Source organism: Juglans microcarpa x Juglans regia, chromosome 5D (genome assembly GCF_004785595.1).
Source record: "Juglans microcarpa x Juglans regia isolate MS1-56 chromosome 5D, Jm3101_v1.0, whole genome shotgun sequence".
Classification (NCBI taxonomy): domain Eukaryota; kingdom Viridiplantae; phylum Streptophyta; class Magnoliopsida; order Fagales; family Juglandaceae; genus Juglans; species Juglans microcarpa x Juglans regia.
The window spans coordinates 5633116-5757109 of NC_054602.1; the positions used below are offsets into that span (position 1 = coordinate 5633116).

Genomic DNA, 123994 nt, shown 5'->3' on the forward strand with positions numbered 1-123994 from the left:
CGCACCACAACGATGCTGTGTTGCCACCTAGTTTTATGAACAAAGTCGTGTCTCGACGGCTGAGGGTGAGGGTGCGACTGCTTGTGGCGGCGGCAGCTGCCTTGCTGCGAAGAGGCAATGTTCACGTGAACAATGCCCTAATTGAAGGTAGAAGATCACTTAGGTCATTTGATATGGGATTGGGCCCTTCGGCCCAATCTATTTAATTTTTTTTAAAAAGGAGCTGGGCTATTTTCGTGGCCCAGTACTAAGAAGCCCACATATTTTTTTTAAGAAATAAAACAAAAAAAGTGATACACTTGGGTTTTGAACCCAGGATCACCACATAAAACAAAAGAGCTGGATGCACCACTAGGCAACAAGTATGGTTAATGTGGTTTTAGTAAGTTCTATCTTTACATGTGATTAGGATTAGATAACTACTTAAAATAGTGGAAGTATGGTTGGGATTCAGTAGGATTTGATCTCCCATATTTTTTTTTAAAATTTGCGTAAAAATTGGGTTAGAAATTAATAATTAGACATTGTAGCGCAAGAAATGATTATGAAGCCTAGCGAATTTTTGATCTTGCGACGTGTTTGTATTATTTTTCTTCTAACTTGGATGGATGGGGCAGATTTCTTAGGTTTGTGTAATATTTATTTTTTGCGTATTTTGTAGTGAAATGACATCTAAGAATATAATTTTCGATTTAAACAAGAGGAAAAAATTGGATGGGGAGAATTATGACAATTGACATCGCAAGATTTAGGTCTAGTTTGGGTACTGAGAATACCTCAGGTATTCTCATAATACTTTACTACTATTCATTATTTTATTATTACTTTTTACTATTTTTTAATATTCTATCATTACATTTTTATTAATTTTTCACTACTATTCACAGAATATCTGAGAATACCTCAATATGTCTTAGATGAGTAGGAGGTCTTCGAGGTCTTAACTCACTCCCTAACGAGCCTGAGCAAGGGGACTTCGACCAACACTAGAGAAATCATGAAGCCTATATTGAATGGGCTAAGAAGAACTGTTGTGCACACATTATCAATTTAAGTAGCATGCGTAATGATCTCATGTGTGAGTTCGAAACCTATAACACTGCCCAGAATATGTGGCAAGCATTGAAGATGAAGTTTAAGGGAACTTCAGCGATGAGGTTGCGCGGATTGACTATGAGGTTTGACTCCTATAAGATGCGCTCTGACCATACGATAAAACAACATCTTAGGGCAATGTCGACCATGATCCACGAACTCAAGACGGTAGGAAACAACCTAACTGATGAGCAACAAGTTCAGGCAGTGATACGTCCACTACCAAATTCTTGGGAGACAATGAGCTAGAATCTGACTCACAATGAGAACATCAAGAACTTTGATGATGTCTCATGTCATTGGAGCTTAAGGTTGAGCGCCTAGAGGCTGCTAAGCCCAAACATTTGGCCTATATGGCTAAGTCTGGTTCACGCAAGGCATCTAGGTCTAAGCGCAAGAAGTCTAAGATAGGGGTAGCTTCTGGATAAGTGAAGAAAGTGTCAGAAACTTCTCGACTCAGCAAGAAAGGAAAGCGCAAGAAGAACAAGTCAAAGATAAAGTGTTTCAACTGAGGAAATAAAGACCACTTCACTCGTGACTGCACTGAACTGAAGAAGGTACACTCTGACTATTCTCCCATTGTTTTTTTAACTAGCCATGTGATGGTTGTTCATTTGTATCCTATGTGGACTGTTGATTTAGGAGCGACCAAGCACATAACGTGAGATTTGGTCGGTTTTGTGGAGTATCGCTGGATTCCAGTTGGGAGTCATGATATCAAGATGGAGAATGGAGCTGGCGTGGACGTGCTGAGATTTGGTACCTACAAGCTAGATTTGCGGGGTGGCCGCACTCTATTTCTCCATGATGTGCTATACGCTCCCTAGATCCGACAAAACTTACTTTCTGTAGTTACTTTATTAAGATTTAGTTTTCGGATTATATTTGAAAACAATGGTATTTCTTTATATTTGGGCAATTTTTTTATATTTGTACTTTTTCTATCAGATGGTTTTATGATAATGGATTTGGATTATTCAAGTATGAATGAGTCTATTACTTGTCTTTCTGCATCTGATAATTTTAATTCATATAAATGACATGCTAGTCTTGGCCATATAGGGTAAGAAAGAATGACTAAGTTAGCTAGACAATGCATAATAGGCAATTTCGCTAAGTTCATGTTGTCCACATGTGAATATTGTCTTATGAAAAAAGCTATGAGAAAATCGTTTGGAAAAGTTACTAGAGCATCTTTTCTATTGTAATTAGTTCACTCAAACATCTGTGGTCCAATGAGTGTGAGGGCAAGACAGTGAGGTGTCTACTTCATCGCATTTATAGATGACTTTTCACGTTATAATCATGTTTACTTAATCTCCCATAAGTCTGAAGCATTGGAGTACTATAGGCGATATCTTAGAATGATTGAGAATTAGTTAGACAAGAGCTTAAAAACTATGAGGACTGACCGCGGACATGAATCTCTCTCTAAACAATTTAAAAGGCTCTGTGATGAAAAATGAATAAAAAGACAGTTAACGATGCCAAGTATCCCACAACAAAATGGCGTGGCAAAAATGAGAAATCGAACATTGCCTGAGATGGTTAGATCAATGATGGCACAAACAAACCTATCAATTTCATTTTGGGAGATGCAGTGTTGACTGCTGCTTAAATTCTTAACCGAGTGTCCTCTAAATCAGTATATTCCACCCTATATGAACTATGGACCGGCAAGAAATCCAATTTGAGCAACTTGCGGCCATGGGGTTCAATGGGTTTTGTTCACGATGTTTCTCATAAATATGAGGAAGGAAAGAAATATATCTTTATAAGGTACTCAGAAACTCAAAATGGTATGTGCTAATAGGTGAAAATTTTGATGGAATTATTACTAAGATTGAGTCACGAGATATGGATTTTATAGAGAATGAGTTTCCAAGTAGGGGTGAGGTTAATAGGAGTTTGGAACTCTATGAGATTATGGGTCAAGAGGAAGGTTCTCTAAAAGGTTTAGTTGAGAATGAGGAAGAAATTCCTCAAGCTCTTACAAATTGTGAGAGTGACTTGTCTCCGAGTGGGAGTACACCACTTGTAAATCAACCTTAACAACCTCAACCACGTAAAAGCACGCGTGAAAGTGTTATCCGTTGTCGTTTTGAGATTGAAGGGGAAGCTTTCATGGTAACTCTGCAAGATGATGATGAACCTAGGACAATTCATGAGACTCTCTCGTCTTTTACTGAAGATGAGTGGATGAAAGCATTAAATGATGAGATAGACTCTATGAAGACTAACCAAGTCTGGGATCTGGTAGATCTACCGCCAAAGTGCAAAGCTATTGGGAACAAATGAGTTCTAAAGGGGAAGCGCAAGTCGGATGGATCAATAAAAATGTACAAAGCTCGCTTAGTGGCGAAATGATATACCCAACAGAAGGGTATAGACTATGAGGAAACTTTTTCACCGGTGGTGAGGTTTGTCTCAATTCACCTGATTCTAGCTATAGTAGCGTACATGAATTTGACACTCTATCAGATGAACGTTAAGACAATATTGCTCAATGGAGAACTAAATGAGGTGATCAATATGGATCAACTCACGTGTGGTCAAAGATCAAGAGCACCTTCTATATATGGCCTAAAGCAATCAATTATACAATGGTATTTTAGATTCTATCGAGCCATTCTCTCGAATAGGTTTACGACGATCACGGAGTGCTATTGTGTCTATGCCAAAAGGTCGAAGAAGAGATTCATTATGTTGTCATTATATGTTGACGACATACTACTTGCAGGAAATGAAAAATAGTTGATAGTCACTACAAAAGAATGGTTATCTTTCAATTTTGAGATGAAGAATATGAGTGAGGCATGATACATTTTGAGAGTTAAGATCTATAGAGATCGATCAAAGAAACTTGCGTTTCTCCCAATAGACTTACATAAAGAAAATTCTCGAGTGCTTCTAAATAAGTGAATGTAAACCCATTGACACCCTTATTGCTAGACGTGAGAACTTGTCCAAAAAGATGTGTCCTAAGACTCAAAGAGAAATGAAAAAAGGGAACTGTGGATTATGTGTTGTGCTATCAAGGTTCAGATTTGCAGCTAAGAGGTTACAACGATGCTGATTGGGGTAGTGACCTAGATTAGCGCAAGTCAACCATTGGATATGCCTTTCTGCTCAACAATGGCGCCATTACATGGAACAGTAAGAAACAACCTTGTATAGCCTTATCGACCATAGAGGTAGAATACATAGCTTGTTCAGCAACAGCTCAAGAAGCTATTTGGTTGCGGAGGTTCCTCAAGCATTTAGATATTGGCATGGATACTTCAGATTCAGTTGCAATATTCTACGATAGCATGACAACTTTCACATATGCTAAGGACTCAAAATATTATGAAAGAACTAAACACATAGATATGAGATATCACTACATTAGAGACATGATATCACAAAAGGAAGTGATCCTGAAACACCTTTCTACAAGTCGCATGGTTGCCGATCCCCTGACAAAGCCTATAGCAAGAAATATTTTTTATGGCTCATATTAAGAGTCTAGGACTGCGTAGATTGTGAATGTAATTTGTGTTTCAGTTGACATTGAGATGTAAATTTTCCTTTGGGATATTAATACAATATGCTTTTATTCAATTTTATCTTTATTATATTGTTTCCTGTACACACACACAAAAGTTATGCCAATAGGCTTAGATCGTCTTACTCACACGAGCGATCGTCTCTGGCGCTTGAGTAGCGAGTGGAGATGAGATATTGTGTCCCTAGGTACTTGTCAAAGGGGATTAGTTGGTTGGCACAAAGATATGTCGCCTTAGTAGGAGCTAAGATGAGGTATATTGTATTGAGAGGACCATGCATGGATACCCTACAATCCATGTAGCCTATGGTTAGCCAGATACAAGATCCTCTTTGACGCCTTGGAGGCGAGCAAATGGAGGATCTCGAGTTAGATGCTTAAGGAACGGCTAGACATATGCTCTCTATGTTGTTGATAAAGACATATACTCTTTAAGAAAGAGAAATCCACCATAGCATGTATTTCATACTACATGTGGTTATTCGACCAAATGAGTTAGTGAGTAAATGGTTCCTTTCTCACTCACTGTGTGAGTCTTATATTTTATCAAGTGTCCTTTATTTACCTTTAATTATGTCATAAGATGGAGGTTGTGACTTCTGCTACTTTGGCATGTTGTCTATGGTCATGATTGATACGGACTAAAGAGACATTGTTGGGAAAGTGGTTTGACCAAAGTTGAATGACATGAGGGCAAATGGAAGATTATTTAACATCGTATCTTCGATGGCATTTGCCGACGTCGAACTATGACTTTTGATTAGGGGTGTAAATTTAAAACGGGAAACCAGAAAATCGGACCGGATCGGTTGGTCCTGTTTTGAACCGGTTCGGTCCGGGACCAATTCCGTAGCTTTTGAGATCGGACCGGTTCGGAAAAAAAAAAAATATATAAATTAATCTTATATATTATAAAAAATATTTATATATATATATAAGTTTTATATATAATATATAATTATATATTAAATTTTTATATATAATTATATATCATATATGAAATAATTTCATATTATAATTTATAAATTATAACATAAAATGTTAATCTTAAATATGAACATTTGTAATTTGTTTGATCATATGTTATTAATATAATTATATATAAGATAATGTTATTATAATTTATAAAATAAAAGTTTAATCTTAAAGATAAAAATTTAATTGATCATATGCTTTAAACATAATATATATATTAAATTATTACTAACATTTTATCATAAAAAGTAACATTTTATTATATGTTTTTTACATTTAAAAAAAATCAAAAAATCGGATCAAAAACCGGTAAAATCGAAGGTATCGGTTTTGGTAGGTAACTGGGGCGTAATCGATTTTGAAAAATGTAAAACCGGTACATGCCGGTTCGGTCTGGTCCTAGATTTTGTCCAAAATCGAACCGAACTGGACCGGTTACACTCTTACGTTTGATTATGCCCAAACTATTACGCGGTGGAACAGTATAGTTTAGGGTGTCGATCGGATTTGAAAGAAACACTATAAGATGCAAACTTAAGAGAAAATATCAAATAATAATATGATAATAATATGAAAAATCTATCTAAAACATGCAATTAAAATGAGATTAGGATACTGATAAAAATGCAAGTAAAGCTTCGGGCTCCCATCAACTAGATTCAATACTCTGACTTTTTCAATCCAAACTATATACACAATTAAAAATTATAATCCCAAATTACTAATTGGAAGATATGACATTATATTCATCTACTTTCTCAAATTTAATTCTATAATTTATTCTCCATTTACAAACCACAGTTTTCATATATAAAGATGAATATTAGATCTAAAGACGACACTATGTTCACAAATAATAATATAACAAAAGATCACATCAATGACATGAAAAAGAATTATTTAAGTTACAATCATATATTCATAATACTATAGTTCAACAAAATCAAACCATAGCAAGATTTAATATAATTGCCTCAAACTTATAAAAATCCAAAATAAATAGAGAATTCAATTTTAGAATCTTAAACAATAAAACTTAATCTATGAATTGAAATAAAGTCAAAATATTTTCACCAATCAACTTCTACCCTAGGTTTTGCCCAAGACTTAGTTCTCCATGGAAGAACTAAAAAATAAAAATGGTATTTTTTCCTTTTCCAGAACTGTGTTGTTCGTCTTTTCTAAACTCTCCTAATGATTTGCTTCTCTCGGGTATAAAAGAAACCCTAACGTTTTTCTTATTCCCCCCTAAAAAACTGCCTAACTTTTAGGACTTAGATTGGCAGCCGCGTATGCACTTCATAAGTCAGAATTTAGATATACTTATCATAAACAAATTTGTAGTCCTTTAAGATCGCTTTCCAAAATTTCAAGAATCACATCAATCGGATGTGTGAGTGGTAAGTTATGATCAAAACACTAAGGTATGTCCACGTTATCTCCTAGCGTGTTTCGGACTTGGACTTCTTACGGTTTCCTTTTGTGATCTCTTTCTTTTTTTCTTGATCCGAATTACTCTCAAACCCATCTTATTTGAAGTTATCATTTATTTGATATTTTAGAAATTTATCACAATGTTGAAGTGTTCTCATGTTGAAGCATCATTGCTTTGCTGAAAGTCCACACGTCTATTCACATTAAAAGTTAGCCCACGTTGAAAATGAAGAGTCCTTATTACTTGAAGGTCTTGCTCAATTTAAAAGTCATACTTCTTTGAAAACTCTTGGAAATTATTCCAATTCAAAATTTCCTTTGAATTTGACTGGGCTTTAGCTCTCTCTTTTATGGATTTTCAAATTGAACATAAAAATGTGCTTAGAAATATGTAAAATAAATAGAACCTAAGTCCAAAAATATAAATTAATTTCTAGGATTTTTATTCACATATTAGCATTTTAGTCCAATAATAGGATATTTACAGTGCAATTTTGTACACTTATCAATGTTACACATTGGTAACGACTAGGGTTGTGAATACACCAAAATGATTTGGAGGTAGTCAAGCATTGTTCTGAGTTTTTTTTTTTTTTTTTTTTTTTGTTTAATTCAAGAGGGTTCGAAAATGCATGATCTGATGCGATCGAATGAGTCTAAAACATGACAAGACACTTTAGGGATGTTGTTATGCTAGTCTTCTCTGGGAGATAATTGGTATAGTGCTCCCACCTTTCTTTTTACAAGTGTGTTTGGTGATCACACAACTTATTTGCTTTTATGAACAAGATTGAGAACGTTAGAGAGATGCAGACCTAAGGTCATACCTATTGTGTACGAGTGGGAGATATAAGATGAAGGGGTGCCCACATGGGCAAACCCCTCATGTGCCGTAACGGCATGTAACACAAGGCTTGTTACATGCTTAAGAATTAAAGTGGTCGTTTGCCACTTTATTGTATGGCTTAAAGGCTGGCTTTTAAGGCCAGTCGTATGAGATGCACAATGAGGGCTATATATAGCCCCTCAAATGATTCTCAGATAATTTCAGAAAAAAAAATTACAGAATTTCTCTCTTTTTGTTCTCTCTTGTGAAAGTATCCAGGTTATAGATTTGTTGAGTATTACTATAGTTTATTCTATGTAGTATACTTCACCACCAAGAGGAGACACTTGAGGCTTGCTGAATTATTTGTTCAAACTGGATATACTTGTAGAGTAACTCAATAAGTTGTGCTTGAGGTATTCCGATGTGTTCTCTAACAATGGAGATATACCAATTTGAATTTTCTACTATGGTTAGGCCTACATTCAGTAACCCAATCAAGACAGATTGAGAGGATCTCTATCCTTCCAAACTTAGCACGCTGAAGGACTCGTGCCTCAAGCAATAGGCCCATTGTAAAGCCCACAATTGTTTCTAGTGTGTATGTTTTTATAATTTTATATCCCTTCATTTTTCAACAGCTACAAGCCCAAAATACGAGAAGTAAACCCTAGCCATGGTTTTGTGTTACGAGTGCGAAGGGGCTGGGCCCAATGTCTCTAGAGTCCCATTAAGTGGTAGACTACAACCTGATTAGTGCTCTGATCTTGTATTTATTTTAGGATAATAATATCCTTATACCTTTCTTACTACTGCTTTATTATTAAGTTATTTTTTTTTATTTAGCTATTTGAATCTAGATTAAAAATTTCAGAATATAATATTCTTGCATAATATAAAAGAGAATAAATTTAATCAAACAACATAATCAAGTAAATTAATTCAAAATAAATTCAAATTAAATTACATGATCACGTTAATTGATTGAATTTATTTTCTTTTAAATAATGCAAGAAGATCATATTCTGAAATGAATTTATTTTCTTTTAAATAATGTAAGAAGATCATATTCCAAAATTTTAAATTCAATTTTAAAAAGTAAAAGAAAAAAAATTGAATAGTAATAAATGAGATGCAAATATCATTATCATTTATTTTATTTTGGGAGTAGTGAGACTCTGGTGCTTTAATCACGGGGTTTGATATGATAAGGTAAGATGAAAGATTTAGGTGAGTTGAAATCATACGTAACTTGAAATAAGGAAATGATGATGTTTTGCCATGATGGTTTGGTCGATAGCGACTCCCACTTGGTAGTTGGTGCATTGGTTGTATATATGGGTCTAAATGTGTGATTGTCAGAAAAGATTCGTCTTCTTCGATCCACTTCTTTAGCTTTAGCGTATGGGGTAGAGTTTAATTTAAGAAAAATACTGCATATATAAAGGAATCCCATAAATAGATTTTACACATTGATATGGCACACTGTCACGTTTCTCTCTTTCTTTCTCTCCCCCCTTCGGCGCCCTCTCTTTGTGCCTGTCATGGTGGTCAGGGACCACTTCAAGATGGGCAGAAGATGCTGGCGGTCCAAGTGGCACCGCTGGTGTGGAGTGTTGTGAGCTTGCCTTGCATGTTGGTGCACATTTCGTGCACTGTATGCGTGGTCAACGTGTTAGGGACCTTGGTCTTGTCCTTAAACACTAAGGTCCACAAGCTTGCATTGGTGAGGATGATGACTGAGTGACCTTACCAACTTGCTTGGCCTTTAACAATGGGATAGTGTTTGAGTGATGAAATGATGATGATGATGAGTTCGGGTGTTCTAAGTGATGAATATGTGTGTTTGATGCTAAGTGGAATGGCTTGAAGGTTGCCCTTGATGTTGGGGACACTTGGAAGATGATTAGAGTTGGTATAGTGAAGTGTAGTTAGAGTTTTGTGTGGTAGCTAATGATGATTTCGAGATTAGAAAAGTTGGACTAGGGTTGGAGTCTTGGATGAGATTCTAGGGTTTGGAAATGATGTGGAAGAGTGAAGCTAGGGTTTGAAAAGTGTTTGAATGAGTCTAGGGTTGCTCCTTGACTTTAGGGATTTGGAGGTGGAGGATTGGATTTGAATATGTCAAGATAGAATTTGGATATGGCAAGAGATGGAGATGGAGGCAAGACTCCTAAAAGGAAATAATTACCTTATAGGAACTTGAGGTGGACGGCTAGGGTTTTAATGTTGGGAAGATTTATGGGCAAGCCAAGTATGGCATGCATGACTCACGGCTGGGCTTAGTTGGATTGGATGAGGGGTATTTTGGGATATGGCCGAATATGGAAATTAGGGCAAACGCATGTGGTGATCGAAATTTGTGTATGGAGAGAATTGAATAGATGCAAGGAAATTTATGCATGAACAATTTGGATGAATACTATGGATGAACAAGATGAAAAAATATGACAAAGAACAAATAGATTCAACAAAGGAATATGAAGACTCTCTTTATGGTTTATAAGGATATTTTGATATGCAAGAAAAGATATGAACATAAAGGACAAATGAAGAACACGAAGAACAAGTGATAAACACTTAAGAACAAAGTAAACAAAAGATAGCCAATTAAACTATGATTCACAAATTGCACATAAATAAAATAAACCTCTTTATTGATAAACTTGAAAATAACAAGGATAATACAACTTGAATTCACGAATTGCACCAAGTTGTAAGAACAATATAAGTTGAAAAACACATTCACGAATTGTAAGGTGATAATCCTCTACTAGGGATTCACGACTTGCACCCAAGTAGCCCAGGTGCCTAGCACCGAAAAGGGTGATCTCAAGAACAAGTCTACCCACTTAGGAAATTTGCCAAAAGTTCAAAAGGTGTAAACTAATGTACTAAGGGTCCTATTTATAAAGAATACAAAGTGAAAACTCTAATTGGTCATTTGATAAAATAAATAAATAAATAAGTGATAGTAGCATGGGTAGGGTTGAGCACCGACAGTTTCGGAGTCGGAGGGCCCAACCTCCGACTCCGACTCCGACTTTGTCGGAGGTCGAATCCGACCTCCAACTCCGACTCCGACATATAGAGAATCCGACTCCGATCCGACTCCGACTTGTCGGATCGGAGTCGGATTTTTTGACTTTTTTTTTAAATTTTTTTTGAACTTCATATTTGACCCACTTTAAAAAAAAATTGTGGTCTTTCAAATTTCAATTTTCTCAAAATTACAATCCAAACTTATTAAACTTTTGATTATAATAAAAAATACAACTAAATAAAACAAGTAACATACTAACATACATTCAAAAAATAAAAAGAAAGTCATATTTTTACATGTACTCCCATCGTCCATGATTCCATATCCACATCCAACTAATCACTACAATAAACAAAGGCACCGTATATGAAATGAAGATTAAAAAAAAAGCATCGTATAGTTACTATAATATACTATTATAATTACTATGAATCTATTTTTAATTATATTATATATATGATATATATTATTATATATGAATATTAAAAAAAAAAAAGCACCGTATATGAAATGAAGATTCAAAATATAGTATTACTATTTTATATATAATATAGTATTAATATATTATACTATTAGTCTATTACTATATCTTATAGTATAATTACTAATACTATAGTATCATACTATTAGTATGTTAGTGATTTAATATTATATATATTAAATCTCTAATCTCTTATACTTGATATATATATTAATATATATAAATATTAGTAATACACTAATAGTATTAGTATATTAATATTAGTATTAGTTATACTAGTAGTGACATTAGTTATACTAATAGTTATATTAGTATTAGTTATTATTAATACTATATATTATACTAATAGTGATATTAATACTATATATAGTTATAATGATTAGTATAACTACATTAGTTTTAGTTATAGTGATTTAACATAACTATATTAGTATAAGTTATAGTGAATCAGTGATTTAGTGTAGGTATAATACTATAAGTTATAACTATAGTCTATAATAGTATTAGTATAAATATTAGTATTAGTTAAAGTGGATTACTAATAGTATTAGTATTAGACCATAAATCTAATTAATATACTAATGTATATTAGTATTACTAATATATTTATCAAAAGGAATATGTTGAGAATTTATTAAGTCAAAAAATATAATTAATACAAGATATTGTTATATAAAATTTATATGAATAATACTTTAGCTATTATTCATTAGTATTATATGTTATTCTAAATTTATAGATTAGTGTTTATCCATTAGTATTACATGTTGATGTTATTATGCATCTTAGTGTTTATAGTATATTATATATACATTAGTATTACATGTTATTATATTTATACATTAGTAATTTAGTGTTACAACTTACATGTAACATGGTAGTAATATTATAAATTTGTAATAGTATGATATTTACATATAGTCATATACTAAACTATTATTATTTATTAGTCAATTTAGTCTATATATTATAGTATAAATATATTATTTAACTAGTATATTATTGAGTTTAACTAACTATATAAGATATAGTTGTATAAAATTTAAATGATTAATATATAGAAAAACACATATATTTTTTTATAAAATATGTATAAAATCGGAGGCGGAGTCGGAGGACCAAGTCGGAGGCGGATCGGAGCGGAGTCAGAGTCGGTTCTTCAATGACTCCGACTCCGACTCCGACTCCGACTCCAACTTCCAATAGGGAAAAAACTCCGACTCCGACTCCGACTTGTCGGAGTTGGAGCGGACTCGGATTGTCGGATTTTTGCTCAACCCTAGGCATGGGGCCTATAGGGGCCCACGACATTGGCCCTTGGTGGCCTAAGCTGGCCCATGGCATGGGCCATGGTCATAGCTGGCGTGTGGCTGGCATGGCCTGGGCAAAGGCCACGCACGCTGGGCGCTGGGCTTGTGCGTGCTGTGCTGCGCGCGGGCTTGTCTTAACATGGCCCTGGTGTGCTGATGGCCAGGCCATGTGCTGCTGGTGCACGCTGAGGCATGTCACTAGCCTCACCCTGAGCTGTCAGGGGCCATGGCATGCCTGTGGGGCTGTCTTGGTGCTGTTAGGTGGGCGGCATGGCATGTCTAAGGGCCTGTCCTGGGCGTGCTGATGGCCTGCTGAAGATGCTGGGCAGGCTGGTGGGCGTTGGGGCTAACTGCTGGCCATGTTGACGGGCTGCTGGGCATGTTGATAGGCACTGGGTTGCTGCTAGGCCCACTGGTGGGTGCTGGGCTGCTGCTGGACGTGCTAGGGCATGTCAGGGACAGTGTCAAGGCATGTGCCATGAGGCTGTCAATGCATGTGAGCGACAGTGTTAAGGGGCTGTCATGGCATGTCAACGGCAGTGTTAATGGGCTGTCAAGGCTGAACTATGGCACAGTCAAGTGGGCAAATGTGAGCCATGTTCTAATTGATCCATGCTATTCTTGCAATCTTCCTAGGGCATTCACTAGACCCCTAGGGAAGTCCTCTAATGTTGGCCTTGACTCCGGAAGTGGCCCAATCTTTGTTGTCCATGCATGTCTAGGACCTTGTACTAGGGCGGTTTTTGATGGGGTCTTTACATTACCTCTTCCTTCAAGATTATCCTTACCCTCAAGGATCACATCAGACAAACTCAAGTCCACATAGTCTTTACTTGCCTCTTTCAAGGTAAAACAATTTTCCCCACCTATACACAATGATTTGGACATAATGGCCTCACAAGGCTCGACTTCCTTGATTAGCAAAGTGGTCCAACTTCTTTTCTTCTCCCCCACATTCTCCTTTTCGACCTTTGTAGGTTGTTTCAAATTACTCTCCTTAGTTAGCAACTCACATGGATCCCCCTACTACTCTTAGGAAATTCCACTCTATGCCTCATTGGTCCCCAGTCATAAGTCTAGTTTCCTCTCCTCTCCTCATAGTGGTTTTCCTTATATCTTCTCTCATGGTGGCTTCCACCTCTCTCTTGATAGTGTTGTCTACCATCGAAGTAAGTTCTTTGGCCATAAGGCCTCTCATTCTTTTTTCTCTCAAGCCTCCTTTCAAGTCTCTCTAGACCTGCATTTGTCTCCCTCCCCAAGGCTTTAAAGGTTCTTCTATTATCTTCACTATTACAGCAAGTGGGTTTCATGGCCATCCTTAACTCGACCATGGTAGTGTTGACCTTATTAAGGACGTGGTAAAGCCTTGTTGTACGCCCTTCTAATGCCACAAGGCGCTCTACTTCTAGAGTGTCCTCGTGCATGGTGATCGTTCAAGCTTCAAAAATTCAACCTTGAGTTGCCCACCTTGTCGGGTGGACAACCCCTTCTTGCAACAAGCTTGAGGTCCAACCTTGGGTCTTCCACCAACTTGTGTGGTCGACCCCTACAATCACACTACTTTTTCCTCCTCAACCCCCAAACTTCAATTTCTGAACACAATAATAAATAATGGGATCCTCGAGGGACTCCCCCAACATATTCACAAGTGTGAGTTATCACGTTGTTTACCTCGGGGAGAAGTGAGAACTTCTCTAATTCACGACACAATATGCACCTCTCAATGAATCCTCTTGACAAAAGCATCAATTATGTTAGGGCTTCTCAAGAGTACCAAGCAATGAAATCCAATGAAATCTAAGCAAGATGGTACTCTCAATAAAAGTATCAATTAATATTAGGGATCCCGGTCTTGTCCCTAAACACTAAGGTCCACGAGTTTGCCTGGACCTTAGTGTGCCAAAAAAAGCAAGGGCGATATAGTGTGCCAAATCACTATGTGGAATTCCCTTGTGTCTCTAGCAGCCCTCTTAATTTAATGTCACATAATAGCAAGAACTTGAGTATTTTAAGTGGAGGAAAAAGCCGGCCAACAAGATCTATTTTGTTTACTATTTTCTTTCTCAACCCTTAAATTTAGTCTAAGAAACTCAAAGAATCTTGATTACACATATGAGATGAGATGAGAAATCTGTGAATAGTAGTGAGAAAGTTTGTGATTAGTAGTGAAATAGTTTGAATTAAGATGTTTTATGGAGTGTTGAGAAAAAAGAGAGAAAAAGTTGAACAAAAATTTTATAAAATATTATTAGAATATAATTTTTGTTTTGGTATTTGAAAAAGTTGAATTGTTTTTGTGTTTTGTTTGGAAGTTTGGGAAAGTTGTAATAATTAGATGAAAAAGTTAAAAATTTGGAAATTTCAAATTAAAAAGTATTTGTGTTTAAATGGAGTTTGGATATTGAAATGAGATAATATGAGATAAGATGGATTGAGGCCATTTGTAAAACCAAACAGGGTCTCAATCTTCGTATACCTATATCAGAAACTTAAGTCACGGGGGAAATATTTGAATGGTCCAACCTTGGGGCAAGCTTTTATATTAATAATTCAAAAATAATTTTAGCTACATAGGGATTACATAAAAATAAATCTATAAATTGATATGGTTTAATGTGAATGTTAAATTATAAAATTATTTTTATCGTAAAATACATCTAACACATTACATGAAACCTAATTACTTTGTTAGCACTTATATATAAATTTTGGACGGCTACTTTTTCCCTTAGCTTCAACGTGTGATTTTTTTTTTCTAAGCAAGCAAATTTTATTAGAAAATGAAAAGATGATATATGAGGAGGGGGTGAGGTTCCCCAACAAACACCTTAGGACAATAACCACAACATAAAAGAGATGGAGAAAAGGAAAATAAAACGGATTTAGGGACCAATTTCTTGGTCTCCACCCATGCCCTAGAAAGAAGGCGCTATCTTAAAAGATGGTTTTTAAGTAAGACACCGCTAGAGGTGGTGTTAGTTCTGGATGCAGTGCAATTCATTGTCTTGAGATATTTTTTGGAGAGATCCGTAGTCCATTTTTCAAGATTATTGGTTAGGAAAAGTGATAACATAGTAGAAAGACCGGTATCGGATGGATAGATCTGCGGCGGAGCATTTGTCTTCCTGCACCTCTGTGGTGGCATGTGGAGGCTACGCGCTGATGGTTAGGAGGCAAGGTGGGGCAGATCTGAAAGATCGTGAGGTGGGGAATCTGCTAGAACGGTGCGTGTAGCCGGCAGAGTCTTCGGGGCGCGGCGGCGTGTGAAGACCACGCTCAGAAGCAAGCCGCGCGTGAGGGTCATGCGTCGAGATTTTTGGCGCGGTTTCGCGTCGTCCCAGTAGATCGGCGGCAATATGGTTGTGTGGTTGGGCGCGTGTCGACTTATGGTAGCTGGGGTGTAGTAGATCTGACGAAAACCGAACCGATAGAGGAGAGGAGAGGAAAAAAATACACTACCATAGAAGTATATTTACATAGTGGTAGTGGAAAGAAAAGGAAGATGGAGATGAAGGTAGAAATCATATTGACACAACTCTTACCCTCCATTCCGACAGAAGCTCTAGAGTAATTTAGACTTTCCAAAGAGAATGAAGAGCTTCTCTTTTAAGAGAAAATGATGTTTCTGACCAGAAGTTATGATGTTTCTGACCAGAAGTTGTCCATTGTTTCTTTCAACGTGTGATTAATTCCTCGTACCTGCATGCAGTCTTCCCTCTAGCTAATACCATGTACGTACGTGCAGTTATCTCTTGTCAACAAAACACCAATATTTATTGGAAAATTATTCAACTGAATTTCCTCCTCCCCATGAATACAACGCCATGCATGCTTTCTTTTTGTTAGACAACTATCCCGATCCCCCCCCTTTAGATTTAGCTGTTCGTAATCAACTTAGACATTCAAGCCGTAGATGTCTTAGCATTGGGATCCAATTGGCCGACATTAATATGAACATGAACAATCAAGACAATATATATATATATATATATATACTTTCCTCTAATTAGATTTAGATTATTAATTTGTTTTGTAGTCAACTCGGAGACTTAGATGTCTTTGAAACCGTGAAAAAATTATCATTACGAGTTTATCTAATCAATGACAATAATAATAATAAATTATTTAAATGCAGAAACGGCAAGAGGTTGTCAACTTGTCATTGATCAAATAATATATGCAACAGTACTGAATCCAGTCAAATATATATTTACATATTAACGTAATTTTACGTGATTCGTTAAATTTATTTATAATAAATATAAATATTTTATAATCTAACGTATTAAATTAAATCATATCAATGTTTTTTTTTACATCTAAAATATTTTATATATTAGATACAATCTGGATGTGCGTAGTTCTCTTCTCAAAATAAAATAAAATTTACTATTAAAAATTTTTTTTTTATATAGATATCAAATTTACTTTCTTCTTCAAATAGAATATGCCGGAGATATTTTAAAAATGAAAATATCATTCTCAAAAGAAACGCATATATAACACTAAGAGATCAGATGGAGTATTTGTTTGCAGAAGGGCCGGTGTGTTTGACTAATTTGCAAAAATATAAACCCATCTGCATCACCCATACGATTCGACGTGATTAATTTGCACCACGCGTCCAAATCCAGACGGGTCATGTTCCAGACAAGAACGGACGAAGTACTACGTACCTTCTTTCATTTGACCTAACATGACTGGGGACTACTTGCAGGAAGCTAGTTGGGGAACTGATCGTCGGCACATGATCATCTCCTGAAGAGGGTAGACATTAAAGCTAGCAGGTAATTTTGAGATGGCAAAGCATCGTGTAATGTTAAAGGTGTCAGGACCGCGGGCTACCAGGAAAGAATGACGTGGCAATTTATTAATTCTTCGTGTTCGATGCATCCATTGACGGGCATGATAAGAGGTAAATTAAACAGAAACAATGGTACTTGTGCTACTTAAACAGTTACAATAATGCAGTAACTCCCTCCCCCATATGAAAAGTGCAAATCCTTTTTAAATATCTAATCGAATTAATTATTTATTTATTTTAAAAAAGATTAGATAACATTTAATTCAATCGAAACAATTAGAATAATTGAGAGAGGATCTCCAATTCCAACCCGCGTTTTAACTACAAAAGACTTTTTATTTTACTTTTATTTTTAAAATATTCTAATCAATAATAATATACCCCCGTGACTTATACTCAAAATGATTAGTCAATAATATAATTAAAACTCCGTTAAAATCTTATAAAACAATAAGAACTTCTCATTCTCAAGTAATGTGAGATCTCATTCACCACCTAAATACCCTTATCCTTATCATATGAGATATGATCACAATCTTCCCCTTTTAATTTTCGACGTACTTGTCGGGACTGTACATCCATATATTGTAAGTGACACAGCTCAAATCCAACATTCCTGATTGAGATAAGTTCTGATAACATTTGTAACATCTCAATAGAAGATCCAAACCATATGAACTATATTTTAAAAAAAATTAATAAATAATATAATTAGAACTCTATTAGAACTTTATAAAGAACAAAAACTTTTCATTTTCAAGTAATATGAGATCTCAAATACTACTTACCCTTATCTTATCATATGGAGTATTACAAGAAACAAAAAACAGTATTAATGCAAGAACCTGTTTCAAAATTCTAAAAATGTTTAGATAAACAAACACGCTTTTCCTGGATATCTGGTACGTAGTTTAAGCTCAATCTTCCCTTCTAGCTACATAACCCATGCCAAAAACCCCAAAGGAATACACACAAATCTATTCGACCCGTATAATTAATTTGCAATCATTAATCTTTCACCAAAAGTACTACATTGTTTGGATCAATTACCACGTGTTAATTTATCAGCTTGGACAAATAAGCTAATTAATTAGTGCGGCGAAAAAGGGATTAATTAATGAAGAGTGAATTAGCAGCTATATATATATATATATATATATATATATATATGGGCGTGCCGGGATACCAAGTATATACATGTGCATTACTGGTCTTCCAAAAGCACAGCTCCTTGACAATAATTAACATGATCAAAAACAACATACCAATGCCAAGCATATATATAAACTAATAACTAGCCATGTTGAGATAACAAATCTCCCTCTTTCTCTATATATACCATATTTATACCCCCTTCCCCCTCATGAACACTTCAAAGAAGGATAAAAAAGAAGGTAAACTTAAGTAAAAATAATTAGTTCCTCAGATGATCTTCATTGAGGACTGCAACATATACCCCCAGCTCCATCTAGAAACAAAGAAAGAAAGAAAAAAGACATGGTCATATATATACATACAACAAAGTCGACCAACTTACTGAAACCTTCCACACTGCGTAGCGCCGTATACGGTGATTCTGATGACACCCATGGGGATGAGATGTAGAGGATCCGAGGTTCCTCTCAGCGCAATTAAGGAGTCTCAACCTTGATAATAAAACTAATAGGCTGATTTTCTGCAGCTGACATGATCGCTCGGATCCAAGCTCCTCCCATCGTTGCTTCAATTAATGTGAAATCTTGCGTTTTTTTGTTTTGGTGTGTGTGTGTTTCAAATTCTGCTTTTAAAACCTGCCCTACTGAGACTCACTACAAACAGATGTAATCAACAGAAACCCAAGTAACCATGCCAGCAACGACCAAGATGACTAACAAAGAGGGAGACAAATGAAAAATGATGTTTGGTTTTGCTAGATCAGGGAAGTGACCGAAGACCCGATGTTTCCGGGGTCATTCCAAGCACCATTAATATTTGTTGCGTTCCAGTAAAATGAAGGATCGGACATACCGACATGCTCCATTTGATTCTGGCAATAACCATTCCAATCCAACCTGTTCTGGCCGTCTTCTACTTTCACTTCTTTCATGGAAATCCCAGCTTCATTAGAGGCCAGTATTTGCAAGCCTTCAAATGGTGCTATGGTTTGAAAATGATTTAGTACTGCTCGAGTGTCTTTGATACCTCCATTGACAAATTTCTCATGTTGCTGAAAGCTAGAGGTGAGTGGGGAAGCGATGGCTGGGGAAGTGGTAGTAGAAAAAGCTGAGGAGCTGAAGATGGAATTATAACTTGAGAGAAGAGAGTTTGATGTAACAACATCTTGGATTTGCTTAGAAGGGTTAAACCCATTTCTGTAACGGTTCTGATCACCCTTCTCATTAGACATAATTCCAGACGAAAACCCAAGTCCAAGAGCATTCAGGTGAGGTTGGAGATCATACCCAGAAACAGTGTCCACATTGGAAACTCTGGGATTGAATCTGGGAAAAGGAAGACTCATATCAGAAGGGTTACTGGCAAACCCATAAAACAAAGGATTGATATGATTTGACGTGGTAGAAGATATCTCGATGTGTGATTGAGAAGGAGGGTCTGGGTTTGCACTATGAGCTGGAGAAGAAGCAGCTCCATCAGTAGCCGAAGCTGATGAAGGCCTCTTCACGCGTTTGTTTTTCCTGCAACCACCACCTACCGGAACGTTTCTCAGGGTACCGCCTCTTGTCCAGTACCGCTTGCAGGCCTTACAAAAGTGCCTCGGCTGAGACAAACTGTAGTTGTTGTAGTAACAAAACTTTGTGTTAGATGAATCGCAGCGCGGACACCTGAGGGCTTGTTGCTGCTGCTGTTGTTGGTCCAGGACTGGTTTTTCCATTACCATACCCGTAGAAGCCATCAAACGTTTTTGATCATCTATCTGATTCTGCACCGGGAAATGAAAAGAAAAGAGTTTGAGGTGGCGTTTTAGGGTAAAATAACCACACAGGAGACATATTCTCTTCCAAAAGCATAGCAACAAAAATGGGGCAGTGCCGTAGTGGTCGTGTTTTGAGTAATAATTGAGAGAGAGAGAGAGAGAGAGAGAGAGGAACCTGTGACCATTCGTTTGTTGTTGGAGGGATGACTACCATCTTCTCACAGTTACCCAACATTTCTGATCTCTCACAGGACTCGATGAACAAAGAGTAAAGAGACAAAGATCTGGGGGCAACGTGAGACTTTCTTGCGCGGGGTTGAAATATTATGACTCTGAGAGGGCCGGCCACCAGGAAGAGAGAGGTTAATTGCCAGGTTGCAACGATTTTATTTATTTAATCTAATTTCACGTGATGGGGGTTGGTCCAAAATCGAATTTGAGTAGGCCATTATTTTAATGGGAAATCCAAGAAGGACATTCGAATTCCAAGAAGAAGACAGGAAGGTAAAGTAACATTACAGATGAATCTTTGGAGAGGTTCAAGATATTATAAACAGCATTTAATTAATTAATTAATTAATTTACACATGATAAACTGTACATGATAGTCCTCATCACTACGTAAAATTCCTTTGTACAGATACACATGTGGATAGATAGATAGATAGATAAGAGGGAATCCCTAAGAGTGAGCTAGCTGCACAATACCCCATGCAAAGTCACACCGCAAATCCCACTTCCACTTTATTATTATTAATAATTCTCTGGCTCATGATTCATATTCTATACCACCAAACTCAACTGTTTTTGGCTGTCCTATTAATGGCTTATCCGAGCTCAAATCTTGATTCGACTGTACGTGCATAATTATACCATTCTTAGAGCCTAACACCACATGAACTTTCTCACAGGACGGACGATCGAGACCTAGTTTCACTACTCGTGTGTGTCATGTGTGTATATATATATATATATATGTATAGTAGGGTACTGTTGGTATGTATATACCTAGCTCGTCAAATGAATATTGTCTGTATGAAATCAAAAGATAATGTCCCATTAAACTTTGTAATTAACATGATTAGGGTAAGCTAATCCAAATACCCCCATAACTACATGCTACGTACAGGTTAGACATCAGATGAATGACACTTGGTATAGAGGCCATGCAATCTACTAGGAGGCAGTACCGGCTCAATAGTTGGGCCATATTTTATTTTTTTAAAGAAGAGAGGCAAGGCTTCCAAAATTAATTTATAAATGCATGCTTAGTACATCTTGAAAAGGATATTAAAATAAGATCTAAAATAAAATAAATGTTATATATAAGTCTATTATAGTAATGACGATGGAAAGTCATGAATGCGTGAAGAAAAACCCTAACCATTCTTTAAAAAAAAATAAACGATATTAGATGATGTTGTGTTAAAATTTAACGGTCATGTCATTCTAAGATTTTGTTTTAAGCCTCGATTCACGTTAAGGAGGTTACCTGACGTAGAAACAGTAGGTATGAATAGAGTTCCATGCTTATTATTGGATCCACTAATAATACCATCGGAAAAAAAAAGTCAAAATAGTAATATTAGAAACTTTGTAGTGTATCGACAAACGGATCACTTGGAAAACAGCTTTTTTCTATTCAAAATTCCTGAAGCTACACTTCTCAGACTCAAAAGTAGGAAAGAACAGTATACGCTCTTCGAATTGGCTCTTGCTGAGTGGCTGTGTTTCTTCTCTCATCCAATTTGGTTTGAAAATAATTCATGAAAAACCAAATAAATTGGAAAAGAAACCGTTAATGGTGTCTGGTGGGAGAGAGAGAGAGAGTGTGTGTGGAGCCCTGAGGTGCAGAACCATGTGGTGGGCAGCTCAGCTCCTGAGGAAAAAGAAGGAAAAAGCAAAGCTAGTTTGAGGGGAGCAAACGGATTTTGTAGTTCCCCAAGGGATCTTCTCCTCCACCCTACTTCCCATCATTATTCTTCAGCAGTACTCTGCTTGTTGAACTTTGATTTTTGGTAACTAAAATACTACCGACATGTTTTCCGGGTAAGTATTTATAATATATATATATATATATATATTATATATAATATACTGACAAGTTGCTCTTTACAAAGAACACATGTCATGTACAGTTACTCTATAGATCAGTGTGTGGACTGTACGTAAGTTGTAGGTTAAAGAAGGTAATTTATTGGAATTTTGAATGATATTCTTGGCAAGAGATATGCTTGTCCTCCGGCCACCTAGTATCCATGGAGTTATATAATATTGGGGGGGGGGGGGGGGGGGGGGGTGGGTGGTTGGGGCATAGGAGTACTACTTCTCACTTGATCTGTTTTTAAGTTACCACAATTCGTTATGATTATGGGAACAATCAATTTCTAATTCATGCAAGAATGAGTCAAAGTGGGGCCGAGTGAGTGAACAAACTTAAGTCTATCCAATGGATATCCAATACAAAACACCAACCTAAAGTTAAAGTCGATCTTTTGGTATTTGTTGCTTTAAGTAGTGTAAATTAAAATGCATGATAGGATATTGATATTCTCTTAGAGATCGATCACTATATATAATTGTGTGAGGCGGAAGGAAATTGGGCAAACCGAGAGGGGATCAGCATGGCTGCATTGGAATAGTACTACTGAGTCAATTTTAGAGGTAGATTATGTGAAGGTGCAGGTGCAAGTGGGTCCGATCCACCCACACCAGTCACCTCTCCACCACCACCCAACAAAGTGATTCCAATTTGCCAAGCTTGAAAGAAACCTAACGCGCACGTTAAAGGGATCGAGAGAGAGAAGGGGGACCAAAGCATCAAATCCAAGCCATCTGTGTCTATCAAATTAGGCTGACCATATTGCACCCCCAGAATTATGTGCAGACAAAGATTCACTCCTCATTTATAGTATTAATGCTCCTTTCTCATGTTCACGCCACTTACATTGTTGAAAGATGGTATTGCATGCCCTCTTAAAAGCTGTATTCTTATATACAAAACTAGTGCAAGCTCGCAATTCCGATTCAGTTTAGCACAGTTGCAATGAGGAGTAGTACTGTACAGTATACTAGGGGGCCGGGTGCTAATTATATCAGAGAAAGCTTGCATATGCTAGCTACTTTCAATATTTAATACTGTATATTCATGATCATATATACTGTTGAATAGATCTAGATCGAATCATGATGCATGATTTCAGATGGAAAAATGCGAACGAGATTCTTTCTTCTAAAGCCATTTATTCCATAATATTATAAATGCTGCATACTTATCCCATCATCATGTAGTACGTACCCTCCTGTACGGGATGTCGTATGATCATGGCGCGATGACTGTTAGAAAAATATCAAAGTAGGTTGGACAAGCCGCAAGTTGTGGAAGAAACGCATCATGCTATCGTTCACGATAAGTATCCAAGAGGGAGGCCAGTAGGCATGCAAATGCAAAATCTTATTTATGATATATATCAAATTAGCTAGCTAGGATGGGACTTAATTTGGAGCCATTCACGTTCATATCACCACTACATGTCAATATATATGTGGCTATTCAAGAGGGACAAAAAAAAATCAGCTTGACCATATAATCATGATGATGTTTTTTTTTTTTTATATCATAATCATGATGATGTTGTTGTTGTGAAGATCAATAAATAAAAAAATTGTTCTGTTCCTCGAAGGTTCCAGTCCAAACCAAATGCAGCATAACAAGGAAGACCGACAAAGCTTGCAGTACTCCACAGGTAGACGAAATATCATGGGTTTTGAAAAGAAAAATACCTACTTTTATTATAAAATCATAAATTTAACTAATCATTTCAAATCACATCAATCTGTAAATTTATTTTATAAAATATCTTTAAACATAGAACACTTCCTTCTAAAAAAAAATACTATTAAAAATCAAGTTTTAGTAATATCATTTGTGGTATAGAGTTAACTTTTTCATCAAAACAGTTTATTATAATGTTTCTCTTAAATGGTTGGCATCATCAAATTAAAGAAGATGATAATTTATTGGTAAATACTAAAACTTGTCGAAATGATAAGGCCGATCGTTATATATATATATATATATACACACACACTTGATTTAACGGTTACGATCAAATTTTAAGTCCCATGGCATTATCAAATTTTGCCAGTCGCCACTGATCGAACCTTAATGGATGGAAATAGAGAGAGTATAGTACTCAAACATGGGAAATGTGCCAGAAGCAGCAGAGGTTTGAGATTGGAAAATTCCAGCTAGGTTCTGGTCATGACTCATGATATGTATGTATATGTATGGTTGGACGCCGTGGACTGTAGCTTATGGAAGTTTCAAATGTGCCGGTCCTGCGTGGGACCTTGAGGATGTTGAGAGGGACAATTCCAGTAGTGTATTTTCATCGGGTGTGCCGTAAACAAATTTCATTTTTCCTGAGAGTGGGTCCAAATCTTGTCTGCGATATATATATATATATATATAGAAATTGATAAAAGCTATCCAGTTGAGGTTTCTCCACCTCACCGAGAAAAGAATTACAAAAAATAATAATAATAAAAAAAAACCAACTTTATGAAAGATGATTGGTATATTCTGAGAATATTATTAATTAAAAGATCCGATCATCTGAATTATCATGATGCTCTAAGCTAGCATTATTTATTTATTTATTTATTTATTATAGCTCTAGCTAGCTAGCATTATTAAATCTAGCTCTTGAAACCAGCTTGTCCAATGCCCAGTACAGTTCCTTATAAGGAGTGTTGATCAGGACAATAAGATAAGGTTTTCATGGTGGAATAAAGTGGACACTTTAGCTACAATTAATTAATTAATTAATTAATTATGAACTAACAAGATCAGAAACGTACCCTCGTTATCAAACTTGAATTAATGAAATTCTTATTGCTACATTAATATAGATATAAATCTTTTATGATATTAAATTGAATCCCAATGTGCTGAATGGTGATCAAATAAACAATATTAATGTTATAACAATGAATTGAAATTGATGAATATTTGTAAGAAAATTGATCTACTTACAACTATTTTACAGTTCTACATAAATTAATAGAGGGTAGTTTTATATGTAATATTAGAGTGACTACATAAATAATTGCATTGGTTAATTAAAAATAATTGCAAGTGTATCATTACTCAAGTTGTAATTAATTATTTTCCCAGAAAAAATAATCCTCCAATCTCCCTTAAAAAATTCACCAAAAGAAAAACCCTAAAAAGATTTGAAATAAAAGCCATTCAACCCCCAAAAGATACAAACAAAAACCTCTCTCCTATTCTTTACATGTATATTTTCCCATTTTTTAGTCATTGACTGGCCCAAAACAGAGCCCATTGTGCTACAAATTGTAGCTATGGTAACCCTATACCAACTACCAAGGGCTTTCCTCAAGCTTGGGAGACAGAACAGAACACCCTAATTAAAAGTAAAATGAACCATTCTTTTTTGCCGCCTTAGTATTAAGAGACTATCTACTCCTAATTAAGTGGTTTGATGATGTTGATTTCCATGAACAAAATACAGAGAAGATAGGACTTGTATTTAACAAAAAAATCCTACACTTTATAAAACTGTCTACCAAGTAAGTTACTAAAGGGTGGAACAGAAAATCCAACCTTGGTAAAGCAGCTTGCTTTCGAACCTTGAGGGGGAGTACTGCTGGGACCAGTTCATGGTTTGAAACTTGAAATAAAGAAATCACATCAAAATATTTTGGGTTATGTATACAGTAAATGGTAGGAATACCTACTTTAATGTGGACTGCAAAAGTGATAAAAAAAAAATCATGGTTCAACCCATTTCAAGCGAAGCAATTGAAGAAGACGAAGAACAGGATGATGAGGGACACGATGATCGAAGGCATCGGAGGACTTGTGGTGGAGCGTGAAGCCTCTGTTTTTCTTTTTGTTTTTTGCCCCAAATAAATGGTTTATTAAAGTCAACAATAAAAATCCCCCTATAAGTGATATTAATTAAGAGAACAGATCGATGTTGGCATCCCACCATGGAGGGACTACAAGAAAAGAGCACGTCTACAATTAAGTTTATTTTCTTCTTCTTCCTCCTCCTCATATACTAATATGTATGCATTATTAATGTACATGTCCAATCATGCAGTGGCTGGCTGGCTATGATATTAATTGTTGGCTTGGCTCCAGTATCAGAAAAACGCCGAACGCCGAACGCCAAACGCCAGACGCCAAACCCCAAGCCCTAAGCTAGAGCTAGTTAGGCATCGATCATGAGTACCACGTACCTGCAGGGATTGGGACCACATATCGATAATTCTGGGTCAAAATTCAGATACTTTTTATTGGTTTAATTAGCTATCTTGAAAATTAAAGCGATTAATCAAGCTGCTTCACTCCATATATATGGCATATTAATCCGTCATTTGATGTGGTCCTGAACCAGCATTCTGGTGGAATATTGATCCGTGGGGCCGATGGGCTCAGATTGCTTGGAAGGCTCGCAGGAAAGGACAGTCTTATAAATGAAAGGCCCATAGCTGCAGCGCTGCAGCGAAGGCATAAACTGCTGGAGGTTCTGTTGGGCCCAACTTGTGTAAACATTTGAAAGCGTAGTGAAGTCGGTGCATGTACTGTGACTGACAGTAGAAAGTAAAAAGCAAAAACCGGGTAAAGAGAAGCTTTTTTTCCTTGTAATTGGTAGTTAAGCTTAGGAAGGGGGAGACAAGAGGGAAGCTTTTTAATCAGCCACATGAATTCCCGCAACTTGAGGTTTCCGTGCATGCCACTTAAGAAACAAGTTACGCCCCAAGTAACCCCCACCACCTCTAGAGATCGACCGAATATGTGGATACTAAATAAAGCAAGAAAAGAACGGCCACAATGCCACCAGAGAATTAGAGAGAGAGAGAGAGAGAGAGAGAGAGAGACACCATGCATGACTGGAGCTACCTGAATGAAATCTTATCCCTATGATCGGGTGGGGGATATGCATGATTTTTTTTTTTGTCTGTTGTTTTCTATTCTTTTTTCTTTCCCGTAGACTGTAGAGTAGACAAGCTTTTGCAAAACATATTCCTTTTTTGTTTTGACAGAAAGTTCAAACTTTATTAAAATGGAAAATATATTCCTTTTAACCTTCCATATATACGTTGATGTAGCTAGCTAGCAACAGTACCAGGCCGGATCGACAAAGACCCCCTGTATGATCTATACAGATTATAGACGTCATAGATCATATATTCCCTCAACTTGGTTTTTCATATATTCTTCTTCATCAGTACCGGACCATCAATATTAGACAGCTATACCATATAAAACAGTGTAAAATTGCATATTCTCACTGTTCTTTTCCTGTTACCTCAAAGCTGATTACGTAAGAGTATCAGTACTATACAGAAGAGAGAGAGAGAGATCAGTTAAGCATATTGGTTTCGTGTGCTGATCTGGTGTACGTACGGCGATAAAAATTTGACTTTTCAAATTTAAGAAATTTGAAGGTTAGGTCTGGAAATGTCTGCTTTGGAACAGTACTTGTAACGTCTAGCTGAGGGGGAAGAAAAACGTTCCTATTCGTAGGTATAATCTATCTTTCGGATGAACAGGCCGATGAGGCCCAACCAGGTTTGGCAATATTACAGGAATAAATTATAACCCTAGTTGCTTGCTTATTCACCAAGACATGAAAGGTACTACAAGTGCATGCGTAATCCAAAAGCACGTACAGTTAATTAAATTTCTAATATATAAATAAATATATATATATATATGATCATCAATACTCAAGCAGATGATGAAATATGAATTTAGAGAGAGAGAGAGAGAGAGAGAGAGAGAGAGATGCCGGCCGCCATGGGACCAATAAATATGAAAATGAATAATGAGTGAAGGGGCGTGGTCCAAGCGCGCATGTAGAAGGATGGATGGAAGAAGTAAATATAATGTTATGTGGGTGAGGATATATTAGTTGGCCACTTTGCTGCAAACCGGTTGGCTGGCTAGCTTGACTACACGGAAATCTGTAATGTGAAAACAAAGTTAGGAGGGCCAAAGCATAATTATCCAAGGACATGGAATAGTAAATAGTCGTACGAACGATGGAGACACCCTGAATCAGGATTGGCCGAGCTCTTTAAATCATTGTACTATTCATAATAATATATAGATACTTCACCCCTTTCACCTTTACCTCAATAATACGGTTTGACGCAGCATGAATCCCCTACTCTATATGAAAAGGACTGGCATCTATTACAGTGAGAGACGGACAGAGGCTCCACATCCAATATCCAAACTATTTTATATATATATGGCAAATTCGGTGTTAATCGGCCCTGGCAAGTTTTCTGGTTTCACTGCATTAGAATACGTAGAACCCGAACGTCAGTGCTCATTTATTTTTAGGAATGAGATGAGTTTTGAGATTAAAATTAAAAAATTAAAAAAAATTATTAAAATATATTTTTTAATATTATTTTTATTTTAAAATTTAAAAAAATTAAATTATTTATTTTATTTTATGTAAAAATTTAAAAAATTTATAATGATAAGATAAGATGAAATAAGATATTTTTTGAAAATAAAGAAGCTTTCTGGGTATGCTAGATCTTCCATGTTGGGGTGCAAGTAATCTTTAATAGATAGACTTGATCTTTGTGATAAGAGCGCATTACATGATCTTAAAGTTTAACTGGATACAGATATATATATATATATATATATATATATATATTACATTTTTCTTTTAAAGAAAAAGGTTTTGACGATCCCTGAAATTTCCCATCATAAGGAAAATAGATAGCCAAAAATTAAACTTGAAATAAAAATTATTGGTACAAGTTGGTGTCGGTCGAGAGCATACTGCTCACATCTCTTACTTGACAACATTTTATTTATAAAAAGAATTTTAAATTATCTTGCAAATCAAATATTATAGAGAAAAAGTGTAGAAGATGTATTCTCTACACGAGAAATCATATTTATAACTGTAAAATGGGTAAGTATTACGTAATTTTTTTAAAAAAGAATGAGTAAATACGGAGTCTAAGTGATAAAAAAATTAATTTTTTAATAATAATTTTTTTTTTTTTTTTAAATTACACAACGTTTACACATTCTACGAAAGAAAATGCTACTCTTTCCGTTGAGCGCTACCGTTGGGTTTTTTATTTATTTTAATTTTTTTACTTAATGATTAAGTAAATATTTTTTTAATAATATTGTGATTTTTTTTAAAAAAATATATATTTAAAAGTGTTAAAAAATACATATAAAAAAAAAAAATTTTTTTAAAAAAGCCAACTAAACTAGCGAGAGCCCAAATGGAAAAGTGTTATAAAATACAAGTAAAGAAAATTTTTTAAAAAACAAAAAACAAGCAAACTAAACTCAACGGAAGCTCCCAGTTGTGGATGTAACCTCCGGAAGGTATCTAACATTACTGTATTTGAACGGACTCGTAAGTAGAACCCCATGAGATAGATACATAGAGAACGTGTGGTAGCTAGAGTGAGAATTAATTTAAGTTTAAGCCTATTTCAACGCATCTCAATTTATTTTATTTAATTATTATAATTTTTTTAAATTTTAATATAAAATATATATAATAAATAATTTAATTTTTTAAATTTCAAAATAATAATAATATTAATATTAAAAAATAATATTTTATTCAAAATATAAACTGAACTCTTCACCATCTAAACGCAGCATAAGTCACAGTAGCGCAGCCCTATAAAGTAAAACTATTCACGTTACTGTTCAGACCCATTGGTATTGTGCTTTTGGAGCCAATCGTGATGCTTGCTTTCTACCCGGACCTCACAATTATTCTTATGCTGACAAGGGGAAAATGGAGTTTGTGGTCCTCGCATAAATTCTTCTCCTTTTTCAACTTTCTCAAGGTTTTTTTTGCCTTCAAAATCCTGATCTTCACTGCTTGCTAGCTCCATCTGTCCCCTTGTCTGTCTGCTCTTGTTTTGCAAAATGGAAACAAGCAGAGCCGAGGGAAAGAGGAGCTTCAAGTACTACAATAACATGGTGGAGGAGGCTGAAGAGGAGGAGGATGAAGGTAGCGAGGATGAGAAGAAGAGAGAAATGACTCCCGCATCTAGCAGGAGAACATCATCTGGCAGTGGAGGGTCAACGCTGATTACTTGCCAGGCGGAGAATTGCAATGCTGATTTCACTGAAGCCAAGCAGTACCACCGGCGCCATAAGGTCTGCGAATTTCATGCCAAGGCTCCTGTTGTCAACGTTGGTGGACTCCATAAAAGGTTCTGCCAGCAATGCAGCAGGTTAGAAACCCTAGTCTTCCAATCATTTATAATATTAAGCTTGTTCCTTTCTGATCTCTACTGGTTTTCAAATTTCTCTCTTGTTCTACCATTGTAGCTCAACTAGTTAGATTAATGTTTTTCTCCCAGGAAAGAAGCTTATAATAAGTGGTCATTTATAATTTAGAACTAGGGCGAATTAACCAATATATATATATATTAAGTGTATCAAACAGAACATAGTACATTAAACTCGTTGATGGTCAGTGTGCTTTTCAAGCAAAGTAAATTACGGCATTTGAGTATTAGGGGTGTTGGAGAATAATGGAGACTATAAATATTGATCTACTACTTTTAATTATTTCTGCCACATTATCATGAGGACGTTATCTCATTTTAATTTGAATGAAATACAAGTTGTTCCGAACCAGTACAGTAGTAGCCTCTCAGTCCAACCCTAAACCCGTTCTAAAACCAAAGGTATCCATGCACCATTAAAGGATGCAGAAGATAGCTGGGGATCATTGTGAGCTGTAAGCCTTACGCGATTAAATATGAAATAATATACCGGACAAAGGCGTTGAATCGACTACGCCAAGAACCACCCCTTTTTACCTATCAAGTATCATATCAATCATAAATTCTTATCCATTTGTTAGTTGACAACGACCTCCAGCTAGCTTAATCTTAAACATATACAGTAGTTGTTATTGCCTCTATATATATATATATATATATGTGGCCTTCTGCAGATCTGATATCATTATCTTAAACTTTAGGCTTTCTAATCGTACCACAAGCAACTTTACTGATGTCCATCAATTTAGCTGCAGACAAAGAGGTTTAACAAGTATATGATGGAATTAATGAAAATTTTAATTATCTGCACCATGATATATATATTATAATTGAATTAATTGTTGGAGTGTGATCTCTCAAAGTCCTATATTCCTATTATATATGGTCATGCAGCTATTTATTCTTACTGATGCTTGGTGCATTACGAATTTTATCAATATTCCTTCTGTTACACGGTGAGGCCGTACATGCATATATCTATGCAGTACGGTATATATATATATATATATATATCCAAAGGTTGTATGAAATTTGTCCGTAGTACCTCTGAGCATTAACCGCTCTTATTTTTTCCGGCTTATTTTAGAAAATAGTTTCCTTGTGAAAGAGAAATTGATTTCCAAGCCCAAGAAACTGTGTTAAAATCTCTGTGAATTATGAGTTATATGTCATTAATGTTATGCTGCGGAACACCAGGATTTTGTGCACAAGTCCGACTTATATGTGTGTGTATTATAATGGGTAATTAAAAGTTTTAACATCGTGTTTGAAAAAATTGCAGTATTAAATATAATGTACTCTCCATAAGAGAGTAAAGGAGAACCGATAGAAAACAACCCACTTGACCGCTCACTCTCCATCAATAATTAAAGGCACTGTCCAAGTCACTCAATGACTCATCAACCGGATTGCTAACTCGCTTGCTATATTCTACAACCCATCGATGTGCCTTCACTTGACTTCCTAGGCCAAATTGCCTAAACCATCACCTATGGTATCGTTATCAACCCACCGAGTCTATATAGTGCCTTTTGTCTGCCTGCCAATAGAGTACTGCCAAGTAAGAAACCACCATCCTTACCAATACCCTAACACCCTTCAGGTGTAGCTGTCTGTTTTCTAATTGGAAAGAATAACTTTTATTTTTATTTTATTTTTAAGTCATGTATATCTTGAATATGCTATTTGTCATCTTCTTGACATCATCATTTCATCATCTCTTGATAGGACATGATCAAATGATGGTAAAATTATTTATTATATTTTATTAAGATGCTAATCATTTGATGCCGTGTAAGAGGATATTGATGAGAGGTGTCAAGTAGCATTTTTCGATAATGTATATATGTGTGTATGGATCATGTATATATTGTAAGTGCATGATTATGTGCACTTCATTGCATAATGAACTACTTGTGCTTTCCAATCAATACCAATAGTTCAACATTTTCCAAATCTCTGCCCATTAAAATCCTCTGGTGATGCTTGGCCGTAATTTGACAAAAGGACCGACCTTTTTTTGGTGATTCCCTCAATCTTGGCTTTATTGATCTCTTTTACTCTAGTCTCCACTAGGCCTATAAACGTAGTTGGTGCTCGTGAGCCAACTTCTCATTTCTCTTGCTTGATTGGGTCACTGAGACTCTAAAGTCCCAAAAGCCAAACACCATCGATCAGAAGAAGAAGAAGAAAAGACTCGACAAAAGCATTCATTTCCTCCTCTCCTGAAGGAATAAGACTTCTTACACCGATCTCAAGTCTCTTTCTAATTAACTTTCTGGGTCTTTCGCACCCTATGAGTCCTTGGCTAATTCTCCCATTAAGTTCCTACCAAAAGGAGGTGATAAAGAGTATTTCAAAACTTTACCTTATCCACCCACAGAATTTTTTCAGAGAAGTTGTACAAGCAAAAAATCCCGTCCTAGGAGGAGCCTTATTTCTCCAAATCCTTCTCCAAGTGCTTCATGTTCTGCCGTTGTGTAAAGGACTTATAGAAAGAAGGAATAAAATTACCTTTGGAGAAATAAGGTTTATGGAGAGACTTGATCTCCAAAACTAAAACCTTTTACCAAACATCGTAAAGTTTATGGAGTTTCTCACACACTGCTTCTGTAAATTAGACTTCTCTTCACCGAATTTACACAAAACATCATCGTCGTTTGTTTCCATTGAATGAAAAAATCATGAGCTTTATCCTCTTTTAACATCATTGCGAATGCCTCCATGATCTTGGTAAAGGAAAGCACACATGATCTTTAGATGCTAAAGATCGATTTAAATTGTTTACCATAAAAAATTCTCTATATCAAGCTTCGACAGATACAACAAAAGCAGAAATTACACCACTAAATCGTTGCAAGTATTTTGGTAGCTAGCAAAAAGCAAGACTGAAATCCCAAATCCATGTGAACTCACGACTCTCGCATATACGTGCGTACCTAGCTACCAGTTTATTATGAAAAATTAATATTTTATATAGTGAATTAAGTAGAAAGGAGGAGAAAAGAAATTCATCACACAACCATCTTTACGTGTTTTAACACGTACGAAAGCTAGCTTTTGTCAGCAGGTGGAGGCCATTAGGAAAATAATTCCACTATCAAAAGATGGAGTATAAGAATTTGGACCAAAAGCCTTCTTCCCAGCTTGATACCAGTCTATATATGTATGTATGTGTGTGTATATATATATATATATATATATATCTTTATAAAGACTTAAACTACGATTCTTACCTCTCTTCTTACTTGAGGATTATGAATTATAGCTTCTCTACTTTTCAATAAAGAATCTAATGATCAAGGTGGAGGATTCCCGAAGTTCAACTGATCTACTGATACATGCATATCTTTATGAGTTGTGCTACACAGAAGCCTCACACTCCCACCACTTAAAAATATGTGATTTTACCTCTTTTATCATTTATGAAACATGAAAGTGAAAGAGGTAAAATCACATATTTTTAAGTAGTATGCAAGAGCGTGGAGCTTATGTCTAGAATTTTTCTGTCTTTATATATTTATAGATATATATATATATATATATAAATCTTCATCTTCAGCTTTTTATTAGTTTTGAGTAAATATCCACTGATCTTGAAGAACTTAGCTACGTTTGGTTGTTGAACTGAGTTGAGTTGAGTTGAGATGATAAAATATTGTTAGAATATTATTTTTAATATTATTATTATTTTTGGATTTGAAAAAGTTGAATTGTTTATTATATTTTGTGTTAAGATTTGAAAAAATTGTAATAATGAGTTGAAATGAGTTCATGTACGAAACGAAGCCTAAATCAACAAGACTGAATAGGTCTAGTAATCTTTCCCTTAGTTCAAATATGAGTAATAAATCTCTTCTTCCATGATGCTGCTTTCTTCGTATTTCCTCGATTATTAATGTAGATGGGCCAAAAGACACGCAGTACTACCACTATACGTTTGCTGCCTAGTTCTTTGCCTTGAAGCTAGTGTTGATTACTAAAGAGAAGTAAAATAAATCTATTACCTATATACTTTCTAAAGCCACCTCATCGTTTTATTTTATTAACTCATCCCAACCATTCACATGCTAAAAAGACCTTTCATTGTATTCTCTTTAATACCCTAATAAACTCACTGCATGATTTATTGACATTAATATTAAAAAAAGGTTTGAATATGAAAGATTTCCTACTATTTATGATTTCTAATTTAATAGGGAGAAGAAAAGACTTTTTATCTTATAGGTGATATTGATTTCTCTTACTTGTCTCTTTGGCTTTCCCACCACTTAACTTTTCAATCATTTTGTTATTACTTTTCAAATAAGTAGGAAAACTAAACATTTTTTTGAATTATTAATGACTGTTATTTATTTTTTTGGCTTCTTCATCTCTTAACCACTCTATTTTAATTATTCTGATGCATTGCTTGGTTCGACGACTAGTTAATAAGAAGAAGAAATTGAAAATAAAGACTATAAAGTACCTGATCATGAGGAAGTAAAATATGGAAAAACCTTACTTTACTTCATTTCTTCTTGAGCTGATCTTTCTATGAAATGGTGCATTACAGGTTCCATTTGCTATCAGAGTTTGATGAAAACAAAAAGAGTTGTCGGAAACGTCTAGCTGGTCACAATGAGAGGCGTCGGAAAAGCTCATCTGACTCTTATGGAGAAGGTTCACATTGAAATGGACTTGTGTTAATTGGCAGCAAGCGTAAGAAAGGGACTGATTATCCCCAATAAAATCCTAAATAAGCATATTATAAAAATTATCAATTAATCAAAGATCTGTGTTATGGCTCTCTATCTTCTGTCAAGTCTCAATCGGCTTTAATTATGCATTACTGCTCTTTAATCTATTTGTGTTCTGAAACTATTATGCCAACAGAATTTTGGCAGGACCTAATGATTGTGCCTTGCTGGTGGTTGTTATTCTAAGTCTGTATTATTCTATAATAGTGACTACCCTTTAGGGTACTATTGGTCCTATGTTTGTTCTATTTAAATGAGTTTCTTGTCACAAAATGTTTACCACCATCAATGCTTTCCTTCTGCTTTCTTGATTAATTGAAATTCATGAATTTATTCTTTCAGGTTCTCACACTTTTTAACCGTGTTTGTTGCATACATGATACATTAGTTTTCCATACGTTAGGTTTTCTCCATATATTAGTTTTCCCCCTGATTCACTTGCATCATCTGATACTTTTTGGATAAAGACATAGTTCTTAATTATGAAATGAATTCATGGTTATTTGCATTAGTCAAGGTGGTATTCAAATTAAGAATATGGTAGGCTGGAATGGATTATACAAGCGCTACGTAATCATTTTAAAAAAAAATAGTCTACTATTAAAAAATTAGTTCTTTTTCACGTGGGTCTTGTATTTCCTTATTTTTTTTCAAAGGAATTCCATGATATATACCAATCATAAGTGATTGCACAATTGCATAGGTTGGTTTGGATTCAAAAATGAGATAAGATGGTTTTAAATGAAAGTTAAAAAAATTATTGTTAAAATATTATTTTTTAATATTATTATTGTTTTTGAGGTTTGAAAAAGTTGAATTATATATTATATTTTGTATGAAAATTTGAGAAAGTTGTAATGATGAAATAAGATAAGATGAGATGAGACAAGAAGAAATACTTTTCGAATCCAAACGAAGCCTAGTCTCACCAACTCTCACATGCGGTGATAGTAAAAGCAGAGGACAAGATTTCTGCCTCTGCAAAGACGGTGGTGAAAAAATATGATCTTTACAACTCTTGTGCATTGTGGGGGGTGAGCTTGGAGACCAAAGACTTGTAGTTTAGCATGACTAGGAAACTTTTGTTTCCATGGTTCTAGAAGCAAGGACATTCGACTCAACTCACAATCTTTCCCTTAGCAAGAAAGAAATGGAATTAAAACAGCAATCTAATATCTATAGGTGTGAGATCAATAGCCCAGTCACAAGGAAAATCCATCAAGTTGATTGAGATTTATCAGTCGATGGAATACTAAGTGGGAATCATGCTTGCCACCAAGGAAAGGGAAAGCAAAGCTGATTGAGATTTTCTTGAAACCACCAATTTATTTGGTCATAAAATAATGAATCAACAATCTAAACAGCAAGTTAGTAACCACTCCATCTGTAGGCCCAAGAAAATGGCAGTTCTTGGCCTTACTGCAACCTGGTCTGTTGCTTAATTTGTAGAACTACAATTTGAGAGGTCATCAGACGCATCATTGAAAATAATTTCTATATTTCCTGAGCACAAACTTGTCCAAAGCCCAGCACTCCAAAAAATGCCAATAATTAGGAACCGTTACAATTAGTCTTGAAAAATCTCTAGTGAGACCAAGCTAATCTAACTCCAACTGAACATCATGACCAGCATCTTCAACTAGACTTAGTAGACTACAAAGTAAATCTTTCAATCCATCCTTAACGGATAAACCAAAAATGAAGCAAAAGGCCCGTCAACCAAGAATTGTAATAACTCAAACACATCGCCCCTTTCAGTCCAGCCACTAAATAAAGGACTACAAAATAAGATGGTGGAGCCTTGTTTCGAAAAATATCCAGTGAAGTTTTTTTTATTAGATATCAGCACTCCCATGGTCTGGCTGTGTCCACAATTTTCTGGGTGAAATCTTACCAAATAGCAACCAGTGGATGTGCTATAGGGAATGAGAACAAAAAAATTGAAGCATGTGGTAATTGAAAATAACCTCTTCAGTCATGCTTGATGCCTAAAATTTTTATTGCTAGCTCCCAGGTAACGATTGCAGCCGCATTGGCGGGAAATGCCCGAACTATGGTAGGACCCAAACCTGTATAGCATCCTTTAAATCCAGCCCTCCTGTAAATCTATTATAGAAAACCCATTCAGCTTCTCTCTTCTAAGACCCCAAAAGGAAAGAAGAAGAAAAAGGAAAAAGGACGCAAAAGGAGCTTTTTCCCTCTTTTCGTCAATAGAGAAAATAGAAACCTCTCATTAATGAAAATCGTGAAATGTAGGAAACCAAGATAACTTACTGAGCTCAAGATTTGAAAAGGATTCCTTGAAGAGCTTTTATCTGGGGCAGTCTGAATTATAGTTTTTGCCACATCCAAGGGCAAAACAGCAGACCAAAACTGGAAAGGGTGGGGGAAAATTTACAATATGTAAACATAATACACTTTTTATTCAGAAATTTGCTGAAGTTGTCAAGAGGCTTACAGCTACACCACCAAGGCCACCACTCACAATCCCAATTCCCATGTCAATCAAGTGACTATGGTAAGATGAAGCAGCTTTTAGTCGTGAATGCATGTAATACCGGACATACTCATAAACACTAAAAAAGACTGCATTGCCAGCAGATTCTCTTAGCAATGTTGTACAACCTCCGCGAAAGATTCCTGTAACCTGAAAGGTGTTATGTCAGTTCAAAACTGCATCATTCATAATGTTGCCAAATGAAGATGATTTTCTCACCCCTTCAGTTTTTATGGTTTTGAGGGCACAATCAAGGGGACTACCATATCTACTGGACTTTGGAACCATAGAGTCAGTGCCTTGAACTTGCATCCTACACTGAGAGCTCAGTGTCACATGTACCATCAGAGACAAAAAAAGCAAATATAAAAAACAGTAGTTGAGCATGCAAACCCTCCATTTCACTTTACCTTCAGCAGCTCTGATGGACATAATACAAAACTGATAAGAGCTCCACTGTAAGCCGCAGAAGGAATTATCACTTGGAGTTGTGGGCCACCACCTTGTACACCTCCCTTCATGAAAAGAGCAAAGATGAAGTTGAAAGGTTGTTTTATAGCTACCTAGCAGATGCAAGACCCTTCAGAAAAAATCTATCCACAAAATCATGTAACTGACTGTTCACAATCATGTATTGCCAAAAGCGGCTCTGTAGATGCGGATTGGTGAAACTTTAAATCAGTAAAAAGCTTACCCAACTAAACTTAAAAGCAAACCTGCAGTGACTGCTTTGTTTGGGAGTAAATGCCAAAAAGAAGTGAACTCTCAAAAGCCACCCCAACAAAAGATGAGGTTGCCCCTCTATAAAGTCCTCTAATCTGTCAAAGACAAGTTTCACTTAGTTTCTCCATAGGGAAAATATATGGAAAACTCAGATGCAAACCCCTAACCCACCCCTTTACCCTTGTGTTTTTTTTGCCGGGGGGGGGGGGGGGGGGGGGGGGGGGGGGGGGGGGGGGGGATCAAAGAAAATCTACTTCATAAAATTCTAGAGCAATAAAAGTTGACCACGCTTGATACGTTATGCTTCATGCCTTTTTATAGCATAAATTGAAATATAAACTGGCCAAAAGAGAGAGAATTTTGTGTTTTACATATCACCTTTTTCATGAGTTTTTGCATGACTCGGATGTTACTACATACTTCAGAGGGAATGGATGCTGTAATCCAACTTCAGGACCAGCCCTTTCTAAATCATTTCAGCATAAAAAATGTGCAGCCAATGTTATGGCTTTCCATTTAAAAAGTTGTTTCCTAAGATAATTGAAATGTTGGGACTATTTCAAGACTTCGAAAGTCTTCAAACTAGTCATAATAAAGAATTAATAAACTGAGGCGCTTGTACAATTTTAATTAAAATGAAATACTTTTTCTCTGTTTGTAGCTGTTAAGTTCTGAAAATGTCAGTGTAATTCTGATTGAAAAATATCAGTGTTACTCAATATACACTAGAATGACTACATAGTCTATTTTCTTGCAAAGAATTCGGAGAAACAAATGGAAGTGCCTTACACTTTTATGTAACTCATGAACTCATGTTAAGAAAAGTGTAGCCCGAATTTTAGAAACCATTAACAGAAGGTTTATAGAATACATTGGAATCATTCACTGTGAAAGAAAGTATCCTAATCTGCATCTTGCTGTGATGTCATCTGATATCAGGCTAATTGTAGATCCCTAAAGGAATACAATGACTTCATTCTGAACAAGCCTTGATGCTGAACTGACAATTATAGCTCAGCTTCCACATTTCCCTACATAATGCAAGATTTGATATTCCACAAACTTCCCTAGTTATCTGAAAGCTTTAAAGCACCTTCTTATGAGGTTCAACCAATGGAGTTAGACCCAAAAGATGGTTGAACTTTACGAGGTGGAAGGTTACAGCTCAAATAGGTTAACCCCTAGGGATTGGCTCAAGTGGTAAAGGCATTGGACTTGGGGATATGCTCCCCCAGGTCTAAGGTCCAAATCCCCTTATGTGCAAACAATCTCTAGGCACCATCGGACTGAGGGATTTTTTCCTTGAATTATCCAAGGTACACTTGCAGGAAATTTCTTGCCGAGGGTCAGTGCACCCCTAGGATTAGTCAGAACGTTGTTCCCGGACACCAAGAGCTGATAAAAAAAACCGGCAGACAGGATTTTTATTTTTATTTTTTGACAAGTAAGAAAGACAATTTTATTAATACAAATGAAAACCTGGCAGACAGGAATTTAAACGTGAAAGAGAAGGGGAGGTGCACAGCAGTAAATCTGTAAGCTATCCCTATAGAATTAGGTTAAATATAATCTTTGTATGGTGCAAAGTAAGAAGGTAACCATTTATATGACTCAACTGCAGACAAGATAACAAGGTCCATGCAATGCACAATTAAGATCAGAAGATAACTTCTTTCTGGACTCTTATTTTTTATTAATCATCAAAATACAGAAGTTAATTACAGACTTATTGATATCAAAGACATATAGTTCCTAATCGATAGGTAACTTATTTTAGTAGTCACAATTAACTTCTAAAGGACGTTCATATGAGTTGCTAGTTGAAACATTAAACTAAGCAATATAATTTACTCTATCCTTTTGTAAAATAAATTACACATAGGGAGATAGCCAGAGCTTAATTTTGTCTCCAGAAAGAACAAGTTCAAGAACCATACTCCTTCGGTCTTCAAAATCCTAGATGTGCAATGTAAACCACTCCTGTATGTAATCCCATGAGCTTCAGTATTGTGCTTTTGCAGCTTCACCTAATAAATTACAAAAGTAGGGAAATATGCAAGATAAGTTCAGTCATTTACAGGTCACAAATGCTAATCTTTTTAAGACGTTAAGAGATCCTTACAGACCTAATTTCATCATTAACCATTTACGGTTGCATTGTTTATCTAAAAAGAAGCTGAAACAAAACCCGAGTCATGATAATGGTGGCAAGGATGAGATATCAAATAATATTTGACCATGTTTTTCTTAAGAAAAATACAAGAAAAAAAAAGTGCTGTGTACTATTCAATTGTCGTGATAGGACCTATTTAGGTCTGGTTTGGATAGTAAGATACTCCCATGTCATCTCATATCACCTCATCTCGTTTCAATATCCAAACACCACAAACACAAACACTTTTCAATTTCAAATCTTCAACTTTTTCACCTAATCATTACAACTTTTACAGACTTCCAAACAAAACACAAAAAACAATTTAACATTTTCAAATCTCAAAACAAGAATAATATTAAAAAATTATATTCTAACATTATTTTAACTTTATAATATTTTTATTTAATTTTTTCTCTTTCATTACCCAAAGCCCCATAAACATCTTAATGCAAATCATTTCACTACTATTCACAAACTAGTTCACTACTATTTACATCTCATCTCATCTCATTTCATCTCATTATGAGTTGTGATGACAACTCGTGCAAAGAACTTCAGTATTCATGCCACTTAATTAGCAATCTTTGTCCTTCACATAGCATTGCGTATACAAGCAGTCACCTTATTCATACAAAGCTTTTAACAAAGAAGAACGCTCAATTCTTGAACTGGAAGAAATAATTGCTTTAAATGAAAGCCTCGTTCATACTCATGCTGCCTTTCCTTTATTGGTTAGGAAAATGAGATACAAAAGTGGTTATTAGTTTATTTCATATTTTTGTCCCAGAAGTACATTATCTACTTTAGCATCTTCCAAAGATAACTCTCTTAAAAATGCTATTTTTAATAAATGTGATTGAGATAATAAATTAGACCAATAGCAACCGAAATCCCAAATCCCACCTTTATAGGGCACTCTTGACTCGAACTCACTCACTATGTTGTCACCTGATTAATCATGGAAAAAGAAACAAGATTTTTCCCAAATTAAAATGTTGGGATTAATATTCATTCCAGCCCCTACTAATTTGACTTTGAAACATGGCAATATGCAGGCTGTCTCTGCGTTCATATAGAATACATACATACATACATCCATCATACATTATATATAGTACCTTGACTGTGTCAAAGGGGTGGCCGATGATGACAGTGGCGACACCGGCGACCAAGCCTGCCACGTACTCCTTGTAACCGGAACTCTCCCCCATCTTTCTCTGTCTTCCTCGTTCGCTCTACTTTGTCTCTCTGAAACTCTCTTTTTGGCTGCTACTTCGGGACTATCATAGGAGTCCTTGTCACTATCGGCCTTTGGCCAACAATGTTCATGCTCTGAAAGACACAAAAAAAGTACTACGGAAGCTTTTATGACTTGCTCGCCTAAACGTCGTAAAGCCTTTTGCTGCCCTTTTTTGTATCGCAGAAAAACTCAAGGTCTAAACTTTAAGTAAAACTCGTTTGGCCAAACAAAGAAAAGTAACCGAAATGAAGGTTTAATACCATAAAATAAGCTCGCAACCAATAAATAATTACTTTTGCCTGTAAAGTAGAAGAAATAAGGGTCAATACTACAGCACATAAATCTTGTTTGTTTAATGGGTTTGGAAGTGATTTATAAACAATATTTTTCACAATATTTTATATAATTATATTTTAAATGAAAGATATTTTTATAAAATATCTTATAAAAGTAACATCATTTTATAAAAATATCCTCATTTTATAATATTAATATGTAATATGTTGTACAATATGTATATATCATTACTCTTTACTCTTAATGTCTGTTTGTCTTCTCTTCGATCATTATGTTCTTTTCGTTTATATTTTCTTGTCGTTTGCATAGATCTCTATATACGGCAAATTTTAGGGGGGGTTTAAGCCTCAATAGTTATCATATTTAGGACATGCTTGAGATTGCATTAGGAGTTTTAAAAAGTATTTAAATTGTCTTAAAAGCTCTTCAATAGAAAAAATAGGTTGATTAAATGTTACATATTAAAGTATTTTTTTAATCTCAAATAAGCTAAATAGTATGTTTGGGTATCATTTTGATGTTTTTTCTCAAACATACTTATTTTGATAATTTAGAATGTAGTTTCAATTTTAATAAGACTGTCAATAGACAAATATACCTATACAAGTTTTAGATAATTATAACTTTCAAACTTTAAAAAATATGGTCATAATCTTTAAAATATCAAATGATCTTTTATGTCATTTTTATCTCAAAAAGTATTTTTTTTTAACCAAATGTAACATCTTTGAAAGTATTTTAAATATATGATTACCAAACAATATTTTTTTTTAATAATATAACTTATTACTTAAGTTATAAGCTATAACCTCTAAAGTTATAAACTATATTTCTTGCCACAATCTCAAACATGTACTTAGTGGATATTTAACAGCAAAGTCGACTTTTATTGGGTTACAACTTACATTCATAAAAATATTTTATAAAAATAAATTCACAAACTAGCGTGATTTAAATAAATTTAAAATATCATATTAACTTACATGTTTAATAATTTACTTTTGTAAGATATTTGGTGGCTAAACTATTTCTCTTTATATACATAGATAAGTTTCTGGCTACAAGTATTGAAATATACTCCCAAGTCCCATGGATAAACCATTTGGGGCTGAAGCTCGTGAATGGAACAGTCTGAGATTCAAGCCCCTGCTTATCTAATCATACTTGTGACACTTTTATCGGTGAACTTCTATTTTAATGCAATATAAATATAGGGTATTCTCTTGTATACATTTAGTGTACTTGGTTACTCCGATATATATATAATATTTTTACTTATCAAAAAATATATATATACAGGCTGAGTTATCTTTTAGATCAACAGAAATACGATCAAAAGCCACCTTCACATGAGATTCGAGAATCTTTTCCAGCCAATACGCCTTACAAAGCCAGGTTGGAACCGACAGGAATCATATGATTTATATTCGAAGAATTAAAACCGTGAAGATTGCTAAAATTTCTATAGCAACATGATAAACAGATCTAAAAATACCATTTACAGGTTTAAGGAATTTCCATGACAGATCTCAAACAACAGAAACAAGGTAATAGTAGTGAAGGCTCAGCATTATACTTATTTTTGTGCAAGTCTTGGTATAATACACAAATAAAAGAACAGCGTTTGGTACAGTACCACTTTCACACATGCATGGTGTTTTTCTTTAACACGATAATTGCGAAGTGTTCCACCAAACCATCCATGGTTCATCCGATCTGTAAGAGTGTAGGCAGGCAGAAACCTATCATATGATAGACTATAGGACCTGATCGCTTTGAGAATGAAGCCTGACGGAAACCTGTCCCTTATAATAGGCTATTGGACCGTATCTCGCTCTGGCTGTTGATACCATCACTACAAAAAAATTGACAAATGTTCATAACTTGCTAGGGATAATCACATTAGAAAGCCTTTCCACCTTGCCAAGTTGGAAGGGCTTTTTAAGCAACCCCTCTCTTTCCGCCATAAATTTAGCGAAACGGGAACCTTTCCCTTCTTGGTTGTTATCTTCTCCTAGTGACTGCGGCAGATTAGGCAAAGGAGGGGGCTTGGGCGATAGCGATGGCATCAACGCCCATACGGAGGAAAGGTGTTCATTTGGTTGATCAAGGACTTGCAGAAGTGACCGATCCTGCATATCTGTTAGAAGATAAAGCAAACTCACAACATAAGTAAAGATTGTTGCTATTCATTCAGAAGAGAGTCTAATCTTGTTATCTCACAACATAATAAAGACTGTTGTTTTGAATTTCAGTAGAATACAGTTTCAGGTTTTTCTAATTTTCAGTGCCAGAATTAGTTTTGTTATGCTTGTTTAAATTTTCAACTGAATAAAAAATTTTAAATTCTGGTACCTAAACAACATATCTAGCCAAAAAACTACCCAATTCTCTGATAAGCTTGAGCTTTTATAATTTGTGACACTGAATTGCAATTGTCACTTTTTATAATAGAAATGGAACCTTTTTTAAATAACATGGCAATGATAAGAAAATACTGAATCATCGAATCTTCCATGTGGTTGGAGAGGGCCAATAGCTCATAACCTTTTGAAAATTTGAATATTGGTTCCAGAGCAGCACATGGAATGCTGAAGTTCAGATGTGGTATAACCGTTCCTCCACTATGCCTTGCATTGCTGTATCAAGGAAATGTACAAACTTATCAGCAAACTTTCAGGAACTTATAAATAAATAAATAAAAATTATATGCTCAGGCCAGTGTGTAGAGCACACTGGGTAAAGTGTTTATATGACATAATTTGATTTGGAAGATAAATTTTAAAATTTGAATATTACAAATCAAATCTTAACATTTAAATGATAGAGATAGTGTGCTCTACACACCGACTTAAGAATATAATAACTCATAAATAAAACGATCATGCTTGAAATCTGAATGAAGGTGATGATGATTGAAAAAGGCAAATTGGACAATCTATATGGTTTTTTCTAATCATACAATGCCTACCATTGGTTCCCATCCTAGAGTTTTAAATGATACAGCTGACAAAAAAACCAAGCATGAAAGTAAGCAGCACCAACTCTAATGAAGGAAATATAGAATTCATTGGTTTCTGGTTTCCTTTCTCGTTACCATCTACTTCAAAATCCAGGAATAAAATACCACCAACATCATACCATATCACAACACAAAAGCGAGGAACCGGAATTTAACTTCGTGGGTGCAGCAAATTTAAAGCAGGGGGGAAAAAACTGCACACACCCCCTCCCTTACTCTCTAGCTTGCAATATCATATTTACTTTTGCATAGTTTCAGTCACTGTACCTTGTAACAAGCCCGATCATATGACCATCTGAATTGACAACAGCACCACCACTACCACCAGGATGGACAGCAGCTGTTGTTTCAAGCATCACAGGATAGTGTCCCTGTGTGTTTCTTTCTTGATTGGATGGATAGAAGTGGGGAATCTTTGCTTGGACCACTTTTGTAACCACACCAGAACAGACAGATGGGAAGAAGCCTGATAGGAATTTGAAAGCAGACATATGTGAGTCTTGACCAACTTTATTTAGAATGAAAACAGCCCTATTCTGGGTTTCATTTAGTTGAATATACAGAGCATATAGAAGAGAAACTAATCTGCACTTAAAACTAAATCTCCAATTTCTAGGCAATACCTCATCAAGTACCAGTGTGAACAATGCAGCAAAGAGTCAGAAGCAGATTTCAAGATTTGGATTCAGGACCATAAATGGGGAACCAAAGGGCCCTATTGTGCCTAGTAGAGGGCTAAGACAGGAGGATCCCCTATCCCCCTACCTGTTTTTATTATGCACTGAAGGGCTTATATCCCTACTTAGAACAGCTGACCAATTCTCGGGTATAAAGCTTTGCAGAGGTGCCCCATACATTAACCATCTGCTGCTATTTGCAGAAGATAGTGTAATTTTTTGTAAAGCTGACATGCAGGAAAATAGAAAGGTGCATCTGCTACTAGACAAATATGAGAGGGCATCTGGACAGAAGATAAATTGTGGGTTTTTTTTTTTTTACCTCTCTTAAAATTTTCTCTCCGTACATCGTCCCTTATACAATTTTCTGCTTTGTCCCAATGGTGTTTGTGGGAGCTTGATCGTGGGATTTAGTTTCAGCAGGGAAGGACTATGGGTCTTAGGAGAGTAGTTGATATTGAAAGAAAGTCTTTTGAGGTTTTAAGGGATGGGCACAGGGTGCTCCTTACCGAAAGAGGGTGGAAGTTGGTGAAGAAGATGAGTTTGGAGTTGGCCATGGCTCAATGGTTCACTAAAGCCCTGGAAAATTGTTTAATGGCTGGGAGGAAGGAGTTCTATACAGGGCATAGGGAATGGGACAGGGACTTTATAGCACAGAGGTGCTCAAACCTTCAGGGTGTTTTCATGGCACTAGTGGAATATGGTAGAGGAGGTCGCCAGAACTGCATATTCATTCCGGAAGATAGGGACGGAATGAGTTGGAGGAAGATGGTGGAGGTTTTGAGGGATGCTGGGCGAGAAGGTGACTCCTTTGGGTCGGCTCCGTTAGTGACGACAGCAGCTCCTCCCTCCAATAGCTCATACCTGGAAGCTCTAAAAAAACCGAAGGTTTTGGACCCATCCCGACAACCTGTCAGAATTAGTGGAGAAGCGCCGTTGCAGTCTGGAGGTGGTGTTGTTTCAGTAGGTGGTGTTGTTTCAGTAGGGGCTCAGAGGTTGAAGAGGGATGGCAAGGGAAATGTCGGTCTTAATAAGGAATATTTCCTTCGGGCTGTGTTGGAGATGCAGAGGCACGTAGAGGATTTGCAATCTAATATTAATCTGGTAAAACGGTGCGTTCAAGAGGAAGTTTTAGTGGAAGTGGGCGTGGGTGTGGGTGTGGGCCAAGGGGATGGGAAGTAGGCTATTGTGTTGGGCCAGGAACCGAAGGGGCCCATGCAACTAAAGCAAGCCTCAGGAAAAGGAAAACTAGGGCCGGGCCCTCGTGGTGGGCCTCACTATCGGGGGACGCAGGTAAAGAAGAGGCCTGTTTGGAGGAGATGGGCTGCGTCTGCCTCAGGCCCATCAACGGGGTGGCCTCAGCCACCAGGGCCGGCAAAGACTAAGGTGACCCCAGCGAAGGCGACGACTCCACCGACGGAGGCTAAACTGCCGAAATTTGGTTTGGTTGAACTACAACGCACAACAACTGAACCGCCGAGTCCAATTTCAAAGGACGTCGATGCTTTGACGGCAACAGAACCGCCGATGGTTCCTTCGCCTTTAGTGGAGGCTCGGTGTTGCGAGATTTCTTCCGGCAAGGAGAGGCCTGCGATGGAGGGGGTGGAGTTCCCGCCACCGTGCGACACCGCTGCAGCTTCAGGTAGCCAGAAAACGCCGATGATCATGTTGGGAGGGTCACCTCCTCAGTCGGAGGCCCATCTACAACTCGAGGATCACCTTGAGTTCTGCTCGGAAGCTTTGTCGTGCTCTGAACTGAGTTATGTTGTTCCAAGGTTTGAGGGGGTAGGGGTGGATGTGGGTGATGATGATGGGCTTTCTCAGGGAATTGGTTATGAGGTTGAGAGGGTTCCTAAGACTCAGTTTCCCATCAGTAATGTTGTGGTTGAATGGGAGGGCAGAAACTTATTTGGGGAGGAAGATAGGGGGGTGATTCCTAATATGCAGTGGGCTTCCAGTGAAGGGGAGCCTATTCCGTTGAACCGTTTGCTACCAAATGAATCGAATTGGATGCTTCAAAAGGTGAAAGATATGCATCACTGGATAGGTATGGATTGTGTGGGTTATGAAGAGCAGTTTTTGGCTTTATTTATTGCCATTGATGAGGATCATAAACAGTCAAGAAAGCTGGGTCAAAAAAAAGCAGGAGCTTAAGCACCTAAAGTGGTCATTGAATTACGAAGGAAGCTCGAGCCATGAAAGATCAAAAGGGAATGGGCTTGCATATCTTTTATGAAGCCAAAAATTGTCTTGGAATGTTCATGGGTTAAATGAGGCAAATAAGCGACTTCGTATAAAAAATTTGTTGCGAGAGTGGAGGGCGGACATTGTATGTTTACAAGAAACTAAGCTGAAAAGTGTTTCTAGAAAGTTAATTCGAAGTGTTTGGAGTTGTACCTATGCGGATTGGGTCTTTCTTGCATCAAATGGGGCTTCGGGTGGAATCCTAGTGATGTGGGATAAAAGAGTTGTTGAGAAATTGGAGGAGTTTGTGGGGGAGTATACAGTGGCATGCTCTTTTAAGAGAGTGGCAGATAATTTTGTGTGGGCTTTTGCGAGTGTATATGGTCCTAATCTAGACAACAATAGACGTTTATTATGGGAGGAACTTGCTGGGTTATATAGTTGGTGGGAGCTTCTTTGGTGTATAGGAGGGGATTTTAATGTCATTAGATTTCCTAGTGAACGATATGGTGAGAGTAGGATGCGCCTAGCTATGACTGAGTTCTTAGACTGTATTTTTTACTTGAACCTGCTAGATATTCCTCTATTGGGGGGCTCCTTTACTTGGTTGAATAATCAGACTTGGTCCCGGCTGGACAGATTTTTAATCTCACCAGAGTGGGAGATGCACTATCCGGAGGTGTCCCAAAAGAGACTACCACGTCTTTGCTCAGATCATTTTCCTATCTTGTTGGATTGTGGTGGCATTCGATGCGGCCACCGTTACTTCAAGTTTGAAAACATGTGGCTGAAAAGTGAAGGTTTTGTAGATAAGGTTAGGCAATGGTGGTCTTCTTACCAGTTTTTCGGCAACCCCTCATACATCCTAGCCTGTAAGTTAAAAGTTTTGAAAAATGACCTTAAGCTTTGGAATTCACAATCCTTTGGAGATATAGGAGAGAGAAAGAAACTTATGGTCGAGGAGTTGCATCAGTTTGAGCAGATTCTTGAGGCTAGAGCCCTGTTACCAGGAGAATTATTGCGCAAGACAGAGTTGGTTACAGAAGGCAACCGGAGCACAAAGTTCTTTCATAGAGTTGCTAACTCTCATAGAAGAACTAATACTATTGAAATGCTGAATATTAATGGTATAGAGTGCACGGAGGCCCCGATAATTACTGATCATGTGGTGGATTTCTATGAAAAACTACTTACAGAACATGAGGAATGGAGACCAAAGTTGGATGGTCTCGTCTTTGACACTATTGAGCCTCAGGAAGTCTCTTGGTTGGAGAGGCCTTTCGAAGACGAGGAAGTGTATGAGGTAGTGAGACGTATGGGTAAAGATAAAGCCCCAAGGTCCAGATGATTTCTCGATAGGCTTCTTCCAAGCTTGTTGGGAGGTGGTGAAAGTGGACATAATGAATGTGTTTAGGGAAGTATCCTCGGTTGGAAAGTTTGAGAAATGTCTAAATGCTACTTTTATTGCGTTGATCCCAAAGAAGATTGGAGCGTTGGAGGTTAAGGATTTTCGACCCATTAGCCTTGTGAATGGGGTGTATAAAATTATTTCCAAGGTTCTTGCTAACAGATTGGGGGTGGTTATGGGCAAGATCATCACGAAGCCACAAAATGCATTTGTTAAGGGGCGACAAATTTTGGACTCAGTCCTCATAGCGAACGAGGGTTTGGATAGCAGATTAAAGGCTGGCTCCACATGGATTATTTGCAAACTAGATATGGAGAAGACATATGATCATGTAAATTGGGATTTCCTCTTGTACTTGTTAAGGAGATGCGGTTTTGGGGCTAGGTGGCGCTCCTAGATGAGTTGGTGCATTACTACGGCTAGATTCTCGGTATTGATAAATGGCTGTCCTAAAGGTTTTTTCAGTAGCTCTCGCGGCCTAAGGCAAGGAGATCATTTGTCCCCACTTCTCTTTGTTATCATTATGGAGGCCTTGAGTATGATGATATTGGCGGCGGTTACGCATGGGTTTATGGCTGGATTTCCGATTGGTGATCCCAAGGGCATTATTACTTTATCTCATTTACTTTTTGCAGATGATACGCTCCTATTCTGTGAGGTAGATCGTGACCAGTTGAGGGCATTGAAGGCTTTGTTATTATGTTTTGAAGCAGCATCCGGCCTGAAAGTTAACTTTAACAAGTCAGAGTTAGTGCTAGTGGGGAACGTGAGCAACAAAAGGCAGCTAGCTAGTATTCTTGGGTGCAAGGTAGCTTCTCTTCCCATGACCTACTTAGGATTGCCGTTGGGGGCTGCTGCAAGGGCCTCATCCATATGGGATTCAGTCATAGAGAAGATAGAAAGGAAACTGGAAGGATGAAAAAGATTGTACTTGTCGAAAGGTGGCCAGTTGACTCTCATCAAGAGTACCCTTTCTAACTTACCTACGTACTTCTTATCTTTGTTTCAATTGCCTGCAAGGGTAGCTGCTCGGATTTGATAAACTGTATCGTGATTTCTTATGGAGTAGGATAGGAGATGAATTCAAATTTCACCTGGTCAGTTGGGATAAGGTGTGTAGACCAATCTCGTCAGGTGGTTTGGGTATAAAAAAATCTAAGGGCCCGTTTGTTTTCAGAGATGAGATGAGATGAGATTAAAGTTAAAAAGTTGAATAAAATAATGTTAGAATATATTTTTTAATATTATTTTTGTTTTGAGATTTGAAAAAGTTGAATTTTTTATTTTATTTTTTGTGGGGATTTGAGAAAATTGTAATGATGAGGTGAGATGAGATAAGATGAGATGAGATGAGATGTTTTTCGAAAACAAACAAGGCCTAAGAACATTCAATCAGGCCCTGCTTAGGAAGTGGCTATGGAGGTATAACACGGAGACAGAAGCCTTATGGAAACTTGTAATTGATTGTAAATATGGAAACGTTTGGGGGGGCTGGTGCACTGAATAGGTAAATGGGGCCAGTGGTGTTGGAGTTTGGAAACACATTAGGCGTGGGTGGGGGGATTTCAGTAGACATGCTAAATTGGTGTTGGGAAGGGGTTCTCGTATTAAGTTTTGGAGGGATATATGGTGTGGGGATGAGGCTCTAAAGGATGCATTTCCAGTAGTTTTTCGAGTGGCACGCAACCAGGAAGCCTCAATAGAGGATCTTATGCTTCTATCAGAGAACCAAGTGCAGTGGAACGTCACGTTTAATAGAGCGGCACAAGACTGGGAAGTGGACATCTTTGAGGCTTTTTTCAGTCTGGTTTATTATGTGAAGCCGGATAGACAACAAGCTGATAAGACATGGTGGACTCCTGCGAGTAAGGGCATTTTCTCAGTTCGATCATACTATAAGTCCCTTTCCCAAGCCGTTAATATTTCGTTCCCATAGAGGAGACTTTGGCGAAATAAGGCGCCCCCGAAAGCGATTTTCTTTACATGGATAGCAACGTTGGGGAAGATTCTGACTACCGACAATTTGAGGAAGCGCCGGATAGTTATAGTAGACTGGTGTTGCATGTGCAAGAGATCTGGCGAGTCAGTGGAACACCTCTTACCACATTGCGAGACAGCTAGAGCCTTGTGGATGGAAGTCTTTAGCTGGACAGAGTTATCTTTTGTTATGCCTGCAACTGTGGTAGATCTACTGGCCAGCTGGACACTTCCAAGAGGAGTTCAACAAATCAAGGCGGTGTGGAAAATGATCCCGATCTGTACTATGTGGTGTATATGGCAAGAGCGCAATGATCGGACTTTTGAAAACAAGAGCGGTCTTCAGAGGAACTTAGAACCCTATTTTTCCGTACTTTATGCTTATGGGACATTGCTCTAGATTTTAAAGGCCTGAATTTTCATGACTTTCTAGTTTCTCTTACTTCGACCTAGATAGGTCTTTTCTCTTGTATATCATCTTGTGTACTTGAGTTTTGCCTATCTCTATTTATATAATATCGATTACTTATAAAAAAAAAAAAAAAAAAACTGCAGTGGTGTTCAGTAAAAATGTTCCTGAAATTGTACAGAAAAAAATAATGACATTGTGGGGTGTAGATCATGTGCAACAATATGAAAAATACCTTGGCCTACCTCCAGTAGTAGGCAGATCTAAAACCCGAGCCTTTTCTGACATAAAACACAAGGTCTGGCAAAAGTTACATTGCTGGAAGGAACAAATGTTATCCCGGGGGGGTAAAGATATCTTAATTAAGGCTGTTGCTCTATCTATTCTCACGTACTCAATGAGCTGTTTCTTGTTGCTTGGTGGGTTATGCTCAGATTTAGAAGCTTTAATGGCAAGATTTTGGTGAGGGCAAAACAATGATGAGAGAAAAATCCACTAGGTCAGATGGGATAAAATGTGTGACTCCAAGTTCAGAGGGGGATTAGGCTTCAGAGATCTAAGAACCTTCAACTTGGCACTACTGGCTAAACAAGCATGGAGGATATTGCATGAGGAAGGTACTCTGCTGCAGAGAGTGTATAAAGCCAAGTATTTTCCAAAAAGCAACTTGTTTGAAGCTGGTCTGGGAAATAATCCTTCGTATGCATGGAGAGGGATATGGGAGGTAAAAAAGTGGCTAAGTACAGGCTATAGATGGAGGATAGGAGATGGAAAAACAGCCAAAATTTGGAAGGATCACTGGATCCCAGGACATGAAGCACAATGGTAAGAAGTTGGTGACACCAGAGAAGCTGATATGAATGAGACAATTGACAAACTCATTAACTGCCAAACAAAATGGTGGGAAGTAGACAAAGTGAGAGCTCTATTCAATCCAAATCTAGCAGAAGAAGTTCTGAAGATTATTGTCTACCCAGGCAACCAACCAGATAAGTGGATCTGGACTCGGGAGAAAAATGGCTTTTTTAGTGTCAAAAGTGCCTATAAGCTGTTTAGAGACAGAAGCATGGCCAGCACAGGAGAATGTTCAAGCATCACCAACCAACAGGCTCTATGGAAAGCTTTGTGGAAAATGTTTGTTCCTAACAAAATTAAATTTTTTGCCTGGAGAGCATGCAAGGATGGATTACCTACATAGTACAACCTCAAGAAAAGAAGTGTACCACATGCACTTTTTTCCTGTCCAGCTATCAGGGATTATCGGAAAAAGTATATTCCAATAATGCAGGAATTACACATAAATATGTCTGTCATGGACATTGCGCTTACTGTGAAAGAGAAAGGAAGTGGGGATAATCTGACTACTCTCTTCCTACTAGCCTAGAGCTTTTGGCACAGAAGGAACAAAATGGTAGCTGAGCAGAGTTGTATAAAACCAAGCAATAGAACATGCCTTCTCACTGCAACACTTGCACAGGGGAGCCAAAGTTTTGCCAAATTCAAAGATAGGAAAGTATTGCTGTTGGAAACCACCTCCTGCTAGTTATTTAAAGTTAAATGTGGATGGGACTATGTTCTTTAATCGGCACAAGGCAGGAATTGGTGCCATTCTAAGAAATGAAAATGGAGAAATTGTCTTGGCAGCAAGTAAAATAGAAAATGTAGTACATGGGCCAGAAGACATAGAACTATTGTCTATGTTTAGAGGTCTCCAAATATGTGCTAATATGGGGATTCAAAAACTGATTCTTGAGAGTGATAGCTTGCTGATGGTGAATGAAGTCAAAGCCAATGGGGTTTCTTATTCTATGCTAGGAAATCTGGTACGAGAGGTTAAGAACCTTCAGCTTTCATTTGCTGAGTGTATGGTCCAACATGTTGATAGATATGGGAATGAGGTAGCACATAAGTTAGCTAGACATGCTTGGAATGTTGAGGATTTAGATATGAGGTGGGAGAATGTTCCAGAGTTCGTTTCTCAAGCTGTGTGGCTTGACAAAAACTTGTAATGCTTCTTTCTATCAATGCTATTGGCTTTTTCTATAGAAATAAAATTAAAATTAAAATTAAAAAAAGACATAGAATCGAGGTGAAGAACTAGTTTGAACAAAACAAATATTATCGTGTTAGCCGCATCATTTGTTTAATATTTAAGGTTCAATTTATTAAAGAAAGATTACCAGGATTAGCAATGTCATGCAATTCATTACATAACTCTGTCTCTTATGTGTAGTAGTAAGAGTACTTCTAAAGCTTGTACTATAAATCAAACTATCAGAATGCCAAACATATGAGAAGGGTTATAAAAGTCTTTCTATAATGAAATAACAATGAATTAAAAGTTACCTAAGAAAAGATTATTCATCACACGAAAAGAGCAATACATCAAAAATCATTTGGTAAGACACATACAAAAGTCCTAGAAATGCAGCAACGATTAATGTTTAAGATGTCATGTCACCACAATGAAATATGGGATTTCAACCAACCAAAAGCAGAGAAATAATGAAAGCAAAGCTATACCACATCTTGGGCCAAATAGTCCATGTCCAAGCACATATGCCCTTGATCCTAAAGATGGGCATTCAAAGTCCATGATGATAGGCGAAAGCTGATCAGGAACATCATCAAGCTGCAGCAGGGCAACATCCAAAGGCCCTTTACAAACATACACTACTTTAGCATCACACCAAACCCAGGGTTTTGTATGATCCAGGCGAACACGTATCTTTCTACGGCCTCCATAAGACTCGCTCAATTTATATCCCTCAAGCTCATCATCAACAGAGTGATTCACAGTCCCCAGCAAATTTGGAAGAAAACTCTGATTCTTGTCATTGCCTTCAACTCTATTTTGACGCAGAGATGCAGATTCCTCAGACAGGAAGGAAAACTTTTCTGATTTGGTTCCATAAGTTGCACTTCCAACAGTAGTTTTACCAAATCTAAGTGGTTCTAACAGGTGGGCATTTGTAAGTATCAGGCCTTGGTTGTTAAGCAGAACTCCAGATGCCCAAACTCCATCATCAATAGTAACAAGACAAATGGCAGTCATTGCCTTCTCAACCGGTAACTGAGAAGGGTAGTGAGAATTAAGGTTCTTGTGAACTTGGCCGAAGGACCCATCTAAGCCTTCGCCATTAGTGATAAATATTTTTCTGACAGCACTCAAGTTTCCGTTGCTATAACAAATCCCTTTTTCACCATTTTGAGGCACCTTCTGCAAGAACTCACTGCAAGCAGCTGCAATGGCTTCCCATGGAATCACCAGCTGTTACCCAGGGCTAACGTTTTGCACCATGAGTTATTTATGAGAAAGTTTAACCATTTGAATGAGAGAAAAATTCTCAAATTTACCTGAACTTCAGCAGAACTGGCCTTTTGCCTTAATGGTTTAATAAGAATACCAATGAGATGTGCATGCTCATCAAAAACTGGACCACCCTCCATTCCTGACAGATTAAAAATTAAAAGTAATGAGGAACCGATATCAATGAATGAAGAATGGAGCATCTAACAAGAGACAAGACGCACCAGGAAGACCTCGTATGTCAGCCATCAGCAATGATCTATTCAATGAACTAGGAGGGTAGCAGTTAGCAATAGATCCCACCGATATACTGGTGTAAGCAGCCAAATGATTAAATCAAGCAGAAAAAGGATTTAAAAAATATATAAATCTGTAATGCACCAAATTGAGTTAACAATTGGAATGATACAATGAGAGAGAAAGAGGGTTGGAGAAACAAAAACTTTTTATTTTGATAAGTAAAAGCAATCATATTATAAGCACAAGGGGTGCGACCTGAGTACACAAGGATAATTAGACCTTAACAACTGAGTGCCCACAATGTGTATCTAACTCATATGATCTCCAAGGATAATTACCTGTGATTTTCTCCCAGATAAGTATGGGGTGGTGGATAAGGCTTGGGGTTCGAGTCTCCTTAGGTGCATGTGTAAATTTGCCAAGTAAAAAACAATTACGACAACTAGAGGCCATGGGCATCATGTTATTTAAACATCTCCTCTGCTCAACAGGGGAGATAAAGAACTTCAACTCAATCTGGAGATAGTGGTGCCACATGAAATTATTTCAGCCACCATGCAACAAAAATGGCAGGTAAAAAATTACAACAAAAAAAAAAAAAAATGGTACCATAAGAAAAATAGAGAAGTGAAAAGACAAAGATGCTTATAGAGGAGAACATCACTTACTAGATTAAATTAAGGAAAATGCTATCTATACTTACAATTTTACTTACATAACCATAAGTGTTGATGTGTCAGCTATTGAAAATGGTGAAAATTTTAAAGTTCAAAATTTAAAATTCAAATTAAAAAAGAAAATACTGATAAATGGGGCTAACACTCAGTACGTATAATATTGTGTGTAAAATTATACGTACATGTAACACTACTCTTAAAATAATGCTAATGCAATAAAGGTAGAAGACACCTCGTAAAAAAATTTGAGATGCTGAAATGTTATTACTTAATCAAAAACAAATTGAGATTAAGTTTCAATCCAACATATGATTAGAAAGCTGTTCACAATGGAAGCTAGTCAAGAAAGTAATCCGAAGTTGTAACATAACATATATTCATGTTTTTATAGAAAACAGTACCTGTTAAAGAAGTGCATAGGTGACAGGACACCAAAAGGAGAACCCACTGACAGAAGGAAATCCCCCTCTTATTCAAGGATGATATGATGATGTTTGGCACATCCTACATAACAAGATTTCATTGGTCACTCTCTTCTTCTTCTTCTGCTTCTTCTTTTTTTTTTTTTTTATATATATATATAAGTAAGAAGACTCTATTAAAAAGCACAAAAGGCACAATCTATATAGACAGGAAATATACAAGACATAGACCTATCAAGGAGAAAAAAATACAAAAAAATCATAAAAGTTAAGCCCATTAAAGTCTATAGAAGCTGCCCAAAGGAAGAGTGTTGAAGAAAGTTTTGAGTTCTCTAGCATCCGTTCACGATCCTAAAAACTCCAACATTAATTTTCAAGTAGGGAGTATAAGAGACAAGTAAGGACCATTTTCCACACCGTGGCAATTTGTGTGCTGCCACCTAACCCTCTATAAGAATAGAATAGGTCCACTCTCCTAGATATAAAACAAGGACACGTTTACTATGCAAAATGGCTATTCAATTGAGGAAAGGAATAACCACTTCTGGGAATAAGAAACAGCAACGTATGTAACAGTTATTTCTACTCTAGTTTCATACAATGCAATATGTCGACGATGGAATCACACTATAATCAAATTTCTTAAAACACTCTTATAACAAAATTCTTAATTATTTTGAACTTGATCTCTTTCTTCTTTAAAACAGAAATAACTTTTCTTTCCCCTACCCTCCCTCTAAGATTTTGGTTTTAGATTTTTTTTTTCTCTCTCAATTCATGCCAAACAAGAATACCCGATATGAGCTGAATTTTTCTCTCCGTACACTTGGTGATAGTGAAAAAAAAAAAAAAAGTTTCCCGGATGAAACCAATGTTGAAGTGGTTCTGATGGGACTCATACGAGAAGTGGTGATTGAGTCTAAATAATTCACTATAGCTAAGGAATGTGGTTCTTTTCGCATAACAGAGAGGGGGTGGAAGAGGAAGCAGGAACTTCTGGTGGAGCAGAAAGTCGCTAGATGTCTGTTCAAGTGGGGTGAAGCGGGATTTCTATAGTACCACTAGAGAGGGCTATCGTAGTTATTTAGCACAAAATTGTTCTAATAACAGGGGATGTTATGTAGTGGTGGCTGAATACAGGGAGGGGGGAAGGGGAAGTTTTATCTTCATTCCAGAAGGCGAGGAGGGGAGAGGATGGAAACGTATGAAACAGGTGGTGGAGCTCAGCGGAGGCCCCAGTTGGAGGCGGCGCACTCGTATAAGGAGGCTCTACTCCGGTCGAGACCACATCGTGAGGTGAACGGAGATGGAGGTGGGGGCTGGACCACTGACAAACGCATGCCTCGAGCCCCTTGTGGTGTACGAAAGGCTGAGTATGGCAGAGAAGAGGAGCAGGAACTACGTTGCCTGATGGAGGACTTGCATGGCCAAATGAGGAATCTGCAGAGAGAAATGGAGGAGTTGCGTAGAATGGTCAGGCGAAATAAGGAATGCAATATTTGTAAGGGGAAGAGGTCGAAGGCCTCGGGCCGGGCTGTAGAGTCTAACAAGCCCATTCAACCCAGTAAACAGAATACTGGCTCTAGGTGGAGGAGAGTTTCTGGGCCGAAAGTGACGGGCCATACTTTTGGGCCCAAGCCCAGTGACCCAAGGGAAGGAATTGTGGTCGGGGTGCAGTCCAGGGCCCAGAAGCCACCCGAAGATAGCCCTAGGGTTCCTCCTGCTGCCGCATCTGGCACGCAATCTTCGCCGCGGCAGTTGTCGCCGCAGGGGGAGACTCCGACAGACACCCAGAAATCACCGATGAAGATAGTAACACTCTCGAATGACGGCGCGCAGTTGTGGGATGCGCGGGAGGATGGGTCTGTTATTGCGAAGTGTTCTGCGACTTGCGTGGGAGTATTATCTCCGTCGTCTGAGGAACAGACAGGGCCGATGAAAGGTAAGGAGGTGCCTGTGTGTTCATCGAACCCCCCAGTGCAATTACTTGAGGAATCTGAGAAGGATGAGGAGTATTCTGACTGTGAAGCAAATGGGGCACTTTCCAATACTGTTGACGAGGTCTTCTGATGAAGAAAATGTCTAGGCCATAGTAGATATGGAGGATGCTACGGTGGTGGAGGAGACTCAAGATAATCCGAGGGACAGTAGGGAGGGTGAACCAGTCCCTTTAAATTTTATGTTTCCCATGCATTCTAGTGTGTCAGATTGGGTTTTTGAGATGGTGAATGAAATCCACAAAGTTGTGGGATTGGAGTATGGAGGGTATAAAGATCAGTTTATGGCCTTACTTACGGCCATTGAGGCGGGGCACAAGACACATAGGAAGTCTGATTCAAAAAAACAGCGAGAACTCAACAGGTTGACGTGGTCGCTAAACACTGAGGGTTGCTCCAGTAGGGGCAGGTCGAAAGGGAAGGGACTGGCCTTTCCCAAATGAAACCCAAAATTGTGTCGTGGAATGCCCGTGGGCTCAACGAGGTCAACAAACGTTTTCAGATAAGAAACCTGCTCTGTGAGTGGAAGGCGGACATCGTTTGTTTACAGGAGACTAAGTTGAAGCTAATCAATAGGCGAATTGTGAGAAGCATATGGAGTTGTGCACACGTGGATTGGGTCTATATGGCCTCCAATGGGGCGTTAGGTGGTATAGTAGTGATGTGGGATAGACGAGTGGTGGAGAAATTGGAGGAATTCATAGGAGGGTACACGGTAGCATGCTCTTTTAAGAGTGTATCAGATAATTTTTTGTGGGCTTTTGCAGATGTATACGGTCCAAACTTAGATAGTAATAGATTCTTGTTGTGGGAAGAATTAGCCGAAGTTCACAGTTGGTGGAACCTCCCATGGTGTATAGGGGGAGATTTCAATGCTACTAGATTTCCGTCCGGAAACAGAAGAGGGCAGCTAGCTATGGTGGACTTCTCTGCATGCATCTTTGACTTGAATTTGATAGATTTGCCTCTTGCTGGGGGCCCTGTATGGGGTCGGATCTTTGGTCTCGGTTGGATCGTTTCTTAATTTCACCAGAGTGGGAAAGTCACTTTCCAGATGTATGGCAAAAGCGCATGCCACGTATGAGGTCGGATCATTGGCCTATTTTGCTTGACTGTGGTGGCATTAGAGGAGGTCAAAGGTACTTTAAATTTGAAAATATGTGGTTAAAATCTGACGGTTTTGTTGAAAGAGTAAGGCAATGGTGGTCATCATATCAACTTCAGGGTACCTCTAGTTTTATCCTTGTCGGTAAATTGAGAAAGTTGAAAAGAGATTTGAAGCTGTGAAACAAGCAATCTTTTGGTGATCTAGGGGAAATTAAGAAAGGTAAGTTGATGGAGATTCAAGAACTTGAGAGGCTCCAAGAGACCAGACCTCTCACCGCGGATGAAGTAGCTCGGAAGATTCTGTTGGATGCGAAGTTAGAGAGAATTATCTTATCTGAAGAGACTTCTTGGCGGCAAAAGTCAAGAGCATTGTGGCTCAGGGAGGGTGACCGAAGCACGAAGTTCTTCCATCGAGTAGCAAATTCTCATAGGAGAAACAACAATATAGAGATGATGAAAATTGTAGGTGTCGAGTGTAGAGAAGAATATGCTATTCGTGACCATGTAGTTGGCTTTTATGAGCAACTCCTAACTGAACCTGCGAATTGGAGACCGTCTCTAGATGGCTTGGCGTTTGACTCTATTGGACCGAGTGATGTGTCGCGGTTGGAGAGGGCCTTTGAGGAAGAGGAGGTAGTTGAAGTAGTGAGGAAAATGGCTAAAGACAAGGCACCAGGTCCAGATGGGTTCTCTAAGGGTTTCTTCCAGGATTGCTGGGATGTTGTGATGGAAGACATCATGAAGGTGTTTCAAGAACTCTTTGTAGTGGGAAAATTCGAGAGGAGTCTAAATACTACATTCCTTACACTGATTCCAAAGAAGGTGGGGGCAAACGAGGTAACGGAGTTCCGTCCCATTAGCTTAGCGAGTGGAGTTTACAAGATCATCTCCAAAGTCTTAGCAAACCGGTTAAGTGAGGTGGTGGAGAAGATCATTACCAAGCCCCAAAATGCCTTTATAAAAGGTAGGCAAATCCTAGATGCGGTACTTATTGCTAATGAATGTCTTGATAGCAGAATGAAGGGAGGCACAACAGGGATAATTTGCAAACTAGATATGGAAAAGGCGTACGATCATATCAACTGGGATTTCCTTCTCTATCTTCTTGGGAGATGTGGTTTTGGAGAGAGGTGGAGAACATGGATCCGTTGGTGTATTTCAACGGCGAAATTTTCTATCTTGATTAATGGTAGTCCAGCGGGTTTCTTCCATAGTACACGTGGTCTAAGACAAGGAGATCCGTTGTCTCCTTTGTTGTTTGTTATTGTGATGGAAGGGTTAGGCAGGATGATTTCGGCCTTGGCACAGAATGACTTTATGGAGGGCTTCTCAGTGGGAACCCCGGATAGAGAGATCATGGATATTTCTCACCTATTATTTGCAGATGATACTCTTGTGTTTTGCAAACCAAATTTGAGTCAGGTGCGTGCGCTAAAGGTATTGTTGTTGTGTTTCTAAGCAGTTTTTGAGTTAAAAGTAAATTTCGACAAATCCGAATTGATACCAATTGGAGTGGTGCCAAATGCTCGACAGCTGGCCAATACGTTGGGTTGTAAGATAGCCTCTCTCCCGTTGACGTATCTGGGACTTCCGTTGGGGGCAAGAGCACGGTCACTCTCTTTATGGGAGCCAGTGATTGAGAAGATCGAAAAGAGATTAGCAAGTTGGAAAATGATGTATTTGTCGAAAGGTGGTAGGCTCACTTTGATAAAGAGTACACTTTCTAACTTACCAACCTATTTTCTCTCATTATTTCCTATACCAGCTAGTGTGGCGCACAGAATCGAAAAACTTCAACGCGATTTTTTGTGGGACGGTTTGGGGGAGGAGTTTAAATTTCACTTGGTCAAGTGGGAGACAGTATGTCGTCCTATATCCAACGGTGGCTTGGGCATTAGAAATGTAAGGACCTTCAATCGGGCGTTACTTGGCAAGTGGCTTTGGAGATATGGGAAGGAACCCAATGCCTTGTGGAGAGGGGTGATTGGGTGCAAATATGAAGACAAATGGGGGGGTTGGAGCACCAAAGAAGTTAAGAGGTACTAATGGAGTGGGCCTGTGGAAACATATTAGAAGAGGTTGGGGGGTTGTCTTCAGTTGGGTGATGGGTCCAGGATTAAATTCTCGAAAGATATATGGTGTGGCGATAATGCTTTACAAGACCGTTTTCCCTCACTATACCATATTGCTTGTGCTAAAGAGGCTTCAGTGGCGGATGTAATTGGGATGGCGGGTAGTCAAGTTCATTGGGATATAAGCTTTAATAGGGCAGCACAAGACTGGGAGATGGACAATTTTGTTGATTTTTACAGCCTCTTGTATTCTGTGAAGCCAAGTAATCAACAAGCAGACGGTTTGGGGTGGTTACCCTCTCGGAGAAGTGTTTTTTCGGTCCGTTCATATTATAAGGCTCTCACCCAAGAGCCTAATACTCAGTTTCCGTGGATAAGGCTTTGGAAGCACAAGGCGCCTCCCAAAGCTACTTTCTTTGTGTGGAAAGCAGCATTGGGCAAGATACTCACTACCGATAATTTGACGAAGCGGAGGGTTATCATAGTAGATTGGTGTTGTATGTGCAGGGGAGGGAGAGAGTCGGTAGATTATCTCCTATTGCATTGTGAGATTGCAAGGGCTTTATGGCATGAGGTATTGAGCAGAGTAGAGATGGCTTGGGTGATGCCGGAGAATGTGGTGGCAACGCTGGCCAGCTGGCCAAACATTGGAGGAATGAATCAGATCAAAGCAGTTTAGAGGATGATTCCAATGTGTATCATGTGGTGCTTGTGGCAAGAATATAATGCGCAGACGTTTGAAGACAAGGAGAGAACATTAAAGGAATTGTTAGCATTATTTTATAGCACACTTTGTATCTGGGCCATTGCTGTTGATTTTAATGGCATGGCCCTTCATGATTTTCTTGTCTCTCTAGCGTCCTCTTAGTCAGGGCTTCCTATTGTATATACTTGGCTAGGCCTATTCTTTGAGCAATATAGTTTTCTTACTTATCAAAAAAAAAGAATACCCAATATACCACATCAGATATTAAAAATATTTAAGAAGAAAATTTTACAAAAATAAAAGCTTAAGCCTTGAAAAAAACAAGACGTAAAAACTAAAACTAAATCTTTAAAAGAACTAAACATGACACTTACAACACTTGCAGAAAAAAATGAGTGAAAGAAAAAATTCGTCATTTCTTAAGTGTCCACCCCACATGGGGTGGCCATGCCAGTGGGACCCTCTATCCCCTGAGGGTGGCCAAGGTTGCTGCATGGAGTGGCAAAGGCCTCCTTTAATCCACCTTACAAGGGATGAATGGTGTTGGTAGGTGGGATCTACCCAGAGAGGGGTGGAGGTCCCTCTTGGCCAACAAGGTTAGCCTATCGATGGGAGAATGGAAATCATGGGATCCACCCTGAGAGGCCTCTTAGGATAGATTTCACTTGAAGGGGGGGCTCTGCTCTTTTTTTCTGTTTTTGCTAAAAGGAAAATAAATAAATTTTGTGTGAATATTATTGTCAACAATAATCAATACACTACTTTCAATAGGAAAGGTTTTGGGAGGGATAGCTATTCCTTGGAGCAATAGTATTCCTATGGAATAGTTACCCACAGGAATACTTTTTTTTTATAGGTAAGTTACCCACAGGAGTACTAAAGTAACCAAATGAAAAATAGCATATCATTCAAAACTCTAGTCTGTGTACCAAACATATTATGAGTGACTACACAAACACTACCAACTAACAGAAAAATAATGCCACTAAATATTTACTGCATACCAATTTGACCTTATCGCATATGGTATGTTAGCAAAGAAGGTGATAACAGAAAGTTTACCTCAGGAGATAAGGGAACTCCAAGAATCGCAATTCTAGTTGTTGACTTTCCAATAAGATTTAAATTGTCTGATCCTCCCACTGCCAAATGGTTCTGACTTCAAGAAAGATTTAGCATCACACTTCATCCGAATCAATTAAAAATTGCTTGCACATAATGATATCTTTTGGCTAGTAATAATTATAGGCTTATTGTTCAGATTACTGCATCCTCATATGTTAGCATGTTAGCAGATCATCAGAATAGGAGCTCAAAAGTATGTTTATTCAATTTCCAGATTTCTCTTGCAAACAAAAGATTATAGGCTTATGAACATTTTCTTTTGTTTATAAACTTTGAATTATTAATATGGATTAATTTCAAATAAAAATCTAGGGAAAAGAATTTATTGAGAACCTTCTCCCCAACTAACCCGTGTCTGAGTAGCATCCATAAAAGGCTGAGGGCCACTGTTGTGTGATGCCAAAGACCAACCAACCTCCCATCCATTCTCCAGTGAGCCCAAAGAAGCTTCAGTAATAGACTGAAGAGCAAGAGCGGAAGCAGGGATATCAGCCTGCAAAAGATAAAAATTTGACCAGCATTGAAAGCCATATTGGGTGTGTCAATGTTTAAGAAGTAGCATAAATTCAATAAACAAGAACTACATCTACACATTTTTTTTTTTATAAGTAGAACTAAAGCTACACGTTATAAAGTAACTAACTATAACATCCAGTGTTACTGATCTTAAGCATTTACCGTGACAATACCATTGTAATCTTGTCTTTAAACAATAATGGCCAACAAGCAATAGGGAAATAAATGATAACTTAAGATCCCAAATGGCGCAAGGTTACAGAATCCCTTTACAACAGCTATTCGATAACTTATGCCTCTTTAAGACCAACTAAATAAACAGAACGAATGAAATGCCTACTAATGTTAGAACTTGTGCGGGAATCCAACAGGGAGCTCCTTTATCCAAATCCTTTGACCCCTTCTCCGAACCCATTTTCCCCTGCCAATCAAATTACATTTAACATGTCACATTAAAGCCAACAAATCAACCACAACTACTAGTCAATCCCAATAACAAACCATTATTAATTTTTCTTATACCTCTACCATAATATCAATCTGAACACCAGGAATCAACTTGGGCCGGTCCTGCGAAGCACAAAAGCCGAACCAAACGCATTGAAAACCCAACGCAAAATAAAAATTAACCAATCATTGACATCTATTACAAATGCTTCAACCTGAGCAATGTTCTCTCTGTGTTGCAGTGACAGAAAAGGCTCAACAATAGACGCGACAGTCACAACCAATACGGGGCATCGGTCATTGTAGCTGTAGAGACGCTTAGCTACCTCAGCATCGTAAAGGGTATCGGGAAGTAACATCCCAGAAGCAGATAATGTTGTTTTACCGGAACTGCAGAGACCCATATAGACAAGAACTTCAATAACTACGAAAAAAAACAACTTAGGAATTGGATGTAGAGTTGTGATTGATAGATTGAACTCACTTGTATTGGTGGAAAGCATGGTTTCTCATCTTTAAGCCTTTTGGGTCCTAAATATCAAGTAATAATTTTGCGAATCATTGTCTAGTACCAACTAGAGTAGCAACGCAGTAAAATAAAAGGAAAATTGATTAAATGAAGAGAGGGAGAGTGTCCGTGTTCAGAGTGGGGGACTTACAGGGCCTTGGACTCTGACCATCACAGCCAAGTTGCGTGCAAATTCGACCATGTCCGGCAAAGCCATGGTGTTGGTGATTTCCGATAAGCTCTTTGGGGCAATGGATTCGGATCCGAATTTTGAGTCGAACTGTTTGTTTGAGCTCAGTTTTTGTTTCTCCAGTCCTGATTATTGCAATTTGGAGCCTCGAGATGTATGCGATTTCCGAGGAAAGATGCGGGATAGGAGTCAATGTCTCATACGACGTCGTATTGAATGTGGGTCGTTTCTCAATTTCTGTGATCTTCGAACCCTGGGGCGGCGTTATGCTTGTAGCCTTATACGCAGTGCCTGCCGTCGTTTCATGTCATGTCATGCTCCCCACGCGCTTAGGAAGCATGAATATAAGATAATGAATGCTTCGCTCATACCCATTACCCACTGCACTTTTTTTTTTCAGCTAAAAACTAAAGAAAATAAATTACCGAATTCATATATATAGGTCCATCAATTTTAACGGCAGCTCGAAATACGTAAAGACTTCCAAAAATGCTCTTTCTGATCTAAATTTGTCATATTTTCTAATCCAAGCCAGAGAATTTTTCTTTCTTTCTTTTTTATCCAAAAATATTTGAATTCTTAACCAAGAATTACTAAACATTTTGTCATATTTTTATTCAACGATTTTAAGGACTATAATGCCACGGGAATATGTCGATGGAATTGCATTTTAAGGAAGTTGAATCCCCCTTTTTGGGCTATTAACGGCAAAACAACAGATCCAATTCTCGATAATAAAAAAAAAAAAAAAAAAAAAAAAAGAAGGCGGCGCAGTGCAAGGACTCCCTCTGCAGGACAATTGCCGACTACAGTACAAGGCTGCATCCAGGACTGGATCGGTCGAACTTTCAAGCTGCCATTTACAAAGAAAGTTCATCAAAACTTGATGATGGATAGGGAGCGAACTCCTTCTGAAAACATTGCTTGCTGCCGAAAACAGAAATAAGTGCATGGGAGGGGAAAGAAAACAGAATAGAAGAGGCAAAAAGAAGCTGCCGAAACCCAAAACAAGTGAGCAGAGAAGGATGAAATTTATATAGCAAAAGTGAGATCAAGAAAAGCAAAAATAATTGTACAAGTTTGTGCACGCAAACAAAACAAAATTTATTTACAATAAATCTCACTTCCTCCCCATCTTCACTCTTCACTCAATCTCTCACAGCTATTAATTGTACTAAAATACCCCTAAAGTTAACACGTGTAGATCAAGGAAGTAGGCTATGTTGTTCCCTGAAAACATTGGCAAGGAAATTTTTTTACGGGGAAACAATTATCGGTAATTCCACGAGCTTCGCAGCCTCTCTACCTCTCCGTCTCTCTCTCTCTCTCTCTCGGTCTCTGGTCAAGTCCTCCGTAACCGCACTGCGCCACCTTCATCTATATCTTCCTATAACCACAGTAACCACCGATTCCACTACCGTTTAGAAACCTTTTTCAATATTCTCAGAATTTTGCTTGGAACAGAAGCAATGCCGGCGCAGAAGCGAGCTCTCGGTGTGGCGGAGGATGATCCTGTGCAAGACAACCCCAGCAACCACCATGAACCCCAGAGGACGCAGAGGGTGCGTGTTTTACTTTAGCTTCCCCCAAAATCTCCTCACGGAACCACGAAGCACCACGAAAGAGAACCCGTTTGCACACATTTTTGTTCAAAATTTTGACTCTTGGCTTGCTTGACGTTGTTCTTCGTTTGCCCAGAATCTGATCGAAGCCCTTCGTCGAGTAACGGGGACAACAAGGACGAGTACGTGCTCTCTTTGTGCTATTCGTCCTGATAGTTTTTTTTCTTCGTAGGGGCGTGTATATTTGTGAGTGAATTATAGAGCTTCATGTTGTGTGAATGCTGGGGTTTGATCTGGGATCTACGTGCTTGTATGCTGGTACTGCTTCTCTCTTGTATTCTACATGTATTTTCTCGAGGAAGTGCTACATGGGTGTTCGATGTGTGATTATTCTGTGTGTTTGAATGGTTATGTTTATGGTTTGTGCCTTTGAGATTATCCTGAGATGGATTTCTCTGCTATTGTGGACGCTGCCGCGTCGAGTTCGACGAAGGTTAGTGGAGTTTGTGGTTTGGATCGTCTGGGCTGTAGTGACTTTGACTCTTATGGGTATATATGCATTAGAGTTGGTTGCATGGTAGCCTCTGGGGCAACTTGGTATTGGGATTTTGCCTCTGGCGAAATTCTGCACGGGGCTGCTGATAAGGGATCTTGTAATTGCATCCTGGTGTTGATTGCATCTATTCATGTATTTGATCTGACATGATTTACGTAGATTGGTGGAGAAGTTGGTTAAAATGTATACCTTATCATTCAGGACCTCCTGTACTGGTTTTGTTTGCGAGTTAAGGTGATGAAGAATTTTGTAGGGTCTGAAGACTCACTCCGCGTGGTGATGCTTATGATGTTTACTTTTCAGTTTCCAAGTCTTGGATACACGGTATTTTTTGTTTATAGGAGCTGCCATTTTGCTGTCATCCGCTGTTTGTTACAATATACTTAAATTGTTGTCCTGACCATGAATATAATTGGTCTGAGACCTCAGGTGGGTTAAGTGAATCTTTTGCATGTTTAGTTTGATACAGATTCAGTACTGAACCACGTTGAACAGAGAATTGATAGATGTTCCCAAGAACACTATGAGTGATGTGCAAAGGTGTGATAGTCACCCATATGTATCATTTTCATGGTTTTGTTCATGGCTTCCAGCTTATTTTCAGTATAGAAAGAAAAAAATAAAATTTGACCGACATGCATACCTCTTGGGATACCAAATAATCTTTTTAACTGTATGATTAACATTCTACATCTGTTTTTCTAGAAGAGGTCGACACCCCACTTTTACTAATTAGATTAACCTTCTACATCTTGGTTTGACATGTCAAATAATTATAGCATGCAAGTTTTTTTCGTTATTGAAAATGTGAACCTCATGGTTTCCCCTGAAGTTTTTTTTTTTTTTTTTTTTTTATAACTAATAAGAGAATTTTATTCCAAGTAAATAGGCATAGCCCAAATACACAGGAAGTATACAAGAGAGTACACCTAAATACAAACTAGTGCAAGAAATATGAGTCAGTGTTTCTCTAAGTAAAATGGAATTCTTACAGTTACCATACTGTTTAAAATCTGGTTACTTTGAGACTGTTGTGCGTTGCCTCTGGAATCTGAAAGAAATTGTATCATGAAGCTCAATGTAAGTCTGCATGGCAGTCCTGATTGGTGTATTGGCATGCATTGCTTAACATTTTTTGCCATGATTTGTTAGCATTCAGGTTAGCTACAAGTTTGTTCCAGAGGGGCTTGGGCCCAAATGTTCTATTTGTGGGAAACACCCATGTTGATACTGTGGTTTAGATTGGCATTTCAGAAAATCCTTTCCTCCAAATTCCATCTTGACAAAAGGGTATCGTAACATATTTTTAAATTCCTTGATTATAAATTAATGACCATATTGTCCCCCAAATATCTTGTTTATACAAAGCTATTAACATGCTTCATAGTCATAGAATCTTACTCATCATCGATTCCTTGCTAAATTTTTTTGTGGAAGTATGCGAGAACTTGCTTCAATACGAAGCACTTCAATAATGCATCAACTATGGCTTGAACATCATTTCTTTCTATACTTTCTTTCTCCAGTTATTTTTTTATGAATTTAATGGTGCATGATAATGATATGACATCTATCTGCATGTTGAAATAGCTGACCACATGATTTGAATCTCACTTGGTGCATGGATTAGTTATTGTACTATTTTTGCTTTCATGTTTTTTATATATGATGCCTAATTACATGGATTGGTTGTATTTAAATACAAGCATTAGAAGAGGTTGGTCCTTTTTTGGTTACTTTGGGTGGTGTGGGGTTAACCCACAGGTCAACCATTCTCTTTCTGCAGGGTTTCCAATATCAATTTTTATTGCTTATACATCTGCCACTAGGTTTTATAAAACATACTCGAGTATGAAATGCATACAAGAATCAACCTATCTATCGATTAGGTTTGAACGGGTAACGTTATCTATCTTGCTTTTTGTTTGCAGGTTTGTTGCAGTGAAGCTGTCAGATATTCGTAAGGAAGTACAATGTCCAATCTGTCTAGGTATATTTTGTGATTTCTTTCTAAATATAAGAAACATTCTCTTCCAAATTTTTTGAATTGCAGAAGAGCATAATGATTTCTCTGTAATATATCCCAGGAGAAACTTTTATTTTCTGGGATCCAACATGTGCATTACTTTAAGTAAGCATGATATGATGCTCCTTCTATGGCCATGTGGAAGCTTATTAATTTTACTTTCCAGGGTGTAATGTCTTCCCACTTCTATCTAGATATGGTTATACATGTCTGATGTAATATTAAATAAATATAGTTAGATATGTATGGCGGCATTGTATCAAAGGATGGAGAAGATTACTGTTTCTGAATAGCCATCAATTTTGTCCTTTTGTTTCTTACCAAACTATCATTAATTTGTACCTAGTGTTGCATACCCTTCTGATTACATCAATATTCTATTTTTGGTGGTCTATAAGGACCACATAACATGTGCATTTGACCATTTAAACATTTGGTGAATGCATACTAGTAGGGGACCATCGTCGAGTATAGCATAGCTGTGAAGGGTGGCGTTGGCTTTTAGGGGCCCACCACATCCCGTCCGATTTCCCTTCATGTCAAAGGGGAGTTTATATTTGATGAACATTTCCTATAGAATTGTCATTCAATAGAACCTACCATGTGGCCGTTTCTGGCTTGAATCTTATATATCTCTCTAGGATAGCCTCTATGCTTGATGTACATATATGGAGACTCTGTTTTATATTTGATTTCTGTGCCAGAGTCCTTTACTAGAAATTACACTTGTGAGGTTATTTACTCTTTTTTTGTAGGTAAGGTTATTTACTTTGTTAATTTCACTTTGAATGCTTGATTCCTCTTTGCCTATGTAAACCTCAAGGAAATCTTCTGAAAATGTCACATCCGTGTGCTCTAGATCCTTTTCACCTGTTGCTGTGTCTTTTGTTCTGTCTGTAGACAATGGGTGACTTCCTTTTAGCACTGTAACTGGATTATTTATTTCTTAGTTATGTTTTTAGTCTTTATCCATAACTAGCAGTGATATGTGGGTCTTCAAGAGGACCAGGAAGAATTCACTGCAAAGCCATGCTCTTAAGTGAGACCTAAATACTCGGCCTCCATAGGAGAAACTATCATTTTACAGAGGTTGTTAATTTATATAGAGTCAATCAACTGAGCTCAAGTAAGCCGCAAAAGCATATAAAATTTTGGAAGATAATGAAAACATTGAGTTCTTTTATGTGTAGGGATCATTCGGAAAACTAGGACGGTGATGGAATGCCTGCATCGCTTCTGCAGGGAATGCATTGACAAATCTATGAGGCTGGGGTATGTTATCTAACTCTCTCTTATGGATAAAATTTCAGTGGTGATGTTATTTGGGATGATCTTATGAGTTTATGAAAATTTTTTAAGTATAAGCTAAATTCTTCTTGTTTAAATTGATTACTGCAGGAACAATGAATGCCCTGCCTGCCGGACCCATTGTGCTAGTCGTCGTTCCTTGAGAGATGATCCAAACTATGATGCTTTAATTGCAGCTTTGCATCCAGATATTGACAAGTATGAGGAAGAGGTATATTCTGTCCAGTAATTACCATCTCACGTTCAAATTTGATTTTCTGTATTGTTTTCTTATGTCAACTATTCATTATTGTGCATCTGCCCTAGGAATCGGCTTTCCATGAAGAGGAAATGGTTCGCAATAAGCAGGTAAACTTTTCGAATTTCGGCCATGAAGCCTTGTGCCCAGCTAGACTTATCCATTTATTTTGGTTTCATAAGTTCAATTATTATTGTTCCTTGGGGTGATATAAAAAAAAACAAAAAACAAAAGAGGGGGAAAATAAGACTTCCTTTTTTCATGTAAAAAGTCATGGCATTCTCCAGTGATGGATGCCTAGGCTCTAAATGATGAATGCCTTTCATTTTTGTACGTGAACTCCTAAAACCATCTGAGTGTTCGGTTTCCACTTCAAATTGTTTACCAGCAGAACTGTTTTTCTTGTTTTTCACTTATTACTTCAAGGTTGTAATTTCTAATTGTATTTGGATAGATACAAGCTTCCATAGCCCAAACTTTTCGACGGCAAGCAGAAGCTTTGGGTAAGAAGCGGTCAACAGCTAAAGCCACAGCAGCTGCATTTGTTAGGAGATCACGGGGCTATCGAAATGCTCATCTGAGAGGAAGGAGAAACTATCGAAATGCTGCTGAGAGTCAAGGATCCGATGAGAATGAGGATGCAAATGGTAATGATGGAGGCAAAGATTCATCTTCTGCTGATGAGCTCACAGAAGTCCGACCAAAAAGAAGCAAAAGATGGTTAGGAGCTCGATTTTCTCAGCCATCTCCGGCAGCTGCAGGAGCTGATGGAGGTGGTGATGAAAATGATTCTGAAGTGAATAAAGAATCTATGGGTGCAACTGCTGGACTTGTTAGCGGCTCAGAAAGGCTTTCCTGGGGCAAAGGTGGCATGCGGAGTCACACACGATATGGCAGTATGAGTGGTGGAAATGGTAGAAATGCACGGAACAGTCGCCCCTCAAAACTGGCTGATTATCTGCGTAACGTAGAGAAAAATGATGATGAGGTAAAGTGTATGTTGTGTAATTTTCTTAGGACTCAGCCATGGTAAGGTATTGAGAATTCCTTTTATGGCTTCAACTTGTCACAAACTATTGACCATACCGCTGTCACTTATTTCACTGCCATTTTATATTGGTTGAGGTCATGACATCATTTTTGTTTTTTTTTTTTTTTTTTTTTTTTTTTTTGTCAAGGGGGGTTACTGTATGCTTCTAGTTCTTGGTTACATTAAACTTATTGGGAAACAATATGTTCCTTATTATGGGGAATAATAGGTTCTTTGCTATTTCAGTTGACTATCAACCTCATGCTTGTTTCTTTCGATGAACAAATTATACCGAGTTTGGAGAGGCCCTACCTTTGCTGCAGGCCTACCCTGTCGGTTAGACAGCTGTGCCAGGTTTTACTTCTCAACCTTATACCCTGTTTTTCATTTGTTTGCACTTCATCCAATTATATGGCCTTTTGTCACCACTACTGGGACTGTTCTCATGCTTGTTAATACAGTATGTATCCATGCGAACTACAACCCAACATGAAGTTGAATTGCACTTGGTAAAAGAATTGCATTCCAAATCAACCTTTCAACCCTGCAAGTTCTCCACCGGGCAAGTCCCTAATAATTGATCCAGGCAAAGACGAGCTGCAAATCCTAGGGGAGGGGGAAACTCTGGAAGGACTTGCGACAAACGACCTCGTTCATGGCTATTTGGTAATCACTCCTAGAATATTTATTTACATGCGATATGCCGACATCAATAAAGCATACAGATTTAGTTTTATGTACGATTGTTTATACATATCTTCTGGTTTTTATTTTAGTTGGAATACACATTTGATCCTTATGTTTCTATTGGGTTCTTTCAGCTTCTGGCATACAAGAGAAAGTCATGGAACTCAAATCTTGTGATGGCTTTATCATGAAGAACAAACTTTCTCGTCTTTTGTTTACCAAAGTATGGTATACAGTTATACTCTCAATGGGGATCTCAGCTTTATACTCATAGTTTCGATGCTCTAGGCTGTTCTGTACTACAACAACAGGAAAAAAAAAAAAAAAACTCTTTTACGAGGTTGGACAAGGAAAAAAGGTTGGAAAGTTAAAAAAAAAAAAAAAAATTGGACAATTTAGATTCTAGAATCAGAAGTCCTTGTCATACTTATAAGGCCCATTGCCACAAATAGGCACAGATCTAGCTTGCTATCACCATGGTCTCTAATGTAGTTTGCATGCTTACATTGTTCTTCCTGGTACTGTTTAATGATCACATGTCAACAGGCTATATAGCTTTTATCATATATGTGGACGGTTTCATCGAATATTGCTTGTTTGATGCCACCTGAAACAATATGGTCCCGTTCGCCTCTCCGGACTTGTTTATTTTTAAAGATAAGATGAGTTGAGATTAAAATTAATAAGTTAAATAAAATATTATTAGAATATATTTTTTAATATTATTTTTTTTAAAATTTAAAAAAATTAAATTATTTATTTTATTTTATATTAAAATTTATAAAAATTATAATAATTAGATGATATATTTTTTAAAAACAAACTACACTTGTTTTTTCACGTACACTAATCTGTAACAGATTAACGATTCTTTTGTTCTGAGTTAATAGAAGATATACATTTAATAACATTTTCCCGGTCAAAGTTTTACCTTCAACCAAAACTGGCTTGGAACTACTGACGACACATGCCGTACCATAACTGGTGCATAACGATGAAAGAAAAATGATTTGTACAATAAACAAATTATATATAAATTCTTGCAAAAAAGTGAATTACATTTTAAAAAAATTTATTCTTTATTAGTAAAATTTATTTTCTTTTTACAAATAATTTATATGTTTAGAGCTTGTACCTTGAAATGATCAAGCCCTGATTTTCGGAATTACCGACAAATCCAATAGACAAAAATGTCACGTCAGATTAGGTTGTAGGTAGACATCAATTACATATATTTAATCCATTAATACCAATTTCTTTTGGTACTGAGGTTGATCATGTTGCCCATAAAATACATACATTCGATCTAAATCATATTCATAAACAGAGGGGACCCCATCCTCCTGCCATAAAGTCTTTTCTTCTGATTTCGGGTTACGAGAAAAATTTAAAAAGTTCCAATACATGGCTGCTAGATGGTCCCTCTTTGCTCCCTCCTCCCTATCCATGACACGTGGGCCCATTTACCATTTATCTTCATTTTGGATAAAAAAAAATCCAAGAAAAAAAATAAAACTAATAAACAAGCAATAAAAACACAATATATATATATATATAATTAATAATAAAAGTAGCTGATCTATCACCAGCGTTTAGGGCTGGCTGATCTGACTTAATTACAAAGATCGGCTAGCAACAGTACCACCTCTACAAACCTCAGCGTTACTGACTACACAACTTTTCTAGTCAGCTCAGAAAGCAAGATTGCATAGCACACGCAAACATAGTACCAAAGATATTAACGACACTGGAACACCGGGGATAAAGAAGACAAAGCGCTATCTACATGCGACCTTGGGTAACCAGTCACCTCAACGATGTTCGCTCCGGGTCTCTCCACTGTAGAGCCTGCGATCAACGTACAACCACTTCATCTTTTAGTATAAAACAAATCAAGCCCATCACCCATCAGTCAGATCCAATTCATCTACCCGATTAAAAAGATCATAAAACATCTCTTGTACGCAAATTAACTTTCAAAAAAACTTGTTTTTATCTTTGGGTTTGTTTGAAATTCTAAAGAACAAAATATAATTTGCACAAATAAAAAAAAATAGCAAATAATCGTTGAGATCGGGTGTTCCTGTCTGATCAGGAAAAGAGTTTCACTGGTGAAGCGTGGGGATCAGGCGCTGCCAAGCAATCGTGCAAGCAAATGCTTTGAATAGATATATGTACGTACCAGTCATAGACGGTGGGAGAGTTGGGCAGCGGCTTGTCAAAGAGCTCGGCGCCGATGCCTTTGGTGGCAAGGTTGCTACCGGGATGAAATACGCTCCTCCAAACGTTGTCCTTACGCGCCGTAACTGGTGTTTTCGGCGTCGCCGGTGTCGCTGGGCTCGCCGGCATCGACATCGACCTCTGGTACTTGCTCCCCTCTCCTTCCATCTCTAAAACCAAGCAAAAACAATAACAGATATAACTACCGCGTACGTACGTATATAACATGCACGTACACGCACGAACCTTAATGATCCAATTCATAGATAAGCACGAATATGAAAGTATGGTTTCTATGTACCTTTAATGTTCAAGGGCTTGGGGGTGATTTTCCTGAGCTTGCCGAGGCCACGCTCAGGCTGAGGTCCAGCCACAACATCGTCCCAAAGCTTCTCCAGCAGAACCATCTTTGCTCTCTCAGTCTGTAATAGGGGCAAGGCCACAAGTGTCTGTGGGGTTACATGTTTATATGGGAAAGGTTGGTGCTCCAATATCTCTTCAGTCTGAATTTAGAATTGCAATTTCCAGATGGGTTTTTACTAAGTCCAAGTGTCAAACTTTACGCTTAAAGTTCGAAAGGTGTAATAATGTGCACTGGAAACAGGAAAATTATGAGTGGGAATAGAGAGATGGAATGGATAAGGATGAGAGTTGGGAATGGAGGGGCCCGCAAAATAATATCTCTTGAAGACCGGATGAGAGTAGGTCAGGAGCTGCTTTGCAAGTCTACTTATTTAATTAGACAAATGCTTTTTTTGCTCTCGAAAAATGTGGGGTCCATCAATGTTAAATCAAAGCCGGGGTCCACCCCAATGGGAGAGACGTGTCATCTGAATGTGACAAGGTGCGCCCCACACCTTGGAGCATGGGATTACAACGTGACAAGGTGGTGACTTAACAGATGACACGTTGATTGCCTTATCGTTACAATAGGCCATGATATTTTGATGGCCAATAATTTGAAGAAAAAGATTCTGTTGTTTGCTTTTTTTCACTCGGCAAAATTCTCTAGATTTTTAGAAATGCGTTAGTGTTCCATCTCACCGACAAAGAATTATATAGTTGGTGTTGGGGGCATTAAAAGGAAGGCAATGATAATTTCAGGTGCTCACCATATTTTCTTTTTATTAATATAGGTGTCATTGTTATAAGATATTTCATCGAATAAAGACATACATGGCTATGCACACTGTTCAAAGTTCAATTTGAGAATTCTTTTTATTAGGGGTGCGGTTGGCACCCCTAGAAATTTAGGTCCCGGCCCAACCCTCGTGCGTAGGTGCCCTCGTCTACATGTCGTGGAGCAGATTGGCTCCCACGACCGTCTGCCCACCCACTCAAACCCCACCACCACCCAAACCATGGCCAACAACTAGCCAAAAAAAAAAAATTCAAAACCTAACAAGCCAACTTAGAGAGAGAGAGAGAGAAGGGGGGGAGATACATGGGGTTGGAATGCAGGAGTGACAACCAGAGAGATTGTGATGGACAGTGAAATAGAGAAGAAAGTCGAGACTAAGAGGGGGGGAAGAAAGAAAGACAGACTGTAGCAGGGTTAAATTTAAACCAACCCTAATTTAAGACAACTTTTTTTGAAATTCTCCCTAAAATGTTGTCATTTTATTTTTTAAAAAATTACTTAAAATAAAAAAAATCGTTTTATTAAAAAAAATTGGTTTATATATTTATATATAACTGGAACCTAGGCCGAGCAGTCCTAGGTCCAGCCCAGACCACGTCCCCTGGTGCTCAGATGCATGCAAGTGGATCCGTCTGTGGACAGGGTCCCTGCCTCTGCCAAGTGGGGTTGGACAGGGTAGGTGGGGTGGCGGAGCCCCGCGCCCACCCCTACTTTTTATCGAGGCTAGAGAATTTTTGTGGATTTAGACCAAATCATAATTTGGGATTATTTTTGGTGTATTCTTAATCGACCATAAGGGGAGCAATATTTCAGTTGGCACTTGCATTCCTGCTTTTCTCTTCTTTTCTTTTTGAACGGAGATTTCTTCTGGTCACAGAAAAGGGTGTTAGCCACACTATAGCAAAATATCAATCAAAATAAAACAGCACTTGGGAATTAAACAAGTAGCCTAGCCAAATTTCAACGTTCCAGATTCCAACTATATGAAATGGTCAGAGCCCAGAAGCTTGAAAGCTTTGATCATCCGGCTGCCAGTGCATAGATTTTGCAGGCTAAAGCCCAGCCCACCTCTCTCTCCCTCAAACGCGATAGCAGTCCGGTGATAATGATGGATATCGTTATCATTGCCACAATTTTTTTTTATAGAAGACACTTCCCTAGGAATCTCCACCAACACCACGGAGTAATGTTCCCTATGCCCATGGCATGGACGAATAAGTGGAATCGAACCCCAATCCTCCACTAAGATCTTTCCACCATTCCTTACTTCCAAGTGACTAACCATGCTATCCTCGTACGCATCAGCAACTTGAGCCATCTTTGGAAGTACGTATTTAAACATACTAATAAGCTTTCATGGGGCCGTTTTCAGTATTAGCAGGCAGGGGATCCATCAAGTTTGAGAACAATGCATAAAACTACAACAATTCTTTGGTATTTCCACCAAAAAAGAACAAAATACAAGATGCTTGGAGTAAATAGACCAGAGGAGAAGACAATCGGAATCTCATCTACTTTGACCTTCCAAATTTACCATAGTTAAAATCATTGGTACTCACTGTTGTAGTTTTAGGCAAATGTATGCGTTTCGCTTTTATCCTGATTCCTAAACTCCAGCAATCCGCATCTCCCACACCCTCCCGGCAGGTGGCGGCAATAAGATCTTAGATCAGGATCAAACAAAAAGGTAAATCCAAACAGACCCAATCCAGTTTCTCTATATAAGCACTAATACCAGCAAACCAAGGTGTCACATAATCAATGGCAACCCACCTTCAAAACAAGATATCTGTGGATGTTGCCGCAGACAACAGTTCAGCTGACTCACTCTCCTTTGCTGGCTTCGTAAGTATTCAAGATCAGCAATCAAAATCACCTCCTACCATCAGTGCCAAACAATTAAAAAAGACCCAGAAATTTGAATTTTGTCACACTGGACCAGGCGTGACTGCAACTGATTCAATCAAATATTCCAAAGCTGATCTGTTGATTTCCAATGGCCACAATGAATCTCGGATGACCGCTACTCCGTCTTCCCAAGGCCTGTTACCAGCAACTAATCGCAGCAGCCGGAGATCAGGTGACAGCAAGGGTGGCATGAGCATCTCTGATAAACCAAATCACAAAGTGAGAAACCAGGCAAAGAAAGAGCGCACTGCTGCATCATCGTTTGGCCAGAAACTATTCCAGTCATTTCTATCCCCTTGCAGGCAATGCCGAGCAGATACACCAACTGTGAAAGCCCGCACAGCGCCAGGAAAAAATATGAAGATACATTAACCCAAGGCTGTCTCTTTTCAATTTTTATCACATTGAGTTCATTGAGAATTTATTTCACGTTAGTTTAAATAAAGATTTTGCTTAGGAGGCTATAGGCTTCAATTCAAATCTTAACCTCGAGAGTTTAGGCTTGTGTAAGGCAATTCAGCCTGAGGTATTACGTCAGCAGCTCTCAATAAAACTTCAGATTTTTATTTTCTTTCCTAAAAGTGAACAACTTAGGCACTAATGGCAATGGAACTATATGATCAATTACCTAGAAGTTGCACAATTTTGCGATTCAATTTCTCCTTAGCTTCACATCATTTTAGTTGCATTTAATATTTATTTGAGTTTTGCTACTCATCATCCCCACACACCACACACCACAACTTTAAAAAAATAATAATAATTTTTTTAATTTTGGTTTTATTTTTCTTAAACTTATTGAATTATTCTACTCATCATCTATATACCATAGTAAGAGAAAAAAATAAAAAAAAATGTGGTGTGTGGTGTGTGGGATGATGAATAGAATTTTTCAATAAACATGGCCCCAACAGTCAATATACTGAGAATACTCCCACACTATAGATGTGTGTGTGTGTGAGCACCAAAACACAAGATTATTCACCATTCAACTCCCTTCACTAACCACTCTTAATTTTTTTTCCTCTTTCAAAAAATCTCCTTTACTGTCTTCTTTTATTACAATTTCACTTCTTTTCTGCGATACCACGTGTGCAATAATACTATTTAACTCTCATTCTATGAATTTATGAAACATGTAATGTGGCAGTCAAAACCTGGGAACTAAAAAGCATGCAGGGCCTTATAGTTAATAAGACCTTATCAGATTAGTTCTAAAAGAGATAAAATAGGTGGCACAACTCCTTGGAATACCTATTCTCCTCCACAATTTCAGGCAATCAATCCTCCTGATTCAAATGGTCAGAAACTAAACCCAATATCTATTTACCTCTTGATCATAAATTATCCGGCATCTTTAACATGCCACTTTCCCTCATAACAGTCTCCCACAAAAAAATAATGCAATCGACAAATAAAAGATGTTTTGGGATGGGACCTCCTCATGAATATGCTCAATCAACCTTTAAAGCAAAGTTTAAAAGGCCCTGTTTGGCTTCTCTAGGGCAAACTAGAGAGGTGATTCTTTGGAAAATGTTCTTTTTGAGGTAATTATCTGAAAAAATAAATATCTCACGAGTAGTGTTCAGTCATGTGCATAAAAAAGGAGTTTTCTGGAATGAAGGGAGTGATAGAGAAGGGACATATGGAAAAAAAAAAATAGAAAATAGAATCAAATAATAAAGGAAAATAAACTTTCCATCCTCTAACTAATATGCATTTTGCAATTTGCCCTTTAAACTACCAAAATTAACATATGGTTAAAGGCTACATGTGCCAATTTTGACCGTTTATCATGCACATACAAAAACATGTGAAGTATAGGGCTAAACATATTTTTTCCCAAAAAATAAAATAGTCTCTAGGTTTTCACATTTTTCAAGACTCCTTAGGTTTTCAATTTTACCAATTTATGAGTTCATAAAATTTAACAATTACATTCTTCCATCCATATTTGGTTAAATAGACTAACAATAGCATTGTCACATGTCACCGAAGCCATGTGGCATGCAATGAGAGTGTGACACTTGTCAGATTTTGATGTATCAGCTCTAAATAATTAAAAAAGAGACAAAAAAGGAATCCCTCTCCATGCAAGGAATGGTAGAGTGGCTGTCAAAGAGCCACCCTGTGAAGGGGTGGTGGCCAAACCACCCATACCCATTCACCAGGGGCGGAACCAGAAAATCTGGTTTTGGGGGGGGGGGGGGAAGTTACAAAAAAAAAAATTTTGGGGGTTCAAATGCTAATTTTCATAGTCTACTTTATAAAAACACATTTCAAAATTTAATTTTCATCAAATTTTGAAACTTTTGGGAGGGCCAAGGCACTGCAGCCCCTTAGTAGTTCCGGCCCTGCCATTCTCAGTGTGACTCCGGCTACCCTCTCATAAAGTGGCTCATCAACCACCCTTTTAGGCCATTCCGTGTGATGCCCCAATGGAAGGTCCAAACCATATGGCCTATACTACAAAATGACTAGTCAATGATACAATTGGAGCCCCATTGGAACCTTATAAAGAGCAAGAACTTCTCATTCTCAAGCAATGTAAGATCACATACACCACTTACCCTTATCCTTATCATATGGGGTATCACAATCTACCCCCCTTAAATTCTCGACATCCTCGTCGAGTCAGTCCATTGTAGGTGACACGGCTCAAGTCCCACATTTCTAGTTGGGATAAGCTCTGATACCTTTTGCAACGCCCTAATGGAAAGCCCAAACCACATGACCTATACTCCAAAAGGACTAGTCAATGATACAATTGGAACCCCATTGGAATCTTATAAAGAGCAAGAATTTCTCCTTCCTAAGCAATGTGGGATCTCATACACCACCTACCCTTATTCTTATCGTATGAGGTATCACATTCCACAAGGGGGGTCTCTCCAATGGCCACTTAAGGGGAGTGGATTGGGAGGGAAGGGAAGACCTTTGTCTGACATTCCGCAAGGGGGGTCTTGTTGTTATTTGTAATTATATTTTTCAAGTTGGGGTTTTTCTTATGTTTTAAAGCTAACATTTGAAACGTGTTGCAGTTTCATTGGGTGCCACATGGATTCGAGAACATGTGACGAGGTTGTTGATTGTTTATTGACAATTAAAAACATATGGAGTCCTTTGGAAAAACATGAAATCCCAAGGTCTATTTTAGTACATAGTATGAAAAATGAAAGAGATGGTATGGTTCAGAAGGATGAAATGGATGAAGTGCCAGTGAGGGTGACAACTTATGGCAGTTGCTTGATGCTGTTCGTTGGGAGAGGTTTGGCTTGGATGACTGTGAGGAGAGAGAGAGAGATCACATATATGTAATACAAGTCAAGAGTAGGTTCTAAATCATCGCTGACTTTTGATTTTGAATAAAAGGCCGTTTGACAGAGTCTTTAATATGAGCACCATAATACTATTACAGAGTTAAACAATTGCCCATAATGTGAAAACATATTATGATAACATGCATTCAATCAAACTTAATAAAGTAAAGGCATATCATAATTACAGATGAGACAAGTACCTCACTCCACAACAATCTCCAGATATGAGCGTCATAACGATGTCATCCATAAACACTGGAATCTGAAAACCATAACTAGAAACTATGATTTTTTTTTATAAGTAAAGGTGAATTTTATTGATAATAACAATAGGCGTAGCCCAACTACACAAGTCGATAACTAGAAACTATGATAACCAGAATCAATAATGAAACAAAATTAAACTTCCCATATAATGCCCCTGTATCGAAACAATTGATCAAGAAGTCATAGGTTAAAATGCCCATAAATTTCAGGCATCCACAGGAATTTTAAGGAACAGGTTCGTCAACTTCCATCCCACATGGAGGAAAAAAAAAAAACAGCAGGTTATGAGTCCAAATCTTATCTAACTGACCAGTATTTTTTCTTTTAGCAAAAGAAAAAAGAATCAAGGACACTAGGAAATTAAAAGCGGAACAAAGCAGTTAAGTGACTCAAAATAGACGGGTTTAGGAAGGACCTAATACACATTTTAAGAAAGTTGCAAACTGTGTAAGGCCAGGTTATTAGAAGCCAACTAATTTTAAAATCAAGGCAATACTTGTGTACCAAGGCAATAAGAATATAACTCGTACAAAACAGAAAGAGACAGTATGTACAATTTAATTCAAAATGGATTGAAACAGGAAATAAATATACTTAATGAAGCAACACTCGAAGGAAAAAACCATCACAATCATATGTTGTCTTAAGTTTGAATCACATAAAACATAGCCTCAGATAAACCGATGATGACTCTCGATTCTTTGCATGAGCATGAAAGTTTACAAACAAAAAGCACATAGCCTAGCGTCTTAAGATTTGCCATATTTGTCAACATATCCCTGCAAATAAAAAATTGATTGTCAAATTCCAAGAACAAATTATGTTCCTATAATATTTCTTTCCTAATACCTACTTTCTCCAGAATTAGGGCACTCACCTCGACAAGTTTTGCAATTTTTGGACGGGATGAAGAGAGATATTGCTTCACTGATTCCAAGGTGGTTGGAACTTGATGGGACTGTAAGGTTCTAAGAACCTTGTCAACGACTTTTTTAACTATCATGTTATGTGCATCCTTGTTGAGATGGCCATCAAGCCAATTTGGTTTCAACAACTCTTTCACTAAATCTATAAGAGCAGCACGGAAATGTCTCCCTGCTCTCGATTCTCTGTGCATATTTCCATCCATCTTATGCCTGGCATCCATTTTGTTGTCTGGTCTGGCCCTACTTACTTTTAAGTCCTCTTGATGCATTGACACATCATTTTGATGACTAGAACCATGATCCTCGTTGCTCATTTTTGTCATGTCTTTGACACAGGAGTGGCCCATGGGATTCTCTTCTTTAGGCATTGTCCCATTTTGGCAGACAACAGCAGAAGTTCCTACTGTCTCTGCTCCAGTTGTAAGAGAAACTCTTTCATGAGATTCTTTTTCCAACACATTCTCATGAAATTTATTATGAGAAGATACCGAAGTTGTCTCATCGTTGCATTCTGGGCCCAGCATCCCAATTAATACAGAACCATCATATTTCCTCGAACGTGATGTATCCATGATGGACACCCCATGACCACAAACAGAGACTCCAAAGGATCGATTTCCTATCCTGGGTAACTCAACACTATCAAGAAGAGGATCATATTGGCGTCCTTGAGATGGTGTACCAATGGGAGGAATAAAAAAGGATGGTTGGAAAGGTACTGAAGGCTCCCAATCATTTGAAGAAAACTTCGTTTTATGTTCAGTAGATTTCAGCAGTACATTGGTTAGAGGTAGATTTTCTGATTTAGAATCATAGAAGGGAGAAGAACTACGAAGCAAGGAAGAGGAACAACTAAATGGTGATGAAGATGCTCTCCAGGAAGAGATACGGTGAGATGGCAACATGCTAGTACTTAGAAAAGAAGTATTTGAGCTCAAATTCAGAGAACGGATCTTATGTGGTAAATTCAAGTCACTGTGTATATGTTGGCTCCAAATACTACCCGTTTCAGCCATACTGCTTGAAAGAGAAGGGAAGACCCCACTGCGGTAATTGCTAGACAACAGAACAGAGCCACTTGAAGAAAGCCTATAGTCAAGAAGTGAGCCGTTCCTTACTATAGAACTGCCTCTAGTGTTAGATGAAGCATGGTCACCATAATCATCAGCAGGCCAATTATGCCTCTGACCATCTCTACCTACATCCTTATACGAGACAAAGACAGGGGACCTTGATCTTTCTGAAGACAACTGTGAAGAAAATTCCAGACACTTTCCAACTGAAGATGCCTGTGGCTCAGGAAAACCAGGGGACCTCGATCTCTCTGCAATGTCTCTCAAACCTGTAACAGGAAATGGTACTTATCAGGATCATCATAGTAGAAAGGGATCTTGAACATCCATACACCAAAGGATATATAGTATACCTTCATCAACCTGAACTTTTTTCCAATTCAAAGTAGATGCATCTGCCTCGGGCTTTTGAGCAGTATTATTCAAAGCATCTTTTATATGAAGAAACCTACATGAACTACCTCTGACACACCACCCTTGTGCAAAAAAGTCACAAATAACCGCTGCGCGTTTGTTTCCATCTTTAATCTCAGCATCAGGGGACAGACTTCTAATCCTTGTATCAGGAGCGGCCACTCTGGAAAACCTAATACTTAATTGGAATTGGCTCATGTGACATTTTGAAAATGGTGAAAAAAAGAGAGAGAAAAATGTTGGCAACACCCACTTATGCTTTTATGGTTTTTGCCCTAAGACCTACATTCTCTATATTGGAACATTGAGACCCAAGTTTCACTTCATTTGAAATTTAAGACTCCAACCTCAATTTCCATCAATTTTGAATGAAAATGGGAGATGTGACCATTTAAAGTCGCGTGTTGCAAAAAAAAAAAAAAAACATAAAAGACCGAAAAAATAATCTAGGAAAAAAAAGGAACCTTCCACCGCCCAAAAGGGTGGCCACACCAGGAGCAGCAGAAGTACACAGGGGGAGATCCCCACCCCCTCTCTCCTAGAGCACGTTGGGGAGATCCACGTGCATGATGGAGTAGAGAGATTCCTCCACTATGCGATGGAGGGGAATCTTCCCTCCCTACCGTGCGGAGAGGGATCTCCCCTTTCGCATAATAGAGGAGTGACTCCCCCCACCACGCCCTTCACCACCACCCCAAGCCATCCAAAATTTTAAAGTATTTTTAATTTTTGTTGCACGGATCAGACACATGGCGTTAAAGGTATCAGAAGCTTCCATCCAAAATTAATGAAAATTAGATCAGAATCACAATTTTAAAAACAAGTACTTTTCATATCTCAATATATTTTTGTTTATAAGTGAACGATTATATTGATATGAATAGGCATAGCCCAAGTACTCATATCTCAATATTTCAAAATTAAAAGCTTGGGTATTAACGTGAAACACCAGAAAACCAAAGGGTTTCCTAGGGAAATTATATTTCTTCATTTGAACTGCCATTATTTTTCAATTTGCACCCTGAACTACCAAAATTGTCAATTTCTGCCCTAAACTGCCTCATTTTTGGCAATTTGCACCCTTGATTATGATCTGACCGTTGCAGTTGTAAAGCTTGTCCTATTTTTCATTGATTTTAACGATCACATCTTGATCAATGATGCAAATTTCCAGAAATTGGTAGTTTATGGTGCAAATTTAAAAAAGAAAAAAAGGTAGTTCTAGAGTGAGAAAAATGCAGTTTCCCTATATCTCCTAAAAGAAAAACCCACCACAAGAGATCATGAGCAATTTAAACACCATGGCTGTATGAAAGGTTAAATTTAAAAATAAATTGCACCAACATCACTTAACCTTGATTCCAATCTCTTTTTGCCATGTCCTGATTGCAAGTCCAATTGCTTACTTTCTTCATTGGTATTCATGACACCATTGGCCTCCTCACCTGAGTGTTCTTTAATCAAGATGGCATCAACCATCACATTTCCAGCGATGCTGGAAAGAAAGTTGGTTTTAGCATCTATACTGTCCTTATTGCACAAATATCCGTTGCTTTCACGATGTGCAGCACTTTGATCTTTAGACGCTCTCTCTTTTGGAACCAGAACTTTCCTTGATTTTATATACTTTGATTTCTCATAGCTTAAGCCTGATTCCTCTTTTTGTGTTGTTGATGGCTCATTTGAAGGACGAGAAAAATTGAAATTACCACTACTTTCTTCAACTGTAAGGGTGTCAGATGATATCTTCACTCCATATTTTTCTAGAGCAGGAGAACCTGGTTTTAGTAGCTCGCCATGCCCCTCAAACTTCATATCTTGACTAACATCTACATGGAAGAAACATTAAATCAAGAAATAGAGGAAAACATTCATCCCCTCAAAATAAAGCTTGGAGCAAGAATGAAATACCATATTAAGTCCTAAAGGACTACTGTCAAGCTATCAGTGTTGAAAGAAAGTGGGATAGTTTAAACAAAATGGGCATACGAAGACCATTTGGAAAGGATGCAATGAGAAAAAAATAAAATGAAAAGGGCTCTGTCCCTAGCACATGAAAAACTTACTACTAATAGGCATGGGAAAAATGAAAGTCAAGATCTAATATGATATAGATCCAAAAATTCCATAAAAGACCAGGAAGAGTACCTCTAGTCGCACTCATCCAATAAAAGACTTCAAATTGACCACTGAAAGCTCCATTCCACTAGAAGACCTCTCCTTCCAAATGCAAAATATAAGGGATACACGTATAACATGCCATGGCACACTGCTTTGGTGCCCATTGAATCAATCAATTTGACAAGCCAATAAATCCACCAATGATCTAACTATAACCCTCCAAAATCTTAAGCAAAGGAAACTCAGGGCAATTAATTCTTAGACCAGTTTGCACACGGATGGCGAAGGTTGTCAAACTGAAGTCACTAGAAGCATGTAAGATCTTACCTGAGCAAATGTGGTTTATTTTTCATAACTTTAGATTAATAGAATTTTATGTCTATTTGAACTCTTACAAAACCTTTAAGGTTGATTTTGGCCAAGGAGTTATGTCATTTTTTCTCATTTTTACTAATAAATTCTCTTGAGAGATTTTTCTTCATATTCTTGTGATCCCAGTATTACTTCTTTAAGTTTTGCAAAAGAGTTGTAAGATCTTTGTGTTTGCAAATTCAACTTCCACTACACTATGCCATATCGGTTGGTATCAAATCATTTGCTCTTCATAGCATGACATGCAAAGAAGCACGTGGAGGATGGAATGCATGGATTGGTGAAGTTTATGAACATGATAAGGCAACACAAGATGAGTAATTAGAGGAGAGTGTTCAACAGATGGAGATGAACCTTGATGCACTGAAGGTGAGGCTTGATGTACTTACCATATTATAAGTTGTCTTGGCCGTTGGTAATCAACCTCAAAAACATCTACCAGATCCATCTCACGAGGGGAGGAGGATAACCCTGGGGAGATAGACTCTACAATAGATTGAGACTTCTCATCGACCTACAACATCTATATGAAGAGGAGGATCTAGTAGAGGAGGTAAGCGTTTCGGTTAATAACTTAATACGGTAAAAATTCTTGGAGAGAAAAGTGCACACTATGTGTTTGATGCAAGTCCTCAACAGGATAGTAAGATAATAAATTGTCGGTTTTAATGGGTTTGAGAGTTTTTTGTCAAGTTTTCTAACCAGCATCTTGTTATAGGTGTCAGTACGGTTGATGACAATGTGATTCTCTATAGTCAAGAAATAATCAATCCTTCTTGTAAAAATATTATGAAGAGTGAATTTTAGAGAATGAATAAAAGGCGTATGATGAAGATTACTTTATCTCAAGTTGATGTAAAAAATTTTAAATGGGATGTTAAGAGTCATGCTGTGGTTTGGGAGAAAGAAGATCGATGACAGGTGTGATGATTCATCTTTTGCTATTGATAGGAACAAGATGGAGGGAATTGATTGCATATTTGAAAGATCGAAGCAAATATGATTTGGATTCAAGGATGAATTTTCCACCTTGGGGAGGATGATGCAAGCCAGTTCGCACATGAATGGGGAAAGGTAGTTAAACAAAGTGGGAACATTTTTGTCATGTTTCTATAGTGGAACAAGTTTTTGAAACGCCAGGAAGATAAATGTTTGTCTAGCGGAATTCCAAATATTTCACGAGACCGATGTTGGGTCAGGATGCACCAGAATTTTGCAAGGCGCTTAATCCAATCTCAATAACTTGTCCAGTGTCCAGCCATTCCAATGTAAACGTAATGATAGCATTCCAGCATCGTATTTCTCCCATCTTCGGCTTGCCAGCCACTCTTAGATCTTCCACATGAAAACCAATGGGAGCAAAAGAGTAAAAGAAAGAAACAATAACAAATTCACAGTGTAGATTAGATCGTACCTTGTAGTTAACCTCCCACTCAAAAAATAGTAGTAAACCAGTCCCACTAAATAGAAAGTCTTAAGTGAAAATAATTAGAATATAGGCAGTATCATCAGTACCCAATTTGGTTCTAGCTATTATGACTATCAAACCGCTAAAAATTTAATTTGCTATTTTTCAACTATCAAGCCGTTAGTTATGACTATCAAACACGTAAATTGTAACTCATACAATTTCCACTATGTAAAGATGAAAATTTCTCTGTCGCCACATTATTTCTCACAAAATAAAGTGCATATTAAAAAAAACTATAGTTTATATCTGCAAAGAAGGAACGAAATCAATCACAATTCTGTAAGGAGGGAACAATAAAGCATAAATCTGAAAAGAGAAAAAAGAAATCAAACAGACAACGCTCACCACAAGACCGCGCATAAACAACAATATCAGAATCATTAGCATAATGCACTAAGAAAACAAATCAAGTACAGATCAAACTAACCGTCGGGATCCTTATCGGCTTGAATTGGCGGATTTGACAAATCCAACTCGTCCTCCCCATCCGCCTCCACCTCCACCTCCTCTACTACGTCTTCTTCTTTTTCAACGTTCCCATTTCCGTATTCTTCCGCCTCTTGCACTTCCACTTCTTCATACTCCGGTTCTTCTTGCCCGTCGTTCGCGATATCAGAATCTGAAGCTTCTACAGGATCTTCGTGGTCCTCGTCTTCGTCGGAGCGCGTGGCGTGGGAGTCCAGGGGATGCATCGTATGGTGAGAGTCCCTTGGATGCGGCGACGTGGATTCGGTTCGTACAATTGCTGGGGCAGAGTTTTGAAGGTGAGAAGGGGCGGACGCCAACGGCGCCGGGGGGGGGGGGGGGGGACCACTATTTTGGATACGAACCCGAGGGTCCCACGAAGAGCCGTTGTCTTGTTCAGGTTGGTCCTTTTATTCTAGGAAAATGCTTTATCTCCCGCTGGGTTTAGTAGTGTATTTTTACGTGTTTTTTTAAGTTTTTTTTTTATATAAATTTTTTAAACAATTTTAAATATTTTAAAAAAATAAAAAAAATCATAATATTATTCAAAAATATTTTCTTAATTATGAAATAAAATAAAAAAATATTTTCTTAATTAACAAAACATTTTTTTATGATTTTTTTTTATTTTCTGATTAAAAAAGTATATTTTTAATGATATTTTAAATTTATTTTATTTTTTAAAAATATTAAAAAAATTATATAAAAAATAACTTAAAAAAATATATATGTAAAACAATACTATCCACCGGGAGCTCCCAGCGGGGCTGTAGCATTGTCCTTTATTCCATGGGATTGTGAAAGAGAGGGATCCGGCCGGGCAAGGTGGCACCGTAAAAGCCCCAAACTTGGAAGAAAAATTAGAGAGCCCTTTCGTTAAATTATATGACTTAGCCAATTTGGGCCACTGTTTTGGTTAAATAGAAACAGTCTTTAGGCTTTCTTGGGCATCCAGTTTGTAGAAGCCCATTTTTCGAAGTTTAGATGGGCTCAATCATTAGAGATACTTAAGACTTAAGAGAGGTTGGGCTAAAGCTACACCATATTTCCCGTGTAAAATGCTTGATTTCTATTTTTCTGGGCCTATAAAATTGTATGACTTTGATTCGAGCATACGAGATTCTGAAAAAAACAATGGGGTCGCATGCATGATTGGCTGCAGTTACATCACATGAAAATACTATACAACGAAAGAGAATATCATGCAAGAATCTAATAATCTAGAGCCCAACATCCACAATGCTCCACCGAAAACAAATTTAATAAAACCATATATAAAATCGTTGAGCCCAGAATCATGTCTGAACAAAAACAAGTTAAAACAATTTATAACTGTCCATTAGCTACGTTTATTGTAAAGGGATCTTAACTGTAATCGTTTGGAATTAGCAAATGCAGGAATGAAAGTATCCATCCATCTAGCTTTTGAAGAACGGAATAAATTATCGGATGCAAGTTAAATCAATTAATTATTTTATTTAGGTTGGTTCAAATAGCTAGCAGCCGGACTTGTTAGTTGCTGCTACTGGGCATCCTTCGTATAATAAATATAACATTATATGGTCTTGAAAAACAGTCCTTTTGGTCCCAAATTATCAGTTTGGTGCACGCATCATATCTGTTGCATGTATATTTCAAAAACATCTTTGCTTAGCTTGAATTTAAAGCCATATTTGATTGAGTCGCCTTCAACCCCGGAAAGCTGCTCCAATTAATGGGAGTGAGCACATGTTGCTTGCTTTGGCTGAGCAGCTTTCACCCTTTAAAGTCTCCGCCAAGGTATTGGGTGTGCCTGTGCTATAGCTAGGACCCCGAATGACGCGGCACCAGCTCACCATGACGATCCTTGAAGCTGGCGTTTAAAGGCTGTGTTAAGTTGTAAGATTCAGTTGAATTTTGAGTTCAGTCTAATTTTAAGTTAAGTCTAACATCCAAATATCAAACTCTCAAATTATTAAACTTATCTCAATTTAAAACTTTTTTACAGATGAGATTCGTAATTTTTTTCAACTTAACACATCTTTATACGTGTGACACATAATCTTTTTTAACTTTTTATAAAAAGTATTAAACTCATCTAAATATTCAAACATATTTTAAATTCAGTTTAAATGAGCTCCACATAACTTTATTTACTATTCAACTTATTACTATTTAAAAAGAATTGAATTTAGTTTAACATTTAAACGCAGTCTAAAATTCAAAATTATAAATTACGTGAACGTACTTCGTCTGACAGGGAAACGTCCCCAAATTCCCAATACGATTATGAAGAACTAAATTTGCCTTATTATCGTTGTGTGTAAAGTCTTATATATTCTTCTAAAAAAAATGCGCATAAAACCAAATATCTTTTCCATATATAACAGTGCGCAGCGCACCAAGCTGATATATTTCAAACCACCAATCCACATGTCTAGTCGAATAGACCTACTACAACAAAAAGAGGTTTTTTTTTTTACGGACAATGATTGACTTTATGTAAAGTTTGAACAACGTTTCAACGTCTATCTTTTCAAGATGAGTTTCCTAGGTCCTAGTTAATATTGTTGAGCAATAAATATAGCCATGTTTTGCTCTTTTCGGAAAATAAAATCTATGACAAATGGTCTTTTATGAACCAAATCTTACTTCAGCAACAGTGCAACACAGTGCCCACTTTCGAGGCATGCTGCTTCGCCGCAGGTTGCTGTCCGATGATTGCGCACCAATCCAAGCGTAAAAAAAGAAAAAAAAGTCAAAAGTTCCTCAAAGTCCCCTCTTCCGAATTCTAAAGACTCTCCTCGACCGTCAGATTTACTATCGATCCAATATTCTAATCCAATCCACAATCCTAAAGGTCATTTACGTAATTTCAAACCATTAATTTGATTCTTCCTCATGAAGCTCTCACGTCACATAGCTCATTAAGTTCTTGTAATGAGACGATTGGAAATAGATATGTAGTAAATGCCGCTCCCTTCAAAAAAACAGGCCCAGGAGGTCACTGTATGTAGCTTACATCATGACCGTCCAATTTTGGGCCCGCAATTAACAACTAACAATTATGGTGCGAATGTGCGTCCCAATGCTTATTAAATGCTGACGTGCACCGTCCGATTAGAATAATACATCAGACTTGATGAACCTCACCGGTACCATTGATGATGATCCTCCCCACTCCCCACTCGGGTCAACTAAATTGAGAAGAATATTGTAGGTTAAAAAAAGAAAAAATAAAAGAAAAAAAAGAAAAATAATACCACGTCAAGTGTGTAGACAGTGTAGATATAATGAATCTCATTTATATAATCTCCAACTGTATATTATCATCGTTATATTGCTCACACGTCCGAGCACTTTTTTCTCTCTCTCTCAAAAGGAAGGAAGCTGCAAAGGGGGGAGAGAGACTATGAGAATGAGGCTGTAGTGGTGGTAGCGAGAGAGAGAGAGAGAGAGAGAGAGAAGGCAATGCATTTCGTAGTTACGATGCTCAGATTTCGCCTGCTATGCCTGCTCGTTTTCTGCTCAGCTTTCTCTTCTTCTTCAGCTGGACGTCGTGAGTTTCCACTTTCCACTACTCTCTATCTCGCTCTGTTATTTACTATAGTCGAAATTTTGAGTTCTGGAACGCTATAAAGCACTTGAATTAGGGCTTCGAAAGTGAATTTTTATTGCATTTTGATCTATTTAATGATAGTTGCATTTTTAGTTTTGAGGAAGAACCAATGCTCCTAAATAGCTTTTTGGCTGTTTTGGAGTATTGCTCGGGATAGATCTTCATTGTTCTGCGTTTAGTTGTCTTCATATGGTATCTAATTGAAATGAAGTAATCAGGGAACAGAATTGAATATCAGTATCCAATTTCTTCTCGAATACTATTAATTCTTTTTTCGATTGAAAAACAATCAGTTTGAAACCGTTTGGTTGTCAGTGAAGATTTTCGTAAAGAAAAGGAATATAGACGAAGGGATCTTCGCTATTTTAGATATCACAAGCAAGAAATCACTAAGCTGCTCCTGAGTTGAATTTCCAAATCTGGAAATGAAAAAGTAACTGCAAACAATTCGATTTTCTTTTTGTTTATTCTTCTTCTTCTTCTCATTTAACTTATGGTTAATGAAGAGTTACTACAGTGCCTATATTTGTGATAAGTAATAATATAATATACCTTCATTAATGGCCCGAAAGTTGCAATCCAAGTACAAGGGATGTAACATGAAACACTCTTATTTAGAAAGAGAACAATATACAAGTAAATTGTGAAAGTTAAGCCCATTAAAATCTGTAAAAGCTTTCCAACGGAAAAGAGTGTTGAAAAAAGTTTTGAGCTTCTCCCACGTTTGTTTACAGTCCTCAAAATTTTATGTTCATTTCCCTCCAAATACACCATTAAGCTAGGCAAGTATGAACCATTTTTCAACTACTATTTGTGGGCTGCTACCTATCCCTCTCTGGGAATTAAACAGGTCCGTTATTCTTCTGAGCATGACCCAAGCCAAGCCAACCCGTCTGAAAAGATTACTCCAAAGCACATTAGCAATCTTGCAATAGAGTAAAAGATGATCCATGGACTCCCCACTTCTCTTACACATGCAACACCAATCATGCACCACAATGTGTCGTTTCCTTAGGTTATCTGCAGTAAGAATCTTTCCTAGAGAGGCTGTCCAAGCAAAAAAACGCAGCTCTCAAAGGACCTTAGTCCTCCAAATACTCCTCCAAGGAAACAAATTGTCATTATGGGTAAAGACTCCATAGAAAAAACAAACACTAAACACCTCTCTCTTGGCTGGGGCCCAATGAAGGTTGACTACACCCCTCCTCATTTGGCAGTGCGCTTATAATATGTATATGCATGAATATAGTGTTGTAGATTCTATAGCTATAAGCTATCATCACTTGCTTATTGGTACTTTGATATTTATTAAAAATTCATTGAATCAAGTGATTACCAAGGTGATGATGAGTTAAAGGGATGTATAGATTGAACCATCTTGGACATTTTAGTAAATCAGAATGTCTGCTGCATGTTAAATATGGAAGTGGGTCATCTTTATGCAATTATTACTAATTTCTTGGTGAAATTGAGTATATATGAACCTCCCTGACTAGAAATGTATGCTTAAAATTTAGATAATCATTCTTTTGCTTAGCTACTTCTCCTTGTCACTTGATTTTAACTGTCGTGTTTGAATTTGTGGAATCTTTTCTCTCACTACAGCACCATTTGCTATGCGCATAAGCTGTGGAGCTCGTCAAAATGTCCATACACCACCAACAAATACGCTTTGGTATAAGGATTTTGCATATACAGGAGGGATACCTACTAATGCAACACGTACAAGCTTCATCTCTCCTCCTCTTCAAACACTTCGCTACTTTCCCCTATCTGGAGGTCCAGAACATTGCTACAGCATTAATGGAGTGCCAAAAGGACACTATTCTGTCCGGATGTTCTTTGGATTGGTTAAGCTGCCTAATTTTGATAATGAACCTCTATTTGATGTTTCTATCGAGGGCACCCAGATATTTTCTTTGCAGTCTGGCTGGAGCACCCAGGATGACCAAGCATTTGCTGAAGCCCTTGTGTTTCTTATGAATAACACGGCATCTCTCTGCTTTCATAGTACTGGTCATGGAGATCCAGCAATCCTTTCCATTGAAATTCTTCAAGTTGACGGTAAGGCATACTATTCCAGTCAACAGTGGGGTCAAGGAACAATTTTTAGAACAGCCACAAGACTGAGTTGTGGTACTGGGAAGTCAAAGTTCGATGTAGATTATAGTGGTGATCACTGGGGTGGGGATAGATTTTGGAAAGCCATATCAACTTTTGGTCAGAGTTCTGATCGGCCTAGATCTACTGAAAATAGCATTGAGCAGGCTTCAAAGTCACCAAACTTTTATCCTGAAGCTCTTTATCAGTCAGCTCTTGTTAGTACTGATGATCAGCCTGATTTAACAAATATTATTGATGTGGAGCCCAATGGAAACTACTCAATTTGGTTACACTTCGCAGAAATTGATTCTTCAGTAACCGATGTAGGGCAAAGGGTATTTGACGTTTTGATTAATGGTGATGTTGCATTTGAAAATGTAGACATTATCAAAATGAGTGGGGGTCGTTATACTGCTCTTGTTCTTAACACGACTGTTGCTATTAATGGAAGAACTTTGACAATAACCTTACATCCTATAAAAGGTCATGCGATTATTAATGCCATTGAGGTCTTTGAGGTTATTATAGAGGAGTCCAAAACTTTACCAGAGGAAGGTATGCATGCTATATTCTTTCTGTTACTATCGTATGTTTAGTTTCCTTCAAATTTCCCAATCTAGAACTAGGATGCGGCCAGCTAAATACATTTGGATGCATGCATAGATAAACGTACTTGCATGCTCTATTGATGTATGTATGACTTCAATATGATATATTGTATTATGTTGGTATGTTATTGTTGAATGCTAGCTCGACTTCAGAAAAATATTCATGCCTTCAGTTAAACTGTTGAAATCTTTCATAAGTTTGATATTTTTGCTGCACCCAATGACCAAGTCTCTCGTAAATCTCATAATTTGGTGACTTCACATCTGCTGCTTGATGTATGGTGTACTATCCATGGGACTTATACTTACGTAGCATGTTAGATCACCGTCTGTTTTTTAAAAACAGACGAGTAGTTTTGCTGCATTGTCCATAACCAAAGTTGAGTTCCTCTAACTGAAATCACCATCAATTGAAATATGTCTTTCAGCCTACAAGGCTGGAGAATATGTATGCTGCCAAACCAAGTCAAAGTTTTCAGTCAGTCCACAACTTCAAAATATCTTGCTTCCCTGGGTGATTGCGGAAATCTCTCTTGATGTAAGCTTAAAAGATACATTTGGAAAAGAAATGTTTATGCCTTTGAAAGCCACCGAAACTGTGGAAAACTACCACAGGTTAAATCCTTTAATGAATAACATATACCACAATACCTTGCCAGAAAACTTATTTATGGACCAAACAAATTCCATCAAAGTCTCTCCTATCTCTAAAAGATTCAGTAACTCATGTTGATGTTATGCCGGAATGACAGAGAAAGTAAGAGAAACATTTTATGGCTTCTAACTGGTCATGGTCCTTGTTGTCAGTATCAGTAATTTTCAATCCATGAAACAAAACTTTAGCCCTTTAGATCTTGCCGATAATGCTGTTTATCATTTGACCAGTAATAATAAGCCGGGATGACAAATGACATTTCAGAACCATGCACGCTTTGGCAAGATGGTCCTTGTTATGTGGCTTCAGTCCATGAAACAGTTTTTTGGTCCGTTGAGGTTGTCTTAATAATCCTGATCACCGCTTGTTATAATAGTAATTCATTCCCTAATGACATCCAATGCTAGACTGCTAAAGGGAAATTAGTGAATGAAGTTAAAAATTCAAATGCAATTATTTTTAGCCTCTGCTCTCTTTTCTTTTTATAATCATTCGGCTTTACATGTTTCCCATTTAGTACTTGTTTCAATTTCAGTTTTACAGCAAAACTCTTAATTAAACTTCAACAAAATGTAAGTAATGTTCTTATAAAAAAAAATGTTAGTAATCTTGTAAATTATTATTTAGCTCAACTAATTTGGTAGAATAAAAGTCTTGAACTTTTATGTGAGAAATAAAATTGTAGAAGGGGCTAAAATTTGAACAGGGAAAAAAATTCTCTTTATGGATAAATTTTGTGGTTTCTTTGGAAGTTGGAATCTGTAGAGGATGTCACTAATTTATCCTTGTCCCATTCCAGTTACGGCTCTGCGAACATTGAAGAAAGCATTGGGGCTACCTATTCGGCTTGGATGGAATGGCGATCCATGTGTTCCCCAACAACATCCGTGGAGTGGGGCAGATTGCCAATTTGACAGTACTAATGGGAAATGGGTCATCGATGGACTGTACGTTCTTGATCTTTAGCTCATATTTACCATGTTTGGTGCATTGAACTGCCTGAGAAAACTACCTGTTTACAACTTTTAAGATTCTATACAGCAACTGAACCAACTCTTTTTGTCCCCTTCAACACTAAGCTTTAAGTCTGCACCATTGCCAGTTCCTTCCATTCCATTGTTGAAACACTGTCATCTATAAAACTAAGAGCATTCTTGCTCCTGCTACTGGTTGTATGTTCCTTTAAATTGGGATTAGGCACCAATCAAAAGCTTTTATGCTAGTCCCAAATTATTAACCATGTTTCTGGTTTCTCTGACCAAACTATTGACATTAACCATATGGAGTTCAAGTCAAATGTCCAATCAACTGATATGACCTGGATAACATAGGGCTCGACACCATTGAATAGGACCTTATTTCTATGATTCCATATGTTCAGGTGAAACAAAAATCATGACCTTTGCATGAAATGTCTATTTTTGTTTTTAATTATCAACTATTGGAAGAAGTCATTTGATCCATATTTTACTGAGTATATCTCTTGTTCTCTCATGGAAATAGCATGTGTTTCAAAAGTAACTGAACTGTACTCTTTGTGTAGATTTTGGTATTGAGTCATATGTTGATTTTTACCTTTAATGCACTGGACCACTTACATTGCTTCCATGATTATTAAGCTGGATTTTGGCACTATCTTTTCGGTATTTGGCTTCATTTTCCAAGCAAGAAAGTAGAAAGTTTAATTTCCATTTGAAGAATAAATTCACTAGAAATATGGACTGATTAAGAATCATGCCTTTTCACTCGTGCACATATGCATTCTGCAAGTATATTACAGCCTCGTGTTAATTAACTAGAGCTTTACCTTTGCCTGATCAGTGGACTTGACAACCAAGGTCTGAGGGGTTTCTTGCCTGATGAAATATCCAGTCTGCGTCATCTACAGAGCGTGTAAGTTTCTGAAAGTTGGCCTCCCTCAATTCCAATGATAAATTGGGCCCACAAAGCTTCTTTTGTTTATCATTTTCAAATGGTTCAAATTTGTAATCTTAATATTTACCACTGATAAGATGCAATGTGCAAAGAAAATTCATGATCACATAACAATTTGAAATGCTGTGATAAGAATGGCATATATTTGTGAAACGGTCCTTGTTATAACCACTCAGATTGTTAGTCCAACATTTCTGTTTCGTAAACCTTACAATGGCACAAGTAGTGAGCCACACTTATTAGCTTTGTTTTATGTTACCTCTTATATTCGTTTGCTTTGTGTGTGTGCAGAAACTTGAGTGGAAACAACGTTCATGGTATCATTCCATCCTCACTTGGAACAATATCTAGCTTAGAAATATTGTGAGTTCATTGCTTCTCTCTTGTCAAATGTTTCTTACTGTTTTAGGGCCCGTTTGGGAATATAACTGTTCTCAGGTCTTCTTCATATATTTCCTTTCCAAACATCACTCAAACACAAAACATTTTTTAATTTCAAGTCTTCAACTTTTTCATCTAATCATTACAACTTTTCCAAACTCTTAAACAAAACACAAAACCCTATACAACTTTCCAAAAAAAATAAAATTAAAAATTTATATTCAAACAATGTTTTAACCTTATAAATATTTTATTCAACTTTTTCTCTATCCTTTCTCAAAATCCAATAAAATATCTTAACTCAAACTATTTCATTACTATTTACAAACCATTTCTTTACATATATTTTAAAATATTCTTAATATTCAAACGAGCCCTTAGTTTCTACAGGATAAAGACAACTCTTTGTAAATGATATCATTTGCTGTGCAAAGAGCTGCTATGTTGTTGACATCTGGAAACCATGATATACAGTGATTTGGCAGTCTTGAGATGATATCTTGTCGCTTTTCTCACTGGCGTGAAGCTAGTCAAACCAATTCCATCGATTTTGCTTTTGGATCATTCTAGTCACTTACTGTTTTGTGCTGCAATGGATTTGCATAACTCTAAGGGATGCTTGGAATGAGATGAAATGAGAAATTTATGAATAATAGTGAAATAATTTGAGTTATAATATTTTATGAAGTTTTGAAAAATGAGAGAAAAAGTTGAATACAAATATTATAAAGTTAAATATTGTTAAAATATAATTTTTATTTTAGAATTTGAAAAAGTTAAATTGTTTTTTGTGTTCTGTTTGAAAGTTTAGAAAAGTTGTAATGATTAGGTAATGATTAGATAAAAAAGTTAAATATTTGAAATTGAAAAGTATTTAGATTTGAGTATGTTTGGGAAGGAAATGAGATGAGATGAGACTATCCATCTTCCAAACAACCCCTAAATACAACGTCTGAATGCATATGCTTCCATGGCAGGGATCTGTCCTACAACTTTTTTAATGGATCAATTTCTGAAACCCTTGGACAGTTGACATCATTGCGGATACTGTAAGATCCTTGAAGCATCTCGTTAACCCATGAACTTATTCACGAGAGAAACTCTTATTTCAGTGATGATGGTGCAGGAATCTTAATGGCAACTCTTTGTCTGGAAGAGTCCCAGCTGCACTAGGAGGAAGGCTTTTACATAGAGCTAGCTTCAAGTATGTTCCAACTATTTTTAGTCTTTTAAGGTTTTTGGGGCTTTTAGAAATACTTACCATAACATGTAGACACGGAATTTTCTTGTGTTCAAGATTGTGAAAACGTATTGTCGGTTACATTTTGGGTAGTGGTATTGTTACAAGGTCTGCTACAACTACTTACTGTAGAGATTTGCAGTTTTACCGATAATGCAGGGCTTTGTGGCATACCTGGACTGCCTACTTGTGGACCCCACCTTTCTGTAGGTGCTAAGGTTGGCATTGCTTTGGGTGCATTGTTGTCATTGCTACTCATTGTTATCTGTTCAGTGTGTTGGTGGAAAAGGCGGCAAAATATCCTCCGAGCACGACAGCTTGCGGGTAAGGACATTCATTTCGAAGTTGAGATGAGATTTTTGGCAAAATGCTTTTCAGAAACATATATACACACACAATCTTGGTAATGCATTTTGTGTACAAAAAATTCATAAAAAGTATGGAAGCGCTGTTGGCATGCCATGTTTACCATGGAACATAGACTGCCAACGTTGATGCATTTGTATAATTTGCAAGGCCTTTTGGTTTGTATAATGTTTCATGTCATTAACGAATTCATATTAAATGGTCAAATTAACAAAAATGAGAAGAATTGAACATTGAAAATTAAAACACCCTTAGAATCCCCCTGTTCTATTTGTGCCCAGTTTGAGATGGAAAATAACATCTGTCAAGCCTTGCGTTGCCTATACAAGCATGCTTTTGTTGGTACTTTGCGTTCCTTCAAATTCATATTGTGCCTACTTTCATTTTTGTACAGCACGAGATGCTCCCTACGCAAAGGCAAGGACCCATTTAGCACGCGATATCCAGATGACAAGGCACAACAACCATGGCCATTCTCGGACTGCTGCTGAAACCGGGCCTATTTTGCTATCATGATTAGACACCCATCACCTTGGGTATGCTCCTATTTTGTGAACGGACACTTCATTTTGCTTCAGAAGTCGAGGGACCGGTTCGTTGATTCGGCCTTGCAGATCATCTTGTTCAGCTCATGATACTGTCTGTTTGTGCTTTCAAATTCTTGATAGCTAATACCACATCCAGATCTTACCTGTGTGGCACCAAAATCTCTAATATAAAAATTCTTGTATATTGCTCCCATTCTTTTTTCTTTTCTTTTCGTTCCAATTTGTTAAAGAAACGTTGTGACAAATAGAGAATAGACACGTGTAGAAATTGACAATGCTTACAAGTGTTAGCCTTTTTTTTTTTTTTTTTTTTTTTTGAATTATTACGTCTTTGGGGGTACTCTGCCGCTGTAAACTTTTATTTTATCATTCGTCGTTCTGTAATCACTCTCACCATTTGTCCTACGAAGAACGTCGGGAGAGATTACTGTGAAGCATATCATCCTTACTGCTGCTCTTCCACAAATTGGCCATATGAAAGTAATATAAATAAACAATAAAAATATTGGGAAATGTTCATTGCTTTATTTATTTTTTATTTTTTGATAGCAAAAGAGAAAAAAACGGAAAGCCTAATTCGAAGGGAGTCAATACTTTTAAAGACAAACAAATGAGAAGAGAAAAACAAAAAAATACCCAAAGAGGAAAAAGTTGAAATATTACCATTTAGGAGCACACGTGCCCCAGAAATAGTACTTTAAAGGGAACCAAAAAAGATAGAAAAAATAATTTCTCTCTTTTTCTAATATTCTTAAAAAGAGAAAAAAAAAATTAAAAAAAAAAAGCATTCACGTGAACATTGGGTGTGGCAGCTGCAGTAGAGTCTTCAGTCATTCACCTACATCACCGTACGACCTTCACATTTTACCTTTCGGTCCCAAAATCCACCCATTTGGATTGGACCACCTCCATCACCTCGACACCACCCCACCCCACCCCACAAAAAAGCCGAGTCAAACACGCCAACCATAACTCAGCTCCCTCCCAACTCGGCCTGTCCCCTGCAACTCAGACACCATCTATGTACCTTCCACGTGGGGGCTCTCTGACAACTCCCCCATCACAACCATTACAACTCCTATCCTCCATTCACTATTCGACACGCCACCCCTCAAAAAAATCTGATCGAATATCATTATCGTGTATTCTTCAACGAATCAAACAAAATAATTAAAATAAATAAATAACAAAAGGCAGGCGCCGTACAATATGGGTAGGGCTTACGTCAAACGCTCTCACATATGTATGTTTTGACAGCTCCACACCTTACCATCCTAGCGCACACGTCTTATCAGGCGGCGGCTCTGTGCTTTTTCTGGGTCCCACTTCCTTTCCCAGCCTCTATCTCCATCCTTTCTCTCCCTGATTCTCACGAGTACGTTCTCCCACAATCTCAGCCGTCAGTCAGTGACCATCCAACGGTCTGGATAACTGGTCGATTATCAGTGCTAGGAACATAGGAAGTGGGCCGATTTAAATTCGTTTATACAAGCGAGAGGTCATGCCGTCCATCCGACGATTACGGGTGACTTAGTGGGTCCCCTCACCTTTTATACACACACCTCTGCTCCCCACTCCTTCTCTCTCTCTCTCTCTCCTCGTTCGCTCTCCTAGGGCTCTTGCTTTCTCGTGTGCGTGTGCAAGGTGCGAAACTTTTCTCCGTTTCCTCTCATGGCTTCCGCTCGAGAGGGACACTATCGGGGGGTACGAAAGAGGCCATGGGGTCGCTACGCCGCTGAGATACGTGATCCCTGGAAGAAGACTAGGGTTTGGTTGGGTACATTTGACACTCCGGAAGAAGCTGCGCTCGCCTATGACGGCGCCGCTCGCAACCTCCGCGGAGCCAAGGCGAAGACCAACTTTCCAGCTCCGGTCACCGCCGGTCTCCCCCTAGACCTCAACCTCCCCTCAACCGGCCACTGGAACTCCCACTCCGGCCGTCTCGTACTCGGTGAGTTCTTACAGACCGGCGTTCTAAAAGACATGAGCTGTGGCTCCCAGTCCGAGTCTTTGTCATCGCCGCCTAAGCGAGAAGCTCCGGTCGCTGTCTCTTCTGGTGTGTCCCAGGTGCAGGGGAGCCCTGCCACGGCGTCATTTATGGGGCTCGTGCGCCGCGGGCTACCTGTTGATCTGAACGAGCCTCCTCCGTTGTGGCTTTGAATGTGTATGCATGAGAGCTGTCTACCCTTTTTTTAGGGGATCGTTTTGCGTCCTGATCACTTAGAAATCTCCCTGTTTTATTCCTTCTGTTTTCCCATTCTATGGCCTAGTGCCTAGCTAGTTTCCTTTTTTTCTCTGTTTTGAGACTAATCGGGAGGGAGTAACCGGGAAAAAATCATTAAGAAATGAAAACCATATGTAAATACTAGTATGTTTTTGGTTTTTGTTTCCATGAAACAAGACAGTTCCAGTTTATAATGGTTTCAATTTATCCACATCTTCTTCTCGCTACAAAGTTGGAGCTTTTACGCTGAATATCATCGGCGAAATGTTTGTCGGTCTTATGACCGTTGATACGATCGTTTTGTCCCAAATCATGATGATACACACAACAATGGATTCTTTGTTTCTGGCGTTCCTAACTAGAAGAAACTAGTAGCAGCAGCAGTCCTTTTGCCCACGCTCAAAGCATGCATATGATAGCGTTCCCCGTAACACAGAGATCCGGTTCCCATAATTTTTAACAGCATCGGATAAATTCAATGAATCTAGGACCCCCACCCGCTCTTCATTGGGCGCGTGTGGTTCTAGAATTTCAATGACGTAATTGTCCCTGAGAAGGGTTGAAACATGTTAAGAGACGAACTCGATGGAGGAGGAGGGGACCGAGTGGGGTTTTAAAAGTCTACTATTTTGTTAGGAGATGGGGGGCGCGTTGTTGATAGGCACTGCCGGCTGTTTTGTTTCTTTTTCTCTACTCCCTCCTTTACGTACCTCCTCTTGGAATCTGTGGTCCAATTCCACCGTCTTACACAAAATTGACCCAAAAAAAAAAAAAAAAAAAACCTCTATTTTAATCATTCAACTGAAAATCCAATAATCTCTCTCTCTCTCATAACCAAACAATCTAATTGCATTAACCTAACATCTCCTGAATAAATGGAAATGATGTTTCCTCCGACCATCCCCACAGACATTAATGTTGTTTTGATGCTATGAAACTTCCCAATCAAAAGTTCAAAATCTCAAGTCTGAAAACTGAGGGTAATGTGTTGTAGTTGCGTGTTCCCTTTTGTTTAATTTGACGCAGTAACTTCAACTGTAAGACAATACCTAATCCCTGTATTTGATATTGACCTATCATGACATGTTTCTATTCAATTCTACCCTAATCCATACTTGTTTTAATTATTACTATTACTACTTATACGTCCAATGACGGTCGCAGAGATCGAATATATATAATTTTGGCTTATCTTCCATATATTCTAATTATAAGTGGAGCCGTTTGGTTAGGGAATAAAGCTATAAGCTGGTTACAATGGGGGCAAAAACACCATCCCCTTCTTCTATGTATTTTTTTATATAACGTATACTCATGAAATGACATGACTTAATATGATATGTTAGATTGTAAAATTACTTTTATCATAAAATGAATCTAACAGATTACATTAAATCACACCACTTCGTATATAATCCTTTTGTGTTTTTAACATTTCACTTTTCCTTTTTTATACAATAACATGACATATTTTAACTTATTATTATTATTTAAGTAGTTGGTATTCAATTAAAATGTACAAAATCAGTTAGAATAATTGAAAATAATTAATAATAAAATGAAAAATAAAATCTTACTAACAAAAAAAAAAGATAAAATGTAATTAAGAATATTATCTTAATATAAAACCTCTTTGTCTTCCTGTTGCTTAACTTTTGTTCCGCATGTATCACAACAAAAGTACCTTAGGATAAACAAAATATTAAACCAGAAGTGGATGAGACGGCTAGAAATATATATAATATTCGTCAACGTTACCTTTTAGGACGGCGGTAGTTACAAAATATAAAATTCTTTTTATATATATATATATTTTAAAAATCAATCGCATCCCTTTTCAAAATCAAAATTTGGTGTCGTTTTCAGATAAAGCAAAAGCAAAACAAAGTGCACAATCTTTTGATATAAATTTATTTATTCTTATAGTACTCTTATCATAACGCTACGTGCTGTCAAGTAAATTAAATTTTGACGTTTAACTTATTATGACTTTTAAAAAATGACAAACTAATTAAATACTCAAATCCTTTGAATTCCTTCACTTAAAATATAATCTTTCATTTCAGGAGGAGAATGATACGTTTGAATAAATAATGTGTGTATATATATATATATATATATTATATAAAATAAAATAAAAAATGAAAGGACATCAAGCGTTACTACCCACTTATATTAATTTACTTGCCTGTGGGTCCCACCGTAGATTCGAAGCGTTGTCAATCAAATCTGCCATTGATTCCAAAGTTTGGACTCAGCTTTTGTTGAATTAAAAAAAAAAAAAAAAAACTCCAGAAGCACAACTTTATTAATTCGAAGTTTCTTAAATCAAACAGATAATAATTTGAGGTTTGCCACTTACGTCACATTGAAATTTATTTTTATTTTTTTTTTTAGAATAATTCTACGTATACTTATACTTTTTTATTCATAATATTATTTATAAGATTTATTTATTTTTTTTTAAATTTAAATTAATTTTAAATTTTATTATTTTCAATGTATCATTAATTGACATATAAAAAAATAAGTTTTTTTTATAAATTTTTCTTAAATATATTTAATATTTTTTATAAGATATAAGATATAAAATAATAAATAATAATTGATGATAATAATTTCTCACGTGGACGAAGATATACATACGTTAAAAGTTTTCTGAAGAGCAGAATGGCATACAGCTTGCCTAGAGTGATTATGTGAAAAACGTGGGGATAAAATTGAAAGATTGGAAAAGTGCAGGTAGAAAATAGCAACCTGTTGAGTAAACTGAAAAAAAAAAAAAAAAAATACAAAACAGAAGCAGAAAGAACACCCAACACACGTAAAGTGGCTACCTTTTTTTTCTTATTTTTTTGTTTTCTTCTTACAGATTCACCTAATACTATCGTCAGCAGTGCTCAGTTTGAAGCTCTCTGCAGGCTGCTGCTGCTGCATCATCACGGCCGCTGCACCTGCACCTGCACCTGCACCTGCGACGAGCCGGCCGTCATTTCACCTCTTACAACGATCGATTTGACTCATGTGGTACCCACTCTCACGATACCTTTTTTTATTCTCTATTTTTTTTTTATATTTCCTTCCTTCAAAAACAGCGGTATAATAATAATATTATTATTATTATTATTTTACGAGAGTAGGAGTTCGGTTCTATGTGTGTCATGCGAGGTGGGGTCCTCGAGATGCACGTGGCGAAACCGCACGGCTGGTCAGCTTTTGAAGTGGGACCCACCAACGAGCAAATCTGTCCTGTCGGCGGCAGAGGCGTCACGGCGGTCTAACGTTACCTCACGCACCCACATAACGTATAAACAATTATTTTAAAATAGAGAAGAGAGAGAGAGAGAGAGAGAGAGAGAGGGGGAGAAGAGAGCTTTCTCTTGTTGTTGTTGCGTGTCGTTTGTCGTACAGAAACTCCGTGACTCTGTCGGTGACGGAGGCGGCGGTCCGACGTCGTTTCCCGAGTCGTGCTTGTCCAATCAGGTACGGTTTATTAACCCGCTCCGTTAAGTTGGCTGCCACGTACACACATTAGATAAAATAACAATGATGGGTAGAAGCTGAAATTGACAAGTGTTATATAAAAGATTATACTAATAATTAATAAAGAATAATTTTTTTTTATATAGAGGTATACTTTTTTTATATAAAAACTTAGATGAAATTTATTTATTTAAAATTTTTACAAGTCATTTTTCTGAATAAAATATAAAATATATGACTTATGTCGCATGGAGAAATGTGGTCGAGAGAATCATCATCATGACAAGTTATGGGCATGGACGTATTAACATCGAGCCATCATCCATGATGGATGTAAGGAAGGAGGAAAAAACAAAACACTGGTATTCACACAAGAAATGTGGTCGAGAGAATCATCATCATGACAAGTTATGGGCATGGATGTATTAACATCGTCATCATCATGATGACCATCATCCATAATGGAGGTAAAGAAAGGAGTAAAAAACAAAATAATATTATTTGCACAATATATTTTTCAATATATATTTTAAAATTATGATACTTTTATAAAATGATGTTATTTTTATAATATATTTTAACAAAATATATTTCAGTTTGAAATACAGTTAGAGCAGCACTACATTTGCCACATATATGTCCTGAATGTGTGTCCCGAAAAATATACTTTATTTTTTTATTTTTTGTCATGTATTTTTTTTATCATCATAAATATTTTTAAAAAAATAAAAAAATTCACAATATTATTAAAGTATTTTTTTTATTTACTACGTATAAAAAAAAAAAAAAAAAATCATTCGGCGGGACACTTTTTGGACGTTCGGAGTGGCTATGAAACTTCTGGAGGTGGTAGAAACAGCAGTCTTATTATCGAATGGCCTCTCTTGAACTCATTTTCTTGCCTGTCAACATCTCCTTTTTCATTTTTTTTTTTTCTTCTATAAGGAAAAAAAAATATTTTTCACCTTTCTTTAATAATATATTTATTAGAAAGAATGTAGAAAGCAACCCTTTGCATGGCTTTCGGATTCCAATCCACTAATAATTTTTTAATGGGGCATGTCCTATTATTTTTTTTTGCATCTTTCGGAAAGGAAAAAACTCGGTGGGGACAGATCCAAACAATTTACACCGCATCGATTGGAAGCAGGAAAGTGGAATTGAAGTATTGTTTTTGCAAGGAAAGGGCTTTAGCAGTGAACTACCTATTTTTTTAATCAAAATTTGACTTCAACATTCACTTTTTTCACTTTAACTAATTACTTTTTATAGATATTAAATAACAAACTCTCTAAATCTATTTTCATTTCATTAAAATATTTATATTTAATCTTCATTTCTACTTTTTTTATTTCATGGTAATTAGAATATTTATTTCCTATTTATTCTTATGATAATTTATTTCCTATCAAAATTCACAAACTAGCACCTCAAAATAGCACCTTTTGTTTAACTGACGGTTAAGATGAATGAGTTAGCAAAAAAAATAAAACGAAGTAGGAAACTCTAACAAAAAACAGAGCTGCCAAGTGAAGAAAATATATATATATATATATATATATAAAAAACTTATGCAAATATTGGAGAAAAAGTTGGGGAAAAAGTTTATAGATGCTATTTACCAAGTATTTGAAGTTTGTATCAAAATGGTGTTCTTTTCGATTTTCTTGTAAAGCTTCGGAAGAGATGAAGTCGTGCGAAATGCGAAATGAAAAGTCTGATGCAAACGTTAATGCAGATGTTGATGGTGGAACCCAAAAATAAAATAAGGATAGAAAAGTGAATAGCTAGCAAATTTTTGTTAAATTTTATCTATTACTAGCAAGTGCTCTTACGTTACAAAACAGTGGGCTAACCCCACTTTAAGAGATGATTTGCAGCCTGTACTCGTTAATGAGCCACGTGGGTGTGAAGCCGCTCTAACCCACTGAGACACATAAATCCAGACAACCAGGCGAATTCTTCTTTGGAGCATATATATCCATCTTTTGGTTTTGATGGTGAAAGAAACACTGGTCCAAACCTCCGATAAATAGCATATTCAGCTGCAACTGATAAGAGTTTGAATTATGAAAAATAAAAAATGATCAAATATCATCTCATTGTTCTCCAATCCAATAGAAGATTCTGAAACTGTCTCAAAGTTCCAGCATTTTGAGGACACCCACAAGGTATTTAACTTGGTGGGACAAGTTTAGATTACCAAGATGGAGGGCCATAAATGTTAGATTCACCAAGAAAATAGTAAAGATTAGGGTAGGCGCTTTTCTTTCTTTTTTAACTTAATTCCTACTATCAATGGCACCCAATACACAAGCGATACAACGAAAGAGACGCCCCCAATCACAAAGATAGTTTAGTTTGGGTGTAAGGTATTCTCAGGTATTCTATTACTGTTTATTATTTTATTATTATTTTTCACATATTTTTTATTACTATTCACTATTGTTCAATATTTTATAATTATATTTTCACTATTATTCACATAATATCTCAGAATATCTCGTTACCTTAACTAGGAGTAGGAAATAAAATATAGAAAGAGCATTCCATGACTTTAAAACGTCTATTTTCTACTGTTTGATATTTGTTTTTCTCTTATTGAAAAACAGCACCTTTCTAAGGATTTTCCGCATCACTTGAACCAAGGCGTGCGGACAAGTTGATTTACTCGCTAAACTATCCGCCGTCTGTTACATATGTATGTGCAGGAATATAAGATTTTAAAGTTTAGATTTAGAATTTGACAGATACAAAGAAATTCAGAAGCTCTGCCTTTCAAGAATAAACTTCCCTTCCTTGTACTATTGGTTCTTGTCATGTGCTGCCCACCTATGGAATTTAACATCAGCATCCACCCACCATTTTGCATTGAGTAAAACGAAATCTTTTAGGATACTAAGGGTAGGTTTGGAGAGTGAGATGAGAATTTTGTATTTTGTTTGAGAGTTTAAAATATTATATTTTAATATTATTATTGTATTGAGATTTGAAAAAGATAAATTGGGATTTGAAAAAGTTGAATTGTTTATTATATTTTGTATGGAATTTAAAAAAGATGTAATGATGAAATGAGATGAAATAAAAATTTTGTATCTCATCCCATCTCCAAACCTGCCCTAAAAGAAAGGTAATGTTCAGCTTGTGAAATTCAGAAACTAGAATTGAATGACATGAAAAATAAGGAACACACGTACAAAGAGTGCGCGACACAGTCCGAATGTTGCAAGTGGGCGACTGCTGATGATGGCTGGTAGTTGACTTTAATAAGGCCTTCTGGATTGGTAGCTACGCTTGTGACTTGTCTATATGGTGAGAAAATATATCATTTCAAGACTATTAGAGAACATCAGCAGAAGATATCTTCTACAGTATGCAGACCAGAGAACATCAGCCTCTCTTTTTGAGGTCCAAGCGTTATATTTGCCCTGAATTAAGCTTCCATTGCTCAGAAATTATTATGGACTAAAACATCTATTCAGATTTCTTCATGTACCCTCAAAGAGATCCATTCTATCTCCTCTTATTGGACATTTAGGAGGTTTGTAAATGCAAAACGACCACAAATAAATTCAAACAGAGGTCCTGTAAAAGTCGAAGGTAGAAAAGGTCATATTCCATCAATCCTCTGCTCTGCTCTCCCTCTCTCTCTCTCCCTCCAGCCCAAAAATAAAAAAGAGAAAAAGAAAGCATTTGCACATTAATTTCAAGCACTTGTTCTAGGTCCAGATGTCTAACAGGCCACACTCTCAACCTCTAGCCCCCATACTATAGGCAGAGTGTCAACTTTTTATTGTTTCGATCCTCAAGGCCTTGTAAAGTTGTAAATTTTTATTTTCTTTTATCTCATTTCCAGATAAAAGTAGAGAGAAAAAGGGGGGGGGGGGGGGGGGGGGGGGGTGCCTACAAGGATGAGATGCAAATGAATGCCAATAAACGATAAAACTAATGGCCTATCGCGAAAACCTAGCAAATGTCACCTTAAAGTCCAAGGCTGCGTAAACCAAGTCCAATCCCAAAGCAGGTTTGAAAATGTCACCTTAACCATCTTTAAAGGGTCAGAAACACACTGTTCTGTGAATTTAATTACTATAAAATATGTTTCTCCATTTTTAGCTACATGCATAAGAATAGACCTTAAAGAATTCATGCATTGTGAAGCAAAATGAAAGAGAAACTCTGGACCTTCTAGTTTGGATGTTCAAACCAAGCTTATTTCACCCTCAGTCCCAACTACCCATCTGCTGAAGAGTCCTAACAGCCTCATTCTCTCCGCTATTTCTACTCAGTGCTTGTTAGGACAAAGTAAAGATTAAACAGAAAAGCTATGTATGATACAAAACTATGAATTACTAACAACTCGACAACAGTTACTAGTGGAGAGGTAGGTAAATGGTAATCAAACAAGGGTTCAATTACCGCATGCAGTGAGGGGGGAAAGGGGAAATAGGCCGGGCAAGAGGGATGTTGAAAGACCAACTCAGATACAAACGCACTCGTACTCTGAAGGATGAGAACCAACTATATACAAAATACTGACCAGCAATTACGAGCTTGTTTCCGTCTGATTTGCACCGGAGACTTCAAATACAAGAATTCAAAGTTAACTTTCAACCAAGTACTCTTCCATCCAAAGTTCCAAAAAGCGACTCACTCCCTTGTTCTTCTCGTTTTCCAGGCAGTCTTTTTTAATTCCCAGCCCAAAAATGTCACAATCCAAACTTAAAATTAACAATCGAGCCAAAATATGAACCATGCAATAAATCCACCAATACCCAGTTTCCACTAAGCACCAAACACCCAGTTACAAGGCTCTTAGTCCAGCCCAATGGAGGTTTTCCCCATAGGCCCGAAGAACCACTAGGGAGGCTAGTCCGAGGGCCCAACCGAGCCCTACGGCCCTCCGCTAAAGGGAGTCAATGGGCCCTCTGTAAAACACTAAGCCCATTAGCAAAATTTGCCCATGAAGCGACCCACAAGTGAGAAGAACGGACGGTAAAGGGCATATGGACTCACTGCTTTGACACCCCTGTTGATACTTAACCCTCGGGAACCTACACAGGTAGGTGGGCAGAAGATATGGGGAGCCTTTGATCTCCTAACAATAGACATGAAGAGGGCTGGCTGACAATGAATATTCGCAGAGTAACATGAGTCAGGGAGCCATGCCGCATTAATGGCGCACTCCCTGGACTCTACGTCGCATTAATGACGCCGCCTCATGAGCCATGCCGCATTAATAGATTCTGACCAAATAAACAGTAGACAGGACATGGGCCCCTTAAAGTCAAGGATAAGTTGTCCCATTCGAAAAACCTTACATAAAAGTCGATCTCCAGGTACGAAAAAACTATCTCTGATTCCTTTAAACTTTCACACAAATCACTAAGGAGATATACTGACTTTAGGATCAGAGTCTCCCCGACCACCACTAGGGCCCCATTCTCTGTATACCCAATTCTCTGTATTTGTTTAAAGTTTGTGGGTGACGGTCCGAAAATCCAAATTTCTGAAACCCGACCTAAAAGTGCGTGAAACATGATGTCAACACCCAACAACTTAGTAATAACAATGGTGCAATTCCTATAAAATATTGAAGACCCAATTACCCTTAAACAAAGCTCCACAAACCCTATAGTTAAGATGCCCCAAACAAAGCCAATTGGATAGATTAGACGATATGCCTCCTTTCAGGTTTTAATCCATTACAAGAGATTAACACAAAATCAAATGGACAAACATTTGTGCTAGTGTGTACTGAATAATCAATATCAATCTGGGAGAGAGAGAGAGCGCCTGGACAGGACGTCGTTGACGAGAGCAAGGGCGCTTCTCGCAGAATCTGTATCGGTAAGCCCTGCCATAAGGGTCCACCGGAAATAACCTGCTTATACATCCCCCTAACTCAACTATGTCATTCAACAATCCAACTTCAACATCGAAAATTCAACTCTCAGATAACGGAACCACAACATCAACAGACACCATGAGTCTTCACAGGTTTCGCAATTGAAGTTTCCACTACTGGAAATAGAATAACAAGTTCAGTTACATTACAAATAATCTTAAGGGCTAGTTTTATCCTAAAATTTTCATTTCATTTCATCTCATTACATCACTTAAACACAAATACTTTCAAATTTTTACAACTTTTCTAAACTTTTAAACAACAAATAAAAAACAATTTTACTTTTTTAAATTTTCAAAAAAATAATATTAAAAATTATATCCTAACAATATTTTAATTTTAAAATATTTTTTTATTAAAATTTTTATCTCTTATTTTTTAAAATCTCATAAAATAAATTATCTTATTACTATTTATAATATTTTGATCTTATCTCACTCACAAGTAGGATATGCAAAAATTCGAAAATTCGAAAACTCGAATCTCTCTCTTCTAATTCAGACGTCGCATCTTTGGAATCGAATCGAAGTTGAATTTTACTTTTACTTTTTAATCATAGTTGGAGTTGGAGATGTTATCTGACCAACTCCCTCCGCTCCGACCCCGATTATGATTTTATCCTCAAAGTCCGATATTATATGTATATTGTAAAAATACATTACATATTCTCAAAGTCTATAATTTATATAGTTAAATTTAATATTATATTAGCATGTATTAATTATTATAAAATAATATAAATAGACTAAAAATCTAATATAATAAGTTAATAACGTGCAATACTAATATAATATAATAACATGTAATTAGATAATATAAATAAGTTTAGTATAAAATTAAGTTTTAAACAAATTAGACAATACTATAATAACATATAATAGTAACATATAATAACATCTAACTAGACACTATAGTATAAATTTAATATAGAAATAAATTAAACACTATTATAGAAATAAGTCTAGTATATTAAGTTAATAATATGTAATTAAACACTAGAAATAAATCTAGTATAAGAATAAGTTAGACGCTAGTATGAAAATAAATTTAATATAATAAGTTAATAATATCTAATGCTAGAGTATAATAAAATGTAATTAGACACTATAAATAAATTTTGTATATATGGTTGAACATTCATTTTATTGTTTTTAGTTGATATGGGAGTTTTAGATTTTAATATGAAATTATGAATGATAGTATATTAGCAATAGTCCAAAGTAAATGGTCTATTGTGTATTTTTAATTACTTCAAATTTTTAAAAATTTGAAAATGTCAAGAACCAACTGAAGATCATAAAAGATCTAATGATCATAGAAGATGTTAAGAACCAACTGAAGAACTATGAAGAGTAATCCGTTATACATGTAAGGAGGGAAGACAATCAAGAGGCTCATCAACTTGCTAGAGATGTATTGTTAAATTCTTTCAATTCAGAGGATTGTTTTTGAAATTCTATTAATGGAAATTATCTTTCAAAAAAAAAAATTTACTTCAAATTTTTATTTTTCAGGTTTGCATAACATATAAAATATTTTTAGTTATGCCTTTTATTTTCTCATATAAAAATTGGTTTTTTGAATATATAATATTTTATGTTAAAATGAAACTTGAAATTTCATAAAAAAAAATGATCTATTATGTGTAAAGTTTTGTTGACCAAACGTACCCTACGAGTTTATCCAGACGAGAAGGAAATACGGACGGATGAACATGTTGGTTGAGAGAGAGAGAGACAAGAGGTGTCACCTCAGGGGTCAGGGACATTTAAAACCACAGAAAGATGGCAGCGGCACAGGCAGCCGCCCCCACACGCAAACTTATTTTTATTTATTCGGCGGTTGCCTTTGGTTTTGTTTTTTTGTCAAATTTTTCTTTTCCTAAATAAACGTGGCATATCACCAGAGAATCTAAATTCAATCACTGTCGGCTGGACTGGATTGGGTCCCACCACCGAAATGTATCTTTTACGCCAACACGCCGACCTGCCGGCGTAACTGTCTGTCCCAGTCGAACACGTCACCTTTGCCTCACGTCTAAAGGCCCAGCTCACTTTATTATTACAATGTACTCTGTCACGCCATACCTTTTATCATGCCCTTAAGTTACGACAAAGAAAAAACAATAAAGTATCATGCTCTTTACTTTTTTTTTTTTTTTTAATTCAATATTTTAGCAACGATGCATAAAGTTTCGTTTGGAAGATTAATTTATCTCAATTTATTATTATAATTTTTTTAAATTTTAATATAAAATATAATAAATAATTCAAATTTTTTAAATTTTAAAATAATAATAATATTTTATTAATATTTTATTATCTTAATTTAATTTAATTTAATTTACTTCAACATCTAAACTAAATCTAATTTATTTAAAATTTATTAAGCAATGCTCCTCTTTATCTATCTTATCTTCAAATGCGGAACCATTCTCGTGAAGAACACCCTCTTTGTGCCGGTAATCATGCTTATCACGCTCAATGTGCTTACGTGCCAACAGTGGTTTAATATTAAACGAAAAGGCTTGAGACTGAACAGAAAAGACAGACAAAAGGACAAAATAATATACTATTTAAGGTACTAAACCAGGTACTCTAAAATAAAAATAATAATAATATTGGGAATTTAGGACTACTTTTTTTAATTTTTTAAAAATGGAAAGCAAATCTTTTCTACTTTTTTAAACGGGCGTAGTAGATATCGATGACCAATGACTGGGTCCCACCCTAGAGCGGCAGCCGCGCTTTCCTTCCCCTTCACCAAGTTCCCACTCCCAGCACCCGCGTCCACGTGGGTCCCTTCCCTGTCTCCCGTCCCCACCGTTTCTCCTCATTTATACGCCCGATATTATCTTTTTGACACGTGCACTACCACTCGAATCTCGAGGTACGCCAACACATTGTCTATCTTGGACCCTACGAAATGGACTCTATCTCCATCCCACGCGCCCTTACATCCTTATATAATCCCATCAGGTACTTTTACACTATTGCCATTCCATTGTTTCCTTCAACTTTTTTGTCAATCTCATTGGTTTTGACAAATGAAATCTAGGAAATTTCTCAGTTTATTTATTTTATCTTTTCTAATCTTTATAATTATTTTAAATTTATTTATAAAATAAAATAAATAATTTAATTTTTTTTAATTTTAAAATAAAAATAATATTAAAAAAATCAAACGAAACCTTACAATTATGCAATTTTTTTAATAAAAAATAAATAAATATTAGATTCTTAAAAAAAGTAAATTTTTAATAATAAATCTATTTTTTTTAAATAAATATGCGACGATTGTATAACATATAATTGTATCTAAAATTATTCGTTAATTTTTATAAAAGGAAAAAAATATTGTTTATTATTATTATTATTATTTTAATCATTAACTTTTTATTATTTTTAAAACAACGATATAAAATTATTAAAGACAAATTGAAAATAATAAATAATTGTTTTACATCTCATATTAGATCAATAGTTAATAAAAGTGATAATAAACGTACGATACTATTTTAAAGGAATGAATTTTACGTAAAGATAAAATTATTTTAATAAAATGTCATAATTATATTAGTTGATTATGAAATAACTATAAAATAATGATAGATATATCATTACCTGTAATTAAAAGTGAACAACGAATACTATTATTTAAAAAAAAATAACTCATCCAATGTTTTATACGAGGAAATCTAGTGCACAATGCAAATATTTCCAAAATATAGGCATGCTAACTTAAATTTGTAAAAGTCATGATATCATTAAAAAAAAAAAATTGTAGATAATACAAATGATATAACATTGTAGAATAGTAACCGTATATTAGGTCCATAATTGTTGGCAAGAAAACGAGTTTGAAGTGTTACAAAGCACTAATTAGCAAGGACGGATTCATGGTGCATGCTTCCTCGCAATCCACCAAATGAATTAGTATTTGAGTGCTTTGATCAGGTCTTTGTTCAATTGGCTACTTATTGTACAATTTATTTTGGTCAAAAAAGCAACTTCTTTTTTTTTCAGAAAAGCGTGATCGTCACTTGCATTCATTCCCTATAACCGCCCACCAAAAAAAGCGGAATAGCGTCGCTGTTAATTTAATGTGCTTTAATTGTGGACATAATTTGTAAAGTATGGAGAAGGTTTTTATTCTAAAAAAAAAAAAAAAAAACCTCTTAAATTTAACATTATCATGGGAATATGAATTTTTGCTAGGAAACATTCACGTACCTTATATGAATATATTCATTGATTGAATTTATTTTTTTAAAATTATATAGGAATATTATATTTTAAAATTTTTAATCTAAATTTGAAAATAAAAATAAAATAAAAATATAATAAAAGAGGAGTAAGGTTCGATCACCCATAGACAAAATTATGCATCTTCGGATAAAAGCATTCAGGCTGAGAGAAAAGAGAGAATAAAACTGCACTGTTTGTAGATGATTGACACCTGTCCTCCCGCCTCTACAAATAGAAGAATTTAGACTTCCTTTAATTACCAAACTCACCTCAACTCATTTCAACTCATTATTACAACTTTTTTAAATCTCAATACAAAATATAATAAACAATTCAACTTTTTCAAATTTCAAAATAATAATATTATTAAAAAATAATATTCTAATAATATTTTATCATCATAACTCAACTTAACTCATCATTATAATTTTTTTAAATTTCAATACAAAATATAATAAACAATTCAACTTTTTCAAATTTTAAAATAATAATATTATTAAAAAATAATATTCTAATAATATTTTATCATCACAACTCAGTTCAACTCAACTCAACTCATTTCAAACTTTTAGTCAGTCAAAAGGGACACAATACCACATGGCACGATTCTATGCCTCCAGCATTTATATCAAAATTATCCTTTGTATCAAATAGTACAAACAACAAGACTCGTGCGCAGTCCGTACTTACACGATTCCCACGTACCATTCAACCCCTACCGCCGATTCATATTTTCCGGCTACCGCCGGCAGGCGATAATCACGCAAATACAAATCTTAAAATTGCACGCAGTAATACAACATATTTTAGGTTAATTTCATTGAGAAAAGACCAACTTGCGAATACGAGAGATTACAACTGAAAAACAAAAGAGCCTACTGAATAAATTTCGAACAACAGAAAGAAACTATTGGTTTGACTATGTTGCAAAAAAGGAGATCAGTATTCACATCGAGCTATGATTATTGCTCATTGATTTTGGAGTTCGGTTTTCGTTTTTGCTAGCTTCCCTAAATTCGAGAAATTAAAAATAAAATCCATATCAACGATAGGAAAGGAAAACTCGATTATTTTCATTTCATTTTAACGGCAAAAAACTTAGGCAACTTCCGGCTGTGGAGGAAAGTTGAGATCGAGGACTCTCCGAGGCTTGAGATCCTGATGGTTCAAATCAACGATGGAGGAGGAATCCGAGTCGCTCTGGACCCCATGGGCCAAGGCCGCTGCATGAATATTGCTGGCCACGGGAGCGCGATCGAAACTCAGCCGTTGATAGGGCTGACCCTGCGCCATCCCGGGGCGAAAGATCGCGTCGAAAAAGATCATGTTGTTCGCCGCCGGAATACCGCCTGAGAAGACTTGGACAGCCGGGGCCTGGCGGTGGTGCTGCTGGAAGGGGAATATTAAGTTGGCAGGGCCAGATCCGCCTCCATGACCGTGAGCAAGGTTGAGATCCAGCGGCGAGGAATCGACCATCAGAGCCGGCTCGCGGCTCGAGGACTCCACCGTGCTGCTCTGGCTCGGACTCTGGTTATTAATATAACTATCTTTCTTGTTATCCACACCCTCCGATGCTAACGGAAAGTTGGTCTTGGCCTTAGCGCCGCGGAACTCTATGGCGGCGGCGTCGTAGGCCCGAGCAGCTTCCTCCGCCGTGTCGAAAGTACCAAGCCAGACACGGCTCTTCTTACATGGGTCTCTGATCTCGGCCGCATATCTTCCCATGGCCTCTTCCTCACTCCCCTGAAATGCACCTCCCTGTCGTTACCGTTACCTTTAACAACGGCCGACTTCGCCCTCGGTGCCATATTCTTATTATTTTTTCGGGGAACTGTGTTTTGGCAGCGGGAATGGAGATAATGAAACGAGGGAAAGCAAGGGCAGGGCGGGTAAATCAATCTGGGACGTGGGAGGGGAGGATGGTTTTATAGAGGGCGAGACAGGAATGGGCGAGGAATTGAGCAGAGAGAGTGATAAAGGTCCAGTCAACGAGGGATTTGACTGATAAATTGAGAAAAAAGAAAGGAGGGGGCGGCTGGCAATTTTAGTGTTTCTTGTCCCCGAATTACGTGGCATGTGGCCTGTCTATTTCTTTTGTGGGGGGTATCCACCGTCATTATCTTTATCAAACGGCTGCAAACGACGCACAGTTCTTTGCGTGCGGGGGAACTCCTACCATCCACACTCTCTCCGCGCGTCTTCCTACTCGCTGATTGGCTAGGTATCCTTTTCCGGTTTTTACTTTTGAGTTCTTCTTCTCGTGGGGAAGGAATACCTAGCTTTCAATGTCCCCGCGTGCTAGGATGTTAAAAATGTGTTAAATGCGATATCTTCTGTTTTGGTATAAATAGAAAAAAAAAAAAAACGATGTGATGATCTTATAAAATCTGACCAAATTAAGACTGGAATATGTTAATGAGTTAAATATGCATTAAATTTTAGATCAACACCCTCTTTAATCTTTGAGTTATTCTATTCGAATTATTGCACAAAGTATATCATCAACGTTAAGGTTTGATTTATAATATTTAAATTTTAAAACTTTCCTTCCAATCAAATAATATCATGTACATATTTTATTATGTGTGTTTTATACACCACCTTATAAATATAATTTTTGTATTCAAGAATTTTGGTACACATAAGCAGGTGGATTAACATGCAACTTATAGTGGAACCTAATATAATTTTAGAAAAATCGAAATATCAATCATTTATTAATATAGAGGAATGTTTTAGTTACAAAAAATCATATAAAAATAAACACACAAATTAATATGGCTTCGTATTTTTGTAAATAAATAAATCTCTCATTTATTTTATAATCTAACGCGCTATATTAAATTACATAAATTTGTAAATTTACATTAGTGGGATATCTTTACTACTAAATATTTATCTTTTCTGTTTACTCAAATTAGATTGTCCAATTGATGTGTCTACCATGCGGCATGTTGAATTACCAAGTTATCCTGGCATTAAAGTGAAATTTATACGGTCATGTTGATTTAGTTCCTCTTGCATTTACTATATTTTGAAACTCAGTAGATGGTTTTTATTACTTTCGTATCAAATCTATTTGTCATGTTATTTGGGATGATGTGACAGTGTGCTCAAACTTTAATGTATATAGGCTAAATATAGCAATTTATTTGCTATAAGTGTACTTGGCTAAACTCACACATATATATATATATATATATATATATATGGACCCTCGTCCCATCCTCACAAGAGTTTTACTATACAATTTTCATCACATTCCATACGCCATATTTTTTAAAATTTTTAAATTTTTTAATATTTTTTTAATATTTTTTTTGACTTTATTCTTTTTAAATTATTTCAAATTTTCTATTCATTATTCATATAATAAATATTTGATAAAAGAAAAAAAATAATAAAAAAAAATGTGAAGTGTGGAGTGTAAGGAGATTGTGAAAATTTATTCCACATATATTTATTAAGCAAACTACTACTCTTACTATTTGTTTCTACCACTAGTTTTCACTGTTATGAGTTTTTTATTTTTATTATTTTTTACTTAATGATTAAGTAAATATTTTTTAATAATATTATAAATTTTTTTATTTTTTTAAAAAATATTTTAAAATATTAAAAAAATAAAAATAAAAAAATCTCAAAACCACCAACGGAGCCTCGCGGTGAGAGTAGCACGTCCCATTTATTAATGATGTCCTAAAGAGAGAAAATGTGAAATGTAAAAAAAAATAGTAATGTAGGAGAAAATTCTAGCTATTTAAATAATTTCCTTATGAACAAACATGACAATGACATTGACTTATCACACTGAAATGTTGAACTATTTGTAATACTCTGCATGAAAAATATTTGATGTGCGTTAGGTGTGCATAAGTTGTATAGCTTTAATTATATCTGTCGGATGAATGAATTAATACGTGCAATCTAAAATAAAATAAGATAAAGGCAGATCCATATGGATACGATTAATCAAGCACTATTGATTCCCTGCGAATCTTTAATTATATAATTAACGACCGGCTGGGGTGTCCATTTTTTAAGTGTATGCAAACGTGCGAAATACCCATTTAGCCATTTATAACAAAGTGCATAAGCCCCATTAATATATTATTTTAGTCTTGGTGTCGTGTTGTCTAGTGAAATATTGATACAAAATCATTACAACCTGAAAATTGGAGGATGTTAATCAATTTCTTATAACTTTATTCTTTTGAAAACAATTATACTACATAAGCTAGTAGCCTAGTATGTAAGTACTTTATTTATTATGTGACTCATTATAATTTTTAAAAATATCAAAATACTAATAATCTTTTATGATAGTTGGCATGAAAATTTATATATTAATAATTGTAAAATCATTACTTGTCTCGAAAGTCTAAGTTAATGATGAAATATATAATTAAATGGAATATGGTGTAAAGTCAGCATTCAAATTAGGCACCTCTGGTCTTATACCGTGTGAATTCATCACTAGTTTAAAAAACTTAAGTTTATGTGAATATGCATATTTAATTATTTATATTATACTCTTAATACTCACACTCAATGAGATGTGAAACACATGTAATATTTAGTTACATAGAGTAAAGTATAGAGTCAATATTTAAAACCAGGACATTTACTTTGAAATTATGTGAAATCAATACTTGTTTAAAAATTTTAAATCAATAAAAAAGAGTAAATTTCATTATATAAATTTTATTATTAACCATAATACATTGTGTAAAAAGATTAATTAAATTTATTATTTTAGAAAAAAACTGTTGAACTTGAGCATTGGCAATGAACTAGCCAAATGCCAATGCAAGTCCAAACTTTAGCTATATGTGAGAAAAATCCTCCATATTGGACTAGCCAATGGTCCAAAGCTTAAGAATTGAGCTACAGTAAATCTTAAGTCCTCTCCAAACACGACTAGCTACTATTTACAATAGAAAGTAATATTTTATTATTTTATAACTTCTCCCTCTTTGAATGGTAAAACATGCATGGCATGCACTAGTAAAAATTTTTATTTATTCTACTGATTACGAATATTGATAGAGTAGACACATTATTTCTACAAAGCATGAAGATTTAAGAAATATATAAATTGTATTTGTAAATAAAAAATAAAAAAATAAAAAATAAAAAAATAATATTATTTTAACTTTAAAATAGTTAATCTAATATAAATTTATTTAATCAAAAAATGATACTATAATAAAAAATTAATATTCTAATTAAATTTTAGATTCGACAATAATTAAATCATTGCCAATGCTTCTGTATCCATTTATCATATGAATGCTGAAGAAATAAGCAGTACAATGATTGTTGTTTTGACCTGGCTTGCCATATAGATAGAGGTTGGTTGAGAGTTGCCTTCGTAAGTACGGTCAAGCATGTTATGATTACAGCCAACAACACGAATTTACCTAGTTTAATTTTAACAAACATCTCATATCATTTTATCATTATAATTTTTTTAATTTTTAATATAAAATAAAATAAATAATTTAATTTTTAAAATTTTAAAATAAAAATAATATTAAAAAATATATTCTAACAATATTTTATTCAACTTTTTAATTTTAATTTTAATTTATCTTATTTTATCTTATTTTTAAAAACAAACGGGTCTAACATTATGCATTTAATTATTTAATTATTTTACTCGAGAAGGACTTTTGTTTTGAATATAAATTCAAGTTCCAAAAATGGAAGTGGACCTGACCTATATATGTTCAGCGTCCATGAATGGTCCGACAGTTGCACAACACGTACGACGTACGAGTACCCTCGACCTCGCATAGAAGCCGCGTGTCTGCTCTTAGTTGGTCCACCATAAAAAAATTGAATTCCAAGGTAGAAGTACTTCCGAACGAACTGTATGCAAAAAATTAAAAAAAAAAAAAAAAAAAAATCTCATTGTCGTTTAGACCCATATTAGGCGAATCTACACGTACTACAGTCTAGTGTCTACATTTGTTTTAATTTCAAATACCAAATCATTGGAATATCCTGATTATTTATTTTAAAAGTTTTGAATGATAAAAAAATAAAATTTATTCTTTTATATTATATTTTAAGACACTCTCTCACATGTAGAATAGACTCTTGAGCCTAACGCATTGAATATTAATTCTTGTGGTTGATATATTAGTATATATGATGATATATAAAAAAGACTTATTAAAAAATTGTTGACAATTTGCAAGGTACCCCTCAAGATTAGTCATTTATTAGCATTAACTAAGGTCATATTTGATTTATAAGATTCAAATTTTAAAATTTCTCTTTCAAATTAATTTATGCTACGTGATTGGTGTGCGGTATAAAAATTTTCAAATAAAATTATTCTATTTTAATTGTTGACAAAAATAAGAACAAAAGTATTAAAATGAAGGGAGATATATCAATGGGACAAAGTTTTAAGTTATATATATATATATATATATATATAAGTATATTTAAGTTGTGATATCCTATATGATAAATATAAAGGAAGATAGTGTACGAAAATTTACATTATTTAAGAAGAAAAAATTATTATTTTTTATAAAATTTCAATAAAACTTCGATTATATTATTACTTAAATCATTTTAAAGTATACATGATATCGTGGTTTGAACAATCAATTGAGACTTTACATAGGCCCCCTCGCCCCCTTGTCACTGCTAATGATGCCTAACCGACCCCGCCTTTTTCTACTAACATATCCCATAAAATTAAAAAGAATAGTATACACGGTTAAAACTGCAACCATTTGATTTCATATTTCTGTGATGCGAGAAAATCTGGTAAAGTTGTTTTCTTTTCTTGAGTAGGCCGCCGTAGGTTTGGTATAAAAGGACGCCACAAATCCCCACGAATATTGATTTGATTGACTCTGGATATGTATTTGATATATGTTGTGATCCATGAGGTCCACACGATTATAATACATACATATATACACTGGCAAGCCGCAAGTGCATGCATATTCGAAAGGGAAAATAATTTATACATAATATTTTTTATAATCATTTATATAATTATATTTTGAATAAGGGTGTTTTTGTAAAATATATTATAAAAATAACATTAATTTTTAAAAATATTTCTATTTTATAATATTATTGTGTAATATATTATGCAATGTTATGTATAATTCATTCGAAAAAGAGAAACAAAAATAGCTATGTAATTACAAAACGTGTCAAAAAAGGAGTGGATGGAGAGTCCGTAGAAAATGGAATCTTGGCAGGAAGAGAAACAATATAATAATTAAGCAGTAATTAATCATGACTCACGTTGAAAATAAATAAAACGAGTTTCCTCTTGCGTTACGTGTTGACGACGCAATTATAAATGGGAGAGGATCCTATTTTTGATGATTAGTAAATATATGATGCAGCGAATATATATGATTGTCATCAATCAATTTCTGCCGCTTTATAATAAACCCAGTACGTGCATGTGTATGGGTTCAATTTGTCCACTTCTTCGTATAAAATGTCACGCTTCAACAATTTCATGGTCCTCGTTTGTTGTTTGTTTTTATAGATGAGATAAAATGAAATAATTTAAGATAAAAATTAAAAGTTGAATAAAATATTATTATAATATTTTTATTTTGAGATTTAAAAATTTTAAATTGTTTATTTTATTTTATGTAAAAATTTAAAAAAATTATAATGTTGAAATCTGATAAGATAAGATGAAAAATTTTATAAAAGTGAATGATGTCGAATCTTTAGGACATCTTTGGAAATCTTGGCGATTATAAGAATTTCTTCTTAAAAACTTCTCACAATTTTCATTCATAATCACTCATTAAATTCAAATATTTTTTAATTTCAAATTTAAAATTTTTAACTTAATAATTATTTAAAAATAAAAATTAATACAATTTTTACACAGTTTAAAATAAAAATAATATTTTATTTAACTTTTCATCTCTTATTTCTTAAAATCTAATAAATTATATTCACTCAAGTTATATTTTAGTACTATTCATAAAATTATGAGATATTGATACTCTAAGAATTCATTCAAATATACCTTTAGGAGAGACTTGAATAGTAAATTAAATCGAGATGAAATGAAATAAGATTTAAAAATTAAATAAAATATTATTAAATTATACATGTACCTGCAGTCAATCGTAGTACAAAAGTACAATAGTTGGATGTTGTTTCGCAGAAAGCATC

General features: G+C 36.5%; 10 protein-coding genes, 2 long non-coding RNA genes and 1 pseudogene across 16 annotated transcripts; 6 read left to right on the forward strand and 7 right to left on the reverse strand.

The window, feature by feature from the left end:
• Window positions 1-18794: 18794 nt before the first annotated feature.
• Window positions 18795-22655, reverse strand: LOC121266369 (dof zinc finger protein DOF1.4). Of its 2 annotated transcripts, XM_041170179.1 has the most exons (3): window positions 21921-22655; window positions 20605-20776; window positions 18795-20435 (listed from the first exon to the last, which is right to left on the reverse strand). In XM_041170179.1, exons 2-3 carry the CDS (start codon window positions 20662-20664, stop codon window positions 19425-19427), a joined length of 1071 nt encoding a protein of 356 aa, XP_041026113.1. In that variant the 5' UTR covers window positions 20665-20776; window positions 21921-22655; the 3' UTR covers window positions 18795-19424. The 2 variants fall into 2 exon arrangements, with proteins under 2 accessions (XP_041026113.1, XP_041026112.1); XM_041170178.1 differs by having other exon boundaries at window positions 20605-22655.
• Window positions 22656-30125: 7470 nt separating this feature from the next.
• On the forward strand, window positions 30126-35743 carry LOC121266370 (squamosa promoter-binding protein 1-like). The gene is made up of 2 exons (XM_041170180.1): window positions 30126-30710; window positions 35323-35743. Exons 1-2 carry the CDS (start codon window positions 30400-30402, stop codon window positions 35438-35440), a joined length of 429 nt encoding a protein of 142 aa, XP_041026114.1. The 5' UTR covers window positions 30126-30399; the 3' UTR covers window positions 35441-35743.
• A 1244-nt stretch (window positions 35744-36987) lies between these two features.
• LOC121266371 (mitochondrial arginine transporter BAC1) lies at window positions 36988-42353 on the reverse strand. Of its 2 annotated transcripts, XM_041170181.1 has the most exons (8): window positions 42000-42353; window positions 40664-40753; window positions 38720-38821; window positions 38414-38518; window positions 38223-38321; window positions 37965-38153; window positions 37781-37879; window positions 36988-37612 (listed from the first exon to the last, which is right to left on the reverse strand). In XM_041170181.1, the coding sequence occupies exons 1-8, from the start codon at window positions 42090-42092 to the stop codon at window positions 37478-37480; spliced, it is 912 nt and encodes a 303-aa protein (XP_041026115.1). In that variant the 5' UTR covers window positions 42093-42353; the 3' UTR covers window positions 36988-37477. The 2 variants fall into 2 exon arrangements, with proteins under 2 accessions (XP_041026115.1, XP_041026116.1); XM_041170182.1 differs by lacking the exon at window positions 38720-38821 and having other exon boundaries at window positions 42000-42346.
• A 1500-nt stretch (window positions 42354-43853) lies between these two features.
• On the reverse strand, window positions 43854-65792 carry LOC121266372 (glyoxysomal processing protease, glyoxysomal). The gene is given in 15 exon segments (XM_041170183.1): window positions 43854-44558; window positions 44966-45057; window positions 45708-45906; window positions 54619-55366; window positions 55453-55547; window positions 55630-55715; window positions 56724-56790; window positions 56793-56826; window positions 63689-63781; window positions 64101-64244; window positions 64608-64688; window positions 64790-64837; window positions 64930-65104; window positions 65199-65245; window positions 65374-65792. Coding segments are annotated over 15 exon segments (2238 nt in total). The 5' UTR covers window positions 65440-65792; the 3' UTR covers window positions 43854-44295.
• An 868-nt stretch (window positions 65793-66660) lies between these two features.
• LOC121266373 (putative E3 ubiquitin-protein ligase RING1a) lies at window positions 66661-73382 on the forward strand. Its single transcript, XM_041170185.1, is given in 12 exon segments — window positions 66661-66954; window positions 66957-66974; window positions 67111-67156; window positions 69462-69520; window positions 70747-70828; window positions 70955-71075; window positions 71171-71212; window positions 71557-72090; window positions 72379-72486; window positions 72594-72662; window positions 72664-72798; window positions 72954-73382. Coding segments are annotated over 12 exon segments (1344 nt in total). The 5' UTR covers window positions 66661-66881; the 3' UTR covers window positions 73011-73382.
• On the forward strand, window positions 67299-68339 carry LOC121266374. The gene is made up of 2 exons (XR_005940793.1): window positions 67299-67854; window positions 67990-68339. It is a non-coding gene; the product is annotated as an uncharacterized LOC121266374 (long non-coding RNA).
• Window positions 73383-74349: 967 nt separating the features above from the next.
• On the reverse strand, window positions 74350-75626 carry LOC121266375 (auxin-repressed 12.5 kDa protein). Its single transcript, XM_041170186.1, has 3 exons — window positions 75341-75626; window positions 75002-75209; window positions 74350-74667 (listed from the first exon to the last, which is right to left on the reverse strand). The coding sequence occupies exons 1-3, from the start codon at window positions 75444-75446 to the stop codon at window positions 74631-74633; spliced, it is 351 nt and encodes a 116-aa protein (XP_041026120.1). The 5' UTR covers window positions 75447-75626; the 3' UTR covers window positions 74350-74630.
• Window positions 75627-77051: 1425 nt separating this feature from the next.
• On the reverse strand, window positions 77052-78094 carry LOC121266378. Its single transcript, XR_005940794.1, has 2 exons — window positions 77954-78094; window positions 77052-77843 (listed from the first exon to the last, which is right to left on the reverse strand). It is a non-coding gene; the product is annotated as an uncharacterized LOC121266378 (long non-coding RNA).
• On the forward strand, window positions 77842-81833 carry LOC121266377. The gene is made up of 2 exons (XM_041170190.1): window positions 77842-78445; window positions 81609-81833. Exons 1-2 carry the CDS (start codon window positions 77942-77944, stop codon window positions 81672-81674), a joined length of 570 nt encoding a protein of 189 aa, XP_041026124.1. The 5' UTR covers window positions 77842-77941; the 3' UTR covers window positions 81675-81833.
• Window positions 81834-82290: 457 nt separating this feature from the next.
• On the reverse strand, window positions 82291-88852 carry LOC121266376 (protein FRIGIDA-ESSENTIAL 1-like). 3 transcript variants are annotated; one of them, XM_041170189.1, is made up of 6 exons: window positions 88480-88621; window positions 86237-88298; window positions 85443-85917; window positions 84028-84260; window positions 82553-83943; window positions 82291-82454 (listed from the first exon to the last, which is right to left on the reverse strand). In XM_041170189.1, the coding sequence occupies exons 2-6, from the start codon at window positions 86250-86252 to the stop codon at window positions 82425-82427; spliced, it is 2145 nt and encodes a 714-aa protein (XP_041026123.1). In that variant the 5' UTR covers window positions 86253-88298; window positions 88480-88621; the 3' UTR covers window positions 82291-82424. The 3 variants fall into 3 exon arrangements, with proteins under 3 accessions (XP_041026123.1, XP_041026122.1, XP_041026121.1); XM_041170188.1 differs by lacking the exon at window positions 86237-88298 and having other exon boundaries at window positions 84028-84251; window positions 88480-88852; XM_041170187.1 differs by lacking the exon at window positions 86237-88298 and having other exon boundaries at window positions 88480-88852.
• Window positions 88853-91827: 2975 nt separating this feature from the next.
• LOC121266379 (receptor-like protein 4) lies at window positions 91828-100232 on the forward strand. Its single transcript, XM_041170192.1, has 9 exons — window positions 91828-92055; window positions 93721-94773; window positions 96281-96428; window positions 97303-97374; window positions 97708-97779; window positions 98775-98846; window positions 98924-99001; window positions 99180-99361; window positions 99798-100232. The coding sequence occupies exons 1-9, from the start codon at window positions 91968-91970 to the stop codon at window positions 99917-99919; spliced, it is 1887 nt and encodes a 628-aa protein (XP_041026126.1). The 5' UTR covers window positions 91828-91967; the 3' UTR covers window positions 99920-100232.
• A 1287-nt stretch (window positions 100233-101519) lies between these two features.
• Window positions 101520-102366, forward strand: LOC121266380 (ethylene-responsive transcription factor 12). Its single transcript, XM_041170193.1, has one exon. The coding sequence runs from the start codon at window positions 101623-101625 to the stop codon at window positions 102109-102111; it is 489 nt and encodes a 162-aa protein (XP_041026127.1). The 5' UTR covers window positions 101520-101622; the 3' UTR covers window positions 102112-102366.
• Window positions 102367-116670: 14304 nt separating this feature from the next.
• On the reverse strand, window positions 116671-117787 carry LOC121266381 (annotated as a pseudogene).
• Window positions 117788-123994: the final 6207 nt, after the last annotated feature.

Coding starts and splice junctions, on each gene's coding strand:
- LOC121266369 (XM_041170179.1), bottom strand. CDS start 20,664: ATGTTGGGTAACTGTGAGAAGATGGTAGTCATCCCTCCAACAACAAAC. Junction 20,436..20,604: donor CAACAAACGAATGGTCACAG/GTTCCTCTCTCT, acceptor TTCCCGGTGCAG/AATCAGATAGATGATCAAAA.
- LOC121266370 (XM_041170180.1), top strand. CDS start 30,400: ATGGAAACAAGCAGAGCCGAGGGAAAGAGGAGCTTCAAGTACTACAAT. Junction 30,711..35,322: donor TTCTGCCAGCAATGCAGCAG/GTTAGAAACCCT, acceptor GGTGCATTACAG/GTTCCATTTGCTATCAGAGT.
- LOC121266371 (XM_041170181.1), bottom strand. CDS start 42,092: ATGGGGGAGAGTTCCGGTTACAAGGAGTACGTGGCAGGCTTGGTCGCC. Junction 38,154..38,222: donor AAACCATAAAAACTGAAGGG/GTGAGAAAATCA, acceptor AACACCTTTCAG/GTTACAGGAATCTTTCGCGG. Junction 37,613..37,780: donor CTTTTCAAATCTTGAGCTCA/GTAAGTTATCTT, acceptor TTTCTATAATAG/ATTTACAGGAGGGCTGGATT.
- LOC121266375 (XM_041170186.1), bottom strand. CDS start 75,446: ATGGTTCTGCTGGAGAAGCTTTGGGACGATGTTGTGGCTGGACCTCAG. Junction 75,210..75,340: donor CAAGCCCTTGAACATTAAAG/GTACATAGAAAC, acceptor GCTTGGTTTTAG/AGATGGAAGGAGAGGGGAGC. Junction 74,668..75,001: donor TCTCCCACCGTCTATGACTG/GTACGTACATAT, acceptor CGTTGATCGCAG/GCTCTACAGTGGAGAGACCC.
- LOC121266377 (XM_041170190.1), top strand. CDS start 77,942: ATGGCAACCCACCTTCAAAACAAGATATCTGTGGATGTTGCCGCAGAC. Junction 78,446..81,608: donor GCACAGCGCCAGGAAAAAAT/ATGAAGATACAT, acceptor TGAGACAAGTAC/CTCACTCCACAACAATCTCC.
- LOC121266376 (XM_041170187.1), bottom strand. CDS start 88,744: ATGCATCCCCTGGACTCCCACGCCACGCGCTCCGACGAAGACGAGGAC. Junction 85,918..88,479: donor AGCCGATAAGGATCCCGACG/GTTAGTTTGATC, acceptor TCTTCCATGTAG/ATGTTAGTCAAGATATGAAG. Junction 83,944..84,027: donor AAAAGTTCAGGTTGATGAAG/GTATACTATATA, acceptor TTCCTGTTACAG/GTTTGAGAGACATTGCAGAG.
- LOC121266379 (XM_041170192.1), top strand. CDS start 91,968: ATGCATTTCGTAGTTACGATGCTCAGATTTCGCCTGCTATGCCTGCTC. Junction 94,774..96,280: donor CAAAACTTTACCAGAGGAAG/GTATGCATGCTA, acceptor GTCCCATTCCAG/TTACGGCTCTGCGAACATTG. Junction 97,375..97,707: donor CTGCGTCATCTACAGAGCGT/GTAAGTTTCTGA, acceptor GTGTGTGTGCAG/AAACTTGAGTGGAAACAACG.
- LOC121266380 (XM_041170193.1), top strand. CDS start 101,623: ATGGCTTCCGCTCGAGAGGGACACTATCGGGGGGTACGAAAGAGGCCA.